Source organism: Chlamydotis macqueenii, chromosome 4 (assembly GCF_036417535.1).
Source record: "Chlamydotis macqueenii isolate bChlMac1 chromosome 4, bChlMac1.mat, whole genome shotgun sequence".
NCBI classification, from domain to species: Eukaryota; Metazoa; Chordata; class Aves; order Otidiformes; family Otididae; genus Chlamydotis; species Chlamydotis macqueenii.
In genome coordinates this window covers 73065918-73210096 of record NC_141559.1, presented here as the reverse complement: position 1 = coordinate 73210096, position 144179 = coordinate 73065918, and the positions used below count along the sequence as shown (strand labels likewise).

At 39.4% G+C, this 144179-nt stretch overlaps 2 protein-coding genes and 1 long non-coding RNA gene across 5 annotated transcripts; 1 reads left to right on the top strand and 2 right to left on the bottom strand.

Annotated features, from left to right (window-relative positions):
* Nucleotides 1–22747: 22747 nt before the first annotated feature.
* Nucleotides 22748–23716, bottom strand: LOC147601024 (uncharacterized). Its single transcript, XR_015258490.1, has 3 exons — nt 23596–23716; nt 23443–23488; nt 22748–22990 (listed from the first exon to the last, which is right to left on the bottom strand). It is a non-coding gene; the product is annotated as an uncharacterized LOC147601024 (long non-coding RNA).
* A 14316-nt stretch (nt 23717–38032) lies between these two features.
* TRMT44 (tRNA methyltransferase 44 homolog) lies at nt 38033–57236 on the bottom strand. Its single transcript, XM_086746753.1, has 11 exons — nt 56807–57236; nt 53595–53712; nt 52503–52722; nt 51141–51209; nt 48634–48741; nt 47114–47185; nt 43846–43952; nt 43070–43253; nt 41988–42378; nt 40972–41088; nt 38033–38491 (listed from the first exon to the last, which is right to left on the bottom strand). Exons 1-11 carry the CDS (start codon nt 57234–57236, stop codon nt 38259–38261), a joined length of 2049 nt encoding a protein of 682 aa, XP_086602879.1. The 3' UTR covers nt 38033–38258.
* Nucleotides 57237–57348: 112 nt separating this feature from the next.
* On the top strand, nt 57349–92291 carry ACOX3 (acyl-CoA oxidase 3, pristanoyl). 3 transcript variants are annotated; one of them, XM_086746596.1, is made up of 18 exons: nt 57349–57603; nt 60027–60200; nt 61171–61404; nt 62433–62504; nt 63958–64047; nt 65966–66109; nt 66942–67030; nt 76718–76814; nt 77164–77346; nt 78754–78876; nt 79834–79954; nt 80448–80567; nt 81251–81364; nt 83021–83136; nt 85585–85759; nt 86272–86339; nt 87197–87283; nt 91401–92291. In XM_086746596.1, exons 2-18 carry the CDS (start codon nt 60033–60035, stop codon nt 91518–91520), a joined length of 2121 nt encoding a protein of 706 aa, XP_086602722.1. In that variant the 5' UTR covers nt 57349–57603; nt 60027–60032; the 3' UTR covers nt 91521–92291. The 3 variants fall into 3 exon arrangements, 2 of the variants coding, with proteins under 2 accessions (XP_086602722.1, XP_086602723.1); XR_015258418.1 differs by lacking the exon at nt 86272–86339 and having other exon boundaries at nt 91401–91463; XM_086746597.1 differs by lacking the exon at nt 57349–57603 and having other exon boundaries at nt 60045–60200; nt 61176–61404.
* The last annotated feature ends 51888 nt before the right edge of the window (nt 92292–144179 follow it).

The window sequence follows — 144179 nt, the reverse complement described above, 5'->3', positions numbered from 1 at the left end:
AGTCTGGTTACTTTCTCTGTATCTCACAGGCCCATTTTTAGCATCTCCATTTCTGACAGTAACTCCTCAATATTGTCAGGCTAGGCTGTGCTTACTTAGCTGCTTGCCCCAGGAAAGAGGAATCAGATTTAACTCTTTACTCTGGGTTTCCTTGCAATTTAAAACAAAATACCAGAGAGATGCTTTTCTAATCAAGGTATGAATTTTAACAGGTAAATGTGATTTTCTGTGCTACACTGCAAGATAGCTTTAAAAACCAGCAAACGCTTAGCTGTGTGATCCATGTTCTGTGCTCGACAGCCAAAAGGGAATTGCTCTCATACTTGCTATTCCATTCCTGAGCTATTTGTTATTGTTCACTTTTGAGGTGCTTTCTTCTTCTCCTGAAACCACAATACAGCAGAACAAAAAACAAGCTAGGCTGCCAGCACGGAGCAGGCAGAACACATCTCACTAAAAAAAAAAACAAACCTGAAAAATACAGTTAAAACAAGAAATATTTCCAAAGCTCAATCTGCACAGAATGAACACATGGAGGTATTTCACTAGAGGATCTGATTCTCTGAATAGTTATCCTGGAACAACCCCTAGTGCAGATATTACAGCTTCTACACCAGGTAGGAAAAGCAGGCTTGCAGTCAGAGTCGCAAGCTGTCACAGGCACATAAACCTCAGCCTGCCGTCAGTTTCTCAGGTATGTCTTGACATACCATGGCAGTTGGCAGCTAGCTTAAAACTCCATCCTCCTCCATCCTTAACTCCAGTGTTAAGTGTTTACCAACAAACTAATTCACCCACCCTCCCACATACCTCTCCCAGCTGTATTAAGGTCCCAACTCCACCCCATAAAGTTTCCAAGACTTTGACAATTTCTTTTTAGTTTGTTATATATTAGGTGACAATGGTTTTATTCTCGTCTAACAATTACTCTGGACAGAACCTAAAAAGGAAAGACTTCCCACATCAAAATCTGTCCCTGGAAGATCAATCCTTAGACCCACTTACCCACCCACTGCTGGCTACCAGGAACAGTCTGCCCACCCAGCAAACCTCCCAGCTCTCTCCTGTATGCCCGTTTCCATTCATGTCCAAGAGGTCATGATTAAAACTATGTAATATATAGAGAGAAGGGAAAAAAGAGAGGATGTGTGTTCAGAAAGTCATCAGGATTCATTGTTAGACATTATTAAGAAAGCTAATGTGGGTGGAAGAGCTATGCAGGGTTTTTCCTGCTTCTCAGCAGAGACACTTGTTGGCCAGAGCAGTACAGCAACATTGGTGAGGTACATAATCACTACAAGCTCTGGGGAAAAAACAAACGCTTGTAGTGTGGACAGATGTAACACGTTAGATGAATGACTGAAGATAAATGTAGCACGTGTGAAAGCTGAAAGTGAGCACAAGAGCTGCACGCTCTTGTTTACCTTGTGGAAGAGTCCACAAGCATCTTCTCTTCATGCAGCTCGAGGTCCCTCCTGGCAGGAGAGAGGCACCGCTCGCGCCAAAAGCAGGCAGGTTTCAGAGCAACCAAGTTCAGGCTTACAAAGGCAATGCGGCTACATGGCTGCGGACTGCCCCCACCTTCAAGTTGCTCCTAGAGTAGCCATCTTGGTACAATGGAGATTATTTGAAACATCCCAGTATTTTTTTTTAATTTACTCAAATCAGAGGGACCTCACTACCTCTATGCATATTGGGAAACTGTAAACATAACTACATCAGAGCCTGAGAAACTATGATCTCGTAATGTAAAGCAACATCATTAGGGAGTCCAAAATCAAAGTGATCTGTAGCAATTTCTAAAGACTTCAGAGACTGGTTTTCACATGATTTAATAAGACTTTGTACAGAACAGAGTAAAAAAAGTGAGTTGGCCAGCAGGGCTCCAGTAAAGGAGCAGCAGCTCAGAGCATGGTTTCTTTTGTTTAATGAGGTCACTCAAAATAGTTCTTGTGAAGGAGTTGGAGGACATCTCCTTTCTTCTGAGCCAATGATTCCTTTAGGAGCTAACAATTTGGCCACAACTCTGTAGTTTTGCTAAAGATATTTTCTGAGACCTGAAGATATGTTAGTTTGGAAGAGCTGGGTAGGTTTCATCATCAAGAAGTCCTTTCAGTGTTTGGTTTCTAGAAGCTGTACCTATGTGTAATTAAAGCAACTAGGGCTGCAAAAGGATATACTGTTTCTTTCTGCTTGGCTATTGCTTTGCATCATCTATCCAACAACATCTGTGTTTCTTCCTACTGTGCTAGAAATGTATTCTTTGGTCTCCCAGAAATTTGAACACAAGCTGGTTAAAGTATATGGTTTATTTTCCTTCATTTAAAAAAAAAAAAAAGAGAGAAATCACATTTTCTGCAGAAAGTGGACAATTTTAGCAAAAATAAAATTGGTTTACTTTATTTTTTTTAAAAAAAGGAAAGCAAACATTTACAAGAAACTTCACATGTGGCTCTGTTAGGAAGACTGATCATCCCTGAGTCTCACTGTAACACCAAAACCTGCATTTGCACTTGGATCTCACACATACAGCCCTTCTTATCAATGGTTCTGTTTTGCTCCTAGGCAGTGGAAGGCATTCCACAGATTTCCTTCCCCTGAATCAGTAAAGGTCGTCTCAGAATCACTAAAAAGAGCAGCTAGAAAACTGCTACAAGAACTGAAAGTGTAATAAATTACACAGCTAAGCCAAGGGAAAAATGTTTGCCTCCTCTTGCAAACAGTGACAAACAAGAAAATAACATTCTTGGAAAAGTAGGCTTTGTCCATCCCAGCTTTTGCCCTGATCTCTCTTCTCTGCTGCTGAAAATATGCATCTCTGGTGCATAAAGACAGAATTTTTAAGCTTCTAAAACAAATTGGTCCCGCAGCTCTTGCTGCTGTTGTAATAAAAAAAAAAAAAAACAATTCCTGAGAAACATACCAGCTAAATCTTTAAAAGTAGAAGGAAATGTCCCCTTTTGTTTCAGTAAAATGTCAGCCTGATGTGTGACTGAAAAAGTCAAGACTAACGACTCTTCTTGCCAAGCCACAAAAATGACTGAAATTGTGTTTTGTCGCTAGCGTCTCCACAGACATTTACTTTAGTTTTATAATAAATGAAAAATTAGTGCAAAGGCTATAGTTCTCCAATGCTAAGTAAAATATTTTGTCGGTATGTCTAAAGCATTAAGGTTCTGTTTAATGTAAATAAATGTATCAAAACTTGGCTGTTGCCAACAGCAGCAACAGCACATGGAAGGGATGCTCACACTCCCTGTCTCTTTGCTGCCGCACTGGAATTACTTCTGATTAATGCAGGTGTGACAGAGAAGAAAATTAGGCCTCATCTCTAGCATGGATCTAGACATATTGCTGGTGCTTAACATATAAGGTAAGTGTAGCTCAGATAAATGAATTTTCTTCCCCTGTACAACCACTCCTACTAAATGCATCCTTCTAAATGTCAGGCTCCCTGATGAAGTAAACACAGTGTGAATCATCAGCTCCTTTAAATGCAAAGCCACTATATTGAAGAAACTGGAAACGACTTTTAATTTTCTCTTTATTAATACTGAAAGCATATATCTGTAAGATGACCGAGCCTGACACCTGAGGCAGAAGCACAGATGCAGTTTCTTATTGTCTGTAAATCATTGCCCATTCAGTATTTCTTATTCTAGCACCTCGCTTTAGTTTTTTTCCTCTCAGAATTCAATAAATCATATCATGAGATTTAATCATAGCCTTCTCTATGAGTTATGAAAAAATCATTGTCTGCTACATTATTTCTCCTTGATAACTTTGTTGCATAGTGAAACTTCATACAATGTCCTTTGCTTCAAGCAGCTAATTCTTTATTAACAGAAATACAACAGCAGCAGCCCATAATAATCCTTTTCCCTATGCTCCAACACCCTACGAAGTCCTTGGTGTTTCTTGTATTGTGAGACTCAGATACACAAGACAGAGACTTCTTGTGAGACTGCCAAGAAAAGGAGAAAGGGGGGCGGCAGAAAGGGAAACATTTATTACTGGAGATTAAACCTGAAATTTAGTATCTTGGAGTAGAAAATTTATTCTTTTCCTGGGACTGATTTCTAGAGCTGGCATTGTGGCCTCTGTCTCTGAACAGGAAAAACAGATTACCCCAGTGCTGCCTGTTCGCCTTTGTCTTCTCCCAGGACAAAGAGCAATCTCAGAGCTCGCTCCTCTCCCTGGCTGGAGTCTCACCACTCCCAAAACAGCCCGGACTCCTCAAAACAACAATGTTTGAGTTCAACCATGCTGCAAGCAGGTCTACTGAAGAGAATAAAACAGAGAGGAAGGTAGTTCTAGTGCTTACTGGGTCATTGCATGCACAGTCCCAGTAATGGGCAGTGGAGGGACCTGAGCAGGACTTAAATTTTGGACTTAAATTTTGCACGGGATGCCTATGTATCATGCTAGATAAATACACTAACTGGTAAGGACAAGGCATTATTCAGTGTATCTAGTGCAAGTGTTACTAAAGAAATAAAATAAAAAAAAAACAAGAATAGACCACTGAATCTTATTTACAAACACTCTCCTAAAATTGATACAATTTTTGAGCCATTTACAACTTTTCTAATGTCCTATCTATCTCTCCAGGTTTGTTTCTGGGATCTTTTGGCCTCACTTCTGTTTCTTTATGTTCTTCTTGTTCCTTTAACTGCTTGGATCATTCTACTTCTATCACTGCTGTTGCCATTTTTTCCTCTGTCAGCTTCCCAGTATTCGGTGTATTTTTGACCAGTTGCCAGTGGATAACTATGTTCTGTGCAAGTCAGGTGCTTTATAACACAATAATCTTCTGAAAAAGAAGTGCAAACTATACAGAGTCCTGTTCTAGAGTAAAAGATGGGAAGCTTGAAACATCCAAAGACTATTTAAGGGAACAGCAAAATTAGCTGTTTCATGGAAATAGTCTTCAGTTATGGATGGACAGGACCACTGGATGGATTATCTTCCTTCGCCATCACATCTCTCAAATGAAGCATACTTTTCGACCCTGATTTCCCTCCACCACCTTAAAATGATTTTCTGCTACTGGAACTCCATTACCTTTAACTAAGGTAGCACTGATTTATCTTGCATGGGAGAGGAGGAACCATGAAGGGGATGAAATGGTCTCTACTTTTAGCAGAAGACATTGTCATTGATCTCACTTTGTGGTAATATCACAAGCCAGCTGTGGTTACCTCTTGCATGCCATCACGGAGTTAAAATACTTTGATGTCAGGTAATAAAAGACATAAATTACACAGATGCCCTTTCAAAAATCTATTTACTAAAGAGGCTTGAAAGGTTTTCCTGCATCAAACTGGAAAACCCTGAAAGAATCTGGTGCCTCCTCATTTCACAGCTACCACGAGACACAGGGGAAGTCGAATAAAAAGTGACCATGACATACAGCAACCTTAAGCTCTAGTACTAAAATAAGGACTTGCAGAGTGCTTATATTTCAAAATACAATTTTTGTAAGTTTTGCTAAAGAAATGCAAATTTACAAACTGAGTTTTCATGGCTACATCCCCCTTACATCAAATTTGCTAGAGCAACATTTTATATATGTATACTTTAATTTTGGAAGCAGTTGGGGCTTCTGCTATGCTACAAAAGGAGCCCGTAGTTTAAGTGTTGTCAGTAGAGCTGGGTGCCAGCTTCCCTGGTCTGTTTTGTGACTGCTTCTCTCCAAATTCGACTCCGAAGCAATCACAGGCGCCCTCAGTGACAGAGCAGACCAAAGTCTGAACATGGAAATTCAAGGGGGAGCTGTGTTTTCCTGGGACAGCATGTCCCTTTCAATCAGTATCTGATTGACAGTTGCTTGTTAGGGGAAATAACCAACAGAAAGTAATTGAAAGAACATTTTCCTACGAAGAAAATAAAGAAATGAACAGACAATGAGAGTAATAAGATTGAAAGCTCATCTATTTGGGAGCAGCCTTATAAGAAAGATAGGGAGAAACTCTTTAACAGGGCCTGATATGATAGGACAAGGGATAACGGTTTTTAAATAGAGGGAGGTAGATTCAGACAGGACTTAAAGAAAATTTTTTACACTGAGGGTGGTGGAACACTGACACAGGTTGCCCAGAGAGGTGGTGGATGCCCCATCCCTGGAAACATTCAAGGCCAGGTTGGACAGGGCTCTGAGCAACCTGATCTGGTTGGAGATGTCCCTGCTCCTTGCAGGGGGGTTGGACTAGATGGAAGGTCCCTTCCAACCCAAACTGTTCTGTGATTCTATGATTCTATTAAATTAATGAAGGCTATCAACACATAGATGAGGCTGTGAATTTAGAGCTTAACCTTCACAACTCTTGCAGCCATCTTTGTGCATCCTCCTGCTGCTCAGAAAATGGAAGGTAACTTATCCTCTTGTCCATTGTTTAATTCTTAGTGTGTGCACACAGGCAGTTACCTCCTATTAGTACTGCTCTGCAAATTCAGTCTTGCTTACCTAGCAGTAATTAATTAGTACATTTGTCTATATGCTGGATACAGCACACATCTATGACAGGGAAGCCAAACTCCTGTGGCAAAAACTCAGTATTTTAATTGGGATTAAAATGTTATTTCAGTTTAGCATAATTGACATTCCTGTAAAGCTGACCAAAGGCCACTTTTATACTGAATTTAAGTGTTCACAGAAGGATTAAAAACACTTTTTAATGACATTAAGTGCCAGTTGAGGCTGGGGGTCTGCTGCAAATCCTCAGAAATCAGGTGCTTAGAAGCCATCACGTGCAAGTACTCAGAAGAACAAGCAAGTTGTGTGTGGTAGTTTAGCTCCCTCATGTTATCAGCTAAATTCTGGGGTCCTATTAAAACATTTTACCTTGTTTGACAGTTAACAAAGTTATGTAACATGTAGATTTGTGAGATACCCTCATGCGGACTTCTGCTGAAGTATTTAATTAAGTGTAAACTAGCTATGAAGGTCTGGACTTTGGGATAAATAAAGGTTAAAGAAAGAAAAGTAAATATCAAATGAAAATTAAATGCACTAAAGGTTATTTTTATTCATTGTGCTATTTTCCCAGGTTAAGCTTTTATGAATTTTGTAAATGGCATCATCTGTTAACTACTTAAGCCAGATAGCAACCTCTACAAAATATCCCAATTTTACCAGAATAACTATGAAAAATTAAGCGATATCCCAAAGAAATTAAATGAAATTGTTCCCCCACACTTATATAAAAACATCCCTCCCTTATCTGCAGGCGGACAGAGAAATGGGCTTAGGTGTGGGTCTCTGGTGCAGCTGGTGTTTTTGGAAGCACATAGGTACTTTAGAAGGAATAGTATAATTGAAAACACTTTCCCTGGTGGCTTCTCAGACCATATAAATACTACTGAAGAGTCCACCCTCCAGAAAGATAGACTCCGTTCTTCGATTCAAGGATGTCTGGAAAGCCATCTGCTCAGCACAGACTTGCACTATGTATAATCAGATGCCAAGATGCAGAAGCCTTTATGGAATCTCAATTTCCCCACAGGGCGACTTGTTAAGCCTGTGCCAGGGCACACACACCTCAGTGAAACCACCAGCTGCTCCTCACAAGATTGCTATGGCATGGTACAGAAGACACCCATAGTAAGCAATTTGGTGTGTGCTGCCGTTACTATTGCTGCCTGGGGATTTTCCAACAAAACAGTTTTGGCTTGGAAGAAGTCTGCCTGTTAAAAGCCAAGCTACCTGCTGAGACATAAACACCAGTTTAAACAAGAACAGCATTACCAAGAGACCTTTCTATTGCTCCAGTATGGCTCATGAATGGTCTTGTGACATGAACACCCACCTCGGATCTGAACAGACAAACTTTTTCCAGCTCTTCTGAGGTTCTGCCTTGACTCGCAGCACGGTCCTCACGGCTTGGTGGTAGAAATGAGTTTTCTCCCAGCTCCAGCATTGCTGGATGGAGATTCCTGCCCCAGTGTGCTGTCCTGCCGCTCGAGGAAGCTGCCTGCTCACCTCTGCCGGCTGAGCCAGTTGTGTGACTGGGGCACTCAAAGCTAACTGCTCTTTAAGCAATGTTCTTCTTTTTCATTCTCGTTGAAAAGGCAGCAACTGCATAAATATCTCGTGCAAGAAACCTCAGGGACCAGCAGCACGCAGCCAAAGGTTACTGGCAACAACCAAGACCTCCAGGTGGAAGGAGAGCTGCCACCTCCTGTGTTCAAGGATGCAACCCCAGTCACCTGGCCACTCTGTATGAGCTTCTTCCCAAGCTTCCTTACAGGAAGTATTTTACTTTACAGGCACAGTCAATTACCCCTTGGTCCCTCTCCTCCATTCCAACTGGCAGGTTTTTTCTATAGGACAATATGCTTTTTCTGGCTAAATTACTATTTGGTTAGATAACATTAAGTGAAGCAGCTCAAAAAGTGGAAACAAAGAACCAGCAAAACTAGAATTCAGTTGATTATTATAGTAATTTCAGGGGTTTGTGGGCCTTAGAAAGCTGGTTTTTATCCTTCTCAAGTTAAGGCATGATCTGCAGCCTCAGTAAATTACCTTGAGTTTCTGTAAACCAAGCAGGTACTAATTATGTAGGCAAACACACTATTTTATCATTACCATCCATTAATCCATTTGGTTGCCCCATCACTATTCCTCCTTGATGCTCATCTGCCCCTTTCCTTCCCCAAAGTCGTATTCAACAGAGCTGATCTATAAAAGCCTTTCAGTTCTTATCTGCAGCAGACAAAATCCTTTAAAAAGCTAATCTCAGGTTTTGTTTCATTTGACACTAACGCATTAAGCCTCCGAGAACTCTCTGTATTGTGCTGTCAGCTTACATTTCTCAGTGCTCTAGGACTGAAAAGATGAAAATTAAATGGCAAGCCAGGGCTCCCTCCATCAGCCCTGGTAGATAACTCCGGTTCAATCTCACCTCTTCAGTGCATTTCTGAAGGCAGCCGGACAGGTTTTCTCCCTATATGTGCAAAACTTTCATTTTCTCCATAGCCGTAATACATCCCTGCTCTGAGGTGCTGCCAGCCCTGCATGTAACCTGCAGGAACTCCTCAGGCTCTTCAACTGAGGCTACGGCAACCAGTTCACACCAATACCAGCCACATCCTTCCCATGCTAAGGGAAACAGGATTCTTTATGCTTCTGTCAGGCAGCGGCGTTGTTCGTTACCAGCCAGAGAAGCCAGCTAGGCATATTTGCTTCTGTCACTCATGACAACAGCCTGCAGCTGAGAAAAGACTGTATCTGCAACTGGTTTTCTTCTGTTCAGGCTGCTTTACCAGCATGGACGCAGTGCTCCTAGTTTGTTTGTGCACAGTGCTTTCTACCTTGTGAGGCGGCAGGTGATTCATGCTGCTGAAGCACATTTTTGACCCTGATGGTTCACGGCGTGACGTCACACGCCAGTAAAACAGAGCAAACACGTGCCAAGCCATTCCGGGGCAGACTCTTATGGCAACCTTGTGCTTGTGTAAACCGACTGTAAGAGGTGCAGAGCATGGTATGTGCAAACTCTTTGTGTTTCATGCTGTTTTCTTGCCAGGGTGTCTGGAAGGCAAGAGAAGACTCCTATTTAATTTCAATATCCACACTGGTTGCTTCATGGCTTAGCAAAGCCCAGTGAGGGACAGGGCTTCCCTGTTCTGTGTGACCAGCCCACTCACAAACCTCACACCGCCTACGGCAGAATGGCCCCGCTCCTGGAAGGAAATAGCTTTCCAAATAGCTTACCTCTGGCGCTGCAGATAATGGGCTTCTATTAATAACTTGACTTTGCTCCTAGACAGTTATTATAGTCTAAGACTGGTAAGACTGGTCAATCTTTAGGCTGCTTAAAAAGACATCTGACCAGGCAACACAGCAAATACCTTTGCTGCTGCTTTGCAGAAATAAAAAGCTGAGACCAGGTTCATTTCATCCATTTCATTTGGCTGCTTAAAATTTATAGACTCTTTAGATCCTTATATAAACCTGAAGACCAGTATGCAAAAATATCACAAGCAGAGAAAATAGATAAATGTATTTAAATGGAGCACATTTGTTAACGGATATCTCTGTATACATAATACACATACATCTGTATACTTACTGCATACAGAAAATGTATTTAAATGGCATAGAGGCTCCTACAATCAGAATATAAATCAAGAATTTTTATGATGCATTGTCCTGCAACTGCTTGAAAGTCAGCCAGGTAGCTACAAGGAGGTTAAGAATAATTCATCTACAATGCAGTTCTAAGCAAACTACCTATACCTGCATATATACACACACCCCCACACATATATATATAAAATGGGAAGAAGAATATGCATTGGACACAGCCTGTGTAACAAACTAACCTGGTTTCAGTTTTTAATAAGAAAAAAATGATACAGAGGTTCAATCAGTAAGTGCATAATGCCTGTATTACATTCCTTTGAGACCTTTCTTTGTAGGATTTTCAGACTTATAAACACTAATTTATTGATTGATGTTTATAATAAACAGGGAAAAAAATTCTGCAAATATTTACAGTACTGAAAAGAAAGAATGAAGCACTTCTTGCAAGCTCGGTGGTTCCTGAATGTATTGTGTGTTCCTTTAAGGAAAATGGACATTCAAAAAGCCACGTTTGCTGCTGCATGGAAAAATACAGGTATCTCCTGAAAATGGATCCCAGTATTAACTCCCAATCCAGAATGAATTCTAGTCTAGTCACAAATCAAATAACTGCGCAGCTTGCTTTAACTTGCAAAACCTAGCAATCCTTTTTCTACAATGTCTCACAATGAAATGTTTACTCTGTGTAGGAATAAATGATGCACCAGTGGGTTTGAAATCGTACTTTAATGAAAACAGTGTCTGGATTCTAAAGCTGCTGTAACTTTTATAGCAGTTACACTAAGAAACAAAACAGCACTATGACTAATTTTTTGTTAGACTCAGTCTTTTTGCTTACACAACTTAACCTGACTGGATGTATCCCGGGTATTAGTGAACTTGTAGAGGACACTCCACAGCAAGCCTTTGCAAGCATTTTCATTGCATGAGAACTTCACTCACTTTTGTCCTAGTGGTTTTTAGCTTCTTTTCCTATTCCTGAAGAGAACCTACAGGGCAGAATACATATTTTTTCTCCAAAGAAGCTATAGAGACAGGGGCTGGTATGCCCTGTGATACGGACATCTACACCCGAGGCAGGCACCATACGCTTCATTTAGAGTTAACAGAGAAAATCAGGCACTTCTGGCAGACATGTCCTTTCAATCCACAGCAGACAGCTAAACCAGATTGCAGAAACCCCACTTTCCAATGTTTACTGCTCCCCATTCATTACAAAAGGAATTTAGGGGAGCTAGCTCATATGTCAATCATTATAAACAACAATTAAGCATAGTGAATCCCTAGCACCGCCGTAGAGTTTCATGAACCCGGTTATCCGTTTTCATTAGGTTCTTGTGAAGCAATAGAAAATTACTCTTAGCAACATACTCTGAGCTGCTTTTCAGCATCTTGGTAGTGAGTAGGAAGGAGAAGGAGCCAGCATCATCTGAGCTCATCCCCACTGAGCTCCACCACACACCGCACGGACTGCACTTCAAGAGCCAGTGTCACACACCACAGCACTGACAATATTTTCATTGCATTAGCGTCCGGGAATGAATCTGGCAGAAAAGATGCACAAAAGGCCTTTTACAAGTACACAGATGAGGGCTACCTTGGCAGACCTTGTGAAAACCATTTGGATTAGTGTCTGATGGGGGAGGAAAAGGTAAGGCAGCGTGGAAAGCCACTCATCTCCAACAGCGAAGAGACCTAAGGTTCATAACTGACTAACAAATTATTTGTGTGAAGGCATGTTTACTTCTAGTATACATTCAGTCATTAAAATCTCTTGATGTTTTGATAAATATTTTGTCTCTGGTACAGCCAGGTCTCAAACTGCACAGAAGCCATTTATTGGTGTTCTTTAATGTTCCTTAATAAACACCACATGTTTAATAGTGCAGCAATTTCAAATATTATGATGATCTGTGACATTTTCAAAGTGCTCCCCTGTTGGGAAAGACTATCTGGAAGCAGTCAAAGAGCAGTCACCAGGTCCCATCCAGTCAAGCTGGCACAAGTCCCGGAGAAGGGGAATCAACTTGAACCTTTGTATTAGGTCTGTAACAGCATTTGGAAAGTAGGGTTGTCCTGACATGAACTTCCTTCAAAACATAGATCTCCTGATCTCATGTGAATTGAATTTGACGTTTTAGCAAATTCAATTTTCAGAAAAGTTTATAAGTGACTGGAGTAGACAAATCAAAATATTTTTCTCTCCATACATGCTTATTCACGCTCACCAAATATTTATTTTATTTGGCTATGGATATGTATTTAACTTCACTGAAGTGTATCGGGCAAAGAACTAGGACAGGAAGAGAAACTCCTTATTTTAGATATATGGCTTCAGCTTGGACTGCAGGACCGCAGTTTTGTCTATGAGGGCAGAGATTTATGTGGCTGCATGCACTCGAGCATGTTCACTTTGTTGACTCTCTGAGGTACATGACAGGTTTCAGAGTGGATAGGAACAAGCTGTACCCCAGAGTTTAAGATTCCAAGTGCCGTATCATCAATAATTTTAATTTTTGTGACTTTGGAATTGCCAATTTACACAACTCGCAATACAAATTCCCTCTTGAGTTTTCTTTCCATCACACCTCAGCACATAGGACACATGGATGCTCTTCACCTTGATAATGCCGTCCCAGAAGAATCACTGTCACAGTCCCACCATCTCATCACCACTACAGACAGGAGTACGTATTGTGATAACGCTTGGTGCATCTGTCTGTTATGGGTGATATTAAAATTCAACCTGATGTGTGACATGATTCAGTGAATAGTGAACTTCTTCCTGGCAGAAGGAAGCAGAAATACCCAAGCCAAAGCTGTTCCCGTCACTTCACCTGTGTATCTAATGAGGCAGGTGGCAGGTGCTGAGAGAGTGAAACAAGAAAATAAAATACAGTATCTTTCCTTGAAGGAAGAGAAATAGAAATGAAGACTGTGATGGTTGTTTTTTTTTTTTTTTGCTTTAAATCCACATGAAAGGGTCTGTAATCTCCAGAGCCTGCATATCCACTACAGTTGTTGGATAAATCTACTAACTGTTAGAAATCCATGGCTTTCAGACAGATTAGGATGTGTGCAGGATGCAAGATAGAACAGGGAAACACCTGCCTTGTTTATTGCTCTCCTTCCCCAAGCATCCATCAGGACCACAGTCTGAGCTAGACAGTTCTTTAGCTAGACAGTTCAGTTTGTCCCTCTTAAATTCTGATTAAAAGATCTACTAATTAACACTGTTATGTTCTCAGACTGACATCAATGAGTAAAGCTGAGCATTTTTTTCCCAAGTGAATCCCATCCTAATTGCAGCTGTAGTGCGACATTTTAAATATTTAAGTATTTAGAGACTAGATTTTATGGCCTAATTTTCCAGGTATAGGCCTGTTTAAGTCTCATTTTAATTAACAAGAGGTGCTTGAATACACTGCTAAAAATAATTACTGCTCCTTTATTCCACTGAAGCAAACAGATTTTCTGTAGGCTCAGAACCTAGTGCCATGATTCTTTTATAGCTGAACAGAAGAATCTACAACAGACAGAGGTCATGCTGACTACAGCCCTGAGAACAACACTATTTCTTATTGATTTCTTCTGTCATCTTAAAAAAAAGTATATAAGTCCTAGACTACTAGCCAAATGTTTGATCTGGCCAGAATAACACTACAGTAGTTGAATAAAATGACTCATAAATTTTCAGTAGTATACACTCTTTTTATGTTTAAAAGCCCTCATATAAAATTTCATTACCCCATAACTTTTCTGCAGTATGGTGGTTAATGTAAGGAGAGCTCTAGCCAAGTAAAATCCAGTTATGTGTTTTTTATTATTGCCCTTCAAATAACCAGGCACAACTTTCAGCCCTGATGTAAGAGGGCATATCTTAATCGCAGTCATTAGGGTCTGTCTTTAGCTCTTGATGTTGAAAGCTAGAAAGATGAAACCTGTTAGATGAAAGAGAATGTCAGTGTTTGATGTATAACCCTTCTTCTCACTCACATTCCTTGACCATAAAACTTATACCCACGAAAAATCAGAACATTTTTCTACCACTGTTATCAAGCTTTTATTCCCCAAGCTTTCACCTAAGAAATGAAGAGGTTAATTTATATTTATTCTAAATCATTATATTATTCTACAGTCTTTATGTGTCTAAGAGAGTTAATGAGAGAAAAATAAAATATACCTGTCGTAGTTCAGCCCCAACTGGGACCCGACTACGCAGTCTCTCTACCACCTTAGGCCCCCCCCCCAAAATAAAACCAGAACAATACCTCTCAACCTCTTTATATTCTGTACATTAAATATCTACATAAGTTGTTTAAATGAAATCAAAGATTGAATCTTCTTAGAAGTGTTGGTTAATGTGCAGAGGCCTGAAGTGAAGTCAGAAAATCTATTCCATTACTATTTATATATATAAACATACACATATATTTCTCTGGATGAGAATTTAGACAAATGTTCACAGTGACCCAGCAAAATAAACCTAAAATCACAAGTCATCAGTATCAACAAGGATGTAGCTTCAGTAACAGTTCCATTTCCCACATCCATTTCTAGTGAAGAAGAGATTGTCAACTTGTGTTGCCAATCAGTTACACAATCACCTAATTGTAAGGTGTCAAATTCACATCTTTTAGGAAGGCATTTCAGCAGAAGCAGCAGCATAAATCAGCTTTATTATTGATTTGCTATGTATCGCAAGTGACTACAAACATACACAGGATCAGTCATGGTGTCTCAGCTGCAAATCCAACCAAGTGGGCTCACCACTCTGTTTCTGAACACACGAACATAGCCGACTGCTGTCTTATTCTCTCACCTTCTCTGGCTCAGTGGACAATTGTTTAATACAAAGTAGAATAGCTCCAAAACATGACCTTCAGACAAAGAACTCTTCATCTCCTTCCTCCAAAGTGGAAGCAGATGTGGGTCCTAATCTTTATTTCAAATCAGTCAGTCCAGGAAGAAGCTGGACTCCATGCTTACTACACTTCTGGGAAGTTCTCCAAGTCAATAGGTATTTTAAGAGGCCTTTCCTTTTCTCCTTATGGAAGGAAAATCAAGACTTAATCAGGAGAATGTAAGCAGGACTTTGGCCAAACTAAAATATGAATGAATCTATTAGTTTCTGTCCAGACATGTTAAGTGCTTTTAAAGAGCACTCCATCTGGGCTAAGTTAATTCAGCTGGTTTTGAGGCTACACCTATATAGTAATCTAAATTGTTGGCTTTTTTAGTATAACTTTGTCTTATGCTAACTACTTATCTCCCAGACAATGTCCAGGTCGGGAAACAGATGAGGTCAGTCTGGGGAGGTGAAAAATCCAGGTGCCATGTCATTTACCATCAAAGCCACAACCCAGGCCTTCGCACATTTGTTTACTAGAACAGGCACAACCAGCCTGTCTTGTCTTGGGTATTTTACACTGCGCCAGTCCCTCTTTACCAGGCAACAGGTGATCTAGAAGTTCTGTCCTGCAAAAGATAAATAATCTTTACTTTCTCTGTGTCTTCCTTCACTCTATATACAATGAGATAAACTTTAGTTCGTTTCCCCTTTATTCATATAAATAAGCAGACCGTACAATGTGACGCATACCCATCATCTGGCAATAGCGCAGTTATGCACAAAAAAAAAAAGTTTAAATTTAATCTCAGAAATCTGGGAATATATCTTTTATCTTGAAGCCTTGGAAAGACAAGAGATATGAATGACACTTACCATTTGCCCTAGATGCAAGGAAAGATCCTTTATGAGCAACTGTTTACACACAAGAACAAAGCGGTCAAATAACAGGATGCTTTTACGTTGGCCTTTCGAGGGACTGCACATAAAAATATGCTTGATAGATCAAACAAGTACTATTGATCACGACAGTAAAAAGAAAAGAGACCTTTACATCCAGGGACATTTGCCAATGGTGTTACCTTGGTTTACAAAAAAGAATATTCACATATGGGGAAAACAGGTTCACTGGGAACATGCCAACAAGATGAAATTAAAGCAGCAAAAGAGAAGAAAGCTTTCAACAAATCACAAAGTGAGAAAAGGCAGCACCTTCTCATCTGTGAGGCTGCCATCTGGGGAAAATTCTTATCCTGTTCCTTTGTTTTTCTTTAAAGCAACAAAAGATTTTGAAACGCTGACTGAGAAAGCAAACAGACAATAATCACCCTCCTTGCAAAACGCAAGCAGCGCTTGCAGAAGCGTTGCCTCGGACTCTCCCTGCTGAGGGAGGTTCCCAAAGGCGAGGGCTCAGCTTCTGGAAGGGAGATGCGCTATGGCGCAGCTCGGGGCCGTTCCTCGGACAGTGCGATCTGGGATCCTGAGCGGTGCCTGAGGCCACAACGTTGCCCTTGTTTCACAAGTTGTACGACATATCAATATGAGGCATTCCTTCTGATAATTTAGTCCTAAGCCATGAGCTGAATTTTAGCTTAATGCTGTTGCTCCTTTCTAAGTTAATGCTGCAGGGAAAGGGGAGGGAGCAAGGGACGGCATTACATGTCTAGGGTAGAGTATTAGATCCTGTCCTTCTGCAGTGACAAAATGGTCCCAGCAAGAAGATGAAAGTTGGAATGAAAATTAATCAGCATTGAGGCAACTTTTTTTTTGATGTCTTAAACACTCTTTTGTGAGCCTTCTTACAAGTAGGTCTGAAATAGAGCAAATCAAATTTATTTTTTGTGAGGGAAAAAAGAACAGCAGATTATTTCCTTTCTAATTTCTCCAAGGTAAAACACATTGAAAAGTAATGGCACATTTTTAACACAAAGTAGAAAAACACCATGAATAAAGACAGAGAGAAAGAATACCTGCAGAAAGATGGCTCAGTCACCCCACTCTCAGAACAAAGCAGATTTCAGTTCAAGTTTCTGCTCCAAACTGGACATACCAGGTCACATCACCCCTGTGCTTAAAAAGTGCTCTAGCCAGAAAACTGGTGCCTTGGGTAATCGTCTTTTCCTGCAACTATGCAGATGAAATCTTTGATACCTTGAAGTCTGTGGCAATCCTTCTACCAAAACTGAAAGACAATAATAATATGGTGTTATTAGAAGTATATAAACCACCATTAAACTTATCAATAAAAGATTTTGGGTGTTTAACAACTTCAAAAACTGTACCTTTTATTTAGGTGTTAAGTAGCACAAAATCTTCTTAGCATCAATATTTTTCATATCTTTTTTTTTCCTTTTATTACTGCAAAATGATCTGCCTATTTTTGGTATTGTCATGTCCAGAATTGAAAACAGAATTCTTCTGGTCCCAAAGTGTCACAGAAAAAGGAGGCATATCTTCTCAATCCATGGTTAAATGTCCTCATGTCTTACTACTGAAGACACATAAAAATATCTTTCTTCCTATAACTCACTGTCCACTCCATATTTTTTTAGTTAAAATTCATATCAGGACTACAGTAACACAACTTCTTTTCCCGATACGCCGGAGAGGACCTTTATGTGCTTCAGTCTGGAAGAAGTACCATGCCTTCACTTGATGAATGCCTTTTGGAACAGCTAGTCTGGTTTAAGCCAGAAAATTGCTTCTCTTCAGGATGCTCTGCTCTCTGAAGAATACATCTACATGTGTGCCAGCTTCTCAGCTGTAAAATCTATAAAATAATGCCCTGATGTTATAACACAATGTACAATGATGGTAAGTTCTTTACTGCTTTGGAGTTGCATGAGTACTGATAAGAAGATCATTACAGAAATCTAATAATAAAATAACTAAACTTGTTACTCTGCCATTCAGTGTTTACTGTAAAATTTCTCCCTACCACTGAGTTTTTCATTGCGTGGAGTATTTCTTTTTCCTCTTGCATTCAACCATGTGGAATCAACTCTTGGCTATCTTCTGCAATTCAAGGTACTTTAATTGCTCTTTTTTTCCTCCCTGACTTATTTCTCTGTCTCTTTCAAAACTCTTTCAAATTTCATGTTATCCGTAAATATCATTAATATTGCAAGTTTTCTTTTTATTTGTAAAAAATGCAGGATAGAAGTACATCTCTTTAAAGATGAATGCATAAAATAACAGATTAAATTTTTTCACTGAAAGGTATTTACAATAGATAACTGGCCAAAGTTATTTGCAGTACTGCATAGGAGTACTGGATGTACATAAATCGTTGATAGGAACACCACAACCAGGTAGATTACAAAGGCCCATTTCATACCTGGCAAGATCTGATTCAGTGGGTTTAAGCCAAGGATAAACCTAATCTAGCACATTTTTGCTGACATCCACTGAAATTCTGGGGTCATACATTAACCATCTGTTGAAATGATTTCACGACATAAGAATATCCATAGCTTTTAAGGAGTAATACATTAAATTTATCAGCACATATGCTCAAAGAATTTAAGGCCAGAAACTTTGTAAATATTGAAACCACATAGGGAATCCAATCTCATTTATGGTAGCTGGGTCTTCTTTCAAAGCCTAGGATTCTCAGATGCCAAACTAAGCAGTGCAAATCTTACTTATTTTGAAGTAGACTGGAAAGAAAGGCCTCTGTCTTGTGTAAAAATTGGTAAGGTAAAACTAAGAGCACAAAAAAACCCCTTGTTTCAGATGTTTTTATGTAACTTTACATATGACCCCAAAATAGTATTTCAGATTTCTCATTCATGAAGTTTATTATTAATGTATAATTTATGTTGTCACCTAACTTGATAATGCATGTTGAAGACATAAGGAAACAAAATAAATTTTGTCTCGAAGTAAATTAAAGACAAAGATTATTTTAATTCTGTTTCCACAGGACGACCCTAGTTGCAGACGTATATTTGCACAGTGCTGATTTTTGTCTCCTGTTTTTAACTGAGTAAACATAATACAGTAACTGGTCTCTCTCTAATTTAACAGAATCATAGAATCATACAACAGTTTGGGTTGGAAGGGACCTTTCATCTAGTCCAACCCCCCTGCAAGGAGCAAGGACATCTCCAACCAGATCAGGCTGCTCAGAGCCCCGTCCAACCTGGCCTTGAATGTTTCCAGGGATGGGGCATCAACCACCTGTCTGGGCAACCTGTGTCAGTGCTCCACCACACTCAGTGTACAAAATTTTTTCCTGATATCTAATCTAAATCTACCTCCTTCTATTTTAAAACCATTATCCCTATCACAACAGGCCCTACTGAAGATTTTTTCCCCATCTTTTTTATAAGCCCCGTTGAGGTACTGGAAGGCTGCTATAAGATCTCCTCAGAGCCTTCTCTTCTCCAGGCTGAACAGCCCCAACTCTCTCAGCCTGTCCTCATAGGAAAGGTGCTCCAGTCTTCTGATCATCTTCATGGCCCTCCATTGGACTCACTCCAACTGATCCACCTGCAGTACTGGACGCAGTACTGCAGGTGAGGTCTCACCAGAGCAGAGTAGAGGGGCAGAATCACCTCGCTCGACCTGCTGGCCACGCTGCTTTTGATGCGGCCCAGGATGCAACTGGCCTTCTGGGCTGCAAGCACACATTTGTGTCATCCTGTCATCTCCCTCTACACAATTAGCACTGAAGCAATTCTAGATGGAATACCATATGACAGCAATTAAATAAGATCAAACATTCAAAAAGTATCATAGATATCATGATAGCCCTTAAAGCATGCTCAGTGCTATCTAATAAGCCATGTACAGAAAATAGAGCAAAGATTCTGAGAAAAAATAACTTGTTCTGACTCTGATAGTGCTGCTCATGTCCTCTGCTTGATGCCCTTTCTTTTTGTAAGTAGCAGATTATCAATGCTTCAGCTTAAAAAAAAAAAAAGTTACTTTTCACAGGTATTTCAATTATGGTCAAACAGGATAGAAGTGACTTTAATTGCTTTAATGCTTCAAGTTTTAGAAGATTAGCTCTGGAAGCACCTAAATGCACATCCTTCCCTGCTTTCTCCTTGCTCCCTATGAAGAGGGAGTTATCTGCCAGCCTAGCTCAGCAACAAATTAAGCTACTCCCCTGGTGTCAAAACAGTTTTGAAGATTGCTTCCTTGCCACACTGCTCCAGAAAGAGAGTAAGCAGGTGCATACATAACCCTCAATTAAACATCTTACGAGCACCATCTTAGGGATGATGTGCAGCAATCAGACAGCAGGATTCCTTAGCTCAGACAGGATTGCCTACAGGCTTAGAGGGGCAAGGTTGTCAGAGAAGTGGGTTTGCCCACCCTTAGGATTTTTTCCTCCTTTCCACGCTGGGCAGAAAGTTTAGAATCTACAGATTTCCTCCAATTAATCACATGAAACCTCTTTTGAGACATCCAGAATATTTAATATTTGGTCTACCCCAAATACTATCACAGAGATGTCCAAGGTGAAATAAATAATTCTTTTTGCAAAAAATAAAATAAATCAAGGAGCTGATTTCAGAAATCAAGTAAGTGAAACAGGACTTTTTATTAAATCATGACAGGGTGTATATATTTTTCAAGTTGGAAAAGGTTTTTCTGGAAGAATTTCCCACAGCTCTGTTGAACTGACACTTTAAAATGGGAGAACAAGAAGTTCAAAGAACATTTTCAAGTATCCCTGGTAGTAGGATCTTATCCTACATTTCTCTGCACAAGCATACAACTTAGGTAACTATACTTAAAACAAAACTTTGCGTTGCCAAAACTTCTCCTATCACTTCTGAAGAAAAGCTACATTAATTCCTAAATTGAGCACTGATGGAAAAATCTCTTTATCTAAAGTATAATTGATAGCACTGTGTGGCAAGGGCCTCCACCCCCAACTTCACACTGCTTCTAAATAAAATGGCAGTTCTCCAGAGAAGTGTCATAGCTTAATTGTCACTTTTCTCCTGAGCTGCAATAAATATAGAGTAATGTAATTAATGCAGCAGCAAGAAAAGTGCTGCTCCTCGAGGAGAAGAATTCATAAGTTCCCTCATGTTGTCCTAGCAACTTTGCAGAGTTGACACAGATTCTTCTCTTTGAAGGAGGAGCAGGTACATGTCAGTTCTGAAACAGTGGTGTTATCTGTCATGAAATTATCTTGAGCACTGAATAGAATAAAACACTGTTTTTGCAATTTGACTTAAAAAAAAAAAAGTTCTGCATACTAAAATACATAATCAAACAGATGAACTTAGGCCCAATTCAAAGTTTGCTGAAGTAAACAGAAACAGGTTTGTCCACTTCAATAAATTTTAGCTGAAATAACAGACTTTTAAAGGTATCTATACAGCTAAATCCCTTCATAAGCCCCTCAATTTACAAGTGTCAACATCCTTTAAAAACTTTGGTCCTGCATCACTAAGGAGAAAATAAACATTACAATTATTGGTGTACAGAAATATGTGTGCCTGTTTCTGGAGATCATACAGCAACACAAAAGATAAGGTAAAATGTACAGTGCTGTTGCATCGCACTGACTTAGACCATTCCTCCTTCTCTGCTGTGGGTTCTTCTTAAGGTCGGGCTGCTATGGGTTGTTTGTCTTGGACAACACCATTTCCTGATGCCAGCACGACAGCTTCATTCAAGGCCAAGTTGGATGAGGCTCTGAGCAACCTGATCTGGTTAGAGATGCCCCTGCCCCATGGGGGTTGGACTAGATGACCTTTAAAGGTCCCTTCCAACTTTAACCATTCTATGATTCATACACATGCCCATATCCTGGCATTCTAAGTACACAGCCCACCACCAGCAGAGCTTTCTTCTTGTTCCAGTGTACACAGGTGACCTGCCTGCAGTCAGTCAAGTTTTAGCCAGATTAATTTTGTGTTAATGTCAAACAAAGCCTGTGGTTTCATACTCTATCCATAGTTTCATTTTCCCTTCCCAAGGGAATCTGCAAGAGCTTTGGGTTCATCTTGACAATGCACGCTTCTGCCATGCTGTTCCTTTGTCTTTTCTAGTATTTAATTCATTTTAAGAATTTAAGAATTTCCCTTTGGTGCTCTTTTTTCCTTGTTAAGGCACCAAATCTCTTGGCTTAGACAATCCCTCCTCCACCTGTGTGACAGCTGCAGCTCGAATCGGGTCATCTCTGGAGACAGCCCATTCCCCCTCAGCTCTGGGCTGCCTCTCACTCACCTCTGACAATGCCTCAGAAGGGCTCAGATTCTAATTTCTCCCTGCTGCCTCTTTAGTTCCCAGTCATAAGCTGTTGATTTTCACTGCCCCTTTCTGGTTAAAGTAGATTCAGTTTTATTTTCTGCCAATACAAAGACTGAGGTTGCTGCTCCTACCAGATGCTCAATCTATCCTTGAATCAAGGACACACACTCTGAATTTCAATTATATGAAGGTTGATTTGACTTAGAAGGGGCATGAAAATATGGACAAAAATAATAATTATATCATCCTTCTGCTCCATGTTTTGTCATCTTGCTTTCACCAGTGATTTGCTGTAAACTGTATTTAAGTTCTTTATTTACAGAAGACGAAGGATTTCATTTAAAGGAGGAGATGCCTTTGTTAAACTGGTATTAAGCAACACATTAACTACTAACTAATAGTACTTTGGTTCTTTTTTTTTCTTCCATTGAAAACCATATTGAAATAAAAAAGGTTTCATATGAAAAAAAAAGTAATTTATTGAGATTGGCCTTTTTCAATGATAAAATATTTTGATGACATGTTGAAAACTTTTCTTACATGTCAATGATGTGCTACAGCTACCTGAGGAGGTATCTGCCTCTGCTTTATATTTTTAACAATTTCAGAAGATTGCTAATTGGTGCACGTACCTTCAAAAAAGGCAAGCAGGACAGTTAGCACGACTACAAGCCAATTAATCTAACATGGGCAAATTCTCAAGTAAATCTTGTATGAGTTTATCAATTAAAAAATAAATGCTGGAATATAATTACAGCCAGTGATGATGATGTTACAGAAAGCAGATCTTACTGACCAAATCTTATCTAATTATTTTATGAGGTCACAATTCTCTTTAAAAAAAAAAGATAACTGTGAGGATATATTTAGACTTTTATAAGGCATTTGACTTATGCATAAGCATATGACAACCAGATCTAAAAATTAACACTATACATTATTAATAAAGCACACATTCAGAGAATTTTTAAATGGCCCACAAATCTCTAGAAATAGTCACAAAAGGGAAAACACCATGGAACCCAAGTAATTTCAGTATGATTCCTCAGGGTCAGCACTGGACTTCAGAACACATAACATTTTTATAACTGATTTTGAAATAAAGCTAATGCAATCATAGAAAAATTACAGATTACAAAAATAGGTAGAATGATACAGAGCAAAGATGGAACAGTTATATAGAAAGATCTGAAGTAATTCAGCATATGAAACAATTAAGCCCACAAAATATTTTAACAAAATCACATTCACATTATACACCTAGAAAGAAAAGTGTGAATCATACCTACAGAATGGAGAGTGTATTGGCAAAGCAGTGACTTAAAACTAATCTAGAGTTAAAATGGACAAACAAATGATAAACAGAATTATTTTATCATTAGTCTCTAAGTGCTATGAAGATACAAGAAATACTATTATGTTCCTTCAGTATATGAACCTGGGAAAAGTAAGATTTCACTTCAGTGCATTTATTGATAGCACTGAAATGGAAACGCTGCTTCCAATTCTGGAGTCCACATATGGAAAATCACAGCACAAAACTGAAGAGACACAAACATGAAAGAATTAAAATCTTCCATTGCCTACCTTCTCAAGAAGAGACCTATGAGGACGCTGAATCAGAGCAGAATTTGTAATCAAACAGAGGCAAACCAAGAAGCAGGGCTAGACAGTTCAAGTTGAGCAACTACAAATTGGAAACAAGACTCACTTTCAACTGAAGGAGCGATTAAGCACTGAGACCTTCAAATTAAGACAGAGTACATCTTTAGAAGAAAGTCACAGACCTTTTACAGCCCTGTCAATCTATTGTAGCTTAATGAACAAGCAATCAAAGGTAATAGGGATCCAGCCTTGTAGCTCATTGCCATCTGAAGACTTTCCCCATTGAGCTAAGGACTACAAAAACTCTGACATCTACAGAGTTTTTAAACCCTTAAAGTAACACTTGAAATTGAAACAGATGGTTCACTTTCATCAGCTCAGCTGATTCTTTTCACTGGTTTGGGGCATTTATTTGCAAAGAGCATTAGGCAAAGATGACAATCAGACCACAGTATAAAGAACACACGGCCTCTGCTCTGTGTATGCCAGAAATAGACATATTAGGCTAGATCCTCTATTAACATAAATCATTGAAGGCACATTGTTTTGGCTCAGTCTCACAGGAAAAGATGCAATTCCCCAAGTCAGGGTTGTGTCAGACACAATTTTCACACAACCTACAAGAAGCATGAACAAATTCCTCAAATAGTTGCAAGATGATGTAAAAGGATTTTGTGATTCTGTTCAAGTGGCTTGGAAAAGGCTTTCCAAGTAAATGAGCTATTAAAAGTTTTTAAATGTGCATAGGATCTATTAATTCAACCAGATAATCCAAGTCAGTTAATCACTTCTGGCTTTCATAAGGCCCACATTACACCAGAAACACCCCACATCTGATGTTTACCTTGTGTGTTAAAAACTGCAGGAGTAAAATCTCTTCTCAGCATTCCATTTTGGGCTATTCAATTTTTACAGTAATCTGTTAATTCTAAGGAAGAATCTAAGGAGGATCACTATAAAGAGCCAGCAAGGATAAAAATCCAGTCTTTCCTTTCAAAAGATAACATTTCTTAGACCTACCCAATTCTGAGAGAAATCAACCAAAGCTCACAGATCTTGTCACTAGAATATAGCATTAGGCCATTAGAAATGAGTCACTGACAAATCCAAAGAGCAATACGTAGGCTTGGGGGAAGAAAAGAACCACGAAAAATTAATCATGGTATTAAATCAGCTCAGTTGAGGATCCACGCAAGCAGAGTAGTGCAAATCCCTGCTGAGAGAGCCATCCCCTGCGAACGCAGGGCACGGGAATCCAATCTTGATTCCTTGACTGCTACGAGTTTTGATAGCAGACAGACAACAGCCTCATCGTCACCACACCAGCACCCTCAGGTGAATCCCAATCTTTCCCACAGGTTTTAGGAAAACTAGCCTTTCCCAGTAGTCTCTAACCTGTTGCTCCCCGCTGTTAGTTGCCACCTCCTTCCCAAACTGCAGCAGTACGTGCAGAAGTCTGGAAGAAAGCTTGCCTATGAACAGTGAGGAAAACAAGGGCTTGAGAATTTCAGCTTTCTTCCCATTGTCTATCACTAGGCTCTCGTTCACCAACACATTTTTTCCTAAACATCCTTTGGTAGTTAGTGCATTTTTGGAATCTATTCTTACCATCTTTAACATTCCCTCCTAGTTTTAGCCGCAGCTGGTCTTTGTCATTTATAATTTTGTCCCTAAGTACCCAAGAAATGCTTTTACATTCTTCCTTTGTTGCTTTGCTTTATTGTTGTCCACCTGTTCTTAGACCAACCCTTGGAGAAACCTTTCTTCACCCCACTGATTTAGCCTCTGAAAAAAATTAAACACATAGTTACATAAAGGATGTTGAAATAACATGGTGGTGAGCATCAGTATGATATGAATATGCAGACAGACATGAATACAGACAAAAAAAAAAGAAGCTTGCCTTTGCTGTTTTTCAAACAGCCCTTTCAAGTCACCTTTACACATCACTAAGAGGTGAGCTGCAGGAGCACAGAATTTTGCACAGAATTCAAACTAAGAAAAAATATGATTGTCAGACTTGTTGAGACCTGTGTCCACCTGCTTCAGTATCCCCCATCTGACAAGGGGTAACAGGAGATGTTTCAAAGTAAGACAAGCCCATTAAGGGCAACTATAGGACAACACGCTCTTTGAGAAGCCAGCTTCCTCCATTCAGATATAAAAAGGCTGTCTTATGTCCTGAAGCATGTAGTTTTATGTCCTTTTTTTTTTCCCCTGAAGTCTTCTTTTATTTTAATCTCCTCTAATATGTCAGGAGATTTTCTCATTATCTATTACCCTTTCTTGATCCTATTAAGCTTATGGCTGCAATCATATAAAGAGACAGTAGGGTTCAGAGGTTAATTGTGCCTTGTATTTAAAAAGTACTTCCTTTTTTTCCTGTCTTCATTTTTAAATAATGCTAAAATAGAAACTGAAAAAAAAAACCTATAGCTCAGCTTAAACTAAAAATGAAAGAAAAGAGAAAGAGAGTTAAATTATGACACTCAAATAATTTTTTTCCTGTAAGCCTTGGGGAAAACTTGATGGCACTGAGAAGTTAATGTAAATTACCACTGTTAAGGTTAGATTAGAAAGAAAATTTAAACGATAACTCTTCTAATCAGCTCCTCAGCTGCTGTGAATCAGCTTCGTTCTTTGGGAGTTATTGAGCCTGTAGTGATTTATATCACTTGAAGATCATGCCCTTTGATCTTTAAATATCTAATCATTTTTCATGGATCTCCTGTAGCCTTCTTTCAATGTATGTACATGTTTCTTAGGTCATGGTGTACAAAACTGGACCCTCTACTTCACCTGTGGTCTCATGTCCTGCTTCCTAATCTTCCTGTTCATAAATCCCAGAATTAGATTTATCCCTCTTTTGTAGCAAGCATCATTGACCCCTGTTCAGTTTGTGACTCATTATATCATCCAGTCAGTTAACTCCCCATGTTATACTAATAATGCTCCCTCCCTGCATGCAAACACATATCTCTCCCCATGTATTTAGCACTTGAACTTACTGGATTTCATCTCCCCGATTTCAAATCACTTACGCAATTAATCATGATAATTTTGAATTATAATTGTGTCTCTCCCTTTCATTCTTCCTCCAGGAACAGCCTCCTGCCAGCCAGGGACTGTGCTTTCCAGCTACAAACTCAGTTATGCATCAAAATAATTTCATTCAAGGAAGGTAACAAGTAGCACAACATTGGCATACTGCTGGCTATACAGCCACCTTGAGACTCGCTATACCAAAGCTCAAAATCAACGGTTTTAGGATTTACTTTCCTCTTTCATCATATACATACCACTGTATTGTGTACCGAATGCGTATTAATCCTGCTTCTGACCGGAACTGTTTACAGACACAGCAATTCCAGCTATCTCATGAACAACTGGTCATTCAACTGTTTTTGTTCATCCCTACCTTTAACTATCCATCCTTGCTAGTAACAGAGTTGTCAAAATTCATATCAAAAATTCTTACCTTCTCCATTTTAAGCACTCGTTTACCACCATCCACTCCAAAGAGCTCATAGTATCTTCCACGTGGCATAGACTGAAAGCACAACATTTATTCCATCATCCAGATTTTATAAAAATTACAGATTAAGACTCCTAAGACTAGCAACTTGTGCATAACGACTCTTAACACATCCATCAGGCTTACTGTGTTTCAACCTGCTAGGAACAAACTTCATGCTATTTTCACCTACATGGGCTTAATTCATTAGTCTAAATATAAGTATCTTGTGCCATTTGAGATACCCTAGGACAAGTGATACATTCACACAAAATACGATGAAGGACCTAACGGAGATCCTGTATTCCCCTGGGCCAGCAGCTGGTGCCCTGGTGAGATACCAGATGAGATGAGACAACAGTACCTCAAATGGCACTTTGCATTTAGGCAACTGAGTTGTTCTTCGCCTAGTTCTCCGCCTTATAAATATGTCACATAATGTATCATTTTATGTCTCCCATCTACATTTGCTTTTGACAGTAAATGAGTCTAAAGGAGAATTGTTCAAAGTTGGTGACTTATGCTAAAAAAAATCTTAAAGGAGCTGAGCACACGCAGATCTCATCTGCTTGCACACCTTCCGCTTGCTAAGGGAAAATGCTGAAATGGTTGACATATTCAGTAACAAAAAGTGCAGTCTATTTCCAGGGTCAGACAGCCACCAACCAGAATTACTCCTGCAGATATCACTGTGCAATGTAGGCAGTAATTATTTCTTCCAGAAGGTCCAAGGAATACAAGTGCAATCTGCTCTCCACTGTCTTTAAAAACCCTTGGTTGTGCACTCCCACTGGGATGTATCTTATCTCCTTTTCTCTTCAACACCCAGTTGGACGAGGAAACACAACATAAAGGTTTCTCTGCCAAGAACATACAGCTGACTCCCTGTTTTACTCTCCACAGACGTAGACATTGCTATCTGTAAAATGTCACAATGCCTGGCAGGAATTAGTTCCTGTGAAAAGAGCAGCAAACTTGTCCTGACCCTACAGAAGGTCTAACAATGATCCACAGAGGAAAGCACTTCAAAGAACTAGCTGGGGCATAATCTGTTTCTTTCATCAGAAACACCAGTCCCCTATTCATCAAAATGGTGTGAAGCTGCCAGATTCTGTTCCGTTGCTGATTAAACATTGACAATCATTTGTGGAGGGAACACACATAAAAAGCCATTTCCCATTAAGCGCACATATATAAGAATAGTATTTCCAGCCAAAGCTGATTGCCTATTGACAAAATTACAAAATATGTCTGGATTTTACAAAATTAAGTCCATAATCTACTGAAGTGCAGAAGCGTAGTGCTACGACAGATGAGTAAAGGCAGCAAAGGCGTCCAAAGGAACCTCAACCTGCATCAAAGCTTGATCCTGTATCTCAAAGAAGTTAACAGAAAAGAGCTCACTGCCTTTGCAGGACCTTAATAATGGACCCCTTTCTGGACCCAGAGGAGAGAAGAGGTGATCTGCCCTTTTTCCGTAACACCAGGATCTGGTTGTAACCAAATGAGACACGAGAGCAGCGGGGCTTCCCATCCAGCTGCAGAAGTACCTCTGCCTTGTGGTCAAAGCCATGATCGAGGGGCAGACTCCAGCTGTGATGCACTGAAGTGTGGCTCCACAGACCTGCTTCCAGGTCAACAGTGATGTGATAGATCAGCACTGGAACTTTCTTTCATGACGATCAATTCCCATTTACACTGGCTTGAAGTATTTTTTCTTATAATTAAAGTTAGAATCTGTCTACCCAGAAGTCACTCTTTTGCTAAATTGTTGTCCATGTAAGCTCTTTCTCCAGTTGCCAAAGAGAGGGACCGCTGCTGTTCTTGTGGTAGCCAACACCAACATCACCCATTTTCTTTCACTCTCATCATCACATTACTGCTTCCTAATCTCTTACGACCCTTTCCAAAGCCTCAGCAGCAATACAATACAATGCAGTATCATCAAAGAAACAAACAAACCATGGTAGTATGAACTGAAGGAAATCCCTATATAAATCCAAAGAATGATGGTTTCCTCAGAAAATATTTAATGTTTAAACAAAGGGAGTCTTTCAGTGAGTGAGACATCAAGCAAATCAGCTTTGCAAGCTCTGTGTCAGATGCAAATTGATGTTAAATTTCTGGTGGCAAAGAGCGAGAAAGATGACAAGCTCTCTGAAGCAGTAAGTTGAGCTACCAGTAATTACATGCCTGAGACACATTTTAACAAGGTAACTTTGGCTGTGCTCAGCCAGTGTCTTGCTGATCACCTTTTCCCGCTGAACATCTGTAAGCAAATCAACACATCTATTACTTTTACTGAGACACTTGGAGTTTAGTAGTCAGCTACTCAACTTAGATTTATACTAGTCCTTTGAGGGCATGAAGTGTATAAATATTTTCAAACACCTTTTCTATTGCAATGGTCATTTTACCTCCAAAAGTTGACTGAGTGAGAAAAAAAAATGACAGTGTTCCCAAAGGCTGTACTTTAAGACACATCTTCACACAAGGACTCCTAGGAGACACTCATTTGTACCACTGTGCAGCATTTTCCTGGTTTGGTTTTTTTGGCCACTACACGTACAGAGATTCCAAGAAGCCTTTGGAAAGGAAAGATTGGGACATCTCTCTCTATTTATCAGGAGGTATCAGGACAACTCAGGACCTAAGTTACCAAAAGAGGAGAGTTGGCAAAAACTGCCCTTCTCCAATTCACCGCAAGATCTAGAACACCACAGGCATTTTTAGAAGGAAAAAAAAAAAAAAAAAAGCAGTGTTACAGAGGAAAAAAAAAAAAATCTGCAACATTACTTAAATACCCAGCTTCTTAATAATAATTTGTATTTCAGATTGCCAGGCTTGAAATCATCTAGTTTCTTTATTCTAATCAGGGCAATTATCAAAAGAACACCACTTACTTGTAATGTACTTCAGTTAGTTCACTTACACAGTTACAGTTATACAGAAGGAAGATCCTAGAAAGAAGTAAATGCAGGTTATCTTTCCAAGGGAAACATACAGGAATACCCGGGAAGAATGATGCAAGAACCTACAACTTGCTGCTGGAGCTGCCTCTGCAGCTTTTTCGCTTTCCCCATCTGCTGGCCATGCTGGAGAGCAGCACAGCACTGATACATTCCACAACATGAAAATACCCAACAGAAGTGATTCTGCCCTCACACCCAGGTACTTCCACAGGCCATTAAAGAAGTTTTTCTGCATTTCTTTACTGTTGAGTAAAATGGAGATCAGCATCTATGATGAGACACCCCAGTGAAACAACAGCGAAAGTAAGGCCAGAAATAGTTGATCATTAAAGCTTTTCAAAAAGCAGACTGCTCTCACTTGAAAGTATTTTCTATCTGCTTAGATTCCAGATGCAAGATAGAATACTGCTGGGCTAAAGTCAACAGAAAGGATCAATATTTATGTTCACAGCATTATCAGATCATTGCCGAGACGTGATGAGTTCACTATGGGATTTAAAGTCTCTGAAACAATCTGACAAAACAAACATTAAATAAACTAGAAGACAAAAAAAAATGACCCAAATTATTTTGTCTATACAATTCCACAGTATAACAGAAATAAGGATAGTGATGCCTGTACTGGATGGATTTCCTCATGATGCACCAAAGGCCAGTGAAGATACCACGGTGCCGCAGCGTAAAAGCACTGCCCCTGGGAAGGCTACACATTCAAAGAGAACAAAAAAACCATGATGTACTGGCAAAAGACAGGCAACTTGAAAACTCCCTGCTTTTGTACCTGAGGAAAGGGCAAACAATTTTCCCTTCCTCTCTCAGTTCCATGTTTATTAACTGGGTTAAAAACTACTAACACAAATCCTACAATCCAAAGCAGAAACTTTCATTTCACAGCTGTCGTTATCTCTGTGCAGGTCCCACTCATAATTTCAACCAGGAGTGAGGACAGTTTCCTTATTGCTATGACAGCAAGCAATTACCAAAGTAGTAAAAATTCAGGGCAGGCTTTCTGAGAGAAGATTGTTTTGAGTTTGCATACAGTGTCTGGCTAGTTGTCAACAAAACTGACTGGCAGCTTAAACGACGGCATTTTCAAACCGCGGCAGGCGCACTCAGCTTCAGCTGCCAACGCCTGCCCCTCCACAGCACCACGTACCTGGGACGGGCTGGGTTTGCCGAGCCCTCACACAGCACCACGTACCTGGGACGGGCTGGGTTTGCCGAGCCCTCACACAGCACCACGTACCTGGGACGGGCTGGGTTTGCTGAGCCCTCGCACAGCTCTGCGGGAAGCATGGGGTCGCTCACCGAGAAACTGCTGCAGATGGATCCACCCCTCTCTGAACAAAGAGATGCCAAGATGCTCCTGCCAAAAAAAAAAAAGGACTCAAACTACACTCACCTATTTAGAGCTGTTGAAACCTGTTATAATAAAATTGTAGAGGGAAAAAGAGGAGCTGGGTTGCAATTTCTAAGCAGATTTCATCTGGCTGTATTGTAGCAGCCCTCCGTTAGAAGTGGCTCAAAGCAGTGTTTATATGAAGATGGTAAGTGAGCATGAAAGCAGTTCTGTATTTCTACCTGATAAACATAAAGATTAAGTTATGAACGACATAAACTCAGCAGGTCCAAATAACAGTGTTCAGTAAAAAATTACTCACAACACGCAAAGCCCAGTCATGAAACCACTGCCACGTATAAACAATGCTGCTGCAACAGGCTTCCGCAAGAGGAAATGCACCAAGATCCTAAAGGAAAATCTTAGAGATGCTACTCGTAGGTTCAGCACAACAGCACAAAACGGTGACTGTGAAAGGTATTCTTCATAGTAATGGGATGGCATCGCATTCTGGGTAAATTCCCAATTGATTGCAATTTTTGTATGAAAATACTCTTTCAATTATATAAACAGAAGTTACCAGCAATAACAAAACATGGTGTTTTACTTCAGTGGAGGCCAAACGTTTAGACACTTCAGTGGACACCTGTCCCAGTATTTGTTTGAGCTGTCACTATTCCAGATTTTATTTTTAATCTCTGTTGACTCTGAAATATTTGCCATTATGATGCCCTAAGCCAAGCTATCGATTACTCACTTTTGTCTACTTTATGTAGCTAAAACTAGACTCCAGTTCATAAAAACATGCTAGGGTGACTGAAGATAAAGGGTTAATTATAATTTAAAACTCTGAATCTAAACAAACAAGCCCCAAAACCCATAAGCAGCAGACTAATTTTGTTACAAAGCATACCTAGAGACCTGTATTTGCTGTCAGACAAGCTGTAAGACTTCCTCTAGGAATTGCTCTAATCTGGCCTAATAATTTATAACATGAAGTAGTGACAGCAATATCATAAATAGACAATCCAAATGACACATACACAGAAATTTTTCCTGGTTTGAAATGTGTCAGAAAGTAGACTGTTCTGAAGCTATATATGGATATTCCATAGGTAAAAAAAATGCTTGTGATTTTTTTTTCAGTTTTAGGGATCTCAGGAAAACAAAAATTCAGTCCTTTACTGAGGTTTAAGGGAGAATGGAAACATAGATTTTTCTTTTGTTCTTCCTTTAGAATATTTATCTACAGACTTAATGAAACTGTAGCTCATCTACAGATGAAAACACAGAATCTCTAGATCCCAGTATTTCCGATTGCAATCTGACATCTAACTTCTCTTTATAAAATTTTCACTCTTGTGAAGTATCCTCAACAGCAAGTATTTTTCCTCTATAGATTAGGCTTCAAACAAAGCCAAATTAACTAATTAACTACGGTCACAGGCCCTGGTTCCACAGTCACAGGCCCTGGTTCTACGGTCACAGGCCCTGGTTCTCATGGGGGACTTCAACCACCCTGACACCTGTTGGAGAGACAACACGGCAGGGCACAGGCAGCCCAGGAGGTTCCTGGAATGCGTGGATGACAACTTCCTCCTGCAGGCGATAGAGGAGCCGACAAGGAGGGGTGCCATGCTCAACCTTGTGCTCACCAACAGGGAGGGGCTGGTGGGGGATGTGAAACTAAAGGACAGCCTTGGCTGCAGCGGCCATGACATGGTGGAGTTCAAGATCCACGGGGCAGCAAGGAAACTGCATGGCAAGCTCTCTGCCCTAGACTTCAGGAAGGCGGACTTCAGCCTCTTCAGGGACCTGATGGGCCAAGTGCCATGGGAGGCGGCCCTGGAGGGAAGAAGGGCCCAGGAAAGTTGGCCTATATTCAAGGAGCACCTCTTCCAAGCTCAGCAGAAGTGCATCCCGATGAAAAACAAGTCGGGCAAAAAGGCCAGGAGGCCAGCGTGGATGAGCAAGGAGCTCCTGGACCAACTGAAAGTAAAAAAGGAAGCCTACAGAGGGTGGAAGCGGGGACAGGTAGCCTGGGAGGACTACAAAGAGGCTGCGCGAGTGGCCAGGGATAAGGTAAGGAAGGCTAAAGCCCTGGCAGAACTGAATCTGGCCAGGGATATAAAATGCAACAAGAAGAGCTTTTATAGGTACGTAGGGGACAAAAGAAAGTCCAGGGAAAATGTAGGCCCCCTCCAGAAGGGAACTGGTGTCCTGGTTACCCAGGACATGGAGAAGGCTGAGGTTCTCAATGACTTTTTTGCCTCAATCTTCACCGACAAGAGTTCCTGTCCCACCACCCGAGCTGTAGAAGGTGCAAGCAGGGACTGCGAGGATGAAGAACCGCCCATTGTACTCGAAGAGCAGCTTCGGGATCATCTGAGGAACCTAAAGGTGCACAAGTCCATGGGACCTGATGAGATCCATCCGCGGGTCCTGAGGGAACTGGCGGATGAAGTTGCCAAGCCACTGGCCATCGTATTTGAGAAGTTGTGGTGGTCTGGTGAGGTCCCTGATGACTGGAAGAGAGGGAACATAACCCCAATTTTTAAAAAGGGGAATAAGGAAGACCTATGTAACTACAGGCCAGTCAGCCTCACCTCTGTGCCTGGCAAGGTCATGGAGCAGATTCTCCTGGAAACCATGCTAAGGCACATGGAGAGCAAGGAGGTGGTTGGTGACAGCCAACATGGCTTCACCAAGGGCAGATCGTGCCTGACCAATTTGGTGGCCTTCTATGAGAGGGTGACGGCATCGGTGGACAAGGGACGAGCAATTGACATCATCTACCTGGACTTGTGCAAAGCTTTTGACACTGTCCCACATGACATCCTTCTCTCTAAACTAGAGACATGGGTTTGATGGACGGACCACTCGGTGGATAAGGAGTTGGCTAGATGGCCGCACTCAGAGAGTGGTGGTCAACGGCTCAGTGTCCATGTGGAGACCGGTCACAAGTGGCGTCCCTCAGGGGTCCGTGCTGGGCCCGGCCCTGTTCAACATCTTTGTCGGCGGCATGGACAGCGGGATAGAGTGCACCCTCAGCAAGTTCGCCGACGACACCAAGTTATGTGGTGCCGTCGACATGCTGGAAGGGAGGGATGCCATCCAGAGGGACCTGGACAGGCTGGAGAGGTGGGCCCGTGCCAACCTCATCAAGTTCAACCAGGCCAAGTGCAAGGTCCTGCACCTGGGTCATGGCAATCCCAGGCACAAATACAGGCTGGGCGGAGAATGGATTGAGAGCAGCCCTGAGGAGAAGGACTTGGGAGTGCTGGTGGATGAGAAGCTCAACATGAGCAGGCAATGAGCCCTTGCGGCCCAGAAGGCCAACCACATCCTGGGCTGCATCAAGAGGAGCGTGGCCAGCAGGTCGAGGGAGGTGATTCTGCCCCTCTACTCTGCCCCGGTAAGACCCCACCTGGAGTACTGTGTCCAGTTCTGGAGCACCCAGCACAAGGACATGGACCAGTTGGAGAAGGTCCAGAGGAGGGCCACAAAGATGATAAAAGGGCTGGAGCACCTCTCTTATGAGGACAGGCTGAGAGAGTTGGGGCTGTTCAGCCTGGAGAAGAGGAGGCTCCGGGGAGACCTGATAGCGGTCTTCCAGTACCTCAAGGGGGCCTACAAGAAAGATGGGGAAAGGCTGTTTAGTAGGCCCTGTTGCAATAGGACAAGGGGTAATGGTGTTAAAATAGAGGGGGATAGATTTAGATTGGAAATTAGGAAAAAATTTTTTACGATGCAAGTTATACAACACTGGAACAGGTTGCCCAGAAAGGTGGTGGAAGCCCCATCCCTGGAAACGTTCAAGGCCAGGCTGGATGAGGCTCTGAGCAACCTGACCTAGTCAGGGATGTCCCTGCTCCTTGCAGGGGGGTTGGACTAGATGACCTTTGAAGGTCCCTTCCAGCCCTAACCATTCTGTGATTCTATGATTCTATAATGGGTAGTGATAGTAATAAACTAAGGAGCAAAATGACAGTGTCACCTGAACGATTGAGACCTTATGCTTGATTCCTTCGCAGAGCAAGAGCTTTTTTACTAAGAGCAAAACTGATTGTTACTCTCTATAGTACTTCATCAATTGCCGAAACTGAATATTGTATTAATGCCATTTTAAGGCTGTGGATCACACAGAAAGCAACAGCGTACAGAATTTAGATAAAGTAGAGCTATTTTACACCTTCAGCAGTTACCTTCACATTTAAATGTAGAATTATAAAGGCCGGCATTTGGATGCAAAAATGTTCTCTTACTGCTTCTCCAAACAGGGAAGTTTCTGTAATTCCAGGAGACCTGCTGGCTGGCTTGCCACCTGCAGTGATGCCTAACAGGAAGGGGAACAGCCATCAGGCATCTGTGACAGATCTGCATGCCTGCGAGTTCAGAAACAAAGTCTATACAAAGGAGGCCATGTACTACAGCAATACAGTGTGCCACGCTGCTTATCATAGCATTGCACAAATAATTTTAAAAGTAGTTTTAAAACTAATTCACTAGCCTTATCAAATTTGTGACTTCAACAAACCAAGCAGGTATTTCATTCCCCACTTATTGGAAAGAAAGGGGGAAAAAAACCCAACAAACTACCAAATCAAAATACAACCAACCTTCCAGCTTCACCCTGACTTCCTGCAAGCTCATCTGAGGGGCTCCACAGGTGAACTCCAACTCAGGAAATCACGTTTCAAGTCAAACACATCCTCCTCCAAGGTGAATCATTATGGAAGACACTAATGACTGGAAAGTAATTGAAAGTGTGTTTTTGCTCTTTGCACCATCTGGAAACAACTTCATCTGGAGATAGCGTGAACTTAAATTTTACAGATCATACAGATCAATATGTTTACCACAGTAAACAAGCATCTTGAGGAACTCTTCTTACTCTGCATCCAGCCAAAGGCTAACCAAAGCATCATCACTTGATTACATGCATGTTTATATAATTCCATGGCTTTTCTCAATTCTTGTTCCTTTAATAAGCTAAGTATTTTTCTGAGATTCTTACAACAGTAACTACACTATCAACTGTGTTGCCTTACTTTGCTGCCCTGCTTCACAGGAGTTGCAGTTTACCTGGCTACTAGTCTTTCCCTTAGCCCAATAACCTTAACTGAACTACATCCAACGTACCCTCACAGTGACTCGCGTTGCAAGGGGCATCTTCTTTTTGAAACGTCTAAGTTCTGTACTGTCTGTAACACAGCACTAATCAGTGCTAAATTCATATTGGATAGCATGGTATGTGATCCATGAGTAAGGGGCTGCTGCAATTATCAGGATCACTGTTATCTAGCAAAAGTCACTTCTTCCAGGATCAGAAGATAAGGGAGAAGGAGGAACATGCAGCACTTCAGTCAGTTCTTTGCTCCCATCCCATCAGTAGATTTACACCGTGCTTCTTCTGGATGGAATGGACTGCAATCTGTTGGTTTGAATTTAGCATGTGAGAAAAGTAAGTGGTCTTCAATGTGTTTCAAAAAGTGTTTCCAGTGTCACCTTTCGTTACTCCTCTGCTTTGTCTTCAATTATTCACTTCCTTTGTTCTTCAGATACCCTGAGCAGAGTCTTTACATGGCTTATTCACTCTTACCCCTAGACCTTGCTGTCCTGCAATGTTTCTATGCCATTGCTCTCCCTTCCACATTTCTTCTTTAGTAACACATCCTTTTACTTACTTATTTTTTTCAATCTTGCCCTTTCTTCAATAGGACTTGGAATGAAAGCCTTGTCTCAGTAGATCAGGGCAGAGTTTCCACACAGTATACAAGTAAGGCCAGAACCAACACAATTCCTTGTTTTAGAGCTTGTACAGCAGACACTGAACTTTACAAGTACTTAGCAGTTGACAGATAAGAATTATGACGAGTTCACAATGACTGCCACCGAATATAATTAGGATTTCTGCTAAGTTAAACCTTTTTAGGAAAATAATTCAGTATACCAAAGAAAATCATTACCAGCTCAAAGTGCTAAGACATTCCTTTGTTATCTGATAAGCCGAGACCCTACCATTCCAATATTATTAAACACATTTTCCACTGTTACTACTTACTTTAAAAGAGGAGGAAAAGGACAGTATGGTCTACAGAACTCTAAAAACTTGTATCTACATGTGAAGAATTCCACAATAATTTCCCAGAAAGTTACTCTTTAAACTAACACTCATTCTGAATCAGTACACAGTAACATGAAGAGGAAACTGTCAGGTCAGGAAAGAGTGAAACTTCTCCAATTTCTAACTCCCAAGAGCCACTGTGAGTCATAAGAAACCATAAATCCTCCTGGAAAATTTGAAACAAACAAGCTAATTTTCAGGGTTTGAAAACGCTGCATCACAGACATTTGATCTGACTGAGGATTATTAACAGTATCCGAGGAAATTAAATTTTCGAACTTTTCTACTTATAAAAATGCATGTTAGACAAGCCATGACAAAGTCCAAAAGTATATACACTTTACTATACCTTTTTCATGTTAATGAAAAAATTAAAGAATTAAAAATACAGGAGAACTTGTAAACCAACTGGAAAATAAGATGCACAGAAATGGGCAAACCCCTCCATACTGTACAGATCTTCATGCACTACGCAGCCCTGAAGTCAATCATAGATTCAGCTATGTACACAAGCATAAACATTTTAGTTTTAGGTAACATTTTATTACTGTATATGTTTTTTCTTTTTAATAATCTGAGACTGCCTTAGCTCCTCAGTCCCATGAGCATATGGGCAAGATTCAGAAGGCAAAGAACAACCATCAGGATGATGAATAAAAAACCAACAGAGACGTGTTTTAAATGCTTCAGCTGAAAGGCGGCGTTTCACTTCAGGCTTAGTTTTCCTTGATGGTTTCTCTTTTCTCCAGTCACGAATATGAACTCTCCCATCTAGAACTAAGATTTAAAAACAAAAATGCAGCTGTTAATAGGCAGCCATGGGAACTGTACTGCAAAAAATGCATAGTGACATCCTGTGAATAAAATATATTCTACAATTGGATCACTCAGGCAAAACCAAATGTGCCATTTGTTCAGAAACAGAAAGAAGTGCACAACAAACCAAGACAATATAGACATGGTCTAAAGAAGAACTGATTGATTTCCCTGGGAGATGTTTTACTGTGATGCTGAATAGTTTGAGGCACTTTTGTATCATCTTTGGAGAGGTTTGTTTGTTTGTTTTAAATATAGCAGTCAGGATCATTAAGACTAAAATCCTCTGAATTTAGATTGCAAGTCCTAACAAAGAAGTTTCAACTTCAAGAACTGTAATCCTTCTTGTATTCAAAACTTTATTACTCCACATTTAAAATGTGATTACCAGCAAAAATCTAGTAACAGTCTTTGACTACCTCCACTACACAGAAATTCTCTTGCAAAGACAATGGTTCACTGACTCAAAAGTACACTGCACCAAAGAGAGGACAAGTCTAATCCTTCATATGAATCAATAGTGAACTATCATAGGTTAATAAAAAAAAAAATTCATTTGCTGCGTTAGGACCATGAATCGCACACACACATTTGTGAACCTCTGTCAACTCCTTAAACGTGTAAACAGAGCAGAATAAAACAAAGTTAGTAGGACAGAAAGAAAAAAAATTGCGTATGAAAAACAACAGTGAAACTGAAGAGGGAAGAATCAGCCACTTCTAAGTTGCCATGATCTATTTTCATATTCTGCTTCAGCCGTACCTTCTGTATCACACATTTGTAGCTTGGCGTAGTTAACCAATACCACTCTGCATTCTGATAATTACTATTCAAAAGTTAACAAGCCCAGTGAAAGCTTAATATCTCACATTCAGGTCTGGGTGAATTCATTTCTCCAGGTTTCCTTATGATATGCAAATAGACCTGAACTATACAAAGCCAGTCCAGAAGTGGTTCAGCAGAGCTTTAAAATCTCTCAAAAGATGAAGAAAAATGAGCAGATACAGTGCTATTTATGATCAAACGTATTTTTGTCTAGAAAATTAGTCCTGTACTGGACAAGATGCCCGATCAAAAGAAACTGCCACAGAGCAGTTATTCTAAGCCCCTTGTGGGTGTGTGTGCACGTGTGCGTGCACGTGCATCCTTCCATTCTGCACGTCTTTAAAAGAAAAACACTTGAGTACAGATGACAAAAGAGCTGTAACCATGTCCTTCTCTGTCCTCTTTGGTACGAGCAACGTCCTTCCAGACCACCTGCTGGTAAAGGTCCCCTGTTATGGTGACATGCTGCTAAAGGAAAGAATAAAATGGTTTCTACTGAAGCTCCAGGGACTTTCCATGTGATGTAAATTACTAATAAAGAGTTGGCCTTAATCCTAGCCTTTCTTCAGAGGTAATGTGCAGACAGCATCCATGCCAAATTAAAATGTTCATTCCGTATACAGGTTGTACATCCATTCCACCTATCCCTAATGACAGGGAATCAACTTCAGACACATAATGAATGCAATGTGACCAACTCTTTTCAATGGATGGTAATTCAAAAGGATTTCAGTATGGCTTCACATTTTGTAATTGCCAAGAGTACAGAAATCCTTAGTGAATGCCAAACTTGGCTAAGTTAACCACTGGCAGCAACTAGGTTGCTTACTCAGAATGATTTCCCATGGATCAACATTTTACAGCTGCTGTAAATTCTTGGGACACAAGAAGTTAACACACTTCCACATCCGAAGTACCCTTAAATACTGATGACACCTCGAAGATCTAGTGTTTCTGCAAAACTAGACCTTACTTTTACAAACCTCCACACTGACAAAAAAAAAAAACCAAACCAAACAAAAACCCAACCAAACAAAATACACCACCACCCCATTACAACAGGAAAAAGAACAAAAATCAGCTATCAACAAACCAAGTCAATCACATAAACTTGCTGCTAAGTTCTTTCTGACATGCTATCACAGGCTATACAAACCCATCAAGCCTTACGGTTACAGGTTCTTATGGAGGCCATTTTTATTTTGTGTTGGCATTTACACTGTGGGACTTGGTAAGGCAAGGTTAAACCTCAGTTAAATGCTTTAGTGAACTTGCTGTGCATTTGATGGCCCAAAAACCATCAATACTTTATAGAAAAATTATAATTCTCCAAGTCAAACAATAGCATTAAATTAGCCACTTTAACTAAAGGGTTGTCTTTTCAGATACAGTCCATCTAGAACAACTCTTTGCTGATAGATGTCTTACCAATCTCACTCAGAACAGTTTTAGTAACAGTATCTTGAAGCAATGGGCATATAAAAAACATCCAGTTTTCCACAAAGGTATAGAAAACACTTAAAAAACCCCACCACCATAGTAATTTTTCAGTTAACTGCAGGTAGAGCAGACAGATTATTAATGAAAAACAAAAAAATCCAAAACCTCTTATTTACCTTCAAATACTTGATGATTGTTCTTGAGTAGTGTCTGCAGGCCTCCATATTCACTCTTCAGCCTTTTTAAAGTCTCTTTATTTAAGTGTTCTGCTACTTCTTTCAAGGAAAGGCTTTCTGCAATAAATAGTGTTGTAGTTGTTAAAAACATATCTATATAAGATACTAAGAAAATTTAACTTGTATATATATTAATGATTATGAAAAGAATCCATGAAGTATCTACCAGTACTGCAGCAACTTCTCCCAATATCATGAGTGATATATATTTTATATGTATATTGTCTGTAAAACAGCAGCTCTCATTCTAAAGGACTCAAGTCAGAATTTCCACCATGTTTTTTATTTTCCCTGCCTTTTTTACAGTAGCATATAACCCTTATCGCGATAAGCACTGATTACATGTACATAGTTAGAATGACTCAAAGCAGTAACAGTAACATATGACAAACTACAGTCAGTAAATAACAAAAATGGACCGAGGAAAATGGAAAGAGGGTAGTAGTGAGAATTAACTGAATGCTTATAAAATTAACAGCAACTTCTATTCATTTTCTTCCTAAGACTAAACTAAAAATTACTAATCATGTAACCAAATGCCACTTCAAAGCACTTCTTACAGAATTCTTACAGAATTATAACTAATTATTATGTAACTATCCAAAAATAAACTTAGTATTATCCCTAAATAGATGTAGAGGGTTCTGTTCTGTTAAATGCAAAGGAGTTCTGGGTTTGTTCTGTTTTGTTCTTTTTAAATAAAAATTGATTCTGTCCTAGTATTCAAGTGTAGAGGGAAAAAACTCCCCACCAATTTAAAATTATTCTTATATCCCTTATTTGCATCTCAGTGTGCAATAAAACATCGTGAGGGGGGAAAAAGCCTTTGATTGCTAGTGTACTGTTTGTGGTATTTCCTAAAATCTACGTCACATACTAAATTTACAAACATGTAAATTAATTCTAAAAGACATCCTCTACCAGCAAAAGACAATATAAAGGAAAGAAAATCTCACCTCCTTGATTCCAGGTATTTGTATTTCCACAACACATACTAGAACACAATTTTTGAGGGGTTGCATTTAACAGCAAGTTGGCCACATTGAGAACCACATCATCTATAAAATCCCGAGGGAGGGAAGCACAATTTCTGACTTTTTCTACTTTTTCTCTGGGTTGAAATCCAGGCATCCAAATTGTACCAACAGTATCAGTCTCACTTTCAGGAAGTTCTGAGCCTATTTCTTTGCATACAGCATCAGAGTGATCCTTATGATTAAATCCAACTCTTCTGTCACACGTGATCACAGCACAGGTCTGACGATCATTAATATACTGTGTTATCTGCTTGTCAATCAGAGCACATTCTGCAGGTGGATAGGTCCTATTTTTTCCAATAAGGCACACCTATTTTAGTAGAAACAGATAAATCACTCTTTATACAAAAGTCCCATATTTACATACAACTCCCCAATCTGCACACCTCTTATACAAACTTCTAAATCTACCTACAGGAGATATCCATTCAAACTCAATGTTCATTAACATCTGAGGGTTTTTTAATTTTAGTTTTCAAATATTGGTGCCACAGCAGAAATCCAGAAATTGAACCATAATCGATCATGCCATACAAGCACAGAACAAAAAGATTGTTCCTGATTATTTATAAAATTACAACTGGACACGTCCTCCTCCTCTGAGAACACTTCTCTTCAAACTTCACAGGACATGAAAAACCGCAAAATTAAGTACGAAACTTATAATAATAAGCAACACAGGTAGCTGTAAAAATTAAGGCAAAAAATGAGTTTTTATAACTTCTCCATCCTATAGGGTGGCATAAAAAATAACCATAAACCCTTACATTCTTTCTTGTCTTTCAGACTGTACCAGTGACGTTAAAAGCAAATTACCCAAGAAAACAATGAGTATTTTTAGTCTCTCTTCAGAGCATTGTCTCAAGTAATACAACTGACTATAGTCTGATCTTACAACAACAATAATGAACAAACAGTAATAATGAACAATCATCCATATGCCTCAGGCAGCTAACAGCTTGAAAAAAAAAATACAAAAGCCCTACACAGTTCAAAATTACCCTTTTTGTTGATGGAATTCTAAGGCAATCTTCCTCCACGTGAAAGCCACACACAAATCCCACTTGGGCAACAAAATCGAGATATTCTCTGTACTGAGTTTTCTTGCTTTGTCTTCGGCTGTATTTTCCATGGAAATCAAAGAAGCAACATGGCAGCACAAAGTAGCGACATGAATAGGAAGACCTACAAAAAGAATAACCAACTGCTCAATGGAAAGTTATTTCAGCAAACACACATATTTAACAAATAACCCATCACATACAAGCAACAATGGAAATTTTTATGAAGTGGCAGAGCTTCATGAAATTGTATTTATATGTTCCTCTTTCACTATTAGCATAATAAAAAATACTGTTTCACAAAGTATTTGCTATAGCAAATTACTGTGACAAGTTGTCCACAGGACTAAATCTCTAGACAGTAAACCATTGCAGCTCGTTGTGAGGAGCACAAGTGTTCAAGGAAAGGCAGAATCAACAGCAATTTTATTTTAAAAAACCCAACAAATTCACATCTAAAGAATAAAAATCAGTTCTAGTTTTTTAACTTCAAAGTCAAAAGGCTGTACTAAGTTCCATGAGAAACTAAATACTACACCTGTGCTTCTCCACAGGAAGAGAAATATTTTGTAAAAATAATCAATTGGCATCAAAAGCAGCGAGTACTGCAAGGACAGCACGTGTGGCTGCAGAAGTGACTGTTTCCACCAAGTACACACACGTAATTATGTTTTGTTTTAATTCCTTCTCTCCCACTCCCCTCCCTCTGCACATACCTAGCTGCAATGACAGGTATCCATGGTGTTAACTCATCTGAATGGTTTCCAATAAGCCAATCCGTATTGGGAAAGAGATGACTGTCACCTGGCATGACTGTAGATTCCTAAAAAAAACAAATAGTACATCAAGTGAATTTTATTACAGGTTTCTTTATTAACAAATAAAATGCACTTAAAGTACTAAGCAAAAATATAAAATCATACAAGCTGACAAATACAAGGTGAATGAGAACCACAGACACCAACAATGTTTTCCTTAGTATGCACTTTTGCCAGGCAGTAATTTTTTATAGCTACAAAGAAGTAATTTAGCAACAGCTACCCACAAAGTATTGGCCAGACAAAGAGTGGAATAAAAATTCTGATTACGGTATCTGGCACCCTAAACATTTGTAAACAAATATCATACATTGGATTATGATTTCTTGCCATTCTCCATCTGTCACATGTACATGTGGACTAATTTTTTCAGAAAATCACTTTATTTGCTATGCCTTACAATCCTAGGACTCACACAGCAATTAAACAGAACACAGCTTCACTGTTATCTTCTCTTCTTTCACAGACTCTTCCCAAATCAAATCCTAACAAAGGGAACACCACCACTCTTCATACCCTATCATTCACGTATAACAAACCTAATCCAGCCTAACACTTTCCCTCTTGACAATGTTGCCATTCCATCCCCTTCCAAGTTGTGTCAAGACTACCTTATGGTACATGCAAAATCAGAAGCGAAAATAGGAAACAGCAGGTTACAGAAAGAAGGCTGCTTTGTTAGCCTTTAGAATAGCATTTTGCCTCATGGAAATTCAATATATATGGATCAAGGAGACATCAGCAGAGAGGTCTTCCCACCACAGTATTGACTCACAGAATAGTTATTAGTCTCAATAATTTTATTCTATCCTTTAAAAAACCAAATCAAAACAAAAAACCACACACACCAAAACCAAGCATGACCTTCATACAGGTTAAATTTTAGAAGTTCTAAAATGCCTTTAATATTTGTCTTTCTCACAGACACATTTTCTTACCTAGAACTAAGTTCAGCAAGAAAAGTACTTAAAGATGTTCATACTGCAGAAGTACATACTCTTCTCTAAAACCACATAATAATCTCAAAAAATTTGAAAAAGTTCTAATTTGAATCTCCACAGACCTCTGAAAAGCCCTGAAAATTATGCCCATGCTCTCAATTTATATACAAAATGCATGCTTTATGAGGTCAAAATTCACATGCAGAATAGTATCTGTATAGGAATTAAAACAAACGCTACCACTTAATAGGGAGTTTCAGAAATGTCAGACTACCCCTATTACATCCCAGTTCCCCTCTTCAGAAAGCACTGTTAGGTGTTTTACATATCAGTATGGTGGTTAACTTTAAATACTGTATCTCCAACCATTTTCAGTTATGTATACACATTTCTACATAATATATGTAACAAATTTCTTTTTAGCAAGTTAGGAGATGCTAAACCAAGTGTTTGAAAAGTGTTTTCTTATGGTTGATTAAACAAGATACTCCTACGTTACACTTCAGTTTTGATCACCCAATTTAGGCATAGCACAAATTACCAGTGCCATACTCCACATTTTAACAGTCACCCATAATCAAATTTGTGTTCACTGTGTCTGACAGCAATTTGGCAATGCAGAGTGCCACCTGTTACATTCACTTATATTGTTTGTATTGGCACTGAATGTCCCAGATGGCAATATTTATCCTGCAACTCATGGTTTAAGTAAAAATCAAAACAAAATTAGCTTCAAGGGTAAGAAAAGGCTATGAGCAGGTCCTTTCTCCTGTAGCCACAGGAGCCTTGCAAAAATCATTTCACCCTTCCAGCTCGTTATAGAACTCCTTCCCACACAAACTAGTTATGTTCTTATATGTATATTTTGGATATTTTTATTGGTTTTGTCTGGCTTTTTGAAGTGTTCTCCGTGAATTATTTTTTTTTCCTTTTAAAAAAGATGAATAAAATCCATCCTTTTCTATTTTGTTCCCTCATGCTGCAGAGAGGGACAGCTGATGCTCAGAAGTTTCCCTATGAGTCAAAAAATCTGAGAAACTGTAGACAGCCAGGCCTCAACACGAAATGAATGTACATAATTCAAAGATTTCCACAACACAGAAACAGGGGCAGAAAAAGGAATATATAACACGAAGGAAAAGAAAAGATGCTGTTTTGTATGAAGTGACTTAATATAGTACAACAGGAATGAAGGAGCATCACAGCTTGATGATCGTTTTGATTGTTTCTTGAAGCTTTTCAGTAAGATCTGATTGCAGACTGCAGCAGAGGAATCTGACAGTTTTGGCATTCTGTACTCGAAATGGCAGGGTGGCAAAGAGAAGGCTGGACAAGACTGAAAGCTCCACTTCCCACCTGTGAAAACTGCTGCTCTTTTGTTGATTTTACGTAAGTTGTTAGCACTCAAAGATACATTGAATTAACTTTTAAACAAAACAACTAGAGAAAAACTATAGGCAGAAAATACTTTTAATATACTAGAAGTTGACAATTTTTTAGAGAATGGAGTGTGAAATTTAAGGAGTCTAGAGAGCAAGAAACCAGGAGCATCTCACCTCCAAAGGGCAACTGTTCATCAGTACCACACTTTAATGGGTATCAGGCCAAGAACAGCTGGAGTTAAAGTGAATGTTCCTGTGCTCAAATTGTTCCTGTTCTCATAAAAATGCTAATGTGGAACTTGAAATATAATCCCTCTTTCAGACTCATTTTCCTGTTCATATTTTTGAAGGCTATTATTGCAATTACTTACCACAAGGTCAGTACAGGAGAGGATTGGCTCCTTTGAGGTTCAACAACACTTTTGTCCCCAAAACAGCACACAGCACTAGAAGGTCAGAATTACTTTCAAGAATAAAGCGCTCACAACTTTGGATACTAATATATTTTTATGAGGTACAGTGGTGAAAAAAAAAAAGCTGCTTAATATTGACCTTCCTGTAAAATCCAAGATTGTTTTATAGTGTGCATGTCTGTACATAAATCATGCTAGTCTTCTCAGCTGAAAAATAAGTTGCAAACATGCAAGGGTATGATAGCATAGCTCTAATAATCCCCTTTACAACTTACTTTATAGTCTCACAGGACGTATAGGCGGCACCATCACTTTAGACAACTGTCTATAAACTGGTATGTTTGATTACATTTGCATCAACACAATCTGAAGCAATGAACAAATTAATAAAGTTACAAATCAATAAGATTGACATACATTTGCATAATACCTCTAAATGGGTTTCTGCTCCATACATGTCCCATATTTTTCTTCTCCTCACATCAATTCCTCTACCAGAATGCTGAAATAATGGAACAACAAAAGGTATCATTTTTAAGTACTACTTTTAGCAGAAGTTGTCAAATAGACTCACTAAACGTATACATTAACACTGATTATTTCATTCATATTAAGATTGAGACACATAATGAAACAAAGCTTCACCATTTCAGGCAGAAGTTTAATACTTTTAATCCCTTCTTTTCCTCCTAAATACGAAGGGAAAGACTAGGAAACATTAAGAATATATCTGGTTAGAAATTTTACCAGGGCACACTTATTGAAACTGCTCCTGAAAACCTGGATCTCTACAAAAGTAGAAGCAGAGATATTGGGTTTTATTGTTTGTTTTTAAAGTATCAAAATCTTTCATAAGGTGTATATTACTGTAGCACCCACACAGCTCAGATAAGAGCTCTACTCTAAGCAATCCTTGTTGGAGAGCTACTCAACTACTGAAGTAAATTAGGCTGTTGGATTCTAAACACACTTTTGCCTGTGTGAACTGATGGGAAGAAGAAATAGGACTGCAAACTAAAGCAAGAAATAAAGAATGTCTAATAGCATTTGAACTTCAAGTACTCTGTGCAGAACTAACCAAAATCAGTAACTAAAAAAGTCTCATAAAATTCTTACACACATGATGTTTTGACAGTCAACAATGTTTGTCAGCGCTACAGTAGTGATGACCTAATGACGTACAAAAAGAAATGTCTACAAGGAAAATAGCATCTTGTATTAAATAAAGTTTTTCTGGCCACACAAGGATAGAGAGCTTGTGCTAGGAGAAGTTGGGAATTTTCTTCCCCCTCAATGACACCTATTGATCTAATAGGAGATACTAATTTCCTCTACAAATTAGTATCATGTTCTCCCAAAAGTGGAAAATACAGTTTCTGAAACAGACAGACCCAACTTTGCTGGGCTGTGTTCAATTTCACTGACCTTCTTTGTTGTTGTTTCAGAAACTATGCCTCAAGAAACTGAATTTTGCTGTTGCCACATTTTCACTCCCAGAAGTACAGTACGCTGTTAGGCACTTTCAAAATTAACAAATCCCAGGATTGTTATTAAAAAGAAAAATTTCAGGACATGACAAGTAGAAGTCAACTTTGAGAAAATTAAGTTCATGAAAAACCATCTCAATTAAAGACTCCTGTAAGAGAGAATCTTTATGTTAAGGTTTCCTATTTCTTTTGCTTTGTCTACAGCATAAGTAAATCACATTATTACTTCCCCCCCCCCCCTCTTATTTTCTTACCTCAGAAAAATAGCCTTGAATTGAAATCAATTGCACTAATAAAATAGGTAGGTAAAAGGTTTATAGAGACACTAGAGTGACAAAATTCTATTTTAGCGACATGAATTAACTAAATTTTGGCTATTTGCATGCCAGGTAAAAGGGAAGCATAACAAGAATATTGACTATCTCTATTTTTAAATTACTCTTTTAAAAAGCACTCTATTTACCCCTTCATTGTTTAGAATATGAACCAGTAGACCATTTCCACATCCAAGATCTACAAATGACTGTTTTTTGGCCAATCCTTTTTCCTTTCTCTCTTCTTCCCAAAGAATCTATGACAAGAAAATAAAATATTTTAGACTTCTTCACTTAAGTTTCCCCATAAGAAAGCAGCAGAAGTTATTGGAAATGAAAGGAGAAAGCTAGGAGAGAATGCAAATGTGACCGAAGACATCCACTGCACTCACGGAGAAAAACAACTTGGGAAGAGAAAAAAACCACAGCAAACACTAAAACTGTTTATGGAGAGGGGCATGATTAATGTGTGCAAAATATCAATCATTTTCTAAGCGCTAAGCATATCCTCCACTCCCTTCTGAGTCACTGGAAGTTGAAATTAATCAAGGCTACACAACCCTGGCCTAGAATGTGCATACATGTAAAATAAGCTGCTGAAGCAAAGGGTGCAAGAAATGAACAGAGGAAGCAAGGGAAGTAGGCAACTTCAACAGTGTCTCTGCAAGTAACATCACGGAAGCATTTCTATCCACTGTATTAAAAAAGGAATTGGCAGCACAGCTGAAAATAAATACCAAAATATTCTTTGCAATCAGTTGGGTAAATATTGATACATGTAGCACCACTTTCTACTGAACGAAGTGACACCAGCAACAGTCAGCTGCCCCAAATTCTGCACTAGCTAACAGGACCCCAAAGCTATTAGCCCAATTCTAGTCCCTGTTCTGTACATAAGTACTTTTACATAGTTATGTAATTCATAATTAGTTAGTAATAGGATGTTTGTCTGTAGGGCATGGATTAGTCTCTTCCTATCACTGTCAAACTCTTTTTCATTCCATCAGAAGCTACAGAGCACACATTCATCAACTCTTCACACTTATTTTTTACTACAACTAACAAAAATAATCAAGAGTATTTAGCCATTAAAATTAACATTTGTAACACTGTTGCTGTTAATTTATCAGTTTTGCTATCGGGAAAGAAGCTGCAGATAATCCATGAGATTATCAGGCTGTGTTTATATTTTTAAATGTACCAATCGTTGCACTTTTGCACTCTGGGCTGTATTCCAGAAACTCCTAATCACCTCCTACACAGATCACACCTATCCTCCATCCCCTACTGAGTTTCTCACGATGCAGACTGAATAGCTACTTCTCTGGGCATGTGCCTAGACAGCAGGTAACCTTAATCTGACTGCAGAGTAAAACGAGGTCAGATGCCCCCTCCTCCCATCATATCAATCAAGATCTTGCAAATCCATAAAAATTTAACACTGGACCTACCTTCTCTTAAAAACTTCTTTAACATACTTGTAAATAATAAGTTATTATATACCATCATATTGATATCTGAAAATTTTGCAAGGAAGTTAGGTTATTAATATCATGCTTTAAGCTTTCATTTGTATAAACCAGTTATTAGATGACTTCAATAACTTTTTCAAAATTACTGCTACATTAGCTGAAGTATGTTAACACTGTAAACTAACATTCATATGCATAAAAATTTGCAAAACATTTTCAAGAGTGTCATTACAGAATTTCCCTGTGGCTATAATTACTATAATTCCTAACGTACAGGAAATAATTTCCAACATATAACATTATCATGGTTGTAAAACTGGTAAAAGATAAGTCTATCACACAGTTCTTTCCTCAAGCCAGTATCATAGAATGAAATAGTTTCGTTGGAAGGGACTTGCAACAATCCAACTATCTGACCACTTCATCATGATCACTTCTCTGATGTAAAAAGTTCTGTCACACCAGTGGCAATCAGGATTTTGAGAGTAGTCTAGGTCAGTCAGGCTTCCTCAGAAAATTTTTAAAATCTTAATGGGAAAAGAAACTGAGGCTCTAAGTTTAAACAGTCAATTATCAAAATAAATCAGTCCTCAACAAGTTCTGTAAATGAGCTTACTTATTTACAAATACTGATTTAAAGATAAAAGATGTATCTACATTATACTCCAAGGTAGACATGCTCTTAACCGCACTTTGGAGAGCAGTCAAAAAATACTGATAGTGCCTACGCAGTGACAAATTCTGATGCTGTTTAAAACTCAGAGTTTCTAGTGACTGCAGGTGCCAGAATTTTCATAGATTCTTAAACAGGCAGGTGCCCTAGAAAACTGCACCAAGCATTTATTTGTGTTCCCAGCATCTACAGTTGGCCTTAATATATTTGAAGATGGGATTTGAGCTGAACTTTTAGCAGGGAAAGGCAAAGCAGTGAAAAATCTTCAGCAGAAAATTAACAAGACATAGAAATACGTATAAAACAACAGCTTCTGATCTCAAATTGGTCTGTCTAATCACCATTTTTCTGCTCCATCAGTGCTTTTCATTTTATCACTTAAAAAAAACCCCAAGTCACTATATTTTAAAGAACGCAACAACTATGAAATAAAAAGACTGATTTTCTTTAGAGGTTCTATTATTAAGAAACAGAACACTATAGAATATCATTAGGCAAAGCAGTTCCCTACCAGCAAGTAAGTGGCAATGGCAACATCTTCATAAACAAATTTTTCGGGATCTGTAACTTCAGGCCACACCTTCACAAAAGAAGAAAAAAAAAAAAAAAAAAGAGAGAGAGAAAAATAATTTCTACATCATCTGAAATTGCTTTAAAAAGTGCTCAGTTAGAGTGATCTGGATACTCATCCAGTTCATGAGGTTTCTGTACTTCAAGAATTCTGCATTTTAACCTCATTAAAAATATATATATATAAAGAATGTAAATAAAGACTGTTTGATTTTGTGAGTCACAAGAAAGAATAATGGCGTAAAGAATGTCAGCAGCCATCCAAGCAATAAAGTTTCCAAGAACATGATGGCTCCATACCTGCAGCTCATAACAAGTAAACTGTTGCATCTGTTCTGCAATAGAGCTTTTGCTTACGCTCTCAGATTACTTGTACTATTCCTGTTAAGTGCAACACTGATACCATGAGCATTTTCTAAGTTTATTTTCACAGCGTAACAGGGATAGAATTATCCTAGCACAACACAACATGAAGAATCAAAATCTGAAGTAGGAAGACAGAAAGTGGAAGTATTATCCCCATTTTGTAAAAGAGGAATTGAAACAGATTAAAACGCCTACCACTACACTAGGACTACTGCAAAGCTAGCGATTGAACCTTACCCGCAAGACCAATTTTCCTTTCAAATATATATTTCTATTAGTACAGAAACATCAACAGTAAAACCTTTCAATGTTTTCACAATACGTTTCACAAAAGCATTTACTATTTTTTTTTTTGCTTGTAGCTAGAGTCTGGTGTATAAGGATACAGGTAGTGCTTCATAACAACACTTAAGATGATGACTGTCATTTTTCAGGATCCTTGGGATAAAACAGTACTACAACATTGCTCCTCTAACTCAGAAATATACATTAATGCTACATCTAAACTTAAAAAGACTAATAGGAAATTTAATCTGCTTACTAACCAGTGCTGTTTCCAGACTCTCGCAGGTTTTGGAGAAGGTGATACTTTAGTTATGCCTTCTAGTGTGGATGACTTAATACTTACCTCCACTGACCTACTGTTTACCTCTTATTTGAAGGGAAACATTCTGGAGAGTATTTAACTCCTCCAGATAATTAGTGTGAATTTGGCTCCAAATCTTACTTTTCCAGTTCAGTTCTTCTAAATACTAAATTGTTTGTTTCCCAAACATACAGAAAAAAAAACCAAAATACAAAACCATAAAACACACATTTCAATTAAATTGCTTATTAAAAAAAAAGAATTAAGTGAAAGAAGCAGTTTAATTAAAAAACCAACAATAAAAACAATAATAGGAAAGCATGTTATTACTGTATTTATTGCCAAACTTACCTTTACCATCTCTTTGTATTTTTCTTTAAGGTCTTGATAAACTTTGCTGTATTTTGCTACAGAAATGAGTGAGAGTGTACTTTTAAACTCACTGGGTTTTTGCTCCACAGACCATTTAGCCAGTTTGGACAAAAGTTCATTTCCAAGCCATGCTAGTTTGGGGTATGCAATTCCATCTGAAAACCAATCTTCTGGAAACAGAGCTACAATAGACACAGACCTTTAAAAATAAAATAAGAACTTTGTATAAATACACTGTGTTTCACTATCTCTGCTCCCTCAAAAAAGAGAAAAGAAAGACTAAGTCGGAAAAAAATAGCAGATCAAAATAGACGCGTTAAAGTAGACTTAGGAATAAGGAAATAAGTGACACACAAAAACAAAAGGAAATTAAAATACTGAAGTTACTGAATAATGGAACAGTCTCCCCTGAAATATGTTAGACGGCTCATTATCTGCCAATTCAAACACTGTATATGAGAGTCCATGCTACATTTAACACAATGACTGAGGACTCACATATGATGAAAAATGTGACTTAGCAATATATTCAAAGACTCACTAGTAAAAGTTGAGTTCATGAAATTCATGAAAACAACAGGAAAATTTAGGAGGAAAATATGTTACTTGGCACATTTCATTATTTCATCATCTCTAACTTTACTTACATCTCATTAGAGTTATTCCCTCGGATGCTCAGGACCAAGCTGCAATGGCCTACATTTCAATCACTGAAGCTCAGTAGGTTCCAATCAGCAATTCCAAGTTCACCCTCAACCTTACTATTGCCCACAGAACCTGACCTCTCTCACAGGCACAGCCAGTTCCTCATGATCAGAATAGGCATACTTTATCTAGACCACATCCCTCTACAGTTAATACATACAAAGTTGAAATAGACATGGTTTGTGCTGATTTGGTTATCATAGATGTTTGATTTTTAACTGAACACTATGCACTAAGATCACACCACTGTAATTTACTAATCAAGCAGGAAATTACACAAAACAAATCACCTAGATACCAATATTAAAACACTTTATGATGCTTGAGATAAGTCAGGATTTGCTTCCTCTCTCTCCCAGCACTTACCATTCCTCATCTTTTATGTGCGTAAGTTGAATTTGATAAATATTGCACTTTTTAATCTGGTATTTTCCTTCACTGTCTTCTTCCAAAGGCAGAAAGGTCACAGTTCCATTGTAAACATCTGAAAAGATATGTAAATAGTGATAGATTATTCTGTGATGCTATCACCAAACTAAACCTCTGTCTCCTTACTATGTTAAGTGCAAACTAGTGAGGCAAGAATTAGGACAACATAGGAAGAACCACAATGCTAAGAACAGATCTGCTTCTCAGTGTGCGTGACACTTGGAACTGTCAGAATTCTCAAAATTTAGCATTCTGCTGCATGATGTTTCCAAAACACCTAAGGCTGACCAGTAAAACTATTGATTTTCTTTAAACCTAACTATTTTAATGAGGTGAAAGCTAGACAACGAGATTTTTCTAGCACAAAACTGGAGCATTCCCCTGCCTCACAGCAAATCCAGAGTCCTGGGAAGCATATTCGAAATTAACAGCGACTTACGTATCACCCCAGTATTGGATAAACAATCAGTGCAGTACTTAAAAATAATCAATAATATCATTAGTAACCATCAACTTTGCCGAATTCAAACACAGCATTTATTGTGTGATTATAATGAAGTATAGCTACGCATCTGTTTTAGCATCATGTAGCTTTCCTAATTAGAGTTCCTGGATTAAGCACTGTGAAAAAAACACATTATCTACGTCTAAATCGGCATCTCATAAATCTGAAAGGAGACTACCTGAAAAGACTTGGTTTAGGTGAAGGCGCATGTATTATGTTAATATATTTAAGTTATCTTCAGCAACCATGCTACTGATCGTAATGGTACCTATCACCTGTGGAACAAAACATTTATGTCCAGTGACAGATTCCAAACACCAGAGAACCTGGAAGAGTTGAGATGGGCTGACAAACAGCTGGCAATGCACCTGAGTGCCTCCACCATATCTCAAGAAGATATTCTATAGCTTTTCTGACATTTCATTCCCTAATATCAATCATGCATGTACCATAATTAACTCCTACACAATTAAAAACAGAGAGGGGGACAGTGCATCATTTTGAAATAACTTACAAATAAAAAGAAAGGAGACAGCAGCGAAATATGAATGGCATGACATGGTCTAGTAATCATATGCTATGTCTTTTCTTTTTATCTTAGTATCTTAATTTATTCCCTAAATCCTTCCTATAAAGTGACTCAAAAAGCATCTACTATACTCTTTATGGCATATGATATGTATGCATCATTACTTTACACATCAGTTGCAAAAGTCTTTTCAGCTATTGTTTATCCAGAGTGATTTGTTCAGAAGAACTTCTTATTTTGAAAATCGTTTTTCAATTACCATCAAAACAAACATTCTGACAACTGCAAATCTTCAAACTAAGACTCCTATATTGGCTAAGTAATCAAATTTCAATGGACTCCAATTTTCTGAGTGAGACTGTCCTAGTTTTGGCAGGGATGGAGTTAGTTTTCCTCTCAGTAGCTGGTGCATTTTGGATTTTGTATGTGAAGAATGTTGGTAAACACACTGATATTATGAGTTGTTGTTATTGAGACCAAGGACACTGTCCAGCTTTCCAGGTCTCACCAATGTACATGTGCAGGAAGCTAGGAGGGATATAGCCAGAATAATTGACCCAAACTGGTCAAAGAGAGTATTCCACGCCATAAACATCATGCTCAGTACGTAAATTGGGATTGCCCAGGGTGAGCATCGCTGGATCTCTCTCCTTTGCTCTCTCCTCTCATTCATTTGCTTGCTGCTCAGTTTCATTTCCATGATTGCTGCTTGGGACGGGCTGTATTGGTCATTGTGACATCAGGTGGTGACATGGGAGAAATCATGCACTGTTCATTTGTTTATTTTAGTACCCTTATTTTTTGTTATTATTGTAATTTTCCTTTGCTATTCTAGTAACTCTCTTCAACTCAATCCATGAGTTTTCCTTTTGTCCCAATTCTCTCCCTTGTCCTGCTGGGGAGGGGGAGTGTGAGTAAGAAACTGTGTAGTGCCTCGGGCTAAACCACCACAGACAGGAAAGAAAAATTAGTAATAGAGCAAACATCAAGTCTTGCTATCTCAGCTCATCCTTTGCTGATTTCCCCTCTAATTTTTTTTTTTAATTTTAAACATAATAACTAAAAAAAAAAATATTCTCCTGGGCTTTTTCTTACAGATAAGCTCTCTAGGTGTAGCTCAGGGACATCTGCTCTTAATATCAAAAGAAAAAATATACCAAAACTACTTTTTTTTTTTTAAGACATCAGAGTTAGGAAGCATAGGCCACAAAAGCATCCTAAGTCAGCTGTCCCCTATGACTGACTATAGGTCTTTTTAATCGTAAATTTTATTGTTTCTGGAATTCTGATTCTTTTCAAAACATTACTGTTAAAATTTAATTTATATCAACACTTCTTCCAAAATTTATCTTAAAAAGGTGTCAACCTCTACCCTACAAAAACTTCTTAGTATGCTGCAGTAAATCCTACTAATATAATCATCACACAAGGTGGGAAAAAAACCAAGCGGAGCTTCATTCTCAAATAATGCTACACCATAATAAAGTAGACACAAACAGTTCAACTTGGCCAGGCAGGTGCCACAGCTGCCTACTTTTTTTTTACCAGCTCTTCATTTCCAAAGGCTGCCATCACTCCTTACAAGCTCATAATTAGGTTTGCACTACAAGGTGCATTTTTATGTGGGCAGCTTACTCATGACAGGAGCTTGCATGACGACAGTCCTTCTTGCCTTTTCTTTTTCAGGAAAACAAAAAGGTGAGGCATTTTCTGGAACTCTTCCCCAGGAGCAGGGTGCCTAGCTTCTCTAAGCGCTTTTCCCATCTCAGCAGTACTCACACACAACCCAGGAGCTCTGTTTTCCCAAGGCTGATGCGGGGGTCGGTTGAACCAGAGGCCCACGGGTGTCTGACCGCTGTAATTTTTATTTCAGCTGCTGACCCTTCACAGCCCAAGAACAACAGCAACAACACAAGAGAAGAATAAAATCGAAGCACATAATAAGTACAAAAATCCATCTGCACTCCCACAAGTAGGAGAAAAGGGACATTTATCCCATGTGCGAGGCAATCGCGGAGGGGACCGGTCCGCAGCCCACGCAGCCCCTCACAGGCCGGCGCTCCGGCCCCGGCGTCCCTCCCTGTCTCAGCGCCTCCGGGCCGGGCCCCCGCTCACCTTGGACCGCCAGCTCCTTCGTCGGCGGGACGGGCGGGCCGCCGGGCCGCCCTCGGGGCAGCAGCGTCCTCAGGACGGCGCGAAGCTCGGGGGGGCAGCCCGGCCCGCCCCAGGGCGTGAGGGGGGCCGGCAGGCGCCCGGGCCCCGCCGGCAGCTGCCCCCGTAGCTCCCCCCAGAGCCGGCCCAGGTCGGCAGCCGCCGCTGGCCCCTCCTGCTCCGCGCCGTTCTCCCCTCCCTGCAGGGCACCCAGGGCTGGAGATGCTTCCCCGCCTTCCCTGAGCGGCACCGTCCCCTCCGCCTCGATGGCGGCGCCGTACAGCCGCCTGTTGGCCACCTGCGGCTTCTCCAGCCAGACGCGCACCGCCGCCCAGAAACCGCGGGGCAGCGCGGCGCCGCCATCCCGCACGGCCGCCGTCCCCACCCGCCCCATGGCCGCCGCGCCGGGGGAAGCAGGCGGGGCGAGGCGCGTCGCAGGTTGTTCGCGTCAGTTCCTGAGGAGGAGAAGGTGGCGGTCGCAGGCGGCGGCCGCAGGCGGGGGCCGCGTCCCCTCACCACGGGCCGGGGCGGCGGCGGCCGGCTCTCCGCCTCAGGGCGCCACAGCTGCGGCCCGGACGGGCGGGAATCGGTTGCTGTCAGCCCAGCCCAACCCGGGGAGCCGGGCCTGCCGGCCCGTGGAGCGCGGTGAGAAGCTGCTGCGGTGCCGCGCTGCAGGTGCAAAATACCGGTTACCGGCTGCTCCCCGGAGCGCACAGAGGCCGGGGGATTTTCACCGAGTTGGTGGCTTTTGTCTGAGGAAGGTCTGTGTCGCTGTGAGCGCTGCTGCCTTTATCCTCTCCGGCGTTGTCTTTCTGTAGGCAACTGCCATCAGTAGCTTTTTATTTTATTTTCTAGAGGCTCTGCGTTTGCGAGTAGTGGTGTTTGTGACAGAGTAAGGGTGCAACGCGAGCGGGAGTTACTGGCAGCGGGGCACATCGCGGTGACTCCGCGGCAGCGCTCAGCAAGCTGAGAGGCAGCCTGCGTTGTTTCTTACTGCCGGGTGCCCGTGCGGGTTTCAGAGTGTCAGCGCAAGGCTGACGTGAACGCTGAGGTTGTGCTTCGGGGCGGTCCTTTCTTACTTTCCTGTTGTCACTGCCTGGTTTGGTTTCCTGATGAGTTTTGCGGCTGTTTTCTCAGAACCGAATTATATCGAAACGTTGTGTGATGAGAGAGAAATCGTAAAATTTTTTAAGTACCAGATCCTTTTTTATGAATTCTTACGTTTTCTCATTTGAGCGAGCTCATTGATTTGCAATGTAAATAAAGTTACATGCAATAACTGCAGTATTTTGATGTAAATTTTTCTCTGTGCCAAGCCAGAAGCCTTGAACTTCTGCCTAATTTTCCTGTTTTCCAGTTAGAAGAGTAATGCCTGCTTATTTGGTTTCAGGCTGAAATGCTCTTTCTTAATGCCTCTCCCCACCCCCCTTTCCCTCTTTTCTTTCCAAACGGGTTGCTCCGTGCTGGAACTGCACCTTCCTGGAACAGATTTGGAAGTCACATGCAGAAATGCTGTCCTGCAGTCCTCTTCCTCTATGTCTCTGCTGTCCAGAATGAGAAAATTACCTCCATGAAAGGATTAGATTGAAAGAAAAGAAATATAGCAAGGAGATATATCAAGATTATGAGGAAAAAAGTGACGAAATAAGAGGAATGCCAAACTAGTAGTTTTCTGTACTTCATTACGTTCATAGTCTGTATTGAGCCCTTGGCCAGCTCTGGGCCTGGATATCCTCGCAGTGCCTTTGAGAAATGCTTTTTCCACCCCGTCCCCTTGTTGTAATGTGGACAGTTTCTGTTCCTCTGTCGTTTTCATAAAGTGACAGAAATTGCTGGGTGTGATATGAGCAGGTTGCAGCAGAGGGCACTCCAACATGGACTTTTAACTGTAGGGAAGAAAGCAAGAAAAGTGAAGTTTAAGCATGGTTGCAAAGTTCATACTTTGTATTATTTAAAATTTATGCTTGAGTATGGCAATATGGCACTTAGGCGAAGTGCATACGTGCATAGTTTTCCAGAACTGCATCATCCATGTAGGAGAAACGCGCTATAGTCCTACATGTTTTGTGGGAGTCACTACTGTGATAGTTTTATTTTACTTCATTTATGCAGGTTTAATCTGTCTCTTTTACAGACCCATTGCAGGCAGGGCCTCCTGCTTGTCCCATTCTCCTGTTCCGTTCAGTGTTAGTGATGGACAGCATATTGATATTGTTGTAGTTTCACAATTCTCAGTGTTCACCGTGTCAAAGCAATGGAATAGTGTACAGGGCTGGAGGTGTTTATGTTTCCCCTGTGTAAAGCCATCTATTTATTTCTGCACCGTACTCCTGATGGCTGGGACAAACGTACCAGGTAGCGTAGTGCTCACACGGCCAAGTGGATCTGTGGGAGCTAGCCCAGTTCCGGACAAAATTACATCAGGCAAAGGAGATGCAAATATGCAGATTTTTACAGAAATTTGTTTCTTGCAATTGATTCACGTGAAATAAATGTTTTATTATCTCCTGAACTCTTTCACATGTTCAACCAGTGGAAGATAAGGAAAGGGTTCCTACCATTCCCTGATGTCTTCTGTCTTGTGTTTATGCAAGAGCAACGGCTCATTACTTCAGTTATATAAAAACAAACCTTAACATATAACCAACAGGCCGTTTAGTTAAGTTGTTTAAATGTTAACTATTAATCTGGAGATAATACAGACATCTCCTACATGTGAACAAGACTTTATATGCATGTTTGGGTGCTTTTATATTTTATTATTTTGCATTTAATTTAGAAGCGAGGTAGCAATCATTCACATTATGTTATTTAAGATGTGCTGGTTTTTTGCATAGATCTTTTTTCTCATCCCCCCTTTCTTATTATGCAATATTAACCAATGATGTCCCTGTTCCGTATTTTGCTTATTTTAAAAGGTTTAGCTCATGTTTTAGTAACAAAGACCATATAATTCATTTATATTTGATCAAAGGCATTTTTTTTTTCTTAGCTTCAACCAAGCCAGTTGAATTAGAAAAATGGAAGCACAAGCTTTTAGTTGTCTCTGCACTACTGTACTCATACGTTTGAACAAATATACGTATTTCATTAACAACTCTTTTGATTTCTTTTTATTGTTAAAAGTTAGACATCTGCAGTGCTTCAGTTTGTGATATATCTTTTCTTGTTTGATGCAGTTTAGCTAACGATGGCATCCACGCTGAATCGGAAAGAAGCCACTGGCAACCAAAGTTCATGGGATACTTTGCTACCAGATTTCCCTAAAGGACCACTTTGCAAATATCGTAAGAAAGCTTCCTTTAACTGGAAGGAGATGGCAATGTTACTAGATGGCGAAGATATCATCCAGCTTAAGGTAAACTTCTTACTTTCTTCAAGCTAATCTTGAACGTTCACCGTAATCACTAAAATCTTAGAAGGTGGGTCAGAGAAATCAAAAATGCCTTGTTTTGCATCTGACTGATACACTTAAGTGTATAGAAGAAACACAATTGCTTTGTGTCTGAGGGAGTTTCAAAGCTGTATGGGCAAATAGTGTTGTCCATACAGAGAGAAGGAATGACCCCACCTTTCAAAGAACAGCACAGGAAGTCTGCTGGGTTTTTTCTTTCTTACTGTGTCATTCACTTCAGAGAGGAGAAAAGGACTTCAAAAACTTTTTTAAAAGATTTTCCCTAAGGCACTGCTTTTATTTTTTTTTTTTCTGAATTACATGAAAGACAATTAGGAAGATTTTTATATCTTGAAGACACAGGGATCTGAGGTTAAAAAATACTATAGTGTATCATATAATGAAAAAAAATTTCCAAATTAAAACATTCAAAGATGTACATCCCCATATTGAATGGCTGCACATGGTGGTTCCATTAAATGGAGTACATTTCAGCTTTCTTCTGGGAACAGAGCAGTTGTGGTAGATTAATGCCTTTCCCATTATGGTGTATTTCTAAATGAATATAACCCCTCAGATTGAGGGCCAGTGCCCTTTAGATCCTGCCAGCAGCTTCCTAGAGTGAAATAATGAAGCTGCTATAAAAAGCAAGTAAGTTTTACCATACATTATACTCTTACATTCGGAGTGAATCAGTCTCACACTTATTACTTCATGGCAAAGGGACTTTCATAAAATTTAGGTGCATGAACTGTACATATGACAGACCATTAAAATTTATTTTTTTAATTCTCTAGAGTTTTGGCTTTATAAATTTGCATCTACTAAAAAATCGTTGTGGTCTGAGGCCTAGTATTATCCTAGGAGAACATTAACTTGTTTTGTTAATGCTTTTGGATTAATGTTCTCATGTCAGTTTTTTTCCTCCCTCAAGAACAGAATCTTCTCTGCTCTGGAAAATGATCCACTCTTTGCACATAATCCTGGAGAAGATTTGTCTCGTGAGAAATATCAGGAGCTGACATTCCTACGCTGTAAAAGGCTCTTTGAGTATGATTTTCTTACGCAGCAAGAGATCTTGGAGAACCCATTAAAGATATTTAATATGGTGATCTGTGTAGGAATGTACGATTGGTCTCCATGTCTCCAGTATTTCTTACATTGTGGTGTAAGTACAATTCAAAAGGTATAGTGGTCTGTGTTTGAAATGGTCTTGTAATACACAATTCCATTGCTTTCTGTCTATTTTATTAAAGCTATATCTTTTCCCAGTCCTTTGTTTTCAAAAATGAAATTCAGTTTAACTGTTCAGAAGAACCAGAGAGCTGTGACACTGGTAGATCTTTCTCCTTAAGTCCCATCTCCAGTGAAATGCCACCTGGAAAGTAAAGGTGGAGCCGTATAGACAGAGCTACAGAAAGATATTTTGATGCCTACCATTCCACCTTCTTCTGTCCACTCCTCTATGACATTAGCAGCCAAAGAACTTGGTTGTTTGGCCCTATTTGGTGGCTATGTCTTCGCTACAGATACAGCTATCAGAAACTTCCTTGCCTCACCCTCAGTGTGTTGATTCAAGGCAGAATCCAGAAGGAACTAAAACCCATGTAAGGTTTCTCATTAACATCAGTGGCCGGGATTCTGTTAATCAGTTGCTCTCTAGATGACTCTCTCAGAGAACACTTGACATAGCAAATAGTATCAATTGAATTAATTATTGCTGTTCATATGACAGGGGAGGGTCTGGGAATTACAGTTTTGTTATGTGAATATCCATCTAGAAAAACTGAAGGTAGCTTAAAAAAAGTGTTCTTTTTTTGATCTTGAAGCAGCTACCTTCAATTCCCAATCCGTTTGCAGTAAAACAAACTATAATACTCTTGAAGTTTTATTTTACTCAAGGGAACATCAGTAAGGACAAGTGGAAAGTGAGCTCATTAAGCATTTTTCAGAGTTTGCAATGAAGGCTTGAACAGGTTAGAGCTGTGAAAATTTCAATCCTCTGTAAAGAAGCCTTGACAAGATCAAATCCTGACTTACCTCTTCCAGCTATAGGTTAAGTAGTAGTTTACTGTGCAGTCTACTTTCCCTGGTCTCTTTAATGGACATCACTATTACAAATTATTATGCATGTGCAGTTTGTGCTTTCTATCATGGAGTCATTGATTTCATCCATAACTCTCTCTGGTTTTACAGGTATTTGCAGGTACGATTTTGAGTGCTTCCAAGAGATTTACAGACTTTGTGAAACAGATTTATAGCATGGAGGTAATTTTTTTTTTTTTTTAATAACTTGTGAGAACTTGGTACCATCAGAACCGTGGCACTAAGTGTGCCCTTGTGTTATTTCTTATCTTGTTATGTACCTAGCTGATTCCAAATAGCAAAAGAAAAGTTCAAGGAGCAGATTAAAGCACTGAGCCCTGACTATCCTCACTGCTAGCTATGATGCCACTTCCTGGATCTGTTCTAGACTGTCCAAGTTAACATGCAGACAAAGTTTAGGTACTTCTCTCAAAAGGCAGTATAGGTGACACTACACCAGGTTTGTCTCTGTCCGTAGTCCTTTAAGAGTATATCCTAGAAAGTTTTGCATGCTCAAACACTCACACATCTACATCAGAATCTGCGCAACTCATACCCTTGCCAAGATGCTATAAATATTCCATTCTAATGCTATAAAATGGAAAATAATAATGTGTTCATGCCACAGAAGCACCACATAGAGTCCAGTGGAGACTCAGGACCTAGTGCCCTGCAGAATAAGTGCAGCCTATCTGATAAAGAAGGAGCTAATCCTAAACAGTTTCTCCTGTCTGTGCCGTTTAGCCATGTGGGCAACATTCAGTGTCTGGTTTGACCTCTTTGATTTTGCAAGATATATATGTTTGCAACTGAGCTTCATGCTTTTGTTATTCTTTATCACTTCTTATCTTTTTTTTTGCCAACCATTCATCTCCCTTGCTTATTTATTTTTCTGAAATTCTATGTTTATCTGTCTGCTTGTAGACAGCAATACACAGCTAAATAGCTCTGATTTGATGCCCCATGTTAAGGATCAGGATGAATTCTTTTAATGACTCAGTCTGCACAGAAGCCTGAGGATATGTGTTTGTCAGAATACATATTTTGCCTGAGGCTTCAGGTTTGGGTTTTTATTTTTTTTATTTTTTTTAATTCTCACTTACTTTTCAAAAGTTTGCTACTGTAGAGTGTGTACTACAGGCCAAACCAGTCTAAGGTAAAGGATTCCAGTATGCACGTTTCAGTGTGTCTTCAAGCAGGAAGTGTTTCCAAATGCTGCTGAGAACCAAGTGTATGTATATGTTCTGATATAAATTTATCTTCTTCAGTAGTGTATGCTATTTGCAGTGTGGAAAATGAACAACCTCATTCTGTTTTTATCCGAACTTTGAGAGTTCCCAGAATTGCTTGTAATGCAAGCAGACTTGTTGATTTTCACCATGCAACCGGAGAGCTGAAAATTTAGTTAGTGGATGTAATAATCTGTACCTGCCTGCCTGAGTCAGCCATCAGCAAAGAAAAAGTGCCTGTTACCCTACTGCAGGCACGATGTCCTAGCCTTAGGGTTACATTTAATTGGTGTCTTGCAATTGCAAGTTACTTTCCAATAGCTGTATTTGCAATAATTTTAAAATCTTACTATTTTAACTGCTGTAATAAAGTAGTCTTGAACTGTGCCTTATATCTCCTTATTTAGATTTTTGGATGTTTTGCTCTGACTGAGCTCAGCCATGGAACTAATACCAAAGGCATACGGACTACTGCCACATTTGATCGTAGCACTCAGGTTAGTCCTTAATGCACAGCAATAATGTTTGACACTGTTAGACTCTGTTATTTGCTTACAAGACAGAATTATTCAAGGAGTTCTTTGATTAACAAGAAAGAATGAAGTTCAACTCCAAATGTAAAAAAAAAAAAAAAAAAAAAATCAAATACTTACATTGGAAGGAAGAGTGGTTTTGGGGAGCCCTGGTTCCAGAAAATCAAAACAGACAAGTATATCTCACTTCATGTGCTGTGGGTGCCGCAGTTCAGAGACAACTCTCCTTCCCCTTCATTGATTTCTAAGAGAAAGAAATGGCTTCCTGCAAAGAATACTGTTAAGGGCAGATGTGGGGATTTCAACAGATAAGCATGTTCCCACACAGCTTTCCAGTGTTTTCAAAACAAAGTCTTCTGCGTTAGTATTTTTGACTCTTGTAAATCTGTGCATTTAATACCCAGAATACTTCTTAAGAAGAGGAAAGTGATTTCATACCAGCAGAAAAAAATACAAGGAAGTGAAATTGTTGTCTGTTATATATCAATATTTACAATAAATCCAGAAATTGATGTTTTCTTGTACAAGTAGTTAGTTTAGCTTCTGGTTATGATACAAGGATAGCATCCTTCTCCTTTGTTGTGTCTCTTAAGGAACATACAGATTAAATTGTCTGTTTTCTTTAAATATGAAGATTTTATATACAACAATGAAGAATATTTCCTGAGAATCAGAAAAAGAAATACGAAAAAGAGATAACAAGACTGTTGAAGAGACTGAAAGAACAAAATAATAAACTACTATTTCCATTAGGATGCTGCTTACTATTCATAATTTGTTTTCTGAAAACAGCACTGCTGCGGAAATAAATTAATTGTCCTAACGTGTTTTTCAGTAAATGACGTTTTTGACGTTTTACATTAAGGGAGAAGAAAATAGAAGTTAAGAGAGAAGGCTGATAGACCTTTCTCTCTCTCTTTGTCATCTACATCCTTGGTTTATGCCAAGTTGAATTTAAAATGTATAATTTTATATCCCAAGAAGGTAAGCTCATCATCTTCCGCAAAGACTGTGGCATTTTATTGCACTGTAATATACAGAACTGCCTGTTGTTACTGTCAGCAAACAATGTCGCTCGTTGAAGTGGCTTCAAAAGAATGAGAAATGAGAATCACGGGTTTGAAACATAAGATGTTATATTCTTCAGTAGGACAGCGTTCCATTCTGCAATTCATTGATCATTTATGCAACATGGATCATCAGATCCCTTTCCAGAAAAAAAAAACCAAAACAACAACTTTGTGAGTTTGGTGGCATGAAAAGTTTATTTAAATAAATTTGATGTTTTGCTAGTGATGAGTGTGCTGCAATAAAAGTGACTGAAGATCATGTAACTCTGAGTTCAGACTTCTTTTACATCCACTATTTGGAATCTAAAAGTCTGAATGCTCAACTATGTCTAAATTTCAGGATACATGTGTTCTTCCAAATTCCCACTACTCATGGTCCCCCAGTTGTGCAAACTGGGAAGTATGCTGCCTTTTACACTGTCAAATGATTCGTTTCCATACAAAACTGCGCAAGGAGGAGGTGGTCCCTGCATAGGTTTCAGCCCTCAGAGCCGGAACAGCCCTCACAGTCCCTGACATGGACACACAGCTCAGCTTAACCTAAGATCTAGGAAGTGCTTCCAAGTCCATTACTTTCATTTTTTTAACCACTTAAATGAGCAGTTGAAAGGCTTAATTTCAGGCTGTACAATGAAGTGATTAACTTTTTCAGCTCTATGTTTTTCCTAGCTACAGGAGCTGAGGACAGAGTGAAACCCTGGCAGTTAGTGGACGTTTTGAAAACGTTACCATGGTGATGAAACAAAAAGCAAAATAGCTACGTGTTGATTTTTGTGGTTTCTACCATTTACTCCTTTCTTTGCTGGCTACAGGAATTTATCATCAATACTCCTGACTTTGAAGCTGCCAAGTTCTGGGTTGGCAATATGGGGAAACACGCCACTCATGCAGTTGTGTATGCCCAGCTCTATACTCCTGATGGACAATGCCAAGGGTTACATTCCTTTATTGTACAGGTAGGATAGAAATACTGCAATTTTTTTTTTTTCTTTATGGGAGAAATGGATTCAAATTGAAGTTTTCCTGTTATGCTATTGTTTCAACATTTACTGCAGTTGTAACAAGTGTACTGTTTTTAAATGTTTGGTGGTTTTGTGATAGTTGTGCAGCCAGTTTTCTGTCAGTTTTCTGCAAAAACTTCTAAAAAAAACCAAAAAAGCTGAAAAGCCTCCAGATTATCAGACTATCTATATTATTAGAACTAACCTATGCTATATGAAGTCCTGAAAGTCTTCAGTAAGACTTAAAATGATTTATGTCTGCCAGTGCTGCAAGCTACAGCATGTGTGCTGCGTGAAATCTGCAAGCTTCTACCACAGAGATTGGCTTGTAAAATTAAAGACATTAGAAAATATGATGATGCAGTAGAAAAGTTGTACGTAGTAAAATGAACTAGTTGCAGACTCAGCAGAATTTATTACAAAATCATGGAATATCTCAAAGCTGATAATTACATAAAAGTTCAATTGATTGTCTGTGTACACCTGAAGAAGGTTTCAGTGCTAGTCTGATGATAGCAGTCACCAGTGTTAAAGTTATTTAACACAGGAATGTAATTATTGTCACATTACCAAAGTAATTTTTATTAAGGGATCTATGTCCTGAATGAAAGAATACATAACTATAAGGTACATCCAGGACTACTTGCTTGGAAAAAGAGAACTTTCTTTAGCGTTAACAGCAGAATACAAGGGGAATTATTGGGAATATTTTCACTGTTTGAAAAGTTAAACCAATAACTTTGACTGTTTCTCAACTGAAATAATGTTTAATTCCACTTCTATGCAGATTCGAGATACAAAAACTCTCCTACCAATGCCAGGTGTGATGGTAGGTGACATAGGAAAGAAACTTGGGCAGAATGGGCTGGATAATGGGTAAGTGAATCCATTTGAATGAGGAAACATTCTTCATCATATCACACTGTAGTGGGGCAATTGTCCTCCTGTATCAGTTCTGTCTTTACTTCTGAGGTATTCGCTAGTGGTTTTAAGTTGTTGATATTTCTGAAAAAAAACCAACCCAGATTGAAGAATCTTGAATTTCAGTATTTTCTATCTGAGTAACCATAGTCTTTCTGCTTCTTGCACTTTTAGAATATGAAGTGCCACTGATACTCTGTGAATATCCCCAAGTATTATTGGAGTCATAGATGCTGCAACAATAATAATGAAAAAATAATAAATAAATCTGTGAAGTTCTGAGAAAAGGCACATCAGTCTCTCCACCCATCTGAGTGCAAACCCTTGATTATTTTGCTTGTTGATTTCCAGCCCACAGAAAGGCTGATGGAGGTACACAGACAAGGTTTACAGTAAAGGTGTAAGATTAATGAGGCCCAGAAGAGAAACTAGATACCTTGTTTAAACCGTGGGATTTCTGGTCTAATCATCTGCAAAAGAGAAGAAGAAAGTTAGTTATTTTTTCCTGTGTTCTCTATGTACAGTTGAAATAAAAAAGTACCTGGGCTGCATTTCTGAGTCATAGCCTCCAAGATTCTTACTGTGTATCTGCTAACTAAAGGCATCTGATAGGGAGGAGACACAGTGGGGAAACTGATTAAAACAGCCATTATGTAAAAATTATTATTTAAACCCCTGTATTAGTTACATAGCTCTGTGTGAAGACAGAGACCTAAAACAGTAAGGGAAGGAGGTGTTACTTCTTTATGGCTCAAATTTACCTCTCTCTCTTGATTCAGTTCATTACAGATACATGTGTTGTCCTTCATAACATGTCATTGCACTAAACAAAGTATAGGTGTGCTAAGGTGTTCTGCTTTCGGATGTAATGGCTTTGACCAGCTTTCCAGAAGGTTATAGGTCTTCTATAGTTTGTTGTCTGTACCAGCCACCTCCTGACATCTCAAATAGCCCGTAGTGGCAAAAATAACACTGACTTTTGTATTTATGTAGATGTGAGAAAATGCCTGGAAAAGAAGGAAATTTGGTTTTTGGTGGGTATTTTTGGCTGCGTCTGCATTACAAGCTAGCAGCCACCAGATGGCATAGCGACATGGGCCTGAGTAATCTAAATGTAATTCAGCTTCATATTTCTGTAGAAATGGTCAAATTCTGCTGTTCATTCTTAATTTGTAGCATAGTTTTAAGTGCAACATGAGGAAGGAAGAGAGCATGCTGAATTTCATGTACAATTTGTATGTTTGTGTATTTATTTAAAGCATGCTATGTGTAAGAGCATGTGTAAGTATGCTCTGTTGAGAGTATGGATATCAAATAACTGTGTGCTTGTCACATAACATCAAAATGCACAGAATTTTAAAATCCATGATCCTTTGATCTACTGGGAAAAAACAGAGCATTGCTTAAAATACTGGTAATAACTGAATAATTTGAAATTATAATACACTGTAAATAAGATACATCAATAACTTCCTATCTCAATGGCCAATGAAATCTCTTGTCTATGACATCACATGTCATTTAAAGTAATCATGGGATGTTCTAATCTTTCTGTTTACCTTGCATATGCTGCTTTTAAAAAATATTTTTTATTTTCTACTAACAGCAATGCCTGGGGAGCCCTATTCATGAGTATGGATTCTCCGAATATGGATTAAGACAGTCCCTGTACTAGAAAGGTTACGTCTAAGATAGCACCTGCAGGCTAGGTTGGAGGGATTGAGGGAGCCCAAAGATACCTTCATTCACCTGAAAACTGTAGGAGCCTATGTTTGTGATCTACCTCAGCTGTTGTCTTTGGAGAGGTCTGAGGCTGAATGCCAACACTGTTCGCAAGAAGTAGAGAACTAGGTTTCCCTTTGCAACCTTCCCGCTCACACTGAGCTGTCAAAAATGTCAGGACTTGTACACATGGCTTCTCAGAGGTGCACGAGGGCCTGGATGGGGACTGGAGAGATCGCAGTTTCATAGCTCTGCATTGTTTGCAGAGACAACAAGCTGTGCTGCTGTAGCAAGTGGACTGTTGGTTGCGTGATCTGCAAGATGCCAGGATTCGCAGGGAGATGTTTCTTCCTAGGCCGCCAGACACTGCCTTGTCAAGGTGTTCTACTAAGCAGTTTAGTAATCTTCTATCCTAGCTTGTCCCAGAGAAAGCACCGCCTGCAGTTCTTGTGCGCCTTTGTAAGTTGTGATGAGAAAATGTTCCATGATCTTGTGACTAAAAGTATTAGTCTCTACCACATGCTTTGCCAGTTTTTTGGATGTTTGTGTGAAGTGTGGTTCAACTGCCATAGGCACTTAGTAAATCAGATGCATTTCCATGCAGTTGCACTCAGGGTCAAGGGTCAGAGTGAAGACGAGAGTCTGACATCTGTGGCAGCGATGTCAGATTTTGTTCCTGTACTTCAAGAAATTTATGCTACTGATTTTCAATATGAGTACAGTTAAGCTTCTGCACACTTATGTAGGACACAGGGAAGAAATTCCAGAGCTTCCTTAGAAAATGCCATTGATTTATACTATGTAAGAGAACAGAGTAGGTGATTGTAGTTATCCCTTCTGGCTTTCAAAAACAATTAATCTCTTGGGTCGTTTGGCTGAAGGCTGGCTTCCTGCTAATGCAGAGTGCAATGCTTTCAGTAAGAGAAAGAATTTCAGAAGTAATGTGGGAATTTTTGCAGTGTAAATCCAATTGACTAGCCTGCTACTTCTAAGTCTGTCGTTTCAAATAATTATCATAGCTTCATAATTGGAATGTCAAAAAATCACATTAGTTTTGCAAGTCTTTGTAACTAAGCTGCCTTGACAGAAAAGATGAAATAACTTTAAAATTTTAAAATATTTTTATTTCTCTCTGTCATTTACAACAATTTGTATAGTCAGTACATAAATGTTTACAAATAGAGCTCCAGTTTTTCTTATGGAGAGTTTAGACTGGCTTGTGTTTTGTTACCAAAAAATAAGACAGACTGCCACCAGGGGATGCAAGTGCTTCAGTCTTTATTTTTATAATATAAAAATGCCCACCTGTTGCTAGTGCTCTGGCAGTCTTTGAAATGTGCTGTGTACTGAGGTCCCAAAATGGAAGTAACTGTGGAAAAAAAACAGCCACCAAAAAAACTCTGGGTATTTGGGATCCAGGGACTTTTCAATAAAATGCACAGCAGGCATAAAAGAAGGAACATAAAGCAAGAGCTTGGCTAAGTGCTGATGTGCGTTTGTGGTTTGTTTGGGTTTTTTTTTTTTGTCTACCCTGGCTAATGTCACTTTACCAAAATTACCCATTGCTGCAGTGCACGTCAGTAAATGATTGCCACTGAATCAGTGGTGAGCCAGTTTCATCTCCAGTTGTAACTAGAGCAAATTGCTGCTTTCCCCACTCCAGAAACAGAACCGATGCCCAACTGAATCTGCATGGGGAAGAGTTTGAAAATAAGTTGTAATTGTGTTCCTGAAGTGGTGCTTAACGTGCCTGTCCTTGTAAAACATACTTTGAGCTCGTTCAGCTGTACCTACTGATAATGTGTATACAGTTTGTTCAGCAGACAAAACCTATAGGGTTTTTAAGGAACTAGTGAAATGAAGCTATCACAGATGTAGCAAACCACTACCAGACAGAAAACCATTTATTTAATAGAATTGTGTGTAGGGCAGAAAAGGATCTTTGTAGAGGAAGGAGAATTGTTAGCTGTAACTAATTGTAATGATGAACTTTGGAAAACTAAGGATTTTTATTAGTTGTTTAATGACCTTTCATGTGCAGTTAAAATGTGATCAATTTCTCCGCACATACGACATGCTAAGACATTCAGCATGTTCTCTGGCAATCACAGAGGCCAGATTCAGTTTTCTGGATCCTGAGAACAAACAAAAGACCCAAGAGGAAATTGGTAAAGGGGATTTATTGGGCAGAAAAGCAATAAATTATGTAAAAGAATCACTCCTGGAAAGAGATTGCAGGTTCTTAAAGCCCTCACTACAATTCCTTGTATATTGGCGAAGACGGCATATAACACACAGCCTCCAAGCCTTTACAGATGACTTTTAAATGGTTAATCCATTTTTTTTTCTTCTTTACTATTTCAGTATCAATGCCAATAATACATTAAGATTCAGCTACTGGTAGTTTAAGGGTAGAAAAAATGAAAATCTAGTCCTTCAAAGGGTTTTTGTCTCCTAGTATTTATCCTCTTAACTCTTATTTAGATTTTGCAATGGTTGCAGTTATGTTGCCACGAAGATAGGAGCTATAATACATAGTTGAAGCCTAAATGGTCTCTTGGAGCTTTATCTGACAATCTGAAGCAGTAGTTTGGTGAAGATAATTCCCGTACTCAGCTTCTTTGGTTGCTTGCTTCTATTCCTACACTGCTTTTTTCTTTGTGCTGGGACAGACGTTTGTGTAGCTGTGTAGGGGACTCAAGTTAGGGAACTGGAACTGCCTGAAAACCAATCTGACAAAAAAAACCCCCAAATTTGTCTGTCTTCAACCAGATTGTTTGTCAGGCCTGGTTCACTGAAAGGCCACAGAAGAGGCTGTTCCAGTACAGAGAAAGGGGAAGTATAGAGATGTGAATAAGAAAGCAAGTGTAGGAATCAGTCCTGCTTCTCAAATAAACACGCTTATGCTTGCTTGACATTTTTATTGTCTTGCAGCCTCTGACCAGACTCACAAACAATTGCAATAGTAATGAAGCAGCTATAAAATAAAAATATATGTTTAAAATGCTTGTACCAGTACTTACATTATCTGAATACAGTACCGTCAATCCTTCAGTCCTAGCAACCTGATCTAGTCGGGGATGTCCCTGCTCCTTGCAGGGGGGTTGGACTAGATGGCCTTTGAAGGTCCCTTCCAACTCTAACCATTCTATGATTCTATGATTCAATCCTTGTGAACGGTGCCACTTTCACAGTTAAACCAAGTATTGTGTAAGACTCACTTTGCAGATTTGCAATTTAAGTCAAAACAGTGATTTTCCAGTGGAATCATTGATATTTCCCAGTTTTGCCCTCTCCACTTAATTTCTACAGTCAAGATTAGACACTTTATGGGTACATACAGTGCTGTGCGTATTGCTAAAATGTAGTCACATTGAGTGCTAAAGAGTGCTGCTTATCCCCTCATTTTTGTCACTCACATGTACCTCAAAACTGTGTAACCATAGCCAGGTCACTGCAATGCCTGTCACACTGACAGGCACTTGATGGTGCTAATGGGGGAAGGCAGATTCATTTGTTTTATCACCCACAGAAATGCAGCCATGCATCTTTGTGTCTGCAGTGAACTTCAAACAACGTATTTGTTCCAGATCTAGTTGGAGATGGCCCTGTTCCTTGCAGGGCGGTTGGACTAGATGACCTTTGAAGGTTCCTTCCAACCCAAACCATTCTATGATTCTATTTTTCTTCTTTAGCAGAGCTCTGTCAGCTCTTGACGGTGGCAGGAGTCTGCACATCCAGAACTCCTTGCAAGATTGGCACTTAGACTATAAGAACTCTAGGGTGAGTGCGTCTTTGTGTGTCTGTGAAGTCCATTAAGATAGGATTAGGAGGCCTATAAAATGCTATATTGTTTTATAATTTTTACTGATCATTACTGTTACAGAGCTGCATTCTTAGGTTAGAGCCTTGATTGTGGAAACTAGAGCTGACATACTGCCTTGCAGTTTTCCCCAGCTTCTCTGTAACTCTTCTCCATTCTAACGTTTCCTGAGTTTCAGTCTGGAATATGTGGCTGTCTTCTTTCCTTCTCTAAGTTTTTCACCAAACCTCTGAAATGTTATTCTTCCCAAGGTTTACAGTTTCCCATAAACAGCCGTGAGATCGCTTGACTTGCAGCCTTCCAATACCATTCACCTGCTTTCTGTTTCTGGCTGGAAGGATTGAAGGAACCGTCGCTGTGCCGTCTCTAACATAGTCAATAACCAAAGCTGTCAGGAAAGGGGTTGTAGTGAGTCTGAAATTCAGCAAAGCAAGTTTGAGCTATTTGTACTATAGGTAACAGCTTATTAATTTAGTATTGGCAAAAGGAGCTTGTCATTTTTCCAGCTGCTCCTTTTTTTTATCAGCATTACTGTGCACCAGATGAATTGCTATTGCATGATTTAAAGTCGGTAGGATTAACTTTGCTTGGAATGTTCTCTAACCTACTGGCCAAGGAACCCAAACAAGAATGCTGCTGTTGGAACAGTGCTTTGCTCAGCTAATCCAGGTAGAAGTCTATGAGATACAGGTTTTTTTAACCTGTGGGTAGATGATGCAAAAATTGCACATTGCTATAGAGCCTTATAATGTATATTTAAAGTGACAGCTATCTGTCTTTCTTGCTGAGAGGTCTTACTCTCAGTCACACTATCTGCTGTGCAGAAGAGGCCATAAGTCGGGTAGCTTTCAAACCTATGGTCTCGTCATCACCATGTGAAATTTAACCATTTTCCAAACCTGCTGGTACATGGTATCCGCATGACTGTGTATTCAGTTCCGTTGTTGTAAGATATTTTTACAATTCTTTAAGGATATTTTTCCCCTAAATGTGTTGACAGATATGGTCTCTGTCTATTCACTATGCTCTCTGGGCTAATAACCATTAGAAATGTGATCGCTGACTTCATTAAATCTTACTATTTATTTTTAATATGTTCCGATATCAAGTTCAAACTGGCCAGTATGTCTAACAATTTCAAATAGCAAAGTTCTTGAAGAAGGAGCGTAACAGCAGTTGGCAGTGATCTCACAAGGTCGCCCTAACTGCCAGGTCCTGTAAGGTTCTGCTTTTATTTTCAACACTGGTGTTTATAGGCAATATATCTTATTTCTTTATGCATGGGAATTTTCTGGGTGATGTTTAATTGCTAGTTCTGTCTCTGTCTTTTGCTTCTTAAAGGTTTTGCCATCTTGTATGTGTTTATTTTGATAGCAGGTTACAGAAGAAGAATGAAATAATGTCTCTGCAGTGGACAATATGGAGGAAAAAACCTAAACTTTCAAAAACTTTCATTTTAAGAAAATAGATTGTTGTATAACGATTGGAAATTTAGTATTCTGGTTCACTAGCTGTGAAAAAATTTATTATAAGAAGAGTATATATGTAGTTTTTAATCAAAATTTGTGTCTCTCTAACAAAAGGTTTCCTCTAGATTTAACCATTTGGGCTTTTATCACAACAGGTGAAAGTGGGTGAAACTGTTTAGGTCATTTTGGAAGCCATGTTGCTGGCACGTATTTGCCACATGTTCAATATTAGTGGGCTTGGATTTCATAGAAGTGGGTTATTAGTATATAAATTTATGTATTAGTAGATTTGAATTTGCTTTTTAAGAACTCTAGTTTCAAGCACATGCCCATATAAATAATTTTCTACAATTGCACAGCTTTGCTGAATAAATTAAGCTAATCACTGCAGTGTAAAACACAAAAGGACAATTTGCCATCTCGTTCGTTGTCATTACTACTACGAATCTTACTGTTCATCACACATGGGACTAAACGTGCTACAGATATGTATTTCCAAAGAGAAGGCTCAAGAGCTGGAGCTCTTTGAAATTTCTTCCTAATCTGTTCCCCAAAGACTTTATTGTCTCTCTGTTAGGTCAGCTCTTCCTTTAGTCTCTCTTATGATTTCTGGTTTTATCACTCATTCAATATATTTTTAAAATAATGTTTCATTGCTTTCTTCCATGCATCTTTTGCTACATGGGAGGGATCCTTTATAAATACCCGTGAAGCTTTCTTACTTTCATCACTCAGATTCCTCCTTAAAATGCTCATTTGCTGTAGTGACTTATAAAAAAATGGCAGTGCTTAGTTGCCAATGTGCTGTGACTGGCAGGTATCATATCAAGAAAGTGTTTTTCAGTGTTTCGTGTCTACCTCACTGTTTGTTTGAACACATTTGTAGCTTCTTGCCTTATGCTTGGGTTGTAAGCTCCTAGGAGGAAGCACCTTCTTGTAGTTCTATGGATGTACAGTAACTAGGAAGAGACACTGCTAAACTAGGGACCTAAACCTTGCCACACACTCTCCTGTAATTAAGGTAGTGAGTAATAATAATAAAAAACTTCAAATTCTATTTAACATGCACGCTATTGCTTTAAAATATTGGAGTAGCTGTACAGTTTTAGTTGTGATGGATTTTGTTTGGGGTATAGGGAGCAGAGAATGTGAATTTAACCAAAAGATCTTTTTTGAATGAGGTTTTTTTTTTATTTTCAGTGATATGAAAAAAATATTAACAAAGATTGAAATCAGATTTTTGGAAATTCTGAATTTGGTTCTATTACAAAGAAGCTGGCATTTAATAAAGCAGTTTTTAGCATGGTTAAGGCCAGTAAGCAGCTGGTTCTCGGTCAGGATAGCATGCTTTTCTCTGTGGCTAAGTCTGAAAATACTGTGTATCTCTAAGGCTGAATAAATTCAGTATGCAGATATGTTTCCTTGGAAACAACTCGTAATTTTAAAGCACGTGCAGCAATGCAACCCTTATGTAATTTATTAATGTGAAAGACCTGGCTCTCGTGAGCCTTATTAAATAGATCAGCCTGTATTGGCAGGAAAAAGGAGTTTGCTTTGATGACAAATACAGCTTTTCAAGTGCTTTAGATAGTGAGATATTTGTGAGTGGAGCTGATATTACTGCTATTGTGCCAAGTACTGCCCGTTTGGGTGAAACAGTTCATACACTTTCTTCCTGAAGCATATGAATACTCAGGATATTCTGCCTATTCCAACAACTTTCTTCTTTGTTGCTGCTGGGGTGCCACAATTTAGAAAAGGTTATCTTGCTCTCTTTAAGATGCCTCATTCCAGGGAACAGAAATCTTAGTTTGAGTTTAAACAAAGGAAAACTCTCCATTCAGTTCCTTCTCAGGGCACTGTTTCAGCTATGTCCTCATTTGTATTGCAATAACATGAATGATCTTCACAGATCTGTATTTCAGACTCATAAAAGTATATAGTGTCTCTATGCTGAAGCAGTTTCCAGACTGAACTGAACAACACATCAGTAAAGCAGGTGGTTCAGCATCATTGTGGCAGTGAATTATTAGGAGTCAGAATGACCCAGTCAGGCTCTAAGCAGGAGAGGAAGTTGTTCATCTTCCCAGGATTTTCAGTAGCTGAGATAGCAAGAAAAGTAACTTACCTAAACTCATGCAGACTGAGAATTCAGCTCAGGTTTCTGGGTTGTCAGTGAAAGTGTCTGTCAAACTGCTGGTGTGTAAGGTGTCTAACAAGTAACTTTACCTGTCCCTCCGCTCAAACAGAATATGTTGCTCATTCTTTCACTAGTTGTTTACCTCTTTACCTATGAAGATTCTGAAACAATCTCCTAGAGTGAATGAAGTGCTTATTTTGTTTTTTTTCTAAGCATCGTCTTTATTTTTGAAAACAAACTGAAGTTAAAGAGTGATAACAAATCATTTTCCATCTTGAATTTCGTCTGCTGGCCTGAATCTGAAAGCCTTTGTTCTCCCAGGCATAGTCTCCTAAAATTAACTACCCCACTTGATGCCTGCTGTTTTCAGGTCACTGATATACCTGACGTCATTGTGCAATTGTGTCTTTGTTGTGACCTTTTTTTATAATAACAGCTCAGACTATGTTGAGATAGATTTTACAAAGCTTTTGTATTTATTTAAACAGATTTGCCATGTTCCACAATGTCAGGATACCTAAACAAAACATACTGAATGTAGCTGGAGATGTCACAGCTGAAGGGAAGTACTCAAGTTCAATCAAGGTATGAATCAACATTCTGTTTCATTAATACGTTGCTGTTAATTAAATAGACAAAGGTATAAGTAGGTTAAGAGAGAGAGCATGGGCCACTCATGTTGGGAAGTACTAGATGTCTTGACTTAAGTAAGGCTGTTGGTGATTTCACGTGAATGCTGTTTTTTTAATTGCCTTTCAGAGATGTCTCAACACACCATACTGAATTTACTGACATCTTGCTCTTTGCACCGCCTCACTGATCCCAAAGTAGTTCAGAGAAACTACTTTGAAACTTGCCTGAATGTCTCATTCTTATGGGGAAGGTAAATGAAATGATAGCTTCACCACTCAGTCTGTGCCTTTTATTCATTCAGAACGTTAAAGAGCGTTTTAGTGCAGCTCTGGGATCCTTGTCCATGGGAAGAATTCTGATCACAGCAGTTTCCACGACCAATTTAAAGCTTGCCTTATCGATAGCCATTCGCTTCTCAGCAGCTCGCCGTCAGTTTGGACCAACTGATGAAGAGGAAATACCTGTTCTTGAATACCAAACACAGGTAAATACTTTGGAGTTCACATCTACAGAGGTTCATATAATGAAACTCAGATTCAGAGCTTCTGCAGATCAAAACAGCAGCACTGAAGTTAGTGAAAATAAAGTTGTCTGTGTCATTTGACGTCTCATTCCCATGCAGCTGTGGGGGTTCATTCCAGCTTAAGGCCTTCTTACACTTCTTCTGGTGTGATCAGACTTGACATAAGTTCTTGGAATAGCAAAATCCAAAATATTAATCTTTCTCTGAAGTACCTAGAAACATTTCTTTTCTAAAATAGTAACCTTTTCAGAGAAAGACTGTCTTCTCTGCACATGTGAAGGTACTGTAGATATAGAAACCAGTACTTGTTTAAAAATATCAGTGTTTCTTTTGCTGCTATGCAAATTTTTTAGCCTTTATTCCTTAAAAGTATAGAAATCAATGACATGCATTATGGTGAAGTCTGAAGCTAGTGCTGATTTTGAGAGGAATGTAACCAATGTTTTTCTGCAGATTATGCAGATGAAAAGCACCTTTTGCTCTGAAAAAAATAAAATGAGAGTATGTAGGGTAACTGAAATAGAGACAACTCAGATCTGCTGAATGAGAAAGGTTAATATACAAGAAGTGCTGAAAATAAACCTGCCAAGTTTTTCCTTGCAAAATGGGTGCTTCTTTCCAGGTTTGCACTTGCAACTTTAAAACTTGCAACTTTAAAAGATTTCATGGGTTTATACAGTTTGGTAAAAGGTGCCTTCTTTGCATCTCTTCTGAGTAAGCCAGGGTCTGCTTCCAACTGTTTTTCGAGTCTCTCAATTTTTCTTGGTTTTGGCTGGTTCTGTGGGCTCTGCTTGCTGAACGTCTCTCCTCATTCCCTTCTTGCTCTACCACAAAAGCCTCCTCAAGCAATTTCTCTTCCCCTTCATGGGCTTAAAGTTGCATGGAGCAGCAGTGATGCTTTTTTCTCTACTTCCCAACACTGTGGGTTCTTTTCACAGAATGCAACCAGCATTAATTCAGAGATGAACAAGCAAGTGAAACAATTACAACCTCTGTCATGTTGGTGCTGAAGAAACACATGAATCATGACTGACCCTGGCATGCCAGACATTGTATAAACATAGGGCAAAAATATGTTGTTGGTCCCCAGAGCTTCGGTGAACTTTTGCACTGGTTTAACAGAATGTTTATCACAAATGCATAAAATGCATGAACTAGAATAATGTAACTGTAATTTCTGTATAGAGTAGTTACGCTTAATTATGTTTGTAGATGGTTATTGTTAAGTTCTCTTCTCCGTAAAACAGTTTTCTAATTTGAAGAAAGTGAAAACAAATGGGTTGATTCAGTATTATGAGATAGTCAGGTATATAACACTATAAAAATACATATCAATTTGCGATCAAATCTATTTAATTTTTATTCTAGCAATGGCGTCTTCTTCCTTATCTGGCTGCTGCATATGCCTTAGATTACTTCTCCAAATCCCTGTTTGAGAACTTCGTAGAATTTTATGCAGGCTTATTGGCAAAGCAAAGGAGCCAGAGACAGGTGAGATATTTACACATTTCTTCTTAGCTGAGTTCTTCCTATAATCAACTGGATATTGTTAAATGAAGGACTTACTTAGAAGTCTTAGGCTATCTTACAATCTCTGTAGTTTTATCTCTGGAGGTCTTCAGTGCACTCACTAATCTTAGGCAAAATATTGACTATCAGAAAAAAAATTGTGATAGAGAAAATCTGATTGTTGACAATGTTAAGAATGTAATCCTTATGAACTCCTTTTGTTTTACAGGAGATCTTAAAAAAACTCCAAAAAACAACAAAAAAACCCCAAAACAACCATATAGGAAGTTGCTGTTAAACAAGCTTTGGTAGTATCATCCCACTGTCTCCAGAAACACATCTTCCAAATGCATTTTCAAAGGAAGGCCAACAGAGTTAGTGTAAATGCAGGCTACTGTGATGCTTTGCAAATTGAGGGGATACATTTAAGTTTTCCTACTCATTTGCAGAATTGATGCTTGGAAGATCAGTGAAAACAGTGTAAGGAAGTAAATATTATAAATATCCCATTGCTGCCTGGGAAGAAAGGGATTGCTTATGGCACAGAGGGGAGAGAAGCTTTCTCTGGACATGCCACCTTCAACTGCTTGCCTCTCTGTCTCTGGGAGGAAAAGATTGTCAATCAGTGAACTGTCCCATGCAATGCCTTATCAGCTGGCACATCTGAGCTAAGATTTACCCATGTGTCCATTACCTGGCATAGATTATTGCTGTCCGCTATAAGAAAGTTAGTGCTGCAGGTTTTTCAGTTGTGGCAGGGCTTTTTTTGTGACAGCAGAAAAAAAAATGCTCTGCCTATACGTATATCTCGGAAAATTTTATGTATGTATTGCATGTTACTCTTTCTTCAGTATAAAGTAGTACATATAGCTATGGCTTTAACCAGTTAGAAACTTTGTGTAAAAGTTATTATTCACTTTTATCTTATTTTTCACAAAGGCTGATTTGGGACGTGAGATTCATGCCTTATCTGCTGCCAGCAAACCGCTGTCCTCTTGGACTGCTCAGCAGGCAGCCCAGGAATGCCGAGAAGCTTGTGGAGGACATGGTTACCTTGCCAGTAAGTTACAGTCTACTGCATGCACTGATCAGAAGGAGAATGGTTATGTTGATGTGTTCTTTGACTGTTGTTGCAGCATGGTGTCTGAATTTTAGCAATAAGTTTAGAAAGGTTTTTTTCCTCATATCCATGTTTTTAAAGTTCATTTTATATCTGATACCACAAAAAGAACTCAACCCATGCAGCTTTTGCACCAACCTTTGGACAGAATGAGACTGCATGTGTGATTGAGTATCAGTTCCAAAAATAAAGATGCAGTCTTTATTGATGAAAATTCCCTCTGTAAGATGCATGCCACACTTTTCTAAAGTCTTTCCAATATATTGATTTCACAAGCTAAACAGTGAACTTTCAAGCTCATCTTTTGGTAACAATAGCTATACATACAGAAATAGACAACTCTCTGGCATTTGTAACAGAATAATTGTTTAATCCCTCTTAGCTTCCATTAATGCATTGCACTATATTAAGTTGTGCACTTGTTCTTGTTAAGTGAATCGTCTGGGTGAAATCCGAAATGACAATGATCCAAACTGCACATACGAGGGAGATAACAATGTCCTGCTTCAGCAAACCAGCAACTACTTAATGAGCTGGATGAACTGCGTAAGAGGTAAGTTTTCGTTGTGGAATCCTATGCTGGACCCAACAGTGTGTAGCTAATGGAATTAGGAGGTAATTTCGTACTGAAAGCAATTGACAGTCATTTAATCATTTTTTAGAGCATAAATAATGTGCTACAGACTCCATCATGTGATACGTTCACAATAGACAGATATTTGCTGCAAGAAGTATTCTTTCTCCTAAGTCTTGCAGAAGCTAGCTAGACGTTTTGCTATCCCTAGTCAGGTTAGGTAGTATCTTACTCACTAAGAAGTGCAGTTTAGTTCAATATAACTACTCCTACAGTTGTTGTAAGTCTGAGTACCCTCTGTTCATTGTACTTAAAACAGTTCATATCTGACTTGGTAGCAATATCCATCAGTACATTTTGTAGTTCTGCAGCTAAATGATTTTGTTTCAATCTTCTAGCAGAGAGTTTCACCAGCATCTTACAGAACTGGAAAACTCAGCAATAGAAGTTTAGTATTATGGGACTTATAGGCAGTGGTATCAGTTTTTTTCAGCACTTGTCCACCAGTCCACATTTGGCTGGACTAGCCCATAATAAAATAAATCTTACGGCCTAATTGTATCTGGCCATCAAGTGTATGCGTGGCTTTGTAATAGGCTTTTAGTTCCAAAAAGTCTGGTTACTTTTCTCATAAGTCATTTTTATTTTCTTTGGTATTTCAGATAAAGCTCCTTTTGAATCCCCTTTTGGAACAATAAACTTTTTGCAAGACTACCATCATATCCTTGGCTGGAAATTCACAGCCATTAGTGTTGAAGATTGCATGGACTCCTCAGGTAGCCTTCTGCTGCTGTTAAACTGATTCTACAATCTTAAGTTGCTTTCCAAAGGAAGGGATCCAGAGATTTGAGATTCAACTGCTATTAATTATTAGATATTTGTTGTATTACTATTTGCTGACTTTGTATTACATGCATTTCAATTTACTAGGAACATAGTTTGCATTTCATAATATGTCCTATTGTCCACATCCTCAGTTCTGGAATGGAGGATAGGATAGCATCAGATATTTTTCTTCTGGTTTTGTTCCTCTGAAATAGCATTTGTGACCTAGGTTTTTTGCCTCTGTATTGTTGTTTTCAAGTGAAACTGAATAAGGGGCTTTAATTGCCACTACCTTATATCACTAAAATATCTTATTTTAGAAAACCATACAAGTGATTTAGAAATATGTTCAAAAGGCTTTAAGTATGTCTGCTTTTGACAGTTGCTTTTGGTTGCATAGAGAAAAATGAGTAATGGTGAAAGAAAATTCCCTGCAATTTTCCTGGCTTACTCTGCTATAATCAAATCAAGTATGACATCAGATGCCATTCCCACTTTTGTATCACTGTGAGTCCAGATTGGCCCTTGGAGGCAAAAATTAACAAAGAAATTAGCAGATAATGAGATAGTGACAGGGCATTGAGCAAAAGTGAATCTGTGAAACTGAGAACATCCTGGGGGAAGAAACTCCTTTTTTAATATATAACGGGCAATTGAGTTGATTCCTAGAATTCAGTAACCACTTCTGTGCACAAATAATTGCAAAAAAGCTGAATTTTGGGTAGTGATGCCTAGTACTAAGTATCATAACAGGTATAGGATAAAACCTGAATAACTTCAGAATACAAAGGCTTATAAGAAAAAGACTAGTTCAAAACAAGTACTTGCTTTCTTCTTTCTTCTATGTCTCCAACTTGTGAAATCCAACAGAGCATAAACTGATACCTAAGCACATGTTCTCTCCTCTCTTGTAGTACCTGTTCAACCAGAGTATAGTTTTTAAAATATCTGAATCTATTTATTATACCATTCTGTTAGAAACTGGACCATTAATTTAGGTGCCTAAATTTAGGCAGCATGTGAATGCTCACAATTGCCTAAGTGACGTTCTACACTGAATCTTAAGCTAAGACACAAGCAAGCAGGAGTCATACAAGGGCTTTGTGCTGACATTCTTTTTTCCTTAATATTTCCAGGCTGCTCTGAAAGTATAAAGCACTTGTGTGCAAAGCAGGTCATTCAGATGCGATTACATTCATCCAGGTTTGCAATGTTAGAAGTCATGTGCTTTCACAAAATGTGGACTTAGAAGGGACTGTGTACCTTGCAAACCTAAGTCTTAGTATGGGAAGAAAATAACAAGCTAAAAAATTTTGATTGAGTTAGAAGTCTAAATCGAGCTGTGGATGCACCTTGTCTTTTAGCTTGGAGTCACTTTGTACTAGTGTATGGTCAGGCATGGTATGTCTTCGCTGACCAGTTACAGTCTGACTGTCTTACCCAGGTGTTATTTATTGCATCCACAGTAATGGGCAAAGTGTCATGTTAATAGATTACTTCAATTTTTCTTCTCAGGTAACAAAAACTGAGGCTGCAGTAGAATCTGCATGTGACTTCCTGCATTATAAATGTGGATGTTAAGAATTGTGGTTTTCTCTTCCTCACAGTTCCTTTAGCAGCGTATAAATGGCTGGTTTGCTACCTGCTCCGAGAAAGTCACCTAAAGTTGAGCAATGAGAAGCTGTCTGGGCGAAGTGATTTTGAGGCAAAAAACAACTGTCAGGTAATACTTACTCAGCTTTCTTTTTTATTTACTTGTTTTCATCCAAGTTTGTCAGATTCTGTTTTATCTTCTTGTGTCATGAAGTACAGTTTCCTCAAGCATAAAGCAGCAAGTTAAATAACTAATAAAATGTAATACCTGTCCCTGTGTTGTATTGAACACAATAGCAGGAGGACAGTTACCATCAGCAGAAGTCTTCCAGGTTATATTTCTCTTCAGAAAAGTTACAGGCATGTGCTGAGTGATGTCTGCAATTTCAATAACACAACTTCTGAAGACTAAATCTACTACTATTAAATCTACTGCGGCATCTGATTATTACATCTCCATCTGCTCTTGTGGCCAAATACATACTGTAGGAAAGAATCTTGCTCTGGCAGATAGGTAAACTAGATGACCTAATAGGTCTTTTCCATCTCTAATTTCTATAGAGCAAAGTACTCATGAAAGATACCAGACTGACAGTATTGGAAGCTGAAAAGGAAACACTGACAATCTACATATAGCAGATCCGTTCTCTCACCAGTGAGTTTTGACAGCTAGGAATGTTTTAGCTCCAGAGTTCGGTGTATATCCCCAGGCTCCCCAAATTCCTCTGTTACCTCCATGAGAAAAACTGGCTCGCATCCAAGGAAAGAACACTTGTCATTTGTCACTGAGGAGATGTTCCCTGAAGATGGCCAATGCCATTCACCTTATCTGCAAAGCTCATTAAAAAGCATTGGGAAGGAGTATTCAGCTCTGCACCTAGAAAGAGCTAGGCTAGCTTCAGCAGGGGATGGTCTGTGTGAAACCACAGGTAGAGTGGAGGAAATCTTTCCTGGTTTTACCTGAGAAGTAGCTTATTAGAGAAACTTTTCAGGGTCAAATTCAGAATGGGAATTGCCTGAATTTCAAGTCTGCCTGTTGGTTGGCCAGTTCTTGGGAGGTTGGTGCTGGGGCCTGTGTGTTAGAATGATTTGCAGGATTTTTTGTATTAAATGGCATGCCTCAAAAACATCTGAAAATTATTTATAAGCTGTGCTTTGAAGACATGTACGTATTTGATTTAAAACTTTCTGGACGTGAAGAAGCACTTTTCTGTCAGCCCAGTGACTGACCAATACATAATAGGTGTTCTTGCTATGGGCGATCTGGAAGATGTTTCTAGGCTGTCCCTAGACTATTTTCGTTTGGGGATAGCCTGGTAGATACAATACAGAAATGCGAGCAAACATAAAGAAGGAAATAGAATTATGAGGGAGAAGAATTTGGGATTTAGAGACTTCTTTCATTCTGACTAGGGAATTGACACTCTTGTGTATAAAAGTCCATGTAGTAAGGGGGAAGCCCTCTCTAAACTTGCAGAGAATACATGTGTATTTTGCAGTTCACTCTTGTGTCTGAGCTTGGACATAAGTATGCCACTGAACAGCTATCAAGAGAGAGACAGCAATCTTTGGAATATGCTTTTTTAAATCCCACAGTGGATTTATATGCAAGGATGATACAAGTGTTCAAAAGAAAAAAGAAAAACTAATCAACTAAGTCTAAATGAAAAAAACACTGAACAAGTAAGCTGAAACCAAACACCAGTTTACAGCATTGCAACAAATGAGCTACAACAGCAATGGTTTCACATTCCACTTCTGTTCACCAACTAGAATGTGTTCAGTCAGCAGTCTATTTCATGGTAGGACAAATACCATGGTACAGCAAAAGTGAAGCATATAAAAGTAGAGAAGTATTCCTATGTGAGTACAATCATTTAAGGTTTTATACTTCATATTAACAGTAACTGGTGACTCTTGCCTTTCTGATCACATAGTTAGCAAAGATTAGTTGGATAGTTCTTTCAAAACAGGTTGCAATTTATTGCAATCCATATTCAGAATGCATGCATGCTAATAGGATCAGATTTTTTATTTATTATTTGAATGGGCTGTAATAGGTTTTCAATAGATTACTGAACTACTTTGAAGATTTTATCCACTTTCAAAAATTCTTCATAATGTTAAATAAATTTAAACCTACATTTATCTTACTAGAGTTGTATGGGTTTATTAATGATCCTAAAGTCAGCGAACCTGATTTTGCATGGTCTTCTCTCTAATGTAGCTATTTGATCCCATACAGTCTGGATGCAACTGCCAAATTACACTGGTAACAGGCATATAATTTGCGCTCCCTTTCGGCTGGTATAAAAGGCTAACCAAACTGGAACACAGTGGAAAATTAGTATCTTACTTCTAAGAGGCATTTCATGACTAACCTTTGCAAAGACATGGTAGAAATTATTTTCTTCTAGCATTTCTTCTTAGACTTTCTTTGATCTCAAGCTAGATCAGAAGATCTAAATCAACAAATCTCCACTGACTTCACCAGAGCAATGCTGTTTTCATTTTATACCAGCTGAGGATTTATTCCTTGTATGTGGTTACTTGTTATGCTTCTTTTCTGTTTCCTAAGGTGTACTACTGTCGATCATTAGCCATTGCTTTTATTGAACAAACAGTCTTACAAAGATACCATGACTACACTCATGATGCCAGCATACCATCTACTCTGCAGCCAGTGCTTAAGAATCTGAGTGCTCTGTATGGACTCTGGTCTTTAAGTAAACATCTGGCTGTGCTCTACCAAGGTGAGATCAGCTCCCTGAATATACTCTGCATATCACTTCATAAAAAGTCCTGTCTTAAAGATGAGGAGTTTTTTTTTCCTATATTGTATCTTGGCAAGAGGAGGGAATGCTAATTAGGATTTAGATTAGAGTATTTTCTTACTGTCTGCATAATGCAAAACAGCCATTCTGGATAAAATTTTCAGTAGCAGGAATCTGGAGCTAAAAATTAACCCAAAAATTTTTCTCTTACTTCAGAGGTGGTGGAGGACTCACAGGTTTTGATGTGGTCCAGTGCTTGAGGGAGAGGATAGGGAATAGCCAGCCAGATGCTGTAGTGTCGCTTGTTAGTGCAAAAGGCTCCAAATATCTTTGACTGTTTTGCAGTCAACTCACTAATGAAAGACAATCAGTCCAGTGACACAGGAGAATCTATTTAGCTTCTTGAATACTGAGCTGATAAACTCCTTTGTAAAAGGATTGTGTCAGTGTAATCTTAACTAGAGTAAGCTTCTTTGTGAATGTGTCTGCAGGTGGCTATGCTTCAGGTGAACAAGCTGGTAGATTTATTCAGAATGCTATTCTGGAGCTCTGCTACAGGGTAAGCTTCAATATTGTTTGTTTTGATTTAATAGTAATATAACATACAAATACTAAGAAAGACATGTATCGGTTATTTTATACTTCAAGGGATAAATTAGCAGGATATTACAGTAATAGTTTCTGAATAACTTTCTGTAAAGTTTAGTAACTTATCGATCCTAAATCTAGCCCTAGTTTATTTGCCAAAAAATGAAAAACAATATACCTTACAAAATAACACACTGTCATTTGCCCAGGGCATCCACAACCCAGAGAAGTTGTGGATGCCCTGTCCCTGGAAGTGTTCAAGGCCAGGCTGGACAGGGCTTTGAGCAGCCTGGTCTAGTGGAAGGTGTTGGAACTAGATGATCTTCCAGCCCAAACCATTCTAGGATTCTGTGACTCTGTGGTTTGTGGCCTTGCAGTCTTCACTGGAAACCCAGTGAAATACTGCAATTTGGTTTTATTTATTTCATTATCGTGTTAGCTCTTTTTTTTTCTTGACACAAAAGCTTTTCAAACTGGGTCATGTTCTTCGCAGATAAGTAAAATTTCAATGAAGAATCTGGCAGTTATTTTTTTATAGTTCTAAAATACCTGATTTTATGTGTGTAAATGGTACAATCCTGGTTAAAATGTGTTTTAAAACCCCTAAGCAAAGGAGGAAAACATTTAACATACAGTCTTTTTTTTTTTTTTTTTAAATTCTCTGGGAGGAAAAAAAGAAAAATAATTATAGATTCCTTATTGTTTATTTGTCTTAAGTTACCAATAGCTGGTACTTCATGAAAATAATCTTTACACTGCTCTGTAGTTCACAGGGAGCTATAAACAACTACAGAATTTGCCAAATACATGTCTTTTGTTCTTAAACAGTTGAAAGATGATGCAGTTGCCCTGGTTGATGTCTTTGCTCCTCCTGACTTCATTCTCAATTCTCCCATTGGTAAAGCTAGTGGAGAGGTAAGAAAACTCATTTTAAAAATTGTAATATTTATTAATTATTATTAACTAGTATATATTCTCTATTAATTTCTATTAATTACTAATCAGTTCATATCCATTAAGAATTTATTGCCTGTAAATAGCCATAACGTATTCAAGACACTTCACAGCTACAAAAGAAAAGGAAGACACTTTTTTCAGTGGAAAGTACCATAGTTAAATGATGTCAGCAGTAAATGACATTTTGCATTTGCTGGAGATAGCCTTCAATGGGAAACTCATCTAATGTTGCTCTAATTCGCTCTTCTGGGCCTCTGTGCTGCTGAAGAAAAAAAAAGTATGCCATCTCCTAAGATTCCTTAAGGAGTAGCATATAGGTTAATACCTTGGAGAGGCAGTATGGTGTATTGCTTCTCTGCCTAGGACTTTCGCTGCCTTTTTTGGTATTCACATTACACCCGGTTGTGTGGTGTCTTCATCAAATATTTATTTTAATAAGAGAAAGGAAAATTTGAAACTTCTTCCGGTTAAAAATTATATCAGAAACTGCACAATTCTTTGAGGATTCTGTTTATCCAATGGGAATTCTAGGATATGCAAGAGTATCTTGTACTAACCGGTGCAAGGTTATTAGTGCATTACCCAAGGGACCTTGGTAATCTTAATACAGACTTAAGGATGCTGTTTTGTTAGCAGCTCTCCTTGCTTTAATGAATATGTAATCCATCCTTGTTAAGACTGAGAGATATTTTTTTTGTATAGTCTAAATTACACAAGAGTTGAATCAAGAACATAAGAATGACCATACTGGATCCAGGTCACAGAATACTGTGTAACTGACAGTGGCCAAGGAAGACACTATGAAATAGACGAAATATTGAAATGTTCTTTCCCTGGTGTCTCAGCCGTTGGCAGTTGGTGATTTAAGAGTTATTGCAAGCCGTAGGCTGTATTTATATCATTCTGTTTAATAGCCACAGATGTATCTATGCTCCATTCAGTTTTCCCATCCATTTTCACATATGTCACAACACCATAATTTCCATAATTTGAGTATTGTGAAAAAATACTTCCTAGTCCCAGGCCGAATACATTTACTATCTGTGGGGGCCTTTCCATTCCTCTGACAGGCCTTGTTTTCCTTCCATGTATCTTTCCTAGTTCTGCCATATCCTTTCTGAGGTGTCATAACCAGACCTACAAGCAGGACTCAAGATGTGGGTGTGCCATGGATTTGGCTATACTAGGTCATGGTGCCTCTCTGCTTTTTTTTTCTTAACATGTTTAAAGAGCTGTATGTCATTCCAAAGTCTCAGCAGACCAAAATTCTTGCTTACTGGCCAACCCTATTCAGTAGAGCCAAGCTGTGGGGTAACTATTTTGTAGAGACTGGTGTCCCAGTACAGTAGTTTGGTTTAGTGTGGATAGGGCCTGTAGAGAATCACTAGAGCCGAGGAGACAGCCAGGAAGTTTGATAGGATTGCTGAGTCAAGTGTACTCTGTGCTTTTCAATATTCTGTGTCTGTGTCTTCATGTCTAAAGTTGTCTGTCGTTCCCATGGTGATCAAGCAACACAGAAGGCAGCCCAGATGTTTCTAACCAGACACTGACCTAACAGAATGATTACTTTGGTAACAAAATGTCTACAAATAAAGGAGGAAAGGTTAGCTCTACATGTCCAGCCATCTCAACAAAGAACTATAATCATCCCTGGAAACTTTGTTTCTGTTTCTGTAGATTTTTGAGGATTAAATTAATGAAAGAGGTCATGGTGGGAGGCTCCAAAGGTAACTCTTAAGAGAAGGAACATCATCTGTAAGAATGTTAAGAATACCTGTATTGGCCAAAAGCCCATTTTCACTAATTATTTTGTCTCTAACGAAAGCTGTGAGCAGATGCTATAGGCAGGAATATAAAATGTGGCGCAAATACACAGTGATCTGTTCCTAGAATACTATTCACTTTCTAGTAGTCAGCTGGAGATTTCTTATCAGCAGCTAATAAAGCTGTCATGTAATGGATGTGACTAGCTCCTCTTTGGCTAGCTCTTAGCTCACACAAATATAGAAGCCACAGAGGCTTATTAATATTAGAAATTAATATTAGAGATTAATATTGGGAATCTAATATGTGAGACATGCAGGTAGGACTCTAGCGACTTCCTCACATACTAAATAGTTCGTAAGATTTTTGTAAATTAATTGAGTCATATTGAAAAAATAATTTCAAACAGTGATATCCAACCCATATTCTGCAGAATTCAGGGAAGTTTTCTGAACTGCCTCTAAGTCTGTGGTTTTCAACTTGTGTAAATATTTTCAACTGAAATTTGAAAAGGGCTGCCAATTCCTCACTCAAATAAAATACTTAATAAAGCTCCTTGTCTCCTGGCTGTCTGTATTTAATTCTATATTCATTACTATCTTTGCAACTTCTAAAACCCAATGCGAACACTTTAGTAAAAATTACAGTATGGTAAAGAACAGATTGTCCAAGCATAACAGGAAAATGAATTTATTTCAGGATAAGCTATGTTGTACTGTAGTGGAGTGCCTTGCACCACGAGCCACAGATCGTAACCAGAGCAGAAGAGAAGTTTCCAAATTTGTTGCAGGCAGCTTTAAGCACTGAATAAGAATTCAGATTCTCTTTGGAAGAAACTTTGATGGTGTGGACATGATTTTCCCATAGAAATTTTGACAATCTCAGCCTAAATATGCAAAGTTATCATCACATTTATTTCAAGATTAATTAAAAATCATTAGACAATATGAAATAATCTTGGAATGGAATAAATAGTTAACACTAGCCCACACAATCAAGGTAAAAATATATTGAATATTAAATATATTTCAATATTTATTTAAATAATCACAAATATACAGGACCAAGCCATCTTTTGATGTAGAAGAAAGGCTTTTCACTTTCCATCACTGACTGTTTTTACACTGTGTTAATATTGTATTATTATAATAGTTTAGCCCCACTCGGTAGCTAAAATACCACACGGTCGCTCGCTCACTGCCCCTCTTCCAGCCCCCTCCAACAGGATAGGGAGGAGAATCGAGAGAAAAAGAAAGGCAAAACTCACGGGTTGGCATAAAACCAGTTTAACAGAACAGCAAAGGAAAAGAAAACAGAGAGGGAAAACAAAAACAATAACAGAATATACTAACCACATATTTAGAGTATGTGAATTCACTAAGCAGGTATTTACAGTACAATAGTTCACAGTGGATCTTGACACCCAGCCCACACCCAAGGAGTGAAATCTGCCCCTCAGCAATGTGCCTACTTTATACACTGAGCATGAGTCACTTGGTATTGAATAGCCCTTTGGCTATTTTGGGTCAGCTGTCCCAGCCCTGTCCCCCAGCCACAGGTGCCACCAGTTCCAGCTCCTCTCCCAGCTCCAGTGACAATTAACTCTATCCTAGCGAGAACCAGGACAATTGTACTGTACTCCATCTTACTGCTGAAAATACGGCGTTCCTTTCCTCATCTTTCTATGATCTTATTTCAAGTTTTAAGCTTCAGTTAGTTATGAACTGCCAAATATTGCTAAAATTATACTTTTGCAGAATTTACTTCCCGTGTACTTTTTTTAACTGTTCCACATAAAATTGCAAATTGATGAAGATGATGAATTAACAATTTGCTTATGGGAGAGGAATTTCTTATGCTCAGATTGAACAGTTCACATCTGGGTGAGAAGATACATTACTTTCCAGAAACATGTTGAAGTAAAGGTAAAAAACAGACATGTACGAGTGCTTTCAGACACAGTCTTCAGGGTTGGACAGAACAAAGGTTAGCATAATATAACTTGTTTCGAAATTTTTACCTTTCATAATACAACTCATGTCAATTGAAAACAAGAAATTACAAAGCCTACTGGTTTCCTACTCTTATGCCAAGGGTGGTCTAAATTATTTACACAGATATCTGATTTTTACAGTACTTTGAAATTTTGTGCTTTATCTTTGTGTTTATTCTTACCTGCACATAATTATTCACATTTGTTATCTAGAAATTCAATCACAATCTCATTTCAACCAGTGTTATATAATTTATCTTGTACAAGTTTTGTTTTATTTTCTGTATTAATTAATCCTTTTTTATTATTATTCTGCAGTTATATAAAAATATGTGGACAGAGATCCTTCAAGGCAACAAAGCTCTGAACAGACCTTCATGGTGGGCAGAATTTTGTGTTAATAAACCTGTAACAGGCAGGCTGACATCAAGGTTGTAAACCAAACAGCTTGTAAGAGGCTGGATGGGCCTGAGATGGATACCATATTTCAGACATCAGGAGGAAATGAGACCGTATGTCAAACACTGAAAATGAAAGAGATTTTCATAGAGGAGTGCCAAGTTTTAAACTAACTTTGAAATCAAGTCCAACTTGGTCTCAGGGACTGTTAACATCATGACAGGAGCAAGAGCAACCCATCTGCACACTATTCATATTTACTCAATTAAATACCAGAAAAATTGAGATTAATTATGATCACTGCTTTACAAAGTTTCTATAAAAGAAATGTTCCAATCAGTCTCTTGACTTTACTGTCATATTACAGAAGTTAAATCATTAAAAATAATTTCCCTCCAGGGATTATGAATAAGCTGAACAAAAGCAAAATAAAAGAGAATTTGAAGAAAAAAGACTTCAAGAACACCAACAGTGATAAACCTGTATGAAGGGATGGGAATAATTTCCGACAGCCCCTTTGAAGTCTGTGAAGCTATTCTGATTTACTTCATATGCCTCAGTGTTAAACTACTTGATTGCTCTTTCAATGCAGGAGAGGATTGGGATTTTAGATAATCTCTTTTGTGAATTGTATATAACTCTGTAGATAAAATTAATTGAAAATAACTCATTATGCCTATTTTTTTTTTAAATATATGGTAATGCAGATTTGGAAGTCTTACATACATTCTTTGTTGGTTATAATGTTTTCAATAATGCAAAACCAGTATCAAGCCTAGAATACATTAACACACACAGAAACTGCATCTATGTTTCAGGTCAGAATATACTCAAATCAATTATCATAAATACGGTCTTATAAGAAAATATGGCAATGATAGGAATTATTGAACGTATTAGGATTTTCTCTTTCAACTGTGTTAACTATCAAATATTTTTCTTCACAAATGGAAGAGATACTAACAAAGCTTTGAAAATTCAGAATATTTTATGTTTTAGATATGCTGCTCTTCTGGTTTTGTTTGGTGAGGTGGGGGCCTAAGGTGGTAGCTTCTGTAGGACACTGCTAGAAGTTGTTCACCTTTGTTCGGTGGACTCGGCCAGGCCTAGGGCGGACCCACTGCTGGCCAAGGCCGAGCCAATTGGTAGCAGAATGTTCCCTGATAATGCCTCTGTGATAACGTATGTAAGAAGGGGAAAACAGGAAAAAAAGAAGGAGAAGATGTGAAGCAGCTGAGCGGAGGCAGAGAGGGGGAGGCATGAGCCTTGTGGGCCTTGCAGGCCTCACCCTCTGGCTTCCCACTGGGCAGCCGACTGGGCCCAACTCAGCCTGGCCTGGCTGCAAGAAGTGGAGAGGAGATGAGAAGTTGAAGTGAATAAGATGTAAAAAGGATCCTGAGAGGCATCTGCCAGCCTGTTGTAAGGAATGGCTGCAGACGCCAAGGTCAGTGAAGAAGGAGGGGGAGGAGTAATGCGGCTCCTGGCCAAAATTCCCCTGCAGCCCATGGTGAAGACTATGGTGGAGCAGGTTGTCCCCCTGCAGCCCATGGAGGTCCACGGAGGGGCAGAGATCCACCTGCAGCCTGTGGAGGACCTTACGCTGGAGTAGGTGGATGCCTGAAGGAGGCTGTGGCCCTTGGACGGCCCGCTGGGACAGCTGTTCTGGAGGGACTGCACCCGTGGAAGAGATGACCCACGCCGGAGCAGTTTCACAAAGGACTGTGGCCCCGTGGGAGGGACCCCACGCTGGAGCAAAGGAGGAATGCGAGGAGTTCTTCCCCTGACGATGACACAGCGGCATGAAACAACGCGTGATGAACTGACCACGACCCCCATTCCCTCTTCCCCCCTGTCCTGCTCGGGGGGGAAGGTAGTAGAAATAACGTTAAGCTCGGGAATAGGGAGGGGTGGAAGGAGGTTATCTTGTTCCCTGTCTCATTCTCCTGCTAGGTTTAGCAATTTAGCAATAAATGAATAGTTTTCCCCAAGTCAAGTCTGTTTTGCCCGTAATGGTAACTTTAAGGATTTCTCCCTGTCCTTATCTCAAACCTTTCCTTATATCATCTCCCCCTATTCTCTCGGAGGGTGAGGGAGCAAGAGAGAGACTGCGTAGTCTGGTCCTGATCGGGGCTGAACTACTACAGCTGTGAAAAACAAATTCATTTTTTCCTTTATTGTATCTGTGAACTGAAGTACTGTTAAAACTGAATTCCTGTTGCCCCTACTGCTGTGAGCGCACCGATCAAGCCAAAGAGATTATTTTGTAAGTTAAAAAGTTCAGTGTTATTTATGGCTAATCAGGGATGGATTATGGTTTGGGCAAATAGTCAATACCTGAGTGCTGAGTTCTACTTGAGCAGAATCAGGCTCTTCTTGTGGGGTTTTATCATCGCATCTGTTGTTGCAGTGTCAATATATGAAAGTTTGTAAGTCTTTACAGACTGTCCCTATGTGACCAAGTAGTTCTGTAGAGGCTTCTTTGATTCCATCTAAATCTGACACAGCTCAGGAAACATTTCATGGCTGGAGAATACTATTGAAAGGCTAATGTTAAAAAGATTTCTCAGAGTACCTCAGTTACAGGGGTTTTTTTTTAAGTTTTTGTTTGCATTTTGAAGAGCAGTTTGTTGGAAAATCTGGGAACTCCAAGGGCATAATAACACAAGTACAATTTAGGACAGGCCAGACAGAAGCATTATTAACTGTGATCATAGTGAGAGAACATTTGGAGAGCATCTCCCTGTCTGCTCCCATAGGCACCATTTCAGAAAAAAAAAGAGGTGAGGAAAAGCCATCATTTCAATGTTAACAAAGCTGGGTATCCATCCCTAGAGGCATGGGCTCCTTAGATATCTTGCTAACTGACACAGTTGTAAGGAATCAAACAGTAAATAATATGATTATATGAAGAGATGGTTCTTGGTGGAGCCTGTAGTAGTGGCACGCCCTGCGTTATCTTAGCTCAGAAGTGAGAAGTTGGAAACAGTCAGAGACTGTTAGCTTTTGGTCGAAAGGAATGTTCTTTTAATAAAGATAACTTCTTAGCCAAACTTCTCAGTCTTAAATATTAATAATTTTACTCTCACAAGTTCAAAGTCAATTAAAGATGATCACCCTAAACACACTTCAGTAAAAAAAAAAACAAACACCGACAACAAGCAAACAAACAAAAACCCCAAAATGCCAAAACTGTTGTTTATAATCTCACTGGAAAAATGGATATAAGCTATCTTGTTAAACCTTACCTGTATTTTTTGTTCTGAACTTAATTTTCTTCGCCAGAGATACTCAGTGTTGCCTGTGTTTTTTCTGCCTCTACTCTTTCTTCTTTTCTAATGAGGTACCATAATTCAGGATGTCCCAATAGAAGCTCTTCGTCTAGCTATTGAACTGTAGGAAACAGTCAAAAGTTTAGCCGCCTTTGCTGTAAAAAAAAAAAACCGGTATAAAGTATTTACTTTCTTTGAACTGTTTTGCCTCTTTTAATACTGTCCAATAAGTGTCATCATCCCGTGGGAAAAAAAAATAGATTAATAGAGCTAAGTACCTACCATTAGATATTATGGAATCATCAAGTCTCATTATTATCTTTGTCTGTTTTCTGTATCTCTAGGGAATCCAGCACGTCTGCACTGCTTGCATTTGTGCAGACCTGAAGGAAGTAGGCAGAGCGCACTATGACCAATATTCAGGGTGAACACCAGGATCTCTGACAGTGAAAAAGGCAAATGGGCGAAGAGATGCCCTGCAACACAAAATGCAGAGACCAGTAGCACTGATCTGTCGCTTCACATTCTGTACTATCAACTGATCAGCAGCATTATTTCACTGTCTTGCACACATGCGATTTCACCATCACCTCTGAGCTCTTCATAAATGATATGGTCTTTTCCTGCCTCCTTTCTCACAGCTCGGAAACAGAGCTGTATATAGATCTTGTATATAGATATAGATTTATTTATGAGGTCTTTGTAGCCCCGAAATAAAAACAAATACGTTTGGCAGGTAACTTAATCCACTTACTTTCATCCAAAAAAAAACCTGCTGAGAAATGCGCTATGTCACAGTAAAACAGAACTGGAGACCTAGTGAGCCCTGGAGATACCCACCAAAAACATGACAGGAGAAACAGACACCTCTGTATAAATATATCCCGAAGCTGTTCCTGGTAATCTTATTTATTATGACTATTTAGCCAACATCCAAACTCCCCGATAAAAGCTGAGTCCCTTTGTGCTGATAAGGACTGTATAAACCGGCAAGAAAGTGTGCTGTTTGTTCTGAAAAGCTTCTAACTTCAACTAGAGCAAGCACTGCAGAGAGTGCATTGGCAAGAACATGGTTATGGGCAGGCAAAATGAGATACTCAGTTAAATGGCACAATTATGGACACATATGGATTGTCACACAGCTTACATGAAGCTTTGAGCTTCATGGGATCCTTGGATACTCACGCAGTCAATGACAGGAGTTAGACACCCAAGCATCAAAGCTGAAGTAAGTAAAATCGAAGCAGGGGTACTGTGAGGCCTTGGGGATTTGATCTTCATAACACCCTGCATCTCTGTATCCAAAGCCATCGGGTGATGGTGGCTGCTCACCAAGACAGTGTGCAAGCTCAGTGCCAGGTGTTCAGCAGCTGTTGGGTTTTACATACTGCCAGCAAAGGCTATCTCCATTTCCTCTCATGCACAGTGAAAAGCCACAGCGCAACAAAGGGAAGCCCATTCTATGGGCCAGAGCCACTCTGCACTCAATAATTATCAAAACTCTAGTGTTTTCTGTGTGAATATCTGGATAACCATTCTTGGTAATCAGTTATCACTATGAATTTCTGACCTGTATGTTAAGCCAGGCCTGCACAATCAAATGAGCAAGTTTTCCTTTTCCTCTGAAGTCAACAGTAAGCCAACAATTCTAGAGGTCATCTACATCCAGCTTCTCAGAGCAGCAGAAGTTGTGTGAACTCGCAGAGTTGCAGCGTGGAGGAAGAAAGATGTCATGAAATTTGGCATCCGATTCTCTACTAAATCATAGGGCAATAATTCAACAACTACCACAAGATGTCATTATTATATGCAGTTTGTTCCTCTTTACAGGACATTCAATAAGAGGCCTCTGGCAAAATGGAAAAGTCATTTCCTTCCCAGTTCAAACACCAAATAAAGTTGGATGTGTCATTTTAATTTGGTTGGAAAGCTGGGTCAAAGGCTGTCAAAGAGCTTCAGTCCAAAACAATTTGGCCATGGGAATCTGTCCTTTCAAGCTGCCACATGAAGGCAGCTAAATCTGTCACCAGAAAGTTGAATCCAAGTAGGTCTGAAAGAGCCCAAATCTACTGCCCTGTGCCCACAATGGCTTGTCTCCTGGATAGTGACACTTTGTGACTTCATCAAACTGCCTCCCTGCCAAGGGTATTTCAAACCGGTTTCCTCTGTGATGTGGTATTTCTGCTGATGTGACTCAGTTAAAGCAAAAAAATAAAAGCTCTTTTCTATCAGAAAAAAAAAACCCCAAATTGTTCATGTGGATTAGGACACTGAATGCACGCATCTCCCTAGCTGATGTGGCAAGATGAATACATGAATATTTAACACCATCTTTTGTAGGCGCAATGGTGTCAGGAGAAAGGCTCAGGAAGCCAGATGGAAGCCCCACCATCTTCACAGCTGCAATCCTGTGGATGCAGGTTTCCCAGAGGTGCTTGTTTTCTGCAGAGATAAGTAGACCCATACACTGCCATTTCTGTCTGAAGGCCTCTTTTCCACTGTAATGAATGATTTATCATGTGTTCTGCAGGGTAGTAAGTTTCTCTTCTCTTTGCTTTTTTTCATGTATTTTCTTTGCTGACTTAATGTGTTTTCAAACCCAAGTGGTGATTTAATACTAGCGCATGCTATCAGCGTGACCGGTCTCTCCCTCAGATGCGACCATATGAAGATCACGGAGGCCTGTGTTTCCTCTTGTACCTCCATGTTTTGTTATTCCCAATCCTCATTAGCCTGAGATCAGAGTAAGGCTCCAGATCATTTTCACTTGGTTCACTGGCCTAAGGAGCAGCATAAGCCAAGGGGAGCCCGCTGCGTGAGACGTCCATGTGATAGCATAATCTGAGACAGACGGATCCAGCCAAGGGAAGGTCAGCTGCGATCGCAGCAGGCTGCCCACAGCACTGTCAGTGGGAACAGAAGCATAAAGCTTCACTCTTCTTCAAGCAAGTCAAGTCTCAGGTTCATCAAATACAAGCAGAGCTTTTCACATCATTTGCTTTCAGAGGCAGAAAGAGAGATGAATGCAGTTTTTGCTGAGAGCAACAGTTCTGCTGACTACTTTGTGGTTTTTTTTCCCCAGATTTTTGCGGTCTGGTTGCATTTGTTGTTGCCACAGCATGAATCTCTCTTGAATAAATGCAGTTTCCATCAGGATTTTCTTCACTACGTTTGTCAAAGAATAGACCAGCAAGTGTGTGGCTAGAACAATTCCCAGTGAATTTCCTGAAGCAAATTTACACATTTTTTACATTTTTCATTGGGAACTATGATCGACTTTAGTATCCAGCATCTGCTAAGATTTGCAGAAGACTCCAAAGACCCAGCATCAGTGGGCATGCTCTCCCTTGCCCATGTTCTTCCATCCTCAGAGTGCCCTCCCCAAGTCTCTTCACCTGGTTGTCATCTTCTCTGTACTCATAGCTTTGCTAAAAACTAATTTTTTGCCAAATCATAAAATATCCATTGTTATTCCTACTTTTACGCAAAGAATATTTTTAAATTAAGAAAATGCCTCCATTCATAATGATAATTTTGTTTAGAAGGGCAATTGCTTACAGTGTCTTTGCCATGGAGAGATAACCAGGAGTTGGAAAACAGCTCGTGGAAGGACCAACATGGATCTCTAGTTTGGTCAGACCTGTGACTGTGATAGAGACATGACTTGTGCTTTCATCGGGTGATCCATGGGCCAGGACACCTTCTAAGGTGTCTTTTTCTTTTTCCAAAGAAAAGCAACCCTACTGCCAGTATGCCATACAGCATGTACTGCGCTGGCCCTCCCACCACGAGGTCTTTTGGGACAGCAATGGAAAACCTTTGCCTAAGAATGAAACCACTTCCAACAGTGAAATACGTTATTTTTGTGAAATGTAAGAATCAAAACAAGAATCTATAGACAGACATCATTCCCTGTAGCAAAAATATGAGCTGTGATGTTAAAATTGTTTATAATGAGGCAAAAAAAAAAAGTACTCAACAAGTAGTTCTGCACTGTATTTATGTGCTTTTATCACCAGGATGTGATGAAATACTTTCCAGACCCTGAGTAATCCAGGAGGATGTTAGGCATCGTAGACTACGGTAAAAGCATTAAAATCAGTAGATGCATGTAACTGGCAAGAAAAGATTATGAAGATTTGACTAGAAAGATCCTAATACTCATTTCTGTTACATTTAAGAGCATCAAAGAAATTCCACCAGGTTAGAGTTTGCTGGATATTATATTGAAATTTTTAAAGGACAAAGAAGTGGTGAACCTGGTTCTATTGTAAGTGAAATAATGGAAAACCTGAAGGAGAATTCAACTAACAAAGAAATTAGCATAGAGTGATACAGTAGATATCAATCAGAAGTTTTATGGAAAATAGACTTTGTCAGACAAGTTTTCTGATTTCATTCTTGAAGGAGTTCCACATTTACCTCTAAGACACCACAGTTAGTGTTGCATGACATTGCGAGTGAAAAATCAGCATTCTAGCTGTCAGTAAAACACACTTTAGTTGGATAAAATACTTCTTGACTGACAAGATCTCTGAAAGCCATCAGTGGAGAAATCAATGTGTGTGCTTAAGGGATGTTATTAAGGATAATCCTAGGCCTGCTGCTATTTATTATTTTCCTCGATGAACTGGAAGTAATTCCAAAATCTCTTTTACTATAATGTGCAGAATTGGTGGATTGGTAAACAACGGTGAAAACAAGCTTGATAGACAGCATAGTCTGAAATGCTTAGGAAGTTTAAACCAGCCTGGTTTTGCTGACCCAAACGTGCAACAGCTCCTTCGAAAATGTAGGGATAGAGATAGAATTTTGTTATTCTAGGCCAGACAGAGCTTAGATGAGGGGAATGCTTTCCTCTCTGCACTGATTGTTCTCGTCAACAACCGACCTATTTATTTACAAATATTATTTACAAAAATTTAAAAATATTTACAATATTTTTAAAGGTTACAGGAGTGTCACAGGAAGAGTAAGAAAACATGAGATCCTTACAACCTTGATCAGAGAATCGTTTCTTGTCCAGCCCTAGTTTTAAAAAAGCCACATCCAAAGTTAGACCCGTAAAAATGCAGACCTGCCTGGCATATGGAAACTGTGTTGTGGAAAGTGAAAATTTCTATGAGTAATTCTGTCTCTGCTCGCAGAAACCAGGTCCCAGACTACTGCTTCCTCTGGGCACAAACCAGCAATGAATGCTAAAAAAAGAGCAACAGTATTGACTTCAAAGCTGGAGAAATGTGTGGTACAAGAGGAAACTGAACAAACTCAATGTTTAGCATGTCAAATAGGAGCTTATAATACGATGAGATTACAGTATTATCAACTTGTCTGAAAGTGGAACAAAATGTTGAATGTCAAACAAATCTAATTTGTGTCCAATCGCTAGGGAGAGATTTAAGGAAATTGTTTACTTTGAAGGAAGGTGTGTGCATATACACGCATTATTTGCGATGACCAAACAACGCTCTATGTTTTTGTTATATGCTGTACCAAGATCCTTTAAAACTCCTTTTCAGAACAGCTGGTACCATTTGAAGAGCCCTTCAAAAACATACTTCTCTTAATGTCATTACATAGTGATTATTTTTGAAGCCCACACAAACACTTGGCTTTTTCCATGTAGTTTATCAATGATGAGTGTTTGCAAAGTCCAGAACTGAGCGCTGGCTGTATTTCACTAGTGTGATGGAAGAGCCAGGAAAAACATATCTCCTGTAAATTTGTTTTTGACACATATAGGGTGGAATCGGGTTTCTGTGCTTGTTTTGATCTCTTTACAAGTTCTTATTAAAATAATGTCTTCCAGCTCCTCAGAAACTGCATATCCTGTTCCAATCCAAAGCTGTAGATTAATCCCACAGTCAGAAGCACAAGGTAGCGGAAGCATAATTTTCACAAACTATTTTTGTAGAAAAACAACCTTCCCCACCTGAGGAAGGGTACCACCATCCGATCTTTGACAAAATTGTAAAAAGGAAGAAACACGTAAATGCCTAAGGCACTGAGCAAGCAGCAGCCCAGTTCTCTCAACACTCAAATATTCGTGCGATTGAGCCATGGAACACGGCAGATGGAAGCCATGTATTTTTTTCAGAGCAGTCAGTTACACTGGGCATTGTTCATCCAAAGTACAACCCACCAGTATGGATCCAGCCAGAGCCACTCTTTGGTCTCTCTTGTGGACTCTGTTCCAGGGTGGCCCCACGACAGTCACCAGATGGTACTTGGGAGGTGGTCCAGTGCCATCCTGGTGTACCCTGCTTGAGCGGGAGAAATCCACTCTCAGTCGGCATGTTCCATCATGGTTATAGTGCGAGTACATGTTCAAGGAATTTCCCTCCATGTTTTTGGCTTGCTTCTTTTTAGGGTTTCATTTGGGGTTTTTATGGTGAGGAGAGAGAATTAAAGAAAATTTCACCTTTCTATCTACTAGGTTGTCTGTTTTGACAAGCAAGGAAATAGGCACAGCATTACTTAGCCATGTTATGTTTTCTCCTCCTCAGTGTCTCCTCATTACACTTCAGTTGTGAGGCCAGTTCCACAGCAAAAATTGGAGCATTTGCAGTTTTATTTCTGTTGCCAGGCTCCCTGTTCATTGTGGGAGGATTCCGTATGCAACCAGAGGATGATTTTCCTCTGTGTTAAGAAATAGTCCTGGCACTAAACAGTTTGAGTCATCTTTCTGTTTGCTTGACTTCTCCCATAATAATATTATCCAAAACTTGATTCACCAGCTAATCTCACAAGACAGGATTTTAGATGTTAAAAGGAAAAAAAAAAGTCTTTTCTTTTTTTTTTTCATTTTGACCTAAGAAAGCTCACAGTTGAAAGAGTCATGCTGTATTTTGCTTCTTTTGAGGTTAGAGAGCAAAAACTTCCACAGAAAGTTACATTCCTTAGATGTTCAATTTGCAACATGATCGACTATGGCTTGTTTTATTTTGGAGGAACATGTTAGCATCATCATTAGTAGTGAGGTGTGTCTTACCACTTCTCAGAACCATCATGTTACCTCTGAATTACCAGCATGGTTCTCTCATGTGTATTCAAATTCCCGTTCAGGGATGCAATAGTAGTTCAAGAGAAACAATAAAAAGGTCCCATGCAGACTCATTCATAGATGTTCCTATGTCATAAGAGTTGGGGTGACTCTGTTGGTCAAACACGGTTCTTCAAGACAAGATTAACTGTATCTGTGTTAGTCTTTAAATCTGACATTTTCTTGAATACAGATTCAATGTTAAATTGTAATTAACATACTGGAAGAGGCAAGCATGGCTGTTATCCTAGAAATCTACTATTATTTCCTCTTATGTTTTTGTAGATTCTTGGAGGAGAATGTAATGCATGAGAGATGAAATCACAGAGCAGGGTCCCAGTGCCTTACAGAGCAGGGTCCTAAGTGCTGTACAAATCTCCCACAAATATATCTACATTTGAACAGAAAACAAGAAATAATGCACTATGAACAAATTAATGTCAGTACTATATAGCACTATGTGCAGCACTCAATGTTCCAGTTGGCATTTTTACCCAATTTTTTTTTATAATCATGGTGTTAGGGGAGTTTAACGGTGAGATGTAAAAGAAACTAATGATGTGAAACTTATCTGGAAATTTTCTGAGAGCTTCCCAATTTGGAAAGGAAGCTTACAAGAAAATAGGTACCCAGCACTTGGCATCAAGGATGGCATCATGGAGGCTGGAGTAAATATTCTGTCAGTGAATGAAAGATTTAAAAATTAGGATTAGGCAACGATGAGTCTTGAGAGTAAAGATGAAGAACTTTCACTTAATCTAATACAGACGACAGTAGAAAGACACAGAAAGCAAGGGACAGTGCCAAGGTTCTGTGCTAAGAGAAAGTGCAAATAATCTTTTTGTGTTTGGCATGGAAATGACAAGGACAGAGGTGCATTTGCCGAGGACAGAGAAAAGGAAATGATAGGTACATGCTTTTCTGGGTAAGTTTTACTGTATGAGAGAGAGGGAAGTCAATAGGTTTTGCAGAAAACTCAAAGGAGTTTTAAAATTTAGAGACAGCTTGGGCATAGGGACCAGACTGACTGACAGTAAGTTTTCATCCACAGTGCAAGTTGCTCCTTAAACCATTGCTGTAAGTAATTACATCTGTGGCAATTTTTGTTCAGTTATTTTTTTTGCTTCCATATGTATCTAGGCAACACCTGGAACAATATTATTCTCCAAAAACTTCTGAAATCCAGTGGTTCATTGCAGCATGTTGCAACATTTTCATTTTAAAGAGACAGATTTCACACACACACACACAGAGATACAGACACAAACTTATTTCAAAACTTAATCTACGCATGCATGTTCAAATGCAAAAATAAACAATTTTTAAGCAGGCTTGGACAAATAGTTTTCCCTCTGGCTGTTACTTCTTTTTGTCAGAATTCAGACAGAGACGAATGTGTAATGCTGTAGGTGTGTGTGTATATCTTTTTAAGAAGGACTCAGAACATTACTACAGCAATCAACTCCTTATGAAAGCATTATGAATGGCAAAGAGATAATAAGAAACTATTTGTTATATGGTATATTAATTAGAATTAAAATGAAAGTTAATAAGATCATTATCTCAAGAATGATACTGTAAAGTGTGGGCGAGGGAATTCTCTTATTACATTCAAGAGTTGTAGCAGAACTGAAAGTATATTTTACATTTTAAGTTTATGAAAAAATTTGTCTAATGAAGTTGCAGTTATATTTTTGAGTAATAAAGTCATGTAGGGAAATTACTATTATTTTAACAAATGCATCCTACAGAAGATACTATCATTTTAATTACCTCAAGATGTTTAGGGCTATTTCCTTCTAATTAAAAATCAGAGGACCTAATAGCAGTGGTATGCCTAAATAGCCCAGGGAAATCATTTGTTGATCTGTGGTTGTTATGAGAATATTCAGAACTATGTCTTGTCTGGGGGTTAACATATAGCTATGTAAACTAGAAATGCTTTTAAAACCTTGAAGGTTTAATGCAAACTACATTTGTATGCATACACCCTCTCTAATTACTTAAGCACATTTCAGTGTGTTTACATGATGACATTGTACTATTCCCATACTTCAAAGGCAAACTCTGCCCAAAGCCCTTCCCTCCTAGGCAAGGTATTAATTTCCCTGCACGATGCACCTATACAAACTCTGCTGTCTCTCACGCAGGTTACAGCACATGTGTGGCAAAGCAAGCACGTAATCGTTTAAACCACAAAAAAACCACCAACACTGAGCAGTCTATGGTAAGCAGTGATCCCTGAACCAAAGGTTTTCAGCCTATGAAGGGTCCAGGGACTTTAAGAAGACGTGAGCAGTCCCCCAGTGCGTAGGCAGCTGTCTCAGCTGCACCAGGGGTTCTGGCCGACCCCGTGGGGAGGCGAAGACCCAGGACGACGACTCCATGAAAGCAGAGCTTTGTTAACCTCTAGCTGAGCCACAGCATACAGACAGGACACACTCATGCATCATCCATTGTCTAATACAGCTGGTCTAACGGTTTGGGAAATTTCATGTTTCTTTGTCTTCAAACTTCATGAAGTATGTGAGGGATGAGGTGAAAAAATGGTTAAATCTGGCAAAGATCACAGGTATGGGTTAAACCTGAGCAGCAACAGCAGGCATTTTGGAAGAGTTACAAGGGGAGTACTAGGAAGACAAGCTGTGATTTTCCTCGTCACAGAAAGTTTGAAGCATAAGGCACAGCCTGAACCCAGTGGTTCTGACCGTGTGGTTTGATGGTACCTGCCCATCCCCAGTGGTCCAGACAAGAAGAGCATCTGCGGAGGCTTGGGCTGAAACATCTGCACATCACTCCATAAACACAGCTTACCATATGTTACCCAATTACTGAAGCAGCCCATGATTCAAGAGGATTTCCAATGAAAACAGAGGAAGAGTGTATGTGAAAAACGTTTTTATCTATGCTACAGTGTGACCAGAAGCAAATTTATAATTGCATTAAATTGTTTATGCAGCAGTGTAACAGCTGACACAGCTGTTTTCTCCTCCCACTTGTCAAATTCCATTTTATTTTTGGCTGTTTTGACATTTTTGTTATTTTGATGAAACACATTTTACCGTTGCTTTACTGCCTTCTCTGATTTGCCTCATGACTTAAAGATACTGTGAAATGGCTGAAGTTCCAAATGTGGACAAATTGGAATGTGAACCATTCCATCTTCCTCAAAGGTGAAAGAAACAGGGATTTATAGACAGAATTAATCACTTTTAGGGGGCTCTGCTAAACACAGGAAGAAAGCTCTGCTCAGGGATGCTACTTTGCAAAGCTAAGTAATGCCCTCCAGGAATATTACACCGGCGGCTCAGTATGATAAAGCAAAGTTCTGCCTTGCCTATCACCTCTCCTAAAAATATTCCTATCTCCAGGAAGCAACATTTCAGAACCATGGTCCATCTGCTGCCAGCTGGCATTTTTGTCTCAGCAGAGGAGCCAGAAGACAGCCACGAAGGCTCAAAAGCAAGATTTCTGATTTCTGTGCAATTTTGGTCCAATTTGAACAATTACTGTGGGTTTGTTTCTTTTTTAATTTCCCACAAACAACTCCTCAGAAAATCAGTTGCAGAAATAGCGGCTGCTACATGGTCTTCCAGAAACTACGTTCCAGGATCCTCCTGCTCCATTGAAACTGGCCTACTGTTGTGTCGCAAGATTTCAAGAGCTTTATCTCTGGGTAAAATGAGGACACAAAAGAATGTTGTTCAGCCCCTCTCTTGTGTCTTCCCTTCATAATTTGTACACCCTCTCCTTTCTATAAGCTTACCTTCCCGCCCCACAGCAATGTAGAGGGCAGAGCTGCATCCGTCGTTGTTGTCAGTGGACCATACTGGTGGGCCACCAGCTCACCCAGTTTGGCTCTAGTCTTTCTTTCAGCAGATTTCTTCTGCCATAACCTTAGTCTGCCCTGTTGCACCCACCTCCAGCCCTTTTAATTCCCAACACGAAGCATCTGCACACAAAGTCACGTAGTGAGGTGGCCCTGTGGGAACCTTATGCCTCAGATCAGGTGACGGATACAAATATATGAGCCTGTCTGGTCACAGAAGGCCAAGATATACTGCATACTGGATCATGTGACAGTGGAAGGAGCACATGGGGGTGGCAGATGCTTCGCAATGCTGCACTGAGGATGTCTGGATGCCACCAGGATGCGTGGCTCTCTGAGCTAGTGTATCATCTTGGTTTTTTGTACTTGAACGTGTATTCTGTCTCAGGAGACCTCACATCTGGCCTATATGAAAAGGAAAAGCATTAAATTCAGTCACCATAGGGTTAACTGAGCTACACAGATGCCACAAAGCCATTGCAAGGAGAGAGCCATAGCTCTTCAGCTACCAGGCCAGAGACATGAGCATGTGACAGCTAGTACAACTTGCTCAACATCTTGCCTTCCTTTATTCCCCATCAGAACAAGTCCTCTTTTCAACCTGATGTGACCTTCTCCATCTTTCCCTCTCTGGCAACAACCCAAATCCAGGATGTCCACAGCTGCCCTCTCCCATGGCACTCAACCCATTTCCCTCCTCTCCTCTATTCTACTATATCCTAATTCTCCTCCTCATAAACATTCATGACCTTCGCTCTGTTCTTGTGCCACTCTATCTGAGTGCCACTATAGGTTCTGACGCAGTCAAATTAACAAACTGGAAATCCTCCATTGACTCAAGTGCATTTATAGCCATAAGCTCCTTTTCTTTCTTTCCTGGCTCTGGAGTTTTGCCAGTGGGACAATTTACATTGACACAGGTTTGTCTTTGGGAGGACTCCTGCTCGTGTCCCCTAGAGTCTTCACCCATGATTGTGAGGTGGCCCATGCGCTTCTCAACTATTTGGCATGGCAGCATTAAGTTGTCTCTAACTTAACTCTTTGCTGGGAACAGTGTTTGATATAGTTCCCCAAAAGAGCCAGAAAGAACAGTAGCATCATCCTGAACACATAAGTAAATAATAAAAGGCAACCCATGAAGAAGATATTGCCATTTTTTTTCTACTTCCACCCACTGCAAGTAGCTAACCAAGGAAGGACCTCCTAAATGTCCCTCTGTGAGTAATGAGCAAACCTTATCATATTACAGGTCTTCCTCATACTAGAAGCTCTACAGGCACATTGAGCTGAAATTATGTACTGCATTTGAAAAATCTAAGCACTTGTAAGTTAGACATCTGTACTGAATGGCAATGGAACATAGCCATCACAAGAGGGTTTTTTTCAGCATCTTAAAGGAGCTGATGACTTGGACTAAGAGTATATAAATTGATAGTTTCTATGGTAAGATGCTTTTTTTTTTATCCAAGATAAAGGTCAAGCACATCTGGAAGACGTAATAGCTGCATCCTATAGAGACTACATCAACTATCTTGCTGCCAAAATCCACTATAAACAGGCACAAAGGGCCAATCTGCTGATTTTCCCAGCTGTCATTGGTTTATTTAAGGGGCTAAGTCAGTTTTCAATTATTGTTTTGTTAAGAAAAAATGAAATCTATTGTGCAAGCTCTGTGCCAGATTACCATTGCTGCGTGCTACATTTCCTTGAATTTTGAAAAGCTCATTTTCTATTGTCCTATTGATCTCCTTGGATTCTATATGATTATTAAATGGTCCATAAAATCTTTTAGCCATTTCACACAATACAAACGTATTTCCTTGAAATAGTTATAGCAAGAAATCTACTTTAAGTGGGACAACCATTTGCTGTCCCAATCTAAGCTGTCCAATACAAGTTTTGACACCAGTATTCATTCTGACTTTATTTTTGAAATGCTAAACTAACTCCCTGTAATCACGTTATTCAAAACTGCGTGGCACAACTAGGAGTGAAAAAGGTATCATATGGAAGAACACAAACATGAAGAGTTGTATGTGTTATGAACAGGAGAGGTGAGGATTTGCACCCTGCAGACAAATGCATCCAAACCCCTGCTCCTCTCTGCAGCTGCGGAGCCTAATTCAGGGTGGTGATTGACACCCAGGAGATTGCAGAGCCCACAACCCTCCTCTGTGGGTAAGGCTGAGTCTTTAAAACAATGCTTCCAGCAAGGAGGTGGCACTCTTCTTTGAAGTACTGACTGAGGGAAGGGGAGGACAACATCCAGCTTCTTCCTTAACTTGAGATGTCTAAAATGCACTACCCAGGGACGTGTCTTTACTGTTTGTTTCTGAATGGCTTTGGAGTCCCTCCTGTTGAAACTAGGCCCACATGCATCCTGAGGTGTTAGAGACAGAGCTACAGCTCAACAGCAGAAGGTTAGACTTGGTCCACAGGTCCCAGCTCCTCTTGTGCTCAGCAAAGCCCCCAGCACAGAACCTTACTTGGTTTGCTTGGCTGAAGCCAAGCAGGAGGAGTGTGGTCAATTGCATAATTGCATCACAGCTCCAGTGAGGCTACGCTTCCAATCAGGGTCTCCATCCGTTACTGCAACTCGAAGTGCTATCAGTTTATATTCACCAGACTGGATATTTTTTGTGTTTAAAAGAAAATATAGAACAGTTTCAGTTTGTTATTCTATTATGCATTTCATGAATCACCTGTAAAGTAATAGCTTGCTTGAGAGCTTACAAATTAGCAAAGGAACATTATATGCAGAGAAGCATTACAATGGATGTACTTGCAGCAACTGGTTTGAACAGACAGGTAGTAGGTGAAGGACAGTGTCAGACATTGGTTTGTCTTGATTCCTAGAATCAAAGGAAGCAAGAAACTGCCATTGCAGTTGCTTCTTTTGCACCAGCAATTTTATCTCTTTGGAGAAGTAAAGTAAGAAAAGAGAGATAACGAAGATGAGAAGACAAGAGCCAAATTAACTTTTATTTGTAATTTATTCCACTAATTAAAAGACGAGATAACACTTGGTGCAAAGACTACACCACAGAGAGGTTGCTAGGGATTTACAGCACTTCCCTGCGCAGTAGCTACCTTCATACTTACTTGTTCATGGCCTCAACTGTATTTTAAACTGCTGTCTCCTTAACTTAGTCTTTAGTGAACTTTTGTTTGCCCCTAAACTTAACTGCTTGACCAGCAATGTAGACACATAGAATGCATGACCGCACCGATATACATAAGAAACAAACTTTCTTCCACCTACTTACTGATCTGCACCTCTCTCGTCTTTGGCTACACTTTGCTATAGCAGGACAAAGTGGACATACAGTGTATTTATAAAAATATTTTTCTACTCTTACTCTTCTTTACAGACTAGGTAGAGTTAAACATTTGTGAAAATGGTGATTCAACTCCTTTAGTTACACACAATTTCTGTAGGTCACCAGAGGTGGAGGACTACTAAATGCCTGCCTTATGAAGTGATTCACGAAGGGTGATTTGTTTTCCTGGGAACTCGGTGTTATTAGGGATGATAGGATCTGGACTCAGTTCCAGGAGAAAGGGGAAGACTGCACCAGCACAGAAGGGGAGGGGCTCTGATGAATCAGCACATCTGAGACAACAGCAAACCCAGAACACAACCAGTATGTTGACTGGGACCTGTTTGAGCAGCAGGTGTACATTAGTCAGCATCTACCAGGAATATTCACAAATGCAATTCCCAGGGATCTTCACTGCTCTAGCTCCCAAAAAACTGCCAAAGCTGCCGGTTCTGTGACATGAGCAAGTAGGTCTTTCTCAAACACAAGTCAGGCAGGGTGGGAGAAAAATATGGGCTTGATCCACAAGCTGGACATTGGCCAAAGGACCTTGAATACTTTGTGGGATGGAGGGATATGTAGGAGAAACAGAAGATTTAATGTCAGATTTTTACTTTGGGGATAGTGTCTGAGAGAGGAAACAATCTACGGTCTGGGATACTTCGTCAAGCTATGAGCTGAGCAACCTTCCATCAAGACCTACATTTAGCACAAGGGGTTGGTGTCTGAACCAGCCTCTCCTGGCCTTAGAGATCAACTGAATGATGCAGCTGAGGTGATCATCTCAAATCCCTTGGATCACTGAACAGAAACAGGTACTTACAGGGTACAATTCACAACAGCTGTTCCAGAGGTCTACAGCAGGGTGAGATGAGCAGCGTTCTCTGGTGACAGTGACAAAGATATTCATTTCCATACTGGAAATTTCCATCTGTTAGGGGAGATACCTGCAAGTCTACATTCACATGTCCCCAGATCTATCGCACTTGCACCCAGTAAGCTCTGGTGAGATCCAGAAACAAGTCTGTGAATATCCACCTACAGCCTCTGCCCTTTTCAGCCTTTATAGGGAGAAGAAAAAAAATCTCACTGATGGAGTGATGGTTGCTCCACTCCTGAAGTGCTGTTACTGAGACAAAAATATCACCATGAGCTAGTGAGAGAGAAAGATGAGAACAATACCAACACTTCAGATTAGTCTCAAGACGTGAAAATTTAGGTGACATTTTAAAATAGAGTGGATTCAGACTTGATGTAAGGAAAAAAATTTTTACAATGAGAGTGGTAGAACACTGAAACAGGTTGCCCAGAGAGGTGGTGGATGCCCCATCCCTGGAAACATTCAAGGCCAGGTTGGACGGGGCTCTGAGCAACCTGGTCTGTTTGGAGATGTCCTTGCTCCTCACAGCTGGATTGGACTAGATGACCTTCGAAGGTCCCTTCAACCCAAACCATTCTATGATTCTATGATCCAGGATTGTTTAGGGGAGGATATTTCTTTACTTGAGTCTTATATTGGGTATTGGACACATCAGTTGAACTGCAAGTTCCGTAGGAAACAACCTGTTTATCCAGAGTCTAACACAAGAGGGAGGAATCAATACTATTCCTCTTTAAGTGAAGTTACAGACAAAAGTAAAAAAAGCACAGGAACCCAGCCTGTACCTGCCAGACCCCAAGGTTAAACCTCTGCTGGTAAATTAAGCAAGTTCAAAAAAGCTGCCAGACACTCAAGCCAGCTGGCACAGAGCAAGCCCTGTCTCCTAGTGAGTTTGCCTCTCCTCCAGGACAGGGCAGCCACATGCAGCCACCACCCATGGGGAACAATCCTGGGAACTGCTGGGGAGAGCTGGCTGTCCCCGGCCACCCTGGCCCAGCCACTGCTCTGTCAGTTCAATGCCGTGAACAGCCACCTCAGCTCCAATGGCCAGAGGCAGTGCCTAATTACTTGTAGGAATGTAAGCAGTAGGTGAAAATAGGCATTTAGGAAGAAAGAAATAAAAATAAAAATCTTACTTCACCTTTGCCTTAGACTGCAAAAAAAAATTTAAGCAGGAATTTTCAAAAATGAAGAAACCCGTGGCATATTGGCTTATTCTTTGAAAGAGTTGAAAAGAAGGGAAATCTCTGATCTATAGAAATTATCTTAAATTCACTAGGATCATCAGAGATGGCAGAAGGTAAAAAGAATTGTGTTTAATAGTGTGCAAACGTGCCTCAGTTTCAGAGCTGGAAAAATATCCAGTACTCCAGATGGAGAGCAAGTTGAAAAACATTCTTTGTTTATATTTATTTATTCAATCTCACGGTGTCCTTGGTTGCCTAGAGGAGCTACTGAGAGTAGTTTATACTGTGCTGGTGGTTAGAGTTAGGTTACACAGACTTTTAGAAATTCAGCTCTCTGCCACTAATGAATTGTTCAGCGTGGCTTGAGGGTAATGACGCAATTAGCAAAAGTGGGCCAAAACCATCCCAGGTGAAACTCTACTGATGTCAATGGCTTTATTCTCAATGATGCGCTTGTTCCAGTGTGTGTAGAAACAATATGTGGAAAGAAGTGTCTTGCAAAAGGCCTTACACGGATTTAATTTGCCTTTTCTGACACTAATCCTGCATTGCACCAAATGAAACATAAAATTGCAACATTTGCATTGACAGCAACAATGCATTTTTGTGGATCGACTCACAAGTTCTGCCCATTAATAAATATTTTATATTTTAAGCTTTGTCCTTTGCAGTTCTACCCATGGGCTTATAAAATAATGCTTGTTCCATTCCTTGACTGCATACTACTCTTTGAGTTTGCAAAAGCAAAATAAAATTCTGAAAGCCTTTGTTATTACTGCCTGGTTTAGGAATGGATTTGTTGCAGAGGATCCCACAACTAGGGCATGGAAGGCCAAAAGAAGGGTGAGTTTTGTCTTCACTTCTCTCTTGAATGGGGCATTGTGCAAAATAAAAGCAATAGGCTTTCCCTGCCCAAAAGGCTTTTAAAGTCTCTTCCAGCAATTATTTAGAGATACATTGCATTGCAGTGACGTTACCAGGGCTTCAAGAGTGGTACACTAATAGATAAGAAAGGGAATACAGATCAGAACTGAAAGCACAGACCAGCCATTTCACCCAGGTCATGCATGAAGTCTGTGTCAGAGCTCCCAAACCATTATGATTCAGGGTTACTCAATTATTTTTTTTCTGAACTTCGCTGGAAAATTTTATCACTGTCCCCCAGGAAGCCTTGATACAGATCTCCCAGGCCAGAAAGGTTCTCCGAGCTGCATGGAGCACTTGTCTGCATTAGTGTGGGAGACATCGACACCTGAGACTGTGACAAAATCCAAATAAATCTTGTTTGTCCAGAAACCACCAACCCTGGTTTGATTTCTTAGTTAAAGAGACATCCTTCCTCTTACTGCTTTCTAAACAATGACAGTAATGAGGGCAAATTTATGACTAGCTGGGTAGTTCACTTGATGCTAATCCAAAGAGTACAACCAATGGTCCTCAGTTTTATTATCCCTGAAAAAAAAAAACTCAGTGCTTTTGTAATAGATCTGCTTAAGTGTGACCTCTTAAATTATCTCTGCTAGTAGGTTGTAGCAACAGTTCCCCAGCTGTGCTGTTATTCATCAGTAACCATAGAAATTAAAGTGCTGCCAAGTATGTGCTCTTTGTTTTTTTTGAAGGGCTGAAAGATGATGCGGTGATGTGTTTGCCCCTCCTGTTTTAATTCTGAACTCACCCACTGGCAGACCTGATGGAGAGGTGCAGACGACACTTGCTGTCATTGGAAAGCTCCATCACCAGCGAACTCAGTCAACAATGGTGCTTCTGCAACTGGGCTGCTGGTGCGTTTTCAAAAAGCTTGCAACTAGAAATAGGATGTGGTGGAAAGTCATATCCTGTTATTCAGTAATTGCAGTCCTTAAAGAAAACATTTTTTTTTGTTTGTTTGTGTATAACTGTTGAGATTGAACTGAAGTAGTGCTGGTATTTTTAGCCAAATAATTTGTTTTGGAAGAAAAAAGTTGTATAAAATCTCTCCTAAAGGGATGCCTTCAAGTTAATTATTGGCCCACATTAATCTTTGAGTTTTTGTGGATAATTCTGTTATTAGGATAGGATTCTTTGCCTCTGAACTGACATCCAGGCTTTTTCAATAGTCAGGAGAGAGAGGCACGCTTCCAACGGGCAGCACCAATCCTGTGTTAAGATGAGATGAATCTTCTTTCTTCCCAGTCATAGTGGTACAAAATTGGCTGAGACCAGACTCCTGACTTTTAGGCAGCAGCAATTACGTGGGAGAACTACTCATGGTAGCTTACTGCCCATTTACTATGCAGTTTTAGTTGTTTTTTTTTTTTGTAAGACTAAGAAATCTTAGTATTTTGACTTGCATTCTGCTGGTTGCTTTTCTGCCACACTTTGTGTTGCCAATAAATGGCCAGCTGTCCATGGGCAATGCCTCACCCAACAGGCTTTCGCTTTTTGTTGGATATGCAGCATCTGTCCTACGGAAAAGGAGACTGCTTCCCATTTGCCCGGGAGACCTTAGAGAATATCTACAATGTGTGGAGAAGTGTGGTGCAGAGATTTCTGCGGGACCTTTTTAAGAGGGAAATCATACTGGAGGACTTTCTATCTTGGCTTGGCAGCAACAAATAGTGCACACTAGACTTGGGTGTCTCTGACCACTTCTGGCTTGGGTTGAGCATGAGAGGAAGCAATTTGTGTATCTCTACAGAGTGAAAGTAACACCACCCTGGAATTGTTCATCAAAGTTAAACAAAAATAATAGATTTTGCAAAAATGTGTTTTTTTCCCTCTGTTGCCCTTTGAGGGTTCACTAATGCCCATTTGACCTCTTTTTCACAGGAACTTTGCCTAGGGGGAAAGAATCTGATTTTAAATTTTGACTTGTAATTACCAGATATTCCATGCTTATGTGTACCAAAAATGTTGGATCACTGAAATGCTTAGAGTCTGGAAAAAAAAAATAATAAAACTTCATATTGGGTCAAATAAGGAAATCAGTACAAATACCATGAAGACAAAACTGCCAACTCCAGATTCCAATGCATTTAAATGTCTATATTTAGATCCTACTATTTCTGTTTCAATTATAAAACATTTCTTGTTAAATACACACCATCATCTCAAATGCTCCACTCGACGTAGTTGCTTGGAGCCCATAATTCATGTCTATTTTTAGTTTGCTCACAGATAAGGGGATGGCAAAGGACAGCAAGTAAATGATTCAGGCTGGTGTTTTTACAGGACCTTCACAGTTGCTGCTCGAGGAATTACTCTGGAAGCAATCCAAACCTGGCCCAACTCCCGTCAAACAATTTCTCTTACAAAGGTAAGTGTCAGATCTTAAGCAACCCTTTCCCTGCCTGTGAGAAGGGTAGAGAAAAGGGTGCATGAATCCTTGGTAGAGCAGAAGCAGCAGTTTTCTCAGTAGGCACCTGACATTAGATGCTGTTTTGTGGCCATGAAGGGGAGAGTGAAGAGAGTCACACCTTGAGAGAGAGAGAGATTTAATTTAAATGCCAAGCCTGGGTATTACAAGGGATATTAGGCTGTTGGAATTTTTTATTCCAACTATCTGGATTTTCACAAAAGATTTGCAATTCCCTAATTGCACATTAGAAACAAAAGTGTTTCCATCTTCTAATAAACTCTAAACGTCTTTCCAGAATCCCTTCAAAATGCTTAGCATATGTTGCATGTGGCCTGCAGTCTGCCACAGAGGATTGCAAATTTACCTGGACTCAGGAAGTGAAACTGGAGGGGAAACACAGAAAGAAGACTCAGCGCCAGTTGTGGGAAATAGCAGTGGGCTAAAAAACAGGGGTTATATTTTCTTTTGTCTCTGTCAGTAGAAAAAACCAATTTTTTAGCAGCTTGTACAAAGAGAAGTCAAATTGATGGAAAATCTGGATGGACAGTGGAGATGTGGGCCCAGGCTGTCAGCTTTCACTCAGGCTCATGCTGAGGTGTGAAGGTCTTCAGGTCTCAGGAAACCGATTCAAGACTATTAGGGGAATGTCTCCACTCTACCAATCTGTCACATGCATGGTGCTTTTCCAAGCTCAGGGGAAGTTAGACTCATCAAACTTGAACTCAGCCAGTGTCAATTTGGCTGAACTAGATTTGGCTTAGTTGCCTGGCATAATTAGATGGGCTTTCATAGGATAAAGTTAGGAAAAAGGAAAATTTAACCTGGAATACAATTTCTACCGCTAAAACGACGTGGGATGTAAAGCAGTCCCGTAAGGAAAGAAGTTGATTCTTGTGGCCAAAGTCTTTCCAAAGCTGGACCACACAAAGTCCTAAGTACTTCTCCCAGGAGCAATCATCCACTGGCGGGAAGATGGAAAGGATGAGGTAATATAAGATAGATATCAACCCCCTCTTTGAGGTACAAGGAGGGAGGTATATATCCCCAGTCCAGAGAAAAAGGCAGGCAGAGAGGTTAAAGGCTAGCTTCAAAAATGTCAACTATAATTGACTAATAACATAAATTCATAAGTGTGAGGTGGAAAACTCTCATTCAGCTGCTGTTAATCCTGGAAACAGCTAAGTTTTACTGGTAGCTCACTTTTCTCTGTAGTCTCCCACATGCACATCCATGCTTGCCTCACCACAAAGGCTCCAGGCAAAGCCCAGCCAGGAGCCCTCTTAGGTTGCAGGAAAAGTTAGAAGAAAATCAGCCCACTTTTCTCATTTCCTAGCCCAATTTGTAGTCATTAGGACATGGTTAGTGTTGGCTTAACCTTCTCTTCCAACCATTCTTTAAAAGTTGTCTCTGAGTTGAATCTTTGAAAGAGTGCAGTCTGGACAAAAGTCCTGATGATGCATCCTAATGGGATAACACAATGATTGACGGCGTGTGAGGTTGTTGGTGCTCAGCAGTTTCCAGCACCCACCCGCAGTGCTGGCCACATTTCACCCACCGCAAGTCCTGCTCTGCAGTGCCAGCCCAACACACGCCATCACCAGCCCTGTGTCCTGGGCACAAATGTGTTTACCACAAAGACACCTAAACGGACGGATCCCCAGAGACCAGACACCAGCTCCTAAGGGACAGGCAATGCCATGTTTATCTCTCTGCTATGGACAAAGTTTGATAAATTCATTAGGAAGTCTGTGATTTCAGCCTTAATTTATCTGCTTTATTAAATATGGGTTTAAATCTCCTATTAGAGCAACAGACAGGAGCAGATACAGCATTGCAATATTTCCAAACTCAGTCCTAAACATTAAACTACTTAACTGTACTGGAGTATGTATACACAAGCTGTCTAGGAGGTAGAAGATAAATGTTAATGTCTTAGTGTTTATACGAGAGTAACAGCAGTTTCTTCATGAATATAAGAATAGTTTGAAACATACAATACAAAATAAAAATTATCACAAGTGTGATTTTTTTTTTTTACTTAAATATTTATATGAGAAGGTTATCCAATTTGATTAGGAGGATTTTAGAAAGTAGAATTGGCTTGCAACAGCTTCACATCAAACAGCTACTCTCTCAAACAAAATTAATCATTAAAATATAAAGCCCTATATACCTCTATGTCACATACAGGCCATGTTAACAAAAATGGTTCAGTGCTTCTATGCTAGACAATATTTAAATATAGAATTATTTTTAAAACAAACTGAAAATGAAGAGAAGTTTAACACTGTAGGAGATAATTTTGCACAGCAATGTTTTTGCAGCTACATACCTCTTAAAAATAGCAAGAAAATCAGATGAGTCTTCTAGGAAATAGGAAAGACATTTTTAATAAAAGCAACTACCGAAAAAAAATAAGGAACAAGGGGAAAAAATACTGATTACTTTCTTGTAATCACAAGCTTTGACTAAATGCTGAATTTGCACTTGCAAAGACATTTGTTTTGCAAAGTATAAAATCTACTGTAGCCTGTTCTGAACTCCCTGTGCCTAGAAGATTTCTTTTATCAGTGTTCAAATAGCATGTGATGTTGCTGATCCCTTGGAAGACATTTGTTTTGTAGAGCTTGTCCAAGTCCCCACACCCAGTGATGTCTAGTGGGCTCCTTCTCCTCCTAGGACAGACCGTTTTTTCATTTGTTGCAGCAAATTCCTTAGAACATACAGTGAACTGGAAATCGTCCTAACTCAACTTCTCCTTCTCAGAATGACACGTACTGACTAGCTACATTAAGAAGGACTGAAAATACATAACCTCATTTTATGACAGGTTGTCCCAGATGGCTTTGGAACAATTCTCTAATGATTTTTATTCTTCTCAAACTGATATCATGCATTCATTCCATCTCAGTGTGAAATCTGAGCAATATAATGAATGATGGGAGCCCAGACATTGCACATACAGACTTCTCAAGAGGCTGGAGAAAAGACCATGAAAAACAACAAAGTCAGACAGACTTCAATGAACTTTGGGTCAGACCTTGAAAAGTACCATCCTTTTTCTTCTTCAATGACCCACATATTAAAAATAAATTAGTTGCTTTACATCTAGCTTATGTTCACTTCTGAGCACAGAAGTAAGATCATTTGGTCTATTAAGCGTAAAATTCCCATTGCTTTAGAAGATGTATTTCTTCACCAATAAATGCATTAATAGTCAACTTCCCTTAATCATTTCAAGGCCAGGATGAATGAGGCTCTGAGCAACCTGATCTGGTTGAAGATCCCTGCTTCTTGCAGGGGGGTTGGACTAGATGACCTTTAAAGGTGCCTTCCAACCCAAACCATTCTATGATTCTATGATTAGTGGGTCATCAGAGTCGCAAATAATGCCATGGGTGGACAAGCAACAAGCTCAATCAACACAGAATCTTCTGAGATGTCTCTGTGCTGCATCTCTTCACTGTGTATCTTTACTAGTTTGGACATTAAACTGTTGCTTCTGGTCCTAAATTAACTCCATGTATTAGTATGGAAGTACTACTGGGTTTATGACGCTCTCTCATAGGATGATACGCACCAACAGCCCAAGTGTGAGCTAGCCAGTCCACATCCAGGTTGTTTTTATTTTATCCGACTATCCTAGGCTTTCATTACCCTCCAGCTGGATATCTGGCTGAAATAGAATAGAGGTTTGTTGGCTGAAATTTAATGTTGTTGTCGTCTTTCCCCTAAAGAGCTAAAACATCAAGGATTCATCACAGCACGGCAATGCTTGTGTTATCCAAAATCAGATCACAAACAACAGATTTCTCAGTGCTCGTGTAAGACTACCAACATCAAACACTTGGCATGCTCAACACAACTAACTTTTGAAAGACACCGCAAAAAATTTGAATGTTTCCAATGCATCTGTTGGAAGCAAGACATCTCTTTAAACATATTCACTAAGGACTATTCCTCAAATGCAGAGGAGAGTAAAGTGATTTATAATTTGTTCACAAAAAATGGTCAAATCTCTAAACATTAAAGTTGGTGCCATTTTGCTGTATTCTGAAGAGATGAAGGACAAAAGGCTCTCCTGCTTCAGCTGCGCCTGGCAATGGAATAAACATAGCTGCGCTTATATACGTATGCTTACACTTGCATAGCTGATTCTGGCCAGGGAAGGAATTATACTGGTAAAAAACCTTTTATTAATATACATACATAACTGTGTCCAAACCAGCATTATGCCAACATATATACACTGGAAAAATAATAACACTCTTAAGCAATCCCAGCTACATGATTATAAGCATCGCCTGTCTCCTCAAATAGCTTTGTATCCCTCTTCCTAACATCTCCTTTAAGGATGAAACATATACAAGTGAATTGCACTCTGTCTTTCCTGCAGAAAACAACATAGGTTATGGTCCATTTAATGTCTTGAAATAACATCAAGTGAACCAAAAAAAAAACCTGATTTGGCATGTGACAGATTAATAAATCAGCTTCTCTTTGCATCAAATCCTCCACTACTTTTAGTAATGAAACATGTTGCAGCCTTTACCTAAGTAAAACATTCACTTAACATCACCGAATATTTCAAATGAGTGTTCAAGCAGGAACCGGTCCATTACACTAAGTGTGTTGAGCTTAGAAGCTGAGGAAAGTCTCAGTCAAATGTAAGTCTGTAAGAGACTTCCCAGAGGACTTTGGATGTGTCAGCAGCTCTTCTGCAGCGCAGGTGCCGTCAGGTGTATGTGCCCAGGAGACCTCCCAGGGGCAGAGCAGTCAGAAAGGTCCATCTCACTCTTCCTTGCTTTCTCCATCCTCAGGTATATTTACATATGAAGATGTTCCAAATTTATTTTTTACTGGTTGTAAGAACTATTTAAAATGGAAAAAAAACCCCAAGTGTGCACATACAGTTTAAACCTTCAGTTACCATTGTTCGGAGGGTTATTTTCTAAGGGTTTTTGGCAAATTACGAAATTCCTGCCGCAGCTGTGAGTACTTCTATTCGAACATCTGAAATTCCACAGCTATCAGCACATTAGCTTGAGCCTTGGTGACTCGTAAATCTTTCTCAGCATCTTATTTCATGAGGTCTAGTTCAAGCATTAGATGGAAATTACATTTTGCAGAGACCAGGTTTGAACGGCATTACTTAAAGAGAAGCAAATGGATTTTTACTTTAACAGTAGTCCAGGTAGATATTAGCGAGAGTGCAGAAAAGCAAAGATCCAGTTTGAGCTAGACAGCAGTTCTTTAATACAAAAAAAAAGACAGAGGCATTTTTATCACTAGTAATGACATGAAACATCAGGGATATCTGAAGATTTGAGATGAGAACACATTGTCTAAAAATGCAAACTTGAAGGCAGGCACAGTGCTGACACAGAACCTACCTCGCCAATAGCTGGTGACAGGCAGATCCACCCACCCAAAGAATGCTGTTTCAATTTCCACTTCTTCAGCCTCCCTTTCAACACACCCTGCCGATGGTGGAATGGCTGCTTGCAGCATTTTGAAGCTAACAAATGCTCTCTAACCCCGAGTAAGAGCTTTCTAAAGACCCATCCTGGGCTGACCTATGATACAGGTAATGGTATACCTAGTTAAGAAGCAAGAAAACTGTTTCTATGATATTCCAAATAGTTTTCTTGCAATTGCCACACACGTATCCGATTTCTCTGATCCTTAAAAGCCCATGTCTGCTCAGAGACTCACTTTTTTTCTGCATTACAACCTATTGCATGAGTGCTTTAACTCAGTCTAGCATAGCCCCTAGAACAGTGGTTAGGGACTCCGGCTCAGTCCAATGGACCTGAAACTTCCCAACCTTCAGATAACCTAGATCAGATCTTCTGCTTTCTTTTCCATCATTAGCCCATGAATTGCTTGCCACATTCCTGAATATGTAGGGGTTTGATCCCCCTTTTTAGGACCCAGGATAACTTTTGCCTAGAGTTAGGCCCCAGCTTAGCCCAGCACTTTTCTCACAAAGCACCTTAAACGAAGATGTGGATCCCTCTCACTGCCAAATATCCACACTATCAGGGCACTCATCTAGATAGGGGAGCTAGATTTATGTTGCGTAAACCTAGCACAGGGTCTTACCAATGGTAACAGAGAGATTTTTCACCACTTTCCTTCACAACTCACTTATCATTCAACAGCTTATGCACAGTGAAATAATCCATCAAGAAACCTCAAGAGCACCCAAGTTAGTCTGTCCACCAACAGCCCAATGGTTTGAATCCACTCCTGACACACTGGTGGGCACTTAAACATGCACCTGATCTTCTACAGAAGGTGTTCACTGAGGGGAGCTACAGATGGGTGATGCTTCATTGACCTACACAAGGATATACAGATCTCAGCAAAAACGTCTGGGCCAGACTAGACACAGGAAGAATTTTCATCCATAGAGTGTCTTAATCACTGCTCTGTCAAAGATTATGGAGCAATTTCATGTCCTCCTCCAAGCTTTGCTCCGGGCAGAACTGGAACTTGTCCTGAGAGCATGTCCCAGAGGACAGAGACATAATGAGGAAGACTGACAAAGCACATGGAGGCCAGGAACCCTGAGAAGACTTAGTTATGCTACAGGATTTTGAAAGAAATCCATATTTCCAACACCAGAAACACAGACATCTAGAAACCTGCACTGATGGGAATCCAGTTTCTTTGAAAGGTATGGAAAAGTTCCAAGAATCTATGTTTTGGATTGAAGTACCTTAATCTCCTTTGCAGACCTTAGCCTTTCCTTTTTATCTCTGACACTGATTTTATTCATGGCTTGTGTATTTTTACAGGGCAAGTGACATAATAGTCTACTACATACAGTCAATAAAAATCCAAATGGGGCTGCAAAAAGCAAAAGTCTTCTTTTTTAAACCCTAAACAGGAATTTTGTGTTTTTTTAATGGACTACCTGCAGTGCAGGGAATTGCTTTGGGGCAGTCGAAACAGGGTCCACAACTCCTGAATATATTCAAAGCAAATCGATTCCAGACAATGGCAAGGTTTTCAGGATTAATAACACAGGTGATGTAGTGCAAGTGGGTAGCCTTCAGAGATACAGTCCTCCACTCCTGCTTCCTAAAAGTCAGCTCTGGAGCTTTTATTGACTGTGACTATTCTTTCCAGTGAATTTCCAGGGAGATGCTGCTGTCAGCACATTATGTTTTTCAGAATCAGCAATATAAAGTCAGATGTGTGACACAGGCTGCCTAACTACAAAATAGTGGCACTCCGATGTCTCCATTTTCACCAGTAACTTATGTACCCAGTTGACACCAGCCAAATATGTTCTAGCACTGACAATGCAGAAAAGTCCAGTACATCCATTACATCAGAAGACAATTAATATAATTCTATATGTCTCTTATATTAAATATTTTTATAGCATGTCTGCTGAGCAAGGTTCTTCATGGAAATGCAAGCAAAGGTTTTGGTGCTTGTAGTGTTGGTTTGTCAACCATTAATGCAGTGGGCAGAGCATTCACACAGCCTGTGAAACACCTATTTCCAATTGTTTCATTAGCCTAAGGAATATCAAATACATGTGTCCCAGGAATGAGATCTAAACATTGAACTGTTGGAGGATGACTTCATACACCCCTCTAGACAGCCAACTTTCCCTGGAGTTATAAAAGATTCACTAGACCTAGAGATAATCCTTATTTTTGCAGTTTAAAGAATTCCTTTGCGAGAGTGAACTTGGGTTCCAATCCTTGCTGTAAGACCCAATCCTTGCTGTAAGATCCAATTACTATGGATACCATAGAAATTGGATGCGCGATTCCTAAATGCAGTAAAGTTGGAAGACCATGTTCCTGTCTTTCAGGGAAAGGACCCAGCCACTAGATTAGAGTGTTGATTTCATTACTTTTTCTATCTCATTCATTTTTCCTTGGGCAAACCTTAAAAGTATGATCAGAACTTACTACAGTACCATCAATACATATTCTTCTCTTCTGTCTTTAGAGGGCCACATGAACGTTTCACTTCACTTCTAATCTGCCCATGTCATAATTAGCATAGGAGCACACTCCACAATGTTCTCTCATTGTTTTATAAAACTAGTTAAAAATAATAAAACCAACAACAAAAAAAAACCCCACAACTCTGATGTTATTGGGCTTCCATCTTCTTTCTTGCAAAATATCTCAGGGTCTGAAGAAATTAGGTATTAAGCAATAATTTTAATATTCAGCTTATAGTTATGCTGAGTTCATCCTCCTTACTCATGCCCCTTGGGCTATCACTCCCCTTGCTGTTTTCATTTTTAAACAAATACTTTTAGCAGGTCTTCTTTTCCCTCTTAGTCATTATTTGGCCAAACTTGATTCTTTTTTAATGAACTTTCAATATTATTTGTTGAACTAGCCCTTTGACTTCTAGTTCAATACTGTTACTCTTCAAATTCAACATACATTTCTTTAGTGTTGTTGCAATTAAATTATTTAATGCCTGAGCTTTACATATGAAGCATTAAAACACTTGACTCTGGAACTATTTAATGTTAAAAGCCAATTTTTACTTCCTGATCTGTGTTAAAACTTCTTTATTGACAATAAGATTTTAAAACATCTTTCTCCAGCTGTATATCTCAGTCCAAAGCAAATCCAATGGGGAACATATTTTAACTTTTTTTCCAGATTTAATAGTATTTATTAATCCTGAAAGTACTTCAGTCATCTACTACACTCATCTGAGCTTTTTCCAAATCTATAGAAAGGTGCTTCTAGACAGTACATCCTTCCTCTTAGCCTTTTCACTTCTTTTTGAGGTACCTTTTTTCCTCTTCATTTTTTTTTTCAGGAGAATTTAGAAAACTAAAATGTTCTAAGCAAGTAATACTCAGATAGCTAAAGCTAGTCAAGATGTCTTCTCCATCTTCCATAGATTTTGGCAATTGCTTTGCCTTCAGTGTTCTTTAGTTTCCATTAACATAATAAATAATGGCTTTTAGTAAAGCTGGGCCTAGTACCAATTCTTGCAATACTCCTTATGTTCATCTTCCCTTCCAAATTGGTACATTGCCATTATCATTAACCTTGATTTATGGTCCCCTGCCTGCTTGCCAGCCTACTTAAAAGTGTAGTTATCCAAGTCACTTTTAATTTGTTTCTGAAATGAGACTCCATGCCATGCTATTATAAAGTCCAGATTCAGCAAATATTCCAAATTCCTATTGTATATTAATCCTGCCACTCCATTTTACCAGAGATGTCATTTTGAGGAGAACACAAAGCCTAAGGAGTGTTAAGAACCAGCATTCCCGGCATAGCAAGAATCGGGGAAATTGGTCTGACAGGTTGCAGAGATGACTCTAGATTTCAGGAATATTTACATGCCTTTTATGTACAGCAGTACAGACCTTCTATTTTATCATTATGCCAAGGAGCCAGCATGAATTGCCTTTATTCCTTTTCCTCAAGAATTCATAAGCTGCGGTTCCGTTCATCAGCATTATAAAAAAACGTAGTTCATTTGTATTGGTATTTATCTTCTAAATACCTTCAGGAAAGCTGGCATTCTGAGGGCGAATTAGGTATTTTCCTGAAAATACCTTCAGGAAAGTTGGCATTCTGAGGGGGAAATTCACTATAGTCCCATTGTATTCTAAGGACTAAATCCTCCACTTTTTAATAAGTTTCTTTTAAAATAGTGTTTGTTCTCAGAAGGCTTACTCTATAATAATCAGTGAGAGAGGTGGTTAAGCTTCTCCACACTGAAAATCCATCTTTGCTTGATTTCTTTCCACTTTCATCTTTACTGATAAGAGCACTGGAGACAATTGAAAATTTGATTCATACATGCAGGAACTCTGAATCTAGATGAGAAAAAGCCTCCTCTCTGCAGTGAGGCAAACTAACAACCCCATCACCCAACAGAAGTGTCTAAAGTGCAACGCAGTGGCCGAAATTATTTCCATCAGATCAACAGGACAAGGGACCTGTAGAGAAGTGCTTCTTCCCTAAACCAGTAAGAAGGGGGAAATTTTCTCCCACTTTAGGAAGGAAAAGGAACGAGTGTCTGGTGTTGTGTTCCACTGATATGAAGAACTAGAACCAGACTCCCAGATACATTAACTTCATCTTGGTGATGTGCAGCATTACAGTAGAAGCTCAGATAGCAGCCTGCTAGCCCCCTAGTGACGACAGCAATTAGAAATTTCTTGTACTTTCTTAAAGATAATAAAGAATATAAGTACGGATAAGAATAAATTCTGAACCAAAGCTTTCTGCTTAAGGGTATTCTTCACTCCTTCCCTCAGTTGCTGTGAGCCTTGTTGTACAGAATAAGCACACTAACAGTTTTTTAGATAGGGTTAAATACAGTAATCACCTTCTTCAGGGAGGAAAATAGTTACCAACAACGGTTGAGGCTGGAGAGTTCTTGCATTTGCTAATTCCGATTCTGCAGAATAAACCCACATCAGTGGGAAGAGTTAAAGAAGAGCAAAGCTCCTGTCTCAGTTGCTAACTCTTAGTTGTTCTCCCACTCCAGGGCATTTTGAGTATATCTCATCAGACACTCTTTGATCCAACAAACTGACACTTCTGCTGTGAAGTTATAACCAGTGCTTACAGCTGTTTCTGTGCAAGAAGATAACAGAAGCAGTATAGGAGCGTTATGCAGGCAAAATAAATTCTTATGAAGCGACCAAAACTGTTATGCAAGGACCTATGGTGGAAAAGGAAACAGTACATGAGAGAGGAAAAGATATTAGGAATTCAGAAGAGGGTTGGGGATTAGCTGAAGTTAGTAGAAGAAACAACTTTATACGGTTCCCTTAGGTCTGGGGCAATAAGAGGTGGGAGGGTATCTTGGCTGATTGTGAAGTGTCAAATGGAAGCTGTGGTAGCTATGAGAGCTGGGTTACAATATGCCCATTTGAAGACATTTAATCTCTTTGTCTCATCTCTTTTTTTTTTTTTTTTTTGGCAAATTCAAGATTTGAAGAAAGAGAGAAAGAGAAAGAAAGAGAAGAAGGGGGAAAGGGGTGGAGGAAGGAGAGAGAAAGCAAGCCCATGCTTTCATCAGTTTGTCCACCAGCTTTATCCCCCAACAAAACTCCACTTTGATCCCTAATTTTTAATTCTATTCTCCATTTGCTTGCCTACCACAGTTTCAACACAAACTTGGGAAACATTAGTGTATGTATTTTTCTGAAACAACCATGCTCTTTCTTCTTTGTTCTTATCCCTTTAACAGCTGCTTTCCAGCAACAGAGAAAGAATTTTGATCTGCTAGATGTTAATTATTACACTGCTCTCTTACTCCCACCTCCACATGCACACTCTGATCTTACTCTTCCTTATCATAAAAACATCACAGAAATGACACTACGTGGCTAGAGTTACAGTAAAAATGTTCCTACACACAGGGGTCCTTATGCAGTTATTGCTCAATACTCTCCCAGGGAAACTTGACTTCAGTGGGAGTTGGTCCGTATAATGACAGAGCAGAGATTTCAGGGCATGAACTGCAGAGCACAGGAACTCCCACAGAAATTTTATTTAGCAGATCAAGGTAGTAAAGCTTCACCAATAGACTGTTGTGGGAATACTGACACCACAACTGAAAAGTGTTGACTTCTGCCTCCACTTAGGATATACTGCAAGATCAGAACCTACATTTGTATATCAGCTTAAGGCTGTAAAGCTTTTTATGACATCTCAGGTTTGATAAAAGCATGTTTGTTATTGTTTTAGTATTACTTTTAGCATGATCTAATTCATAGACCTAATAATAGATTTAAGACACTCTGTAGGTGGAGTTGGTAGTACTGCCTGCTATTAAAATTTCCTAACACTTCACTCTATGGTCAACAGCTAATAGCTTTGCCAGATCTGCAAAAAGGCCTGAAATTTTATATATTGCTCAGAAAATTTAGCCTTAGGCTGAATTTTACTGGCAGGTATCAGCTGAAATTGTAGAACTGTTCAGTTTTCTCCAAGAACAAAACTGGGAAAATGAAACATTTTTTGCAATGTTAAAAGTATACGGATATTTTCTTGCAGAAGCTAGAAGCCTAGGCTACAACATGGATTGGAAACACAGGGAAAATAATGATTTCTTACAGGGAATAGACTTTCACTGCTTTCCGCCAAAGCTAGACAGAGATTTACAAGATAGATTTCCATGAAATCATAGATATATTGGGCTCAGCAGAAAGAGCTTCTGTGTTAAAAGCACCAATTCTGTCCTGACTGAACAGTCTTAAGCTTCTCACGTCTCCTGTAGTGCTGGGTTTTCAGAATGAGAAATAGAGTACCTATCCCTTCCAGATTCTCCCCATTTTGGGGCACAGACATTTCGGTACAGAAAACCAGCTGATGCAAATATAGATTAAACATGAACTTGGATGTGAGGCAACAGAGAGGAGAAACGGTTTCCTAAGAGTGGGAGAGGGGACAAAGACAGATTAGAGAAGGGAATGGTGCTCCGAAAATAAGTGAACAAAGATTTAAACTTTTGCTGGAGGATGGAAACTGGGGCTGGCTGAATTACATGGAATAAGAAGCCCAGGAGAATCAATGCAATCATAGGAACATGTTGGGGAAAGTAAGGCAGAAAGTGACAAGTTAGGAGTCATAATGTACTTTTTTTAGCCTGTAATGGATACCCAGTTTCCTAGTCTCATCGTTTGTTGTTGCCAGATAGTAGCTGTGAAATCCATTTGTGATCTATGCACATTTTTCTCCTTCACAGCTGGTCTCTATAAATTATGTCAATTTACTTCTACTATAAATTATTTAACTGCTTGATGGTACCCTGCTGAGTTCAGGGATGACATATGATTAAATACCTCTATTTGTTTTACAAGAAAATATATAGGAAATCAGGCCTGGTCAGAAATGGGTATGGTAGTTTAAGATGGCACTTAAAAGTTGATTATTGATGCCAAAAAGTTGATTATTGCTCCTGTGGTTGATGGAACCAGATGGCACCAGATGAAGTACCTAAAAATTTCTCCTCCATATTAGTTTGAATTCTGGTGACTTTTTGCTGAAAGCTGCTCAGACCTGACTGATATTGCACTGAACCAGACAAAGAGCATTCACACACTCTGGTCACCTAACTCACAATGACAGTAGTCTCCAGCTAGGACGTGGCCTAAACCATAATGAATAATGAAAAAAAATTGAATAGTACATAGTCCAAAACTCAGAAGTCAGTGAAAAAAAAATGGTTTGATGGACGGACCACTCGGTGGATAAGGACTTGGCTGGATGGCCCCACTCAGAGAGTGGTGGTCAACGGCTCAATGTCCATGTGGAGACCGGTCATGAGTGGCGCCCCTCAGGGGTTCGTGTTGGGCCTGGCCCTGTTCAACATCTTTGTCGGCGACATGGACAGTGGGATAGAGTGCACACTCAGCAAGTTCGCCGATGACACCAAGTTGTGTGGTGCCATCGACATGCTGGAAGGGAGGGATGCCATCCAGAGGGACCTTGACAGGCTGGAGAGGTGGGCCCGTGCCAACCTCATGAAGTTCAACCAGGCCAAGTGCAAGGTCCTGCACCTGGGTCATGGCAATCCCAGGCACAAATATAGCCTGGGTGGAGAATGGATTGAGAGCAGCCCTGAGGAGAAGGACTTGGGAGTGCTGGTGGATGAGAAGCTTAACATGAGCAGGCAATGCACTCTTGCGGTCTGGAAGGCCAACCGCATCCTGGGCTGCATCAAGAGAAGCGTGGCCAGCAGGTCGAGGGAGGTGATCCTCCCCCTCTACTCTGCCCTGGTGAGACCCCACCTGGAGTACTGTGTCCAGTTCTGGAGCCCCCAACACAAGAATGGACCAGTTGAAGAAGGTCCAGAGAAGGGCCATGAAGATGATAAAAGGGCTGGAGCACCTCTCTTATGAGGACAGGCTGAGAGAGTTGGGGCTGTTCAGCCTGGAGAAGAGGAGGCTCCGGGGAGACCTGATAGCGGTCTTCCAGTACCTCAAGGGGGCCTGCAAGAAAGATGGGGAAAGGCTGTTTAGTAGGGCCTGTTGCAATAGGACAAGAAGTAATGGTTTTAAAATAGAGGGGCGTAGATTTAGATTGGAAATTAGGAAAAAATTTTTTACGATGCGAGTTATACAACACTGGAACAGGTTGCCCAGAAAGGTGGTGGATGCCCCATCCCTGGAAACGTTCAAGGCCAGGCTGGATGAGGCTCTGAGCAACCTGATCTAGTCAGGGATGTCCCTGCTCCTTGCAGGGGGGTTGGACTAGATGACCTTTGAAGGTCCCTTCCAACTCTAACTATTCTATGATTCTATGATTTTGTGTTTGCTCTCCGAGGCTTCATAATGCAAGTATCAACAGAAGGGTTTCTATGACTAGGATTCTGATCAAGTACTGTTGGTTTGGGATGTTTCTCAGAAAAGCCTTTTCACCTTCCGGAAATGGAGGAAATCTGAGAACAATCATCAGAGGAGGAAATTGTCCACAAACTTAAGAGCCTGCAGGCTGTTTATTAAAGCAGTACTACGCATCAGAGGAGCAGTGGCTTTGTAGTAAGCTTGTAGGCTAGACTGAGGTGATTTGGGCTCAGTCCTTGGTGTAGATTTAAGCAAGCCATTGAGAGCTACAAGTGAGGAACCTGGACCATGAAGAGAGGATTTTGGTGGAACAAATGTACCAGTGCTCAGAAGTCTCAGCCTAGATGCTGCCTGCTATCAGAGCACCATTTGGTTTGACTGAGAAGCTGAATGTCAGTCAGAGCTGTCCCAGCTAGGGCAGCACAGTGCCCCGTGCCCATTTGGGATGCAGGCACAAAACATTCCTCCACTTTGGTCTAAAGAAATCCAAACAGCTAATTTAGAGAGATTCCTAGTCTCAAGAAGATCCTAATCCTGAAAAAGGCAGAACAGTGCATATTTAGTATAGCTTTTCTTGTTCAAAGAATTTTCAGTGCAAATTTCAGCTGTGCTTGAACAAACCAAAACCCGACTCCCCTTTCCACACTAGCCACAAGTTGCATACCCCTCCTGGCTTTGTTCCCTGATGGACCTTGAATTCCTTTCGGCACAGCGACAAAGGAGAGCGAGAGCTCTGGTTTTCACTGTATAGCCCAGGAGGCCAGCACATGGCTATGAACAATACGGTCAGATGCCCCACATTCAGCTCCTTTCCTGGTAAGTGCTTAAAGTGTAAGACTATTATATAAAACAAGGGTATCACTTTTGTCTCCAGGAGTCGTACTTTTAAAGAAAAGCATGAACAGTATTCTTTTAAAAAAAAAACAGATGTAAATGCCTAGCCACAAAAGACCCCAGGCTCTAAAGTGAATGGATACACCATTCTGTAGGCTTGAATCCAGAGTCTATGCTCTGGAGAGGGCTAGTATTCATAACATATAAAAACCCCATTCTTAGCTTTCATATTGGTTAGCATTAATCTTCTCCCTGCTTAATACATGTGTTATGTGTTTTCCAAGATGTCTAATTTTCCTCCTGCTGTTCAAAGGCAGTCTATGTACTTCATACACACTTCTTCTTTGCACTCAGAGGGTCAACGAACTAAAAATGCTGGTGTCTAAATGCATCAAAGTTCTCTTAGGAAACCAACTGAGAAACCTATGGGATAGATTCATATGATCAGATTTCTTTTCTGAATATGTAACAAAATTTGGTATCTCAGTTTACTTGGCCTGTCTGAAACAACCATAGCCCATAGATTTACCATCAAACAGAAAAACAATTTATTAATGTGTCAAGCAGGATATTTACAAAGGTTATTACAGAATCTAAACATGGATATTTTTTTGACATGGAAATGGAGGTATAAAGGCCCTCTGTAGCAGAGTCATAGCAAACCACTGGCTGGAGCATTGCCACTTTGCAATTCTGATTAAACACTTTTCCATCCAACCACTGAAGCCATCCAGCATATTCTGCTGAAGTCTGTGCAACTGATTTGCTAATACAAGTGGCTGGACTAGCTCAATCTATAATCGTTTCTCCTTAGTGTGAATGAGACTACAGAGACAAATACTACTGCACTGGATTTATCCCCATTTTCCAATCACTCTCCTTAGTGTTACAAATGCCCTGCCACAAGAAAGGAAATTTCTATTTCAGATTCCTACATCCACATCAGTCATCATAGAATCATAGAAATGTTGATTGGAAAGGACCTCTGAAGGTCATCTTGTCCAGCCTCTCACTGAAAGCAGGATGGTCACCAATGCTGGATCAAGCCACCTGTAATTTTGTCCAGTCTGGTCTTGAAAACTTCCAAGACTGAAGACTCTACAACTGTGCAAATGGGAGTCAATCTAACCAAAGGCATCAAGCAAGTTAAGGCTGAATGGAAGGCACTGTCCCAAAGGAAGAACCACCTCTGGTTGTGTAATCTAGTATTTTGTCTTCAAGAATACTCTACAGATACTTATGGGGAATATGTTCAAACAGGGAGTATGTAGACTGATCCTCTTATACCAACCAGATAAATTAATGACAGGGAAGTCTTTTTAGGAATATAACTGCACACAAAAACACAGATGCAACCTGAAGCTCAAATCCCTTAAATCACAGGGGAATATTTTGTTGGGAAAATAATACAAAGACAAACTATCACTGATTATTTGCCCTGTTCTTATTCTCTTTCTTTATGAGATATTACTGGTCATTTAAAAATACAGGATACTTGGGTAAAATGACCTTTATTCTTTCTGTACCCTCTAAAGCTCATCATCTGCCTTCTTGTTCTAAAATACAACAGATTAACTACCACCCCCACCTCCTTTTGGATCACAATCTTCAATCTTATGCTATCAAGAAAGCTAAATGTTCCAAAGTGTGAGATCTTAATCATATGGATCAAGAGAGAAAAGGAGGCTTAGACATTTAAGAGGGCTACATATTTTCTGTCTGTCATCAGCTTCAAGCTACTACATTGTTTGTTGTTCTGGATTGTATTTAAATCTCTGTGCCTCCGCTTCACAACTTCAGTAAGAACAATGCTTGACATGTTTCAAGAATATATACCTAATATATAGTTAAAATAATCATGTCATGCTAACAGGTGACATTAATCCAGGTAAAAAATTAAACTTGCATCATCACACATTTGAGGCATACACATTAAAAACAATTGCCCTGATTAGTTTACACAGTAGAGAGTTATAGGAAAAAAATAAGATGCCTAATTTAACAATATCTTTAAAATTAAGAAACAATAATTATTTCACCTTCAAGACATTGAAAGGCAAATAACATCACTTTGAGAGAGAATATACCGAGTGTTCATGTCAGATTATGAAGACAACAACAAATTCCAGCAGATTCTCTTGCATCATTTTCATCTTTCTGCGTCTATATTGTTTATACACCCTTTGGTTGACTCAGACATGCATCATCTCTATTTCTGGGAAAATATTGTTGACATTTTATCCTTGAGTGTCTGTCACTGGCGGGGGGCAGGGCGAGACTATCTAATGCATGGAATGTAGGTCACAAAAAGCTGAGAGAATTCAAGATGTTTTTGAACTAGAAAACAGGCTTTACTGGAATGGGAAAATAAGAAATTAGACAGCTTCATGTGATTTAATTTTAGATGCTTCACTGAAACACCACAGCTGCTCCACTAGTAACGTCTTTTCTGGAGACAATGAGCTGAGTGTTCTTACAATGGCTTAGGGCTGGTAGGCAAACTCGGCAAAATTCAGCGATGAAGTAGAACTACCTCTTTTTTTCTCTGCATAAATATTGGGGACTCATCTTTCCTCTCTTCCAGTTTGGCTTACGCATGCGCAAAAGCTGCTAGGTGTATGTTAAAGCTTAGACACTACCTCACCACCTCCAGTCCCATCCAAGGCAATCAGTAAAGAGCACTTCACATTACTGACAAAGGAATTTGGGACAGTTGGAAAGTGCTTCACAAGTTTTTTCCATTCCAGTTCTTCTTTCTGGGCGGTCCTTACCAGAGCCTGCTCTGGGTTTTGGCTCTTCTCTACCCAAAGCTTGCCAGAATAATTTCAGTTATATAACATTTGCCAGACACTCCTCTATTCTTCAGACTGTTCCTTTTCACCACATTACCCTACATTTCCAATTTGCCTAATAGCATTTCCTCCCTTACTTACTTTATCAAATTCTCTCCTTGGCTGTCGTTATCTCTGTGGGAACCTCTACATAATGTTTAAAATTATTTCATATCCCTAACTCTTACTTCTAGACTCCAAACTTAAACCATAATGCTGCTCTCTCCCTGACCACACTCGAATGAGTACCCAACAAGTTACAAAGGGAGATGATACTCATATCTCAGCCATCGGCACCTGTCTTAGGAAGCTCTCATTTCCCATAGTCAGAGCAGTATAATACTTTTTCTAACTTAGGTACAGTTACTAGGCATCATGAATATCCTGAAACAATCCTAAATATGTGACACAGAGGCCTTAGAAGCATTCACGTAGGAAACATTATTTCCTTCTAGGAAAGCAGAAACCTCTCTTTTGTGGTTCTGTCTTCCAGATAAATTTTTACGGAACTAAAAGGAGTGATGACTTGCAAGGTATAAGTATACTGCCATTGATCGTTGTTATTGGCCCTTTTGATGTTCTGCTTCCCTCCCTCTGCTTTATCAAGCGATGTATGAAGCGCATCCCTTTGGCTGCCAGCTGTCACGCCAGCTCAGGTGTTGGGCACGATCCCAAACCCACATCTCCCAAGTGGTCAGTCATGTCCTGAAGTTAGGCTTGTACCTCTAATTTCTAACGGTAGCCAGGTGGTTACTGAGCATTTTGAAGACTACTGAACCTAGTGATTTCCAAACCAATGTTTATTCAAACAGGAGGCACAGGATGTTTAACGTCTGTCTGCTACACTTCAAGTGCAGTTACCAGAAACCATGCAATCCTTCATCATTATTTAATAGCTCATTTGAGAATAACAGGGTGATTCCTTTTTCAGTGGTTGTGGCCCAGAAAAATCAAGATTCCATAATTTAAATCACCTATTGACAACTTACAAAAGAATAAGTTAAAAAGGTCTTCAGGTGTTTGCAAGTTTCTGTTTATGACTGCAGAAGCCTAATCTTAAACAAAGCAGCATAAAACATTATCAGGAAATAAGATACATTCTTTCAGAGTTACAGACAAATGCATATTGCAGGTAATTTTTCAGTAAAAATGCCTACTAGGAATCCTCAAGTTTGTCTGCAAATGTAATAATGTCCAGGAGAAGAACCAATGTCATAGATGAATGACGCAGAAGGATGTTTGCACTGGCAACGAGAAAAATGTTAGCATTTAGTCATTTGAAAATATGTGATGCTACTTCACTTGATTTTTGACAATAAGGGGAAAGAATTAAAAAGAACAAATTTTACAGTGCCAATTCAGATGTACCTATGTTGTAGTAGATCTAGTTAGCCCCTATAAGGACTCAAAAAGACCCTTGCAAAGGGTAGATCAGACTAGAATGTTATTAAAAAGGAGAAAACACATTTGCATATAAAAATCCCACCTGAAAATAGCATAAGGCCTAGATATTTCAGATTTTCCTGTAGTATCCAAAGTATAAGAGAAGAGAATGTATTAAACTGACATTCAGCCCGAGGGAACAAAATTGGATGGACACACTGGTTGAACATAACGTAACTCTAGATATGAGTGAGGCTGTCAGGATAAGTTTTCCTGGGTAATTAATCCAAAGAGAAGAAAAGTTCAGAGGTAAAGTGGTTAGGAATGACTGCACCAAACTGGTGAGACAAGTTAAATCAGATGTTTCAATTACTGACACGGCCATATTTCACGTGCGCTTTATTGCTCCGTTTATTATCAATAAAGAATCTGGTAACTGAAACAATTTAGGCCAATACAGAAAGCAAGATAAACCTTGATTAAAAAACAAAAAAAAACCCCTTTGAATTCTATTCAGCTAAGGCATAATACTTAACACTCTCCAACTGTTAACTTCTATCAGTTGTTCAGCTAGAGCCTGAACTGTAACCTTTGAAAATTAACAGACTCCCACAGGAATGCAGAATTTCAAAATATAGTGCTGTCGCATGTCTTTTTCCACTCATCTACCTGATATAAAACTAGTAGATTAAAGTCAGATTGCAAAGGACTTTGAATTCTAAAAATCTGGATATGTTATTAAATGCAGACAATAAGCAGTAGCAAGCACACAGGGAAAATTCTGGACTCTGAGCCATGATTTTTCTTTTCAATAACGTTTTTGCAGCTCTGCTCTTTGTACAGACTGAGACTCCTCAAGTTCAGTCTGTCCCCTCTGTAATTCTTCGGTGACACAGTCTGCAAATATACTAAGCACCAAACCCCTCAAATAGACACACCAGTACTTCAAACCCTTTGAAAACCAAGCCTCTTTCAGCTTTTCACTTGACAAGAGCTAGTGTGACGGCCACACCAGCTGCTCAGACCTGAATAAGGGCTTTTGAAGCAAAACCCATGAGCACAGCAAACATTCAAAATGAGACTGTACCAGATATGTTCTGCCTGAAAATTAGAGACAAGTCAGAGCCATGAGACCTATAGTGGTATTTTTATTATACAGGCAATATTAGTAATTGGCAGCATCTTGGTTTAAACAATAAATCAGCCGTCTCTTTGACTTAGCTCACTCTCAGGTGATCTACTTGAAGAAAATAAGTGCCTGCAAGACTGAAAAGTTCTTGAAGTAAGAGGTTTACAATTGAAATCACTTTGTACCACATTTCACCACACTGAATGCTTGTGGTAGGTAACTTGCACACCTGCTAACGGCATATGTCATTCCTTGACTGCTTCAGTTCATAGTGCACTCTCCTCTGAAGAAAGCAATCACAGATTTTTAAAGTCTTCTCTCTAGAAACTTTCCCCTTTCTAATGGCTTCATTTCTGAAGGAAACCGAAATCTGCTTTCCACTGGAGAGGAAGGCAGGTGGGATGTCAGCCTGTGTCTGTGACTCTAGAAAAGACAGGTAACAGTCCCTGAAAGACCTTGTATGGTCAGTATTGTAGTTGCTTTCCATTTTTTACATGTTTCCTCCATACTAAGGCTGAAAGGCACAGAGAAGATTTCTCCCTGGCTGCTTGCTATGTCTGTGCTATGGAATGAATACAATCGCTAGAGAAGCGAGATTTGCCACGGCTCTCATGCTGATACTAATGAGGTTCCTAGTATAATTTCCATACCCCCTCTAAGCTGATGCTATAAATAACAATCAATGCAGCCTTACATGGCTAAGTCTTGATAAAGTTTCTGATGGTGCCAAAATATCCTATTTCTCTGTGTGCCAGATGCTTTTAATAAAGTGATTTCCATCTTACAGAGCTGTGTTTGCATTACCCTCGTCCCCCTGAGCTGCTTACAGTGATGCTTACAGTTGGGTCAAATTTTTCCCCTGTCTTACCCTTTTGCCTCTGTATAAGAAATAGGATTATTATTCTCTGGAGCCACCCACAAAGAAGAAAGGATGTGTATGGGTAACCTCTTTTTGAGAGCATTTCACACTGATTTAAGACTTTGTTCCATTAGGAGACCCCATTCAGGGCTTACTTCCACTGCTTTTAGAGAAAGCTCTCTAAAAATGGCCAATAATACATACAAATTTTTTAGAAATTGAGTGAAATGAAAATAACTCTAAAGCTGACAATAACACAGGGACTTTGTGTCCAGGTGACCTGCTGTGCAGTACCTGCTCCCAGAGCTGAGTCCAGAACTCTGAGCTAGATCCTGAGCAGCTGAGGACCATCCCATAAAAACTGTCTTTAGATAAAATTCATTAAGACCCAAGGACCTAGCCTAGGTCACTCTGCTAACTAAGCTAAGGTCATGCTTGCTGCTATATCCTTGTTCAGAAATGACAATTCTTAAATCCTTTTTGTCGCAAAGCAGTTTTTGCCATTTTCCCTGACAATGTCTGAGTTAAGCCATTTTACTAGGAGATGAGAGATGTTAGTTTGAAGTCCTTCAACTCCCTAATGAATGGAATCAAAGCCTGATTCCACATTTCCTAGGCAAGTATCAGATTCACAAGTATGCTGTATTGGAAGGGTATATTCCCTTCTACCTATGTTTTTGTTGTTTGAGGCTTTTTTTAAGGAAAGAGGAAACCACAACAAGGATCCAGAAAATGGCATATTATAGCATCCCTTTAAGACCATCTACAAGAACAAGCTGTGGAGCAGACACTCCAACATTCTACACAGATTTTGGCTTAACTACAATACTTAGTCTCATCACAAATGCATTGACATAGGCTGTAGGTATGCACATCTTTGGAGTTTAGATGTTTCTCAGCATCATCGGCACTTGAGGAGAAATGTTTCAATATTGCAATGCTGGACCTCACTACCTAATCTCAAGAGTTATTTGAGATAGCTTCTCAGACCCTAGTCCTCATAACCTAATCTAATCAGGTCTTTGTTTTTCCCCTTGGGGCAAGAATCACACAGAAGACTGAGTAAGAAGTTCAGGTTTTCCCTTTCTTTTTCCCATTCTTGCTTACAGTGCAATTAGCTAACACATTTGTTGTAATTCATGAAAGGGATCTGTAGAGAGCTTAAATGTCAGTTGGTCTGAATGGAACTAAATCCATCTCTTATGTGGAAAGAAAGAAATAAAACACATGGAAAAAAACAACCAGCCACCACCACCAACAACAAAAAAACATTTCCAAAATGTTCATATTCCTGTAAGAGCAGAAGTGAAGCAATTGCTGTCCCTTCTTGGTCTTAATGAGTAAGCACACTGCTGGCTGCCAGATACTGCCCATAACCCACTCTGGGATAAGGTCTTCAACAGAAGATCAAGGAAATGAGGTGGAGATAAGGGTTTCCCCACAAGCTGTAGGACTGATCCCAGAACTGCTCAGTTCATGACTACTTACGTTCACTGACTTTTACCTCTGTGGCTCCACTGTTGTACTCTGGTCTACGTTAGAAAACCTCACAGATGAAGTCTTTTACTATTGATGAGGGAGTAGAAAAAAAGTGTATTCCCACACTCTTGCTTGTGCGTTAAGCCATATGCCAGGCACGCAAAAAATCTCAGACCAAATTCTCAAAGCTTTTGGGAAATCTATCAAACCACAAACCCAGGCTAAGTCAGAGTGAGTGTGTGAGTCAATGCACTTATTTAGAGTTCAGTAGTAGCTGGGCTCTGGCTGTAAGCTTCAGGCTGCGCACACACAGAGTGAAGTCAGTTGTTGCTCTGAAGAGGTTCCAGTCCGCAGCAGAAAAGGAGACCCAGTGTCATCAGCTAGATGTCTAGTTTTGAAAAGGGGAATTTGAATTCATTTATGCCCCAGAAAGGAAAATCCCTTATCAGTACTATGGTCTTATCAGAACTATGTCTTCTTTATTTAGAACTGAAAAGTAGGGCTGTAAAGGTTATTTTCTGAGATCTGATAACTCTTTACTAAAGGATAGAATTTTATTACACACTACTGAGGATCGGATTAAAGCTATTCTGTGAAAGTCTTCTTAATCTTCCATTATTGGTCATATTACCTTCTGCATCACCATAAATGGATTGAGCAAAGTGACTGGAAAAAGAGCTGATCTAATTGCACAAGTAAGTAAGTACAGCCTCAAGATTCAAGGCAACCGTAAGATGCTATGGGTTTTTTTCAGTTTTAGGCCAAAGATGTAAGAAGCCCCATTTAAAAAAGAATTTTTACAAAAGGCCACCACTAATTGGATTATTTTCCCAGAGGAAGAAAACATCTGTTGTAAAGAAACAGTTACCACAATTTGTAGAGTTAAAAAGACCTATATAGTTCATATTCAAATCCTTTTTGAACAACAAGATGCTGTTGCAAGAGTTGTCAGGAGAATAATTTCATTATGTACCAAAAAATGTATCTCCAGACTATAGGAGACCAAGGACAATCACTGAAGTTGAATCTTTCTATCAGTATATGCAGCTCCACAACAAACATTGTGAAACTGGGTTTAGCATTGATTCAAAACTTATCCTGCTTCAGCATGAGTGTTGAAAACATGATTTTCTTAGTTCTGTATTTATACATCTGGGGTAAACCGACAAACTCTCACAGTATGTTCTGGTTCGGGCTAGGATAGAGTTAATTTTCACCTGAGCTGAGAGAGGAACTGGAGCTGGTGTATTAGAGATCAGGACCACATTTTGCTATTGTGTCTTATTTTAATTATACATTGGATCTGGTATTTTTAATAGAAAGGTAATTATTTTTATTATTGAGATACCCCTTCATTAGCCTAGGAATAAGGTAAGAAGATGACATCTAGGCTATTTCTGTGGAATTGTGTGTTCTGTTTCTTTTTCAAGTAATCACAGTTACTTATGCCTTTATATTTCTCACTTCAACAGCAGCAATGGATATTTAGTCTAAAAAACTTCAGCATTTAGGAAACATTAATGCAAAATACGGTAGTACATCTCTTCAGTGACAAGTTGGGTACAACTCTGACTCCTCACATACTTTAACAAAGCTCAAAGTCCTAATCCCTTTACTCCGCAATGGTCAATATTTGAGACAAATATATTTAAAATTCAGGATACATCTAAGCTGTTCTGGAATTCATCCTGATCAGGGTAAAATTCCTCTGAGTGTGGGCAACATTTTCTTACAGGTTAGACTTTGTTTTGTTTAGCTAAAAACTACAGACCATTACATAATCATATTACATTTAATAACTGTATGCAGCAACACCTTGCAAATGCCTAGACATGTTTTTGTTTATTACTACATTAAGAGCAGGACAGAGCAGGGCAGGACAAGACATCCTATCCAGGATAGGATAGGATAGGATAGGATAGGATAGGATAGGATAGGATAGGATAGGATAGGATAGGATGGGATAGGGTAGGGTAGGGTAGGGTAGGGTAGGGTAGGGTAGGGTAGGGTAGGGTAGGGTAGGGTAGGGTAGGGTAGGGTAGGGTAGGGTAGGGTAGGACTAAACTGCCCTCCATTTGGTTTGGTGTACCTGCAATTTGATTCTTGCAATATTTTAAAGGGATCTGAACACTTTTAGCTTTGTTTCTTCAGAAGGAGACAACATAGTAATTTATATAGTTCCTAAAACGAGCTGTATATTTTCCAGCTGGCCACTTGGCTCCAACTCAGGTCACTCCTTCACATAAAATCGTAACTGTTTCATGACAAATGCAAAAGCACTTTGTTGCTTTTAGTCCAGTTCTCAGCAGCTTGTAGTTGTAATCACTGTAATCTCAAAGACTAGTACCTTGTCTGTATTTGCAACAAAGATGGAAGTGATTGACTGGTGTCTGGGTTTACTCTTTGCTTTCTTCATATCATTTCTGTGTCTCACCACTGAAAATACAGTTTATCAATATTTATCAGATAATGGTTTTCTTTTTCCATAAAAATAAAAATTTATTTTAAGGAAATTACTTTTTTACATGCTATAATGAAGATTTCTTATTTAGCTTCATTTAATGATAAACTAATTAACACATCTTGCCTCACTACATCCCCTCCTCTGATTTACAATACTGTATATAGTACAGTATACATATATATAGTATAGTACAATAACAATGTAGGAATTGTTGTTTAAAAGTTAGAATTTTTTTTTTCTTCTTTATTTTCCTGACATTTCCCCAAGCTTGTCTGCTGCAACTGTTTGGAAAAGACAGTTTGGCAAAAAGCAATGGGTGGGAGTGGAAAGACAGGGATTGCAAAGCTAGAAGTTATTTAATTTGACGACCTAACCTAAGTGGTGAAGCACATAACTTACAGCTCTAGTGTGATCGATCCCTAATGGGTCTTCTGAATGCCTGAGTAGCGGAAAAGCTGGATGCTCTCTTACGTATTGAGGAATAAAAGAAAATGGAATACATTTCACCTCCTATTTTCCTCCTCAAAATTGGCTTGCTCAGAAGTCTTGCCAGTATTAAAATAGCTGCCTGATGAGTTTATACTGTACAATGTGCACAAATTACTTGCCTTATATTAAAGTCACCTGCTGCTACATTATTCCATGGATAAAAACAGAGAACAGCAGCCCGTCTATGCGTACTCTGCTTTCTAACAGATTTATGAGGAGGCTGACAGGTCACTCCTAGTTAGCCGCTTCTAGCGCACCTTAAAACCGCCAGCCGGTTTTCACAGCGCAGACGCTCCAACAGCTCCAGATGTTTCAGGCCTTTCAGAACCAAATTCATTGTTAACATGCAAAGATGTTTATGGGGATTTTTCCTGTTGCTGGTCGCTCAAATGTTGATTTAGTTTGCAGCTGGCTGATAATCAAGGCTGTTTTCCAAAAAACCTGACTTCTTCAGACAAATGTCTGCTCTCATCGTGCAGAGAAGATCTGTCAACATAGGCACAATTTTTGCACAATAACACATTACTCCACTGTCAGGCCAGTTAGCGACTGGTCACGGGCTGCTTTCAACTTGATTGAACACAGTTTGGGAGATACATCACCTTTCAAGCCCTAGAAATAGCTTATGGACGTGAGTAATATCATGGACTTCAAGAACACGTCCTTACTTCCCACCTGGTTTATTTTTTCTTGGATGACAACACATTGAAATAATGAGCCTATATGTCTAAGTATTAATGCAAATATCTTTCATAAGTTACTTCAAATATTTTATATTATATGATTATATGAAACATCAGGTCACATTTTGCAAAGTGTTTCCCACTGGAAGCAAATTTCACTTGGGATTTTTTTTTCCTCCAAATCTTATAAAAATAGAAAGCATCCTTGCCCTCTGACTTCCCCTAGCTTTAATTCAAGCACTGGACATTTCATCTCAAAAATTTACAAGAAAGTGGAAGATTTTCTGTTAAGGCTGAATTAATCCTGTTAATAGTAGCTTTGAGTTTTTCCAATGATACAAAGTATGGCATTCGTTTACAGAGGTTGAAAAAGAAATGTCCTAAGGGATACTTTCATTTTATTTTTACTCTTGCATCTTTAAATTACAGGAACCTTAATATCCTATGAGAATTTTCTAGTTGAGACTTGACACACACACAAAAAACCCTGAAAAAAATAACAATCTCAAAACTGATTCTTTCTGATAAAGGGGAAACAGAGTACGGATTTGAGCCAGGAAAACAAAACACGTTGGAGAATGGGTGGTACCTTATCAAGACTTAAAAAAAATATTGAAATTTAAACTGTCAGCTGAAAGTCCAAATTAAATGTCAGGATGCTTAGAGACATCACCCTGAGTAACTGGGCACTTTGCTTTTACACCGCTGAGGCACTGAATTCAGACGTCCATAAAAGCGCACATTCACTGTCACGAACTAAGGTTCAGTGAAGAGACTGAACACCAGAGAGGAAGCAATGACCATTTAGACATCTGTCTTCTTGTAAACCACACAGGCTTATAGAGCCTTTTTTGTTTCTTCAATCACATAGAGACAGCGTTTGCAATTTGCCAGTGTAATCTTATTTGCCTGAGATTTCAAAGTGCTTCATCTTAGGAATTGCTGCCAGTCACATCTAATGGACGCAGGAACTGAAGCAGAAGAGGAGTTGAACAACTAATCCAGCATCAATCACGGTCTGGAATAGATTTGAACTGCAAACCCGTCACTTTTCAAATAAGTTACAGAAAACTTTGTATTAAAGTCAGAGCTTATTTACCACAGCCACCTCCTCCCTCGCCCTATTACTGCCACGTGACTCTCATTCCTGTGGTCTGCACAAAATGCAATCAAAATAATCTGGTTTTACCAGTTATTTATCATTTCCAATCTCAGCTCATTTTATCAGCTGCAAAGTTATTAGTCTGGCTTTAAAATCCCATCAAAATCTACCCTTTGATGCTTATTTATATGTTCATCAATTAGAAGCCCTTAAAATGTCAGAGATCTTCCAGTCTCACTTGGAGCTATTCATGGAGCATCAGCACAGTTCTAAGGTTTACAGAAAGTTAACATGAACTATTAGACAGTTTAGACAGTTTTTAAAACAGCTACAAGTTATCTGAACCTGGTGATAATGTAATAAAAAAAAAAAAAAAAAAAAAAAAAAAAAAGAAAAAAAAAGCCTAGCTCTAGATACAGCTGTGTAACTTCATCCTGAGCTACTGTTAAACTGGAAAGCATTTCATCATTATCATATGAATTGACTGCCACACTTGGTATTATCTCATTTGATAACACCTCTGCACTAATCACAGAAGGAAATATCTGTTAGATGATGTTTTCTGCATTAATGCAAATACTTCCACTGGCATTTTTAACTGATCAAGGGTAAGTTCCCAGGGTCAGATTTTTTAATATCTGCTAGCCACAGACATCGTTGATCTTTGCATTTCCCTGGTGAATACTTCTACAGTTTTTATATTCTTATTTATATTCATTTCCCCTTTCTGCATGTTATATTTGTATAGGCTGCTTATGTGCATGCAAAATGAATGCATGTGAATGCATCGTGTATGTAACCTGGAGGTAGTTAGGTGTGTGTGCTCTGTCTTCGTCACTCCTAAGATCAGGGCTACGACAGACTTGCTACGAATGGCAGATGAAATACATGTTGGACCGGCAAATTGTCATCACTCACTCACAGAGATTTGGAGAGATGTTTTAATATTGGCATCATGAGAGTTCCAGCACAGACCAGATTTCAATGCTCACCGATGTATTAATCATGTGCTTGAGTTTCAGCATATATTCTCCTTCGCAGATTTTAGGATCAGGCCCTAGGTTTCTATGGTCTATTTGTGCTGGACCCACAGACAGCTTGTTTGATAAGCGGACTCAGCCTCGATGACTGGAACTCTGAGAAGCAGAAGCGTATTAATTGAATGGATAATTAATCTACCTGTTTTCTCTTTTAGGTTTTTGGTTGCATTACATTGTCAATCAATCTCCTCTTTCGAATGAGCCAACGTGATGTCTACCAAGGCTCTTGAGACTTAGCATGGAAAACGAGCAGAGTTATTTTGATTCATTGTTGTAACAGATTGTAAACCTCTCTTCTGTTTTTAGAAACATTTACCGTAGCAGCTGAAAAACTACTTTTCAAAATACTATTGTTTCAGCCATGTGATTAGATCTCTGGGTTTAACCCAAAACACTCTTTATGCCACTAAAACCCCCTTTTCTAATCCTCCTAATCTCTGCACACACACACACAAAAAAGAAAGTTAAATACCACACTGATTGGGTTTTTCTTTTCTGTTTTTAGGGGAGAATTTCAGTCTAAACCAAACCTACCCTGTGTAGTACATTACAATCAGTATGACTTTCTATTTGTTAATGTTGGCACAAACAGAGGTGGGGAATTATCAGTAAGAATGAGCTGAAGTATTTTTGGTACTAACAGCAGAAAGACTTCTGCTACACATCTTTAAGCAGTAAGCTTTAATTTCATGTAGCTCTTTCCTATTTTGTATAAATTTAAAAACTGGACATGAAGTAGATTCTCAAAATGGTGCTATTTTAGCTTACTACAGAGTGAAACGACATTTTTTTTCCTTATTATTAATACATATATCTGCCATTAAAAATCTGACAAATTGTGTACAATGTCAAAATGTTTGTGACGATTGTCTTTTGCTTGCCAGGTGTTGGTAAAATTTCTTTACCTACTACTCATATAAAGTGTGAGATTTGGATATATCATCCACTTAATAACAAAATTCTGTGCTTTATATTACATAAAATAAAAATGGCTCCTCTCACCCTACCTTCCATCCAGGTTCTCTGTGTGCTCTGTGATGTAAATTATTTTCTTTCTGGCTGAGCTATAGCTGTGTTTTTAAGGAGATATATGAATATTGAAATGTGTCACTGTGATTGGAAGTGTTGAGATGAACTTGCGGGAAATCTTTGCTCCAAGAAACATGTTTACATTCTGACTTGTTCTCCCCTAAATCAGGACACAGACTGGTGCTGCGGTGTCAGATA

What these genes read in the sequence shown, in the direction of transcription:
- ACOX3 (XM_086746596.1), top strand. Translation starts at nt 60,033, where the DNA reads ATGGCATCCACGCTGAATCGGAAAGAAGCCACTGGCAACCAAAGTTCA. An exon ending in CATTTGATCGTAGCACTCAG is followed by an intron (nt 64,048 to 65,965) that starts GTTAGTCCTTAA and finishes TGCTGGCTACAG; the next exon opens with GAATTTATCATCAATACTCC. An exon ending in TTCTTGAATACCAAACACAG is followed by an intron (nt 77,347 to 78,753) that starts GTAAATACTTTG and finishes TTTTTATTCTAG; the next exon opens with CAATGGCGTCTTCTTCCTTA.
- TRMT44 (XM_086746753.1), bottom strand. Translation starts at nt 57,236, where the DNA reads ATGGGGCGGGTGGGGACGGCGGCCGTGCGGGATGGCGGCGCCGCGCTG. An exon ending in CACATAAAAGATGAGGAATG is followed by an intron (nt 52,723 to 53,594) that starts GTAAGTGCTGGG and finishes TTATTTTTAAAG; the next exon opens with GTCTGTGTCTATTGTAGCTC. An exon ending in ATATTCTAAACAATGAAGGG is followed by an intron (nt 47,186 to 48,633) that starts GTAAATAGAGTG and finishes CCATTATTTCAG; the next exon opens with CATTCTGGTAGAGGAATTGA.